At 46.2% G+C, this 121,896-nt stretch overlaps 2 protein-coding genes across 2 annotated transcripts; one reads left to right on the forward strand and one right to left on the reverse strand.

Moving 5' to 3' along the window:
• Positions 1-16,058: 16,058 nt before the first annotated feature.
• On the reverse strand, positions 16,059-17,176 carry LOC148218286 (olfactory receptor 14I1-like). Its single transcript, XM_088157866.1, has 2 exons — positions 16,762-17,176; positions 16,059-16,078 (listed from the first exon to the last, which is right to left on the reverse strand). Exons 1-2 carry the CDS (start codon positions 17,174-17,176, stop codon positions 16,059-16,061), a joined length of 435 nt encoding a protein of 144 aa, XP_088013992.1.
• Positions 17,177-50,735: 33,559 nt separating this feature from the next.
• Positions 50,736-121,683, forward strand: LOC148218287 (uncharacterized). Its single transcript, XM_088157867.1, is given in 4 exon segments — positions 50,736-50,756; positions 114,136-114,446; positions 114,482-115,766; positions 121,651-121,683. Coding segments are annotated over 4 exon segments (1,650 nt in total).
• The last annotated feature ends 213 nt before the right edge of the window (positions 121,684-121,896 follow it).

The following is a 121,896-nucleotide window of genomic DNA, read 5'->3' on the forward strand; positions in this document are numbered from 1 at the left end:
TTCCAGGCATGGGACTCAAAGTCTTGCTATGGAAAACATCTGCTCAGTCACATAGTGGCCATGCGCTTCCCGCAGGTTACACAGCAGACACTGAGGAAGACGATGAGCCTTCATTGGAAATAAGACCCTCAAAAGGATGAGAGACCCCCTAACCCATTAGTAGAGCATGCGCCATACACACAGTGACATAGATTTTAGGAATAGAAACTAGGAGGAGTTTTCTAAAAACTTCTATAGCATACAGTATATAAGTGGGATTGTCAGCCTGGATGCTTTGGTACGTGAGGAAGGGCGAGCCCCTCCTCGTACCCCTGGTAGGGGGAGGGCCCCCTCCCCGGTCAGTTATGCTTATGCTTTATACAAACTTCAATTATACTAAATTGCTTACTCTCAAATTTTACTTTTCCTGAAATATATGTATTCAATATTCATTTTAATGCTTTGATTGTATTAATTTCTAATACTTTGATATTTTTTGTAGTCCTCTCTAATACTTTAATTGTTTCCATTTTTAATTGTTACTATTCAAAATTTGCTGCTACATTTAATCTCGTTGCTTGATAAATTGGAAAAATAGAATATCATTCACAACAGAACTTTTATTTCCTTCAGGCTTGCAACTTGTCCCCTGTGCTCGCATGCCCCGGGCCCTATCCCGCCCGCTCGCCCCGCGCTGCAGTCTGTTCCTCACAAGCAAGCAAAGCGCTGTCCGCACTTTCCTCTGGAGCAGAGCAAAGTGCCGAAGGAGGAGCCTGCCAGGGCCAGGCAGAGCCAGCCCCGTGGGAGGGCAGAGCAGCACATGAGGAGTGAGAAATGCAGCCCCTGCAGGGCAGCGCTGCTCTCCGGCCGCTCCGGGTGGGCAGCGGCCGCAGAGGGGCCACGCCCGGCGCGGTGCCCTCATCCCCAGGGCTGTTCCTATTTTCTTGTTCAGTTCCGGGTGAAAGTCGCAGACTGCCGACAGGAGAATTAAAATAAAAGAATGAAACTGCTATTTTTGCTCAGTTTGGATGCCAGTCCAATACAGCAGCTCAGCTGCCTGCCTCCTCCCTGCCAATCCAGCCCTTTCAGCCTGGAGCAAAGGCCCTCTCTGCAAAGAAACTGCTGGCTGCTTTATTTGTCCTGCTGTTCATCGACACAGCTAGAAAAGCAAACTCGTTTGGATCCTCAGTCTGTCAAAACATGTGAACTTTGCCATGTTAAGCCAAGAAACGGAGTCTTGACCCCTGCACGATGTCCTAGGAATCACCTTTGTTGCTGCTGTGTATTGTCACTGCTGAGGGTGAAATACTGTGAGAGCACGTGCCCTGTCTCTAGAACCCATAGCCAACCTAAGTGCTGTGCTTTAAAATCTTGCATTTGCAGGTTTCTGATGTCTCCAGCATTGCTTTCAAAGCAAAACAGGGAGAAGGCAAACTGTGTGTAGCTAATGATACTGCAGAGTGCATCAAACTTGCTAAGTCCTAGGTCTTCGAGGTAACATCAGTTGATGTAGAACCAGTGCAACACAGAAAAGGGGAGCGTATAAGGAAAGGAATTAATAGTATATGTGAACATCTTGGGTTGTTTCCTTCCATTGTCATTGCACTTCTGGAAAGCTGCTCCACTGTTCCAAGCATTTTCTCTACATTGGTGTTTGCTCTTTTCACAAACTTTTCCTGGAGGACGAGCTCCTGTCACAAGACGTGCCACCAACTGCAGAGTCTCTTAGCTTTCCACACTGTGCGTGCTGCACTGTCCTTCAGCAAAGCAGGACAAAGGTTTTGAGAACTTGAAAACTTGTCCTTTCTTTTGCTGGTGGGCTGGGGAGTTGTGCCGTGGGTAATGTTTTCACTGTTACTGTTCTGATCTAAGAAAACAGGAGGTGGTACCAGGACATGCTGGGGAATACAAGCCTGGCTGAATTCAGAGAAAGAATCTCCAGGGCCTGCAGGCAGAAGTGGAGAGTTGTGTGATAATCATTCCAACCTCTCAGTGGACGTCTTGAAAATTATCTGGAATGTGAAAATGGTCTGACAGAGGGAGTTTGTTTCTGAGTTCGGGGTAGACGATTCCACATCTGGTGCATTGGTGCATAAATCAAGAGTACAATCCGCTCATGATAAGCACCAGAAAAGCCTGGACCTCTCAAAGTAGCCAACTAAAAGAATCTGAACAGGGGAAATGTAGGGAATGACTTGGTTAACCTTGCCTATGTTATAGATAATAAAAAGATTTAGCTGAATTGAATATAATCAGAAATAAGTGATAATTTATTTCGTGGCCAGGATACAGTCCACGACAGCCAAAATCACAAAGAGCAACGCCGAGCCCGGGTAAACACACTGTGATCCAAACTCTACTGCTCCGGATTGCCCAATGTTCACAAAACCACTGTGGTCAGTCCAGTTTATATACAGTTTTTCATAGCCTGGAGCAGAGGTCTTTGTCTCCTTTCATTGCTTCGCATATTCATGTATTTTATTCATGTAGTTTCCTTTCTCTGCATGGGGCTGGACAAAACCATATTCTGGGAGACCATGAATTCTGATGAAGGCAGGCCTTGGTTTAGGGAAGCTGGAATTGAGATGTATTTTTCCCGATTAATCCTGGGTGCTTGGTGCTCAATGTCTGGGTGTTCTCTGGACTGTTTTTGAAGAGAGCCATCTCCTTGTGGCCACGTCCATTCATTTGTTAATTTGGGCTGTCCTGCTTTTGTTGGCTGTTACAATGTTGTGGTGAAGCAATCTGTGTTGGTTTTTTTTTTCCGTTTGTGGTTTTCTTTTTGGTTTCTGAGTTTATTTTATGCATACAAACACTGTTCATTAATTTACGACTTTACACGAATTACATCAGATATTACACCCGGAAGAAGGGTAATTTTTTTCTAATAATTTTCTAATAATTACTAATCCATTCCCTTGGCTTTTGGCTTTCTTAGCAAGGCCATTTCCATCCCAGATTCACCATGAAGTGAGAACCCTGAGCTTGTGGAACTGCCTGAGAGATGCCCTGTTCCTCTGCAGGGACACTCAGGCTGAAACAGGAGCCTGAGGCCTGTGTGGGGAAGCCTCCTCGGAGCTGGAATTTGTGCCGTGCTGGGAGAGGAGGAGCAGGGGGAGAAGGCTGGGCGCTGTGTGGCAGAGCAGGAGGTTTGGGCTCAGGACATTCCGCCTGCGCCGCTGCCCCGCAATGGGCGGCCGTGCCCGGGGCTCTGGGCCTGGCCCCGCGTGCGCTGAGCTCCCGACACTGCGGGAGCTGCCCGGGCTGGGCTCAGGATCCCGCTGGGGCTGGGCAGCAGGCTGGGCTCCCACTGGCATCAGCAGCAGCTGGAAATACCTCCGGGCATCTCCATTTTCTGCTGCTGCTCGGAAGGAACAACGAAGTGAGTCAAGAAGTTCTGTTTTCTCTTTGTCCTGGTGGATTTTTTCATTTTATTTGACACTCCAGAGGCAATTTGTGTGGTGGCCTCTGTCAGCTGATCCTATTTCAGCAGCACCAGCAACAGGGCTGTGTTTGAGTGCTGCAAATGTGGCCTGTGTGGCTTTAATTCTCCTTGACTTTGTGCTCAGGGACTTGTGAGATCTGCTGCTCATGATGCCTGCAATAAATAGCCTGAGTTCCCTGTCACAAAAGCACTCTGGGTAGCACTGATTGAAAAAGGCAATTGCAGTTTTACAGATGTTATGAATGATGTTCTATTTTTTCCAATTTATCAAGCAACAAGATTAAATTTAATAGTAAGTTTTTAATAGTAACAAAATGAATACAATCAAATTATTGGAAATGACAATTAAAGTATTGGAGATGAAACAATCAAAGTGCATATATTTAAGAATATACAAAATTTGGCAGTAAGTAATTTAGTATAATTGAGGTTCGTATAAAGCATAAACAAAACCGACCGGGGAGGGGCCCCCCTCCGACCGGGGATACGGGGAGTGGCTCCCATTCCTCACGTATCAAAGCATCCAGGCTAACAATCCCACTTATATACTGTAGGCTACAGAAGTTTCTAGAAAGCTCCTCCTAGTTTCTATTCCTAAAATCTACGTAACTATACTGCACGGCGCATGCTCTACTAATGGGTTAGGGGGTCTCTCATCCTTTTGAGGGTCTTATTTCCGGTGAAGGCTCATCATCTTCATCAGTGACCGAGGTGTGACCTGCAGGTAGCGCAGGCGCCCTGTGTGACTGAGCAGATGTTTTCCATAACATGACTCTAATTAAGTCCCATGCTTGGAATCATTCCATTTTTGCCCACTTCAAGGTTGAAGCTCTATTTCTAGATGCTGCTTATCAGACCTACGTCCTTCTACTATTCTTATCTGACTTTCTTCCAACCTTCTTCTTCGACTCCCAACATCTGGAAGATGTCCTTTGCCCTGTCTCACCCATCTCCCCCCTCACTCTGTAACAATTGTCTTCTATTGATCTAAATACAATTTTGTTAATATAGTTACAACTTAATAGCACGAATCACATTTATCACAACACATAAAATTCAAGTGGCAAACAGAAGAGGGGCAAGAGCAGCCATGATCTACAGTTCCCAAGGCAAAGGCAACAACAGCCTCCTGCTGTCAGCTCAGGGTGAGTAAAACAGGTCTGAAAGCAGCGCTGGAACCCGATCCTTTCTGTCTCTGCAGGCTGGGTCAGGGCAGCACAGGCAGGCCCTGAGGAATCAGGGCTGTGTGTGGGTGATTGTTGCTGTACTCCAGAATTGCCCTGGACAAAGGCCTTGGAAGCCGAGGCAGGAGCAGGTGGGAAGGGGCCGGCGCTGCTGCTGCTCCTGCCCGGGAGCCCCGGCTGGGCCGGGCCGGCGCCCACTGCGCTGCGGCTGCTGCTGCTGCCAGAGCCGGGCGGGACTCGGGGACAGGGAATGGACACGGGGGGACAGCAAAGGCCCTGGGGGCTGCAGGGATGTTGGTGCTGGGGCAGCGCCAGCACAGAGCTTCAGCCTGCAATGAACCCCGAGGGAAACGCTGGGGAAAGGCTCCATTTCAGCCTTTCTTTACCCATTGCTGTGAAGGGACCAAAATAAAAGGGGAACAAGCAGGGCCCGACCCCTTCTCCTTTGGGAGGGGCCCCATGCCTGGAGCTGTGAGGGCCCACAAGGGACCACGGGGAACTGTGAGGAGCAATGAGGGCCATAAGGGTCTGTGAGGGGCTGTGTGTTGCATTCCTCTGGGATTCTCCCCTTTGAGACAACATTACCAGCTTAAATAAATGATAGCATGGCTGTAAAATAATAAAGGGAGGGGTTCAGTGGTCTGCCAGGATATCCTTTAATCCATGTGGTCCATGAAGCAGTTTCCAAAAGTGATGTTATCTAAAGATAAGCAGGAACCAAAGACAAGGGTCAGGGGATCGGGTTCACAATACACAGGGAATACCTGAGGGCAGAGGTCCAATCCCGAAGAACTTGGCTTTTTATGGCAAAGGTCTCAGACCAACCGAGAATCAGGGCTACGAATTAAATTTACTTTGGAATGTGCAAATTAACATCTCACAGTGGCCGGTTTGCAAGGGTCTCAGGTTTATGTCTCCTATTTCAATTGATTCAATTATTACAGCTATGAGAGGCCAGGCACCTCATGGAACCAAGGAGCCATTGTGGCACAGCAAGGCCTTGTGGAACCAAAGAGACCATGGTGACACTATGGAACCTCATGGTACCACAGATCCATTGTTACACGGCAGCCACAGCAGGGTTGCAGAACCGAGGAGATCATTGTGATGCTACACAACCTCATGGAATCAAGGCATCCATGCTACGCTACTGAACCTCATGGAACCAAAAGTCCATTGTGACATTGTGGGACCTCATGGAACCATGGAGACCATTATGACACTTCAGGATCCACTGGAACCAAGGGGCCGTTGGGACAATGGAGGGCCTTGTATAACCGAGGGGTATAACCATTGTTGCACAGTAGGGCCTCATGGAATCAAGGGGATCATAGTGACACTGTGGGGCACCATAAGGGGCCGTGGGGCACCATAAGGGGACTGTGGGGCTCTGTAAGGGTCGGTCTGAAGTTCCCCTCGATTTTGCCTCCCGACCGTCGCAAGGAGACCTCGAGGACCCCCACCCAGGCTGACTCCGAACAATGGTTTCCTGGCCGGGCCAGGTGGATGCTCGTGACTGTGTGCTGGTGTATTGTGTTCACTGGACTGTGCTGTCATGGCACCAACCAGAGGTTGTGTTGTACCAACTGAGGACTGCTTGACCGTACCTGTCTCCTGCAGCACCACACAATGGTCCATAAATCTTCCCACCTCTTGGCCAGAGGCCACTCGCTTTGGAGAAGGACTATAAAGAGCGACCCTCTGGAAAAGACCCTTTGAGATCTCTCCACTGATGAAGACCCGTCTACCCCTTGGAGAAGACTCCTGAGATCTCCCCATGGACGAAGACTCGTCTATCGGATGACCCGTGAGGACGCCCGTCTCGTCTGTTGGTAGCTATTTTCCCATCCCTTTCTTTCCTTCCCCTCTCCCTATACTTTGTTTCCTATACCTCTCCCCTTTACCGTAATTGAGTTGTTGGCATTTGATGAAATGCATTGCTGTTGTTGAATAAACTGATTTTCTGCTGTTGAATAAACTGATTTTGTCCCCTGCACTTTGCCTGTTTGCACCTTTAAGATCAAAAGAACCATCACGACCCCCGCTCTGTATTCATAGTGGATCGTGACAGGCTCCATGAGACCACAGGACCATTCTGACTCTGTGGAACCAAGGATACCATTGTTACACTATGAGGCATCATGGAACAAAGGAGGCCATTGTGAACCAGCAGGGGAACCTGCTGACACTATTTTTATACTTCAAGGGCCATTGTGGAACTGCTGAGCCTCGTGCAACCAATGAAACCATTGTGACATCACAGAGCCTCATGGAATCATGGGGCTGTTGTGACACTGTGTGGCACCATGGAACCAAGGAGACCATTGTGAAACTACAGGGCTCCATAGAACTAAGAACTCATGTAACAGAGGGGCCCAATGGAATCAAGGGGCCATTCTGTACTTCTGGGCCTCTCCACCCTGTGGGGCATGCTCCTGCAAGCCCAGGAAAAGATACTCCACTCATTTTGTCAGATAATGAATGGCCCCAGAATGATCTTCTTTTCCTGTACCCTCATTGGTTTAAATTTGACTGTAGTGTTCCCGCCTTAGTTCTTCCCATTGATTGTCCTCCTCGACCCACCCCTTTGCAGTCCCCTGCTTTTCTCGTAATTGAACCTAAACTCCACCTGTACCCTGGCATATAAAACCCATGACTCTACCCTCATTCTTGTCTTGGTCCCTGGTTCAATAAAGATCCCAAGTTTTACTAAACCAAGACCCATCCTGTTTACGTCTTTTCCTGTTGGTCATTAATGGCTGCCTGAGGTCCAAGACTCCAGGGCCCAGGGAAGCTGTTGTGCCCCTCACTGCAGAGGAACACAACACCAAGGGGCAGTTGTGATGTCAGGGCCCCAAGGGTACAAGAACATGGAACAGGTCTGGTTGGCTGGGCCTCCTGAGGGCTGCCTGACTGGTCCAGCTGACTTGCCATGTTGGGGGCTATTTCTCATCAGCCCCTGAAACACTAGATTTCAGTGCTTTCCTTCCTATGGGAAAGAGCTGTCCTTCTCCTCCAGGGGTTCATGGCAAAAATTGGGATACCTCCTCCAAATTTGATTTTATCCAAGGATTATTCCCATATGAAACCTGCCAGGACAGACAGCTCTGGCTGGCCTTGGCCTCTTGGGGGCCTCCTCTTATCTGCCTTCAAAACACTGGGGACCTGTGCTTTTCTTCCCATGGGAAAAACACCTTTCAAGTCCAGGCATCCATGGCCAAAATTGGGAATCCACCTCCAAAATTCCAAGGATAGGTCCCAGACAAAAGCTGCCAGGACTGTCTAGGTTCCCTTGGCTTCCTGTGGGCCAGCTCTTGTCTGCCTTTGAAACACCAGGGCTCCCTACATTCCTTCCTAGGGAAAAGAATTGTCCTTCTCATCCAGATGTCCATAGACAAAAGTGGGATTTGGCCTCCCAAATTCTGTCTGTTCAAGGATTCCACCCTGACAAAAGGTCTGGCTGGCCTTGGCCTCCTTGAGGCTGCGTCTAATCAGCCTTTGAAACACTGGGACTCTACCCTTTCCTTCCTATGGAGAACTGTCTTTCTAGTCCAGGAACCCATGGCTGAAATGGAATTCCACCTCCAAAACTCCCCATATATCCAAAGGTTGTTTTCAGACAGAAGCTGTAAGGACAGACAGGTCTGGCTTGCCTTGTCCTCTGGTGAGTGCTTCTCATCTGCCTTCAAAACCCTGGGGTTCTGTGGTTTCCTTCCTATGGAAAAGAGCGATCCCTCTTGTCCAAGGGCTCTTGGGCTCAAACACTTGACCACTATCTAGGGACAAAGAAGCTCTGTGCTCAGTGGAGTGGAAACTGAGGACAGCAGAAGAGTGCCCTGGGAGGGATTGAACAGTGGTTTCAGAGATGGTGGATCCTTTTGACATAGTGGAAAACAGCCTGAGAAAGAAAGAATTAATGCCAAGGGCAGCTGGGGAGGCCCAGACTGGACACCAGGAGAAATTTCCTTCCTATGAAAGGGCTGTGGTGCAACACATACCCCAGAAGGAGTCTGGAGGAGCCCAAGGCTTTGTGTGTGCAGGCAGAGGCAGGCAGGAGGCAGAGCTGTCAGCAAAGGAAGGGGCCAGCGAGGTGGGGCAGCCGGGGGATGACGACAGCCTGCAGGGACAGAGGCGCAGGGCATGGACACCGTAGGACAGCCTGGGCTGCAGAGGCCACAGGGATGGGCAGCAGCTGAAAGGCCCTGACAGAGCCAACTCCTGCAGCACTTGGGCCATGCAGGCTGGCCCTGGGCCTGAGGCCAGCAGGGGACAAGTGAGCCTTGCTGTGCTGGGGCCTCATTGCCTCCTTGTCCCTGCTCAGCAGCCTGGCAGGGGCCGCCCCATGGTGCTGCCCTTGGCATTGCACATGGCCAGAGCCCAGTGGCCCGGGAAGAGCCCTGAGCAATGAGGGAGGGACAGGATCTGCCTTGCCAGGGGCTGGGGCTCAGCCCTTGGCCCTTTGCATTCCTCAAACACATCCAGGTGTGCTCAGCATCACAGACACCTTTCCCTTGTTTTCCCCACCTGTCATCACTGCCACCAGTGTTCTCCTCTAACTGGAACCTGGGTGTTGAAATTCAAAATGTAAGGAATTCTCAGAACCTTGGGCCTGTAAGCCAAAGCTTACAATTATACACAGGTAAGTAGAGATAATTTTCATTTTAGTATTTAAAATATAGAAAGAATAAAGGTAGTTACAAACGTAACAAGAGTGTTTAGAGTGCAGCAATGAAATTTGTGTGTTTTGATATAATTGGCTGAGAAAGTTCACACTGTAGTATGAGTCAGTAAGACAAAAATTACTTAGTATTGAATTTGAAATGCAAGTATCTCTCTTGACAGTGTTTTATTGGTTAATAAATCCTTTACAGATCTTCCAAATAAATCTTTTGACTTCTAAGTCATGCTGTGAAGATCCGGTCAACAAAGTTATTCTTTCTGCCTGGATAGGAAATAAAAAAAAAATAAACCACACTTTCTAAAGCAACTCAGAAGTCCCATCTCTCTGCTTCATTCAGAAAAAGAAAAAATCCCCACAAAAAAGTAACATAAAAGCAATAAACCCACACTTTTAAAATATAATGTAAAAACAATAAAGCTGGGGATCAATTCACCTGGAGACACTTTCTCAGGCATGTCCTTCAGTGGGACCCATTAGAACATCAGGTAACTTTGGACTTCGAATCTGACTTTGAATTCTTCAGAGGTTTCTTTTCCTCCTTTACCCTATTTTTGCCTACATGACAACATTGTCATCAATTTTCCACTCTAATTCAACCCTTGGGAAACATTCTCCTTCATGTTTATCAGTGGGACTCAGTAAAAGTGGCAGAAACATTGGACTTTGCATCTGACTTTGAATTCTTGAGTGGTTTTGTCAACTCCCTCTCAGGGACTGATGTTCAGGGACTCAGCCCCAACCCCCAGAGGGTCATTAAAGTCCTTGTGCTGTGTCTGTGCTGCTGAGCTGGGCTGGGCTCCTGGCAAAGGCAGCGCTGCAGAGAGAGAGCCAATATTTCCAAAATATTATTTGGAGCTGCTTGGCAGCACCAAATGCACCACGGGGCTCATTGGGATCAAGAAATTCCTGACAAACCATGGCTCTGCCTTGATTTCCATCTGGTCTGGGGCAGTTCATCAGGAAGGTTTTCAACTCCAGATATGGAGAAATATTTCAAGGAGCTTCTTAGAAATATCCCTTCCTATTTTCAAGGGTGTGTTTAATTACTGCTCTCTTTATAGCAGAGGTGATTGCAGCATTCTGTGATTGATATTGATCCAGGGTCTCTCCTCAGGAGGTCTGGCAAAGAGGAGTTTTCTATTTTTATTTTTTTTAAGCAATCTAAAACTCCTAATGTTCCCCACTGCAAACAGACACACTCCTCAGGTGTGTGCCAGCCCAAGGTAACACCAAAACCACTGCAGAGCTGCCCTGGGCCAGCTGTGAGGGTGGATCATCATCCCAACCTGCCCTGGGCCACTGCCAGGGGCTGTGGCCATGGACACTGCACTGACCCCACTGCTGGGTTTGGGTGCCACGGGAACCGGGAGAAGTTCAAGTTTCCTTGGAAACACTGGGGAGCACTGGGACATACTGGAGAACACTGGGAATGCTGTGGGAGACAATGGGACACACTCAGAGTGATACTGGGGAGGACTGGGACATACTGGGGAACACTGGGAATGCTGAGAGGGAATCTGGGTGGGCTGGGATGGAATGTGGGGATACACAGAGACACACTGGGATATACTGGGGAACACTGGGACAAGCTGGGAAGATGGGAAGTGAAGAGGGGGAATCTGGATGGACTGGGATGGACTGTGGGCTGCACTTAAAAATACAGGGATATCCTGGTATTGACAGAGCTTAATTGGAGCTGGGACTACAATGCCTCTCATGCCCCACGCCCCACAGAAGCCCGGTATCCATCCCCCACATGTCCCTTAAGTGTCCCCCACACCCTTCAGGATTCTGAAGTGCTACCTCAGCACCCATTCGGGACCACCTAAAAGTGTCCCCAGTTCCCCTGAATGCTCCCAATCCCACAGATTCCCGTTACAGTCACTTCTGGAATTCATCTCCTGTAATCCCCCATGGCCTCAGAGTCCCTCATAACACAGTTCCGTACCTAAAAGTCCTGCCGTGCCCTGAGCCCTAAAGAGCCCGGTTAGAGTTCCCCAAGCTCCCCCCAAGTGCTCGCGATCCATTCACGTTCCCTCCTGAGGATCTCAAGTCACTGCTCGGACGCAAAAGTGTCCCCCAGGAGCCCTCCCGGACCCCCAAACACCTCAGCTGAGCCACTTCCGGGACTACAGCTCCCATCATGCTCCGTGGTTCCCATAGAGTGATATTGCAGCCATGACTTCACCTCCCATCATGCACCGCGCACAACAGAGAGACATTGTAGCTGCACCTACAACTCCCATGATGCTCTGCGGCCCCATTGAACCACATTATACCTGTGCCTACAACTCCCATCACCCCCCGCACCCTGGAGAGCCCCGTTAGAGCCCCCCAACTGCCCGCCCGGACCCCAAATGGCCCCAGATTCTCCTCCTTGACCCTCAAGTGCCCCCCTGGACCCCCAAGAGCTCCCCCGGACTCTGAAGTTTCTCTCAGAATCCTTAAGTGACCACTCGGCTCCCTGAAGTGTCCTCCAGACCCTCAGGTTCTCTCTAAATTCCCTCCCCAGACCCAAAACTTCCTGAAATGTACCCCAGAAATGTCTTCATGGATCCCAAAGAGGCCCCGTTATATCCTGTCTGTGAAAATTATTAAAAAGATGAGAAAGAGATTAAAATAGGAGTAATTATCATAAACAGGGAGAAATCAATGGCCGATAGTGGTCAATTAATTCATGAAGGGAATCGTGTTACTTAGAACCAATGAACATTCTTTTTTCTGGTTGCTAAAGTTGTATCGATTTTTTCATATAAATATAAAAATCAGGTATAAAAAAGAATAATAGCATTATAAAAATAAAACATCATTATATTTTTACTATTTAATTAAATCACAATATTAATAATAAATTTATAGGGGGGTTTTATGATTTAGGATGTCAATCCCAGATAGGCAATGTCAGACATGGTGAGGCTGGGGGTGAGGAGCAGGTTGTCCAAATAGCATTGGCCAGCAAGGGGCTCATTCTTCTGAATGCCCAGACTTCCTAAGGAGACATTGAGCATCAAGATCACTTAAGGAATGCTCCAGTCGACACATCTCTCAACTGAAAAATAAAAATAATATGCCCTTGATTAAAACCTAAATTCCTTCTCTTCCCACTCACAAGGAAAGCTCTGTCTCCTGCTGTTCACAAACAGAGAAGGGCTGGTGGGAGATGTGGTGCTCAGAGGCTGTTTGGGGTACAGTGACCATGAAATAATGAAGTTTTCTAATATTCTGTGAAAGAAGGTGGAGAATCAACAAAACTTCTACACTGGACCTACAGAGAGCAGACTTTGGCCTATTCAGAATGCAGATTTGGGGATAAATGAACTGATTTTTTTACAGGAAACATCTCTTAAAGGATTCCAGGAAGAATGGAGGCACTTCAAGAAAAGAATCTTGAAGGAGCAGAGGCAGTCTGTCTCTTACTTTACTCACAGAGGAAAGTGAGCTAGTGAGGAAAATAACTGGCCTGGCTAGGCAAGGAGCTTTTACCAGGAACTCAGGGAGAAAATAAGGTGCATTACCTTTGGACAGAGGGGCAGGCAACTCAGGAAACGTTTAAAGAAGTTGATAGGTCATGCAGAAAGAAAATCAGACATGAAAGCTGAAATTAGGAGTTAACTTGGCTGCTTCTGTGAAGGATAACAAAAATGATTTTATAAAGGCATTAATGGCAAAAGGAGGGACAAGGAAAATCTTCATTCCTTATTGGGGGGGGTCGGATATGGTTACCAAAGATGAGGAATAGGCTGAAGTATTCAACACCATCTTTCCCTCAGTTTTCAAAAATAAGACAGGATGTCCTCAGGACAAGTGTTCTCCTGAGCTGGGAGATGGGGACAGGGAGCAGAACAGACCCCTGTAATCCAGGAGGAAGCAGCTGGGGACCTGCTGAGCCACTCAGATGCTCACTGGTGTCTCTGGGAACAGATGGGATCCATCCTAGGGGGATGAGGGAGCAGCTGGATGAGCTCTCCAAGCTGCTCTCCATCATTTCTCATCAGTGCTGGCTCAGCAGGGAGGTGCCAGAGGACTGGAGGTGCCAATGTGAGCCCATCCCCAAGAAGGGCTGGAAGGAGGATGTGGGGAACTGCAGGCCTGTCAGCCTGACCTGGGTGCCTGGTGAGGTGATGGAACAGATCACCTTGAGTGCCATCACAGGGCACCTACAGGATGGCTGAGGGATCAGAGCCAGCCAGCGTGGATTTCAATATGTGCATTGATGATCTGGATGAGGGCATTGAGTGCAGCATCAGCAAATGTGCAGATGGCACCAAGCTGGGTGTGAGTGTGGATGTGCTGGAGGGTAGGAGGGCTCTGCAGAGGGACTCAGACACCAATGTGACACTGACACTGCAGGGTGTCATGGCACCAAGAATCCATTGTGACACTGCAGGGTCTTGTGTCACCAGGGGTCCATTGTGACACTGTGCAAACATGGAGTCCATTGTGTCACTGTGGAGCCTTATGGAATTCGTGGGCCCCTGTGACTCCATGGGGCCTCATGAAATCAAGACAGTTGTGACACTTTTTGTCCTTGTGGAAACAAGGAGACCACTGTGACACTGCTGGACCTCGTATAACCAAGAGGCCATTGTGACACTGCAGGGCCTTGGGGTGACCAAGGTGCCATTGTGACACTTTGGGGTACCAGGATCTAAGAGACTTTGTGACACCCAGGGGTTCCATGGAACCAAAGGGAGATTGTGACACTGGGAGCCCTCATGAAATTGTGACACCCTAGGGCCATATGGAACCGTGCTGACATTAAGCTGGGTGTGAGTGTGGATCTTCTGGAAGGTAGGAGGGCTCTGTACACAGGCCTGGACAGGCTGGACCCAGGGCCCAAATCCAACAAGGTGAGGTTTAACAAGACCAAGTGCCAGATCCTGCACTTTGGCCACAACAACCCCTGCAGTGCTCCAGGCTGGGGACAGAGTGACTGGACAGCAGCCAGGCAGAAAGGGACCTGGGGACACTGATGGACAGCAGGCTGGACATGAGCCAGCAATGTGCCCAGGTGGCCAAGAAGGACAATGGCACCTGGCCTGGATCAGGAATGGTGTGGCCAGCAGGAGCAGGGCAGTGATTCTTCCCCTGTGCTCAGCACTGGTTGGGCAGCACCTCGAGTGCTGTGTCCAGTTCTGGGTCCCTCAATATAGGAAGGACATGGAGGGTCTGGAGCGTGTCCAGAGAAGGGCAACAAGGCTGGTGAGGGGTCTGGATCACAAGTTTTGTGAGGAGTGGCTGAGGGAGCTGAGGTTGTTGATCATGGAGTAGAGGAGGCTCAGGGAGTCATGGTAGTGTCAGGGCACAGGTTGGACTTGATGATGTCCAAGGACTTTTCCAGCCCAGGTGATTCTGTGATTCTCTGAAACCACCCCTGGAGCCTTTGCAGGATGAGCCCTGGGCCTCCTCTTCACAAGGTCCAGCAGCCCAGGTCCCTCAGCTTCTCCACACAGGCCCCAAAGCCCATCCTGTCAGTCCTGCAGAGCCTCTCCAGCCCCTCCTCATTGCCCACAACAGGGAGCCCCACATCCAGACACAGCAGCCCAGATGTGCCCCCCTGGCCTGTGGTGCCTCTGGCAAGGGAGCAGGACGAGGCACTGCAGGACCCTGCAGATAATTCCTGAAGCACTTGGAGGATGATCCTGCTCCCCAAGGGATGTTCCCATGGTTGCAATTTGGGAACAGAAATGGGGAGTGAGGCCAGAGAGGAAAGGGCAAACAGGGATGGGCTGTTTGCAGAAGAGAGGAGAGAGATGGGCAAGAGGAAGTAATCTGGATCAGGAAAGAGTAAAGAAAGCAAAGGTGAAGCAAAGCAAATGCTCAGGGCAGTTTGGGGGTGGCTGCCATTGAGCCCTGGCTCTGAGCAACATTTGTAGTGGGAGAGGAAACTCACAGCTCATGGGAACAAACTTTCTGGCTGACTTCAGAGGCCACGACAAAGCTGAGTGGTTTCCCTGCCATCCCCCAGCCCTTGCTGGCCCCAGGGGCTGATGGCATTTGTGCTCACTCAGCTCCATGTCCCCACAGCAGCACCATGGGGGTGCTGAGCCTGCTGTGTGCAATGCAAACAGGGGCTCCTGAGCCAGTGCTGCCGTGTGTGTGCCTGCAAGGATGCGGCTCCTGTGTGAGCTGGGGGAGAGGCCAGGGCTGCAGAGGGGGGATGTTGTTGGCAGGTGCATGAGGACACTCTGGGACGCTGCCCTGGGGTGTCCAGCGCAGTGGGGATGGATCAGCCCCTGCTCTGCTCCTCCTTGCCAGGGTGTCCCCCTTGCAGGGACCTTGCAGAGCACCAGCCATGCTGTTTGCCCCCAGCCTGCCCACGGCCAGCCTGGGGCTGCTCCCGGGGCTTTTCTGTGCTCAGCATTGGGCTGGCCAAGTGTTGTGGAGAGAGCCTGGCCAAGGTGCCTGGAGCCCCCAGGCCCTGCCCTGAGGCATCAGCGCTGCCCCAGCAGTGCCCATGGCCTGTCCCTGCTGCAGCCCCGGCACTGCCACCCCCAGGGCTGTGCCCGGCCCCCAGAGCGCTCAGGCCCTGCAGCAACACGAGGGCCAGGAGGGCAGTGGGGCAGTGGCACGGGAGCAGCACTGGCAACACCAAGTGCTGCTGCTGCTGCTGGGCACAGCTGCTGTGCCAGCACTGATCTGCCCCAGCTCTGAACACAGACATTGCTGCTGCAGCTCTAGAGAAAGGAACAGAAGGGGCATCTCTGGAGAAAACTCTGCTAGGAGAGAGATCATTTAGGTTGTTTAAAACCACAAAGAGCATAGCACCTTATTTGCAGTCTGTGGCCACTGGGAAGGTGGAGAGAAAGAAAATGAGAAATGGCATGAACAATGCAATTTCATTAAGGATTATAGTAAAAAAGTAAAACAAAGACAGTAATCTCCAAAATGAAACCAACGAGAATTACCAAAGTGGCTTTTATTACAAATGATTTGCAGAAATTGACCAGCAGTTTACAGTTTCTTAAATCCTCCAGTCATCAGTGTCCACACTGCAGCCTTGAGCTCCTGGTTCCTCAGGCTGTAGATGAGGGGATTCAGGGTTGGAGGCACCACTGAATACAGAACTGACAATGCCAGATCCAGGGTTGAGGAGGAGATGGAGGGGGGCTTCAGGTAGGCAAATAGGCCAGTGGTAACAAACAGAGAGACCACGGCCAGGTGAGGGAGGCAGGTGGAAAAGGCTTTGTGCCGTCCCTGCTCAGAGGGGATCCTCAGCACAGCCCTGAAGATCTGCACGTAGGAGAAAACAATGAACACGAAACAACCAAATAACAAACAGGCACCAACAGCAATGATCCCAAGTTCCCTGAGATAGGAGTGTGAGCAGGAGAGTTTGAGGATCTGTGGGATTTCACAGAAGAATTGGCCCAGGGCATTGCCATGGCACAGGGGCAGGGAAAATGTATTGGCTGTGTGCAGCAGAGCATTGAGAAAGGCAGTGGCCCAGGCAGCTGCTGCCATGTGGGCACAAGCTCTGCTGCCCAGGAGGGTCCCGTAGTGCAGGGGTTTGCAGATGGACACGTAGCGGTCGTAGCACATGATGGTCAGGAGGGCAAGCTCTGATCCAAGGAAGAACACAAAGAAAAAGAGCTGAGCAGCACATCCTGAGTAGGAGATGTTCCTGGTGTTCCAGAGGGAATTGTGCATGGCTTTGGGGACAGTGGTGCAGATGGAGCCCATGTCAGTGAGGGCCAGGTTGAGCAGGAAGAAGAACATGGGGGTGTGCAGGTGGTGGCCGCAGGCTACGGCGCTGCTGATGAGGCCGTTGGCCAGGAGGGCAGCCAGGGAGATGGCCAGGAAGAGGCAGAAGTGCAGGAGCTGCAGCTGCCGCATGTCTGCCAATGGCAGCAGGAGGAAGTGACTGATGGAGCTGCTGTTGGACATTTGGTGTCTCTTGACATGGGGACCTGTTCATGGAGAAAATGTTATTGAGGAGTTAGAGGAGATGGCTGCACCAAAATCAAAGCCATATCCCATACACCCTCCCCTGGAACACACACAGATACACTTTGGTGTTTCAGAGTTCTGAGGTTTTGTATTTTAAGCTCCCCCCACGTCTCTCCTGGTATTCTTCTATATCAGAAACCCTCAGAATTTTTGCTGCCCTCTGGTAGAACAGAATGAATTCCCTGAGGCAAGATGATCAGTGGAGACTGAGGGAAAATAATCTGTCGCTTCATTCTGTTCAGAGTTTCTTCGGGCTTTCATATTTCTCAAATGAAGGATGTTCACACTGCCCTGTTTTCCTTAAAGATCAACAGATATTGCTGATAGCAATGTATCCACCACAGTCCAGCACCTTTTTTGTATCCAAGGACTCACATTGCTCATTTCACCACCCTAACAGAATTTTCACTGTCAGAACACTTCTGCCTTTCCCCGTGGGTTTTCAGATAACACAAAGATGCTCTATGACAGCTTTGCATCCTGGATTGAAGCTCCCAGATTGGGCTGAAATCTCAGAGACACTTCCAAGTGTCCCAGTGATGGCATTGGAGTAAGGCAGATCCAGCTCCTTCCCTGGCTGCACTGACAGCATTGCCCACAGCCGGACACTGGGGACAGCATCACCCTGAGCCAGCTGTGCCCCCTCCCAGAGCCCCCAGTGCCGGGCAGCTGCTCCCAGCCCTGTGCTCTGCAAAGGGAACTGGGGCCGGGGCTGCACAGCTGCCCCACGGCTCTGCTGCAGCTCTGCCTGCACAGGAGGGGCTCCACACCTTGGACCCCCGGCCCTGAGGTCAGAGGCTTGGCTGGGGGACAGGAGGGAGGGGGCTTGTTCAGAGGGAGGGGCTGCACTGCAGGGGATCCTATGGAGATCTCTGAACTCTCCCTGCCACAACATTTCTGGGTTTGTTTTCTCTCATTGCCTGATACACTTTCTGTGTCCTGGGGATTTTCCTCCTGCAGGTGTTTCCCTGTGCCTAATCTCTCCCTTCCAGCATGTGAGGTTTAGGAAAACCTCCGGGTGCCTCTTGTGAACCCACACTGTCAGGCTTATTCTCCTTTTGTGTAAAAAGCAAGGCAGCTAATAGTTTCTGTAAAGTTATTTATTGTAGAAGCACGTTAGTCTCAAAAGCAAAAACAAAGTAAAGCAAAGCAATGGCATAAAGCAATGGCAAAACTGCAGTGGCAAAATGCAATGGCAAAATGCACATGGCATAAAGCCATGGAAAAGAGCACCAGCTCTCCCTGATGCATTTTCTTTTATAGAAACTTTCCAAGTAGTTAAGACATAAACTAGGACTACTACTTTTTAGCTTATTAGAATTCTAGTTTCTTAGCACACCAGACTAGGTATAGACTACGTTCATGGCCTATCTTGTTCTAACTAAAAAATGTAAGCAATATTCTTAACTCTAACTCTGTTATGTCTAAAGCTCGGTTCTTGGAGCCTCGAAGGAAACACTAGTATGTTTTTCAACCTTCACTAGAACATGTACTACTTCTCAGGCATCTAAGACCTTTTACTCACTAAAAGCACTTAAAACTTATTCCATTTACTTACTTACTTACTTATTCACTCCAACTATTCACTTACTCATTCCATTCAAAGACTTTAATTCAATCCCTGAACTCTGATTTCTCTCTGAAGAAATCAGAGAGACTCCTGACTTATTGACTCCAACATCAGCACTCACAGACCCCAGATCTGTGCACTCTCCTTGGCCCTACAGAACCCTGCCTGTTTGCAGGGCACTGGCTGGGGGCAGGTTCTGTTTGCAGCTTAGAGAAAGGACAGGTCAGACTGAGCCTGATAGGTCCAGCAAAGGGGATGCTGGTGCTGTGCATGAGCAGAGAGGCTGGGAGCACATCATGAATCTCCTGTGAACCTATTGATCATTAAATGTAACAATGTTTGAGGCATTTGTCAAAATTTAGAATACCTTTAATACTTATACCCCCTATCCCTGACATTCTCCAATAGTAGGAAACTGAATACAGAGTCTTAGGAAATTTCCTCATTTTTATCAAAATACTTGTTTTGGAAATATTCCATGATTTATCAGAAGCACTCAACATGTCAGAACTTCATGAGAATTTCACCTCCCCTACACCAGAAATACTCAGAGAATTGTACTCACAGAGTCTTCAGGCATTGGGATGTTCCAGCTTTAGGAGATGGCTCCAGGAGCTGCAGCTGCATTGTCCTGCAGCCAGAGGCTTCCTGTGCCAAGGGCTGGGAGTGATTCTGCCCCAGTCACTTCTGAGCATCTTCCCAGCCCTGACTGATTGAAGCTCTCTGTGCCTCTGTGCTGTGCCCGGGGTGGCTGCAGGCAGTGCCCCAGCCTTGCGGGGCTGGGAGAAGAGCTGCTCCTCAGCAGAAATGTCTTTTTGAAGTTCTTCTTGGTTGCCAGGAGCTGCCTCTGTGCCAGGAACCCAGTCCAGCTCATCAGCACAGAGACAGCACAAAGACTTTAATGACCCTCTCAGGGCTTTGTGCTTGTTTGCATCAGACTCAGTCCCTGAGAGAGTGTTCAAAAAACTTCTGAAGAACTCCAAGTTAGATTCAAACTCCAAAGTTTCTTAATGTTTTAATGGGTTCCACTGAGGGATATGACTCAGAAAATGTCCCCAGGTTCCAGTTAGAGCAGAACACTGGAGGCACTGATAACAGGTGAGGACAAGCAAGGGAAAGGTGTCCCTGATGCTGAGCATACCTGGATGTGTTTCAAGAATGCCAAGGGCCAAGGGCTGAGCCCCAGCCCCTGGCAAGGCAGATCCTGTCCCTCCCTCATTGCTCAGGGCTCTTCCCGGGCCACTGGGCTCTGGCCATGTGCAAAGCCAAGGGCAGCACCATGGGGCGGCCCCTGCCAGGCTGCTGAGCAGGGACAAGGAGGCAATGAGGCCCCAGCACAGCAAGGCTCACTTGTCCCCTGCTGGCCTCAGGCCCAGGGCCAGCCTGCATGGCCCAAGTGCTGCAGGAGTTGGCTCTGTCAGGGCCTTTCAGCTGCTGCCCATCCCTGTGGCCTCTGCAGCCCAGGCTGTCCTACGGTGTCCATGCCCTGCGCCTCTGTCCCTGCAGGCTGTCGTCATCCCCCGGCTGCCCCACCTCGCTGGCCCCTTCCTTTGCTGACAGCTCTGCCTCCTGCCTGCCTCTGCTGCCCACACAAAGCCTTGGGCTTGACACCAAAATATTTAATTCATATTTTACTGTGCCTATGTTCCTGTGAACTTCATGTGCCTATGAACTTTCAGCAGAAAAACAAGGCATTGTGGGGCTGCTTTCCCAGATTGGACAGTTGGAAGAAATGAAGAAGACATCTGGCTCAAGGCTGCAGTGATAGAAAAATCACGGACTATAACTGGGAAATAGGCATGACTTCTATGGAAATGGGTAAATTGTAATGCACATGTAGTGACTGAAGATAAGCCACACGCTTTTAGAATCACATGTCCGCATAAGGTTAGGTGTTATCCTTTGCTGGGCCTCAGGCCTGAATAAATGATACCCTTTTTAACACCAGATTAGTTTCAAAGAGTATTATTCTTATATGTTGGAGATTTGATAACACCGTGGCCTCAGGGACCCAAGGATTCAACTGTGACACTGTGGAACCTCATGGCACATGGGCTCCATTGTGACACAGCAGGATCCCATGGAACCAAGGGGCCATTTTACCCCGTGGGGCTGCATGAAACCAAAATCCATTTGGACACAGCAGGCCGGATGGCACTGATGGTCCATTGTGATAGTGCAGATCCATGGAGACCATTGTGACACTACAGAAACACCTGGAACCAAAAGGTCATTGTGACAGAAAAAGGTCTCATGGAACCAAGGGGCCATTGTGAGACAGCAGGGCCTGACAGAACCAAGGAGTCCATTGTGACACTGTGGAGCCTCATGGAACAAAGGGTCCGTTGTTACACTGGGGGCCCTGTGGGAGCATGGGGACCATTCTGATACTGTGGTGCTCCATGAAACAAAGGGGCCATTGTGACAGTGCCACCCCTACGGAACCAAGGGCCCAATTGTGTCACAGTGGGGCTTTATGGAACCAAAGGTCCATTATGACACTGCGGGGCCTTGCTTAACCAAGGGGCCATTTTAGCACAGCAGGGCCTCATGGAATCAAGGGGACCACAGTGTCAGTGTGGTGCTCCATGGGATGAAGGGTCCATTCTGACACCATGGAACCAAGGAGATCGTTATTTACACTACTGGGCATCATAGAACCAAGGAGGCCATCTTGAAGCAGTGAGGCCTCATGGAACTATGGAAACCATGATGACACTTTGAGGCCTCATCTAACCTAAAGACCATTGTGACACAGCAGGACCTCATGAAAGCATGGAGGCTATTTTAAAAGTTTGAGGCATTTTTAAACTAAAGGGCCATTGTGACACTTCAGAGCCCTGTGAAACCAAGGGGACTCTAGTGACACTGTGGGGGCTCAATGGGACCAAGCGGCCACTGTGACACTGTGGTGTCTCATGGAACCAATGGTCTGTTGAGACATTGCAGAGCCTTATGGAATCATGGACACTACTGTGACACAACAGATCTCATTGAACAAAGGGGCCACTGTGACACTTTGCAGTCCCAAGGAACCGAGGAGTCCATTCTGACACTACAGTGGCTTGCCAGGTGTCTTGGTTTGAAAGACAGGTATGGTCTAAGGAAAGGCAAGAGCCCCTTTTCTGCGATGCAGAGTGCAACCCCCTCCCTTTTAATTATTTTAGGTCCAATTCAGACACCTTCAGGCAGGAGATATGGGGATAAGAATAACAGTTCTTTACTGGTATCTAACAAAGCAGAAAAACAACAACAGCTATAAAAATTGACAACAGAAACAGTCTAGCTCCGCTCCAGTCCCTTCTGGCCGCAGGCCATCTCCCTGTGCTGTTACCGGTGCTGTGGGGGCAGGGCAGGTCCCGCGCAGTTGAAGAGGGCTGGGTGATGGCGGCCGCGGCCCAGGGGTGAGCGGGGATGGGGAAAGTGACTCCCCCCTCACGGTGTCGGTCGTGGTGCTCAGCAGAGTGTCCGGAGATAGTAGGGTGAGCTGGGAGAGCAGCAGAGCGATGTCCAAAGGCAGGGAGCGTGGATCTCAGTGCTGGGATGGCAGGGGAGATGCCAGATCGGAGCCCAGGTTGTCTTCCCACTCCACGAGCCAGCTCCAGACCCGCCCCGTCCCACCTTTCCTTTTCCGGTTCCCCCCCCCTCCCCCTCCAGCCACCCCCCTACGAGAGAACATTATCTGTCGTTTTAAGGTGTAGCCACAATTACTTAGCATAAGAATGGGAGAAAATTCCACTGAAAGAAAAGGGCTTAATTCAACCTCCAACATTATCCACCCCTGAATTTCTCCCATACTAATATGCTATATCAAATTAAACTGTTACATTATATATACATAAATGCAGTTAGAGACATAGGCACAGTACTATAGGTATTTCACCCTAAAACAAGGTCTCCTTGGGGTATGCATCTGGTCTCTCCATTCTTTTGCATCACCCACCAGGTGCAACCTGGTCCTTGAGCGAATACAACTCCATGGATGGGATTGTCTTTGCTGGAGGCAGGATTCACCCAAACAGTTTTTCCTAGCATACCTCTCATGTGTACCACTGGAACCTTATCTCCATTTGATATTCCCAAGGGCTCAGATTGGGCAGGGCCTGCTCAGTTAGTGGAACCTCGGGTGTTCACTAACCAGGTGGCCTTTGGCAGATTAATCTCCCAGTTCTTGAAAGTTCCCCCACCCAGTGACTACAAGGTGGTTTTAAGCAGGCCATTGCACCGTTCAACTTTCCCTGCAGCTGGTGCGTGGTAGGGGATATGGTACACCCACTCAATGCCGTGTTCTCTAGCCCAGGTGTTTATAAGGCTGTTCTTGAAATGAGTCCCATTGTCTGACTCAATTCTCTCAGGGGTACCATGCCTCCAAAGAACTTGTTTTTCCAGGCCCAGGATGGTGTTCCGAGCAGTGGCATGAGGCACAGGATAGGTCTCCAACCATCCAGTGGTGGCTTCCACCATGGTCAGTACATAGCGCTTGCCCTGGCGGGTTTGAGGCAGTGTGATGTAATCAATCTGCCAGGCCTCTCCATACTTATATTTGGACCATCGCCCCCCATACCAGAGGGGCTTCACCTGCTTGGCTTGCTTGATGGCAGCGCATGTCTCACAGTCATGGATAACTTGAGAAATACTGTCCATGGTTAGATCCACCCCTCGGTCTCGTGCCCACTTATATGTGGCATCTCTGCCCTGATGACCTGAGGCATCATGGGCCCATCGAGCCAGGAACAACTCTCCCTTGTGCTGCCAGTCTAAATCTATCTTCGACACCTCTATCTGTGCAGCCTGCTCTACCTGCTCATTGTGTCGGTGTTCCTCATTAGCCTGACTCTTGGGGACATGGGCATCTACGTGACGGACTTTCACAGGCAGCTTCTCTACCCGGGTGGCAATGTCTTTCCATTCATTGGCAGCCCAGATTGGTTTTCCCCTACGTTGCCAGTTAGCCTTTTTCCACCTTTCCAGCCATCCCCACAGAGCATTGGCTACCATCCATGAATCAGTGTAAAGGTAGAGTTTTGGCCACTTCTCTCTTTCAGCAATGTCCAGGGCCAGCTGAACAGCTTTGAGTTCAGCAAGTTGACTCGATCCACCTTCTCCTTCGGTAGCTTGTGCAACCTGTCGTGTGGGGCTCCATACGGCTGCTTTCCACTTCCGGTTCATCCCCATGATGCGGCAGGAACCATCAGTGAAAAGAGCATAGCATGTTTCATCTGCTGGCAGTTGGTTATACGGTGGGGCTTCTTCGGCCCAGGTCACCTGTTCCTGTTCCTCTTCGTCAGCAAGGCCAAAGTCTTCCCCTTCCGGCCAGTTGGTAATTATCTCCAAAATCCCAGGGCGATTCGGGTTTCCAATACGGGCACGTTGTGTGATGAGGGCAATCCATTTACTCCATGTGGCGTCAGTGGCATGGTGGGTTGAGGGAACCTTTCCTTTAAACATCCAGCCCAGCACTGGCAGTCGGGGTGCCAGGAGGAGTTGTGTTTCTGTGCCAACCACCTCTGAGGCTGCTTGGACCCCTTCATAGGCGGCCAAGATCTCCCTCTCTGTCGGAGTGTAGTTGGCCTCGGACCCTCTGTAGCTTCGACTCCAGAACCCCAGTGGTCGGCCTCGCGTCTCACCAGGCACCTTCTGCCAAAGGCTCCAGGACAGACCATGGTTCCCGGCTGCAGAGTAGAGCACGTTCTTCACATCTGGTCCCGTCCTGACTGGGCCAAGGGCTACTGCATGAGCAATCTCCTGCTTGATCTGGGCAAAGGCTTGCTGCTGCTCAGGGCCCCAGTGGAAATCGTTCTTCTTGCGGGTGACCAGGTAAAGAGGGCTCACAATCTGGCTGTACTCAGGAATGTGCATTCTCCAAAAGCCTATGGCACCTAGGAAGGCTTGTGTTTCCTTCTTGCTGGTTGGTGGAGACATTGCAGTGATCTTATTGATGACCTCACTGGGGATCTGGCGCCGTCCATCTTGCCACTTTACTCCCAGGAACTGGATCTCTTGGGCAGGCCCTTTGACTTTGCTCTTTTTAATGGCGAAGCCGGCTCCCAGCAGAATCTCAATGATCTTTTCTCCTTTCTGAAATACTTCCATTGCCGTATCCCCCCACACAATGATATCATCAATGTACTGCAGATGTTCTGGAGCTCCACCCTTCTCCAGTGTAGCCTGGATCAGCCCATGACAGATGGTGGGGCTGTGTTTCCACCCCTGGGGCAGTCGGTTCCACATGTATTGCACACCCCTCCAGGTGAAAGCGAACTGAGGCCTGCACTCTGCTGCCAGAGGAATGGAGAAGAATGCATTGGCGATGTCAATGGTGGCGTACCACTTTGCTGCCTTGGACTCCAGCTCGTACTGCAGTTCCAGCATGTCCGGCACGGCAGCGCTCAGCGGTGGAGTCACCTCATTCAGTGCACGATAGTCCACTGTCAATCTCCATTCTCCTTCCGATTTACGCACAGGCCAGATGGGGCTGTTGAAGGGTGAGTGGGTTTTGCTGACCACCCCTTGGCTCTCCAGCTCACGGATCATCTTGTGGATGGGGATCATGGCATCTCGATTCGTCCGGTACTGCCAGCGGTGCACTGTTGAGGTAGCAATTGGCACCTGTTGCTCTTTCACCCTGAGGAGTCCCACTGCAAATGGGTTTTCTGATAGCCCAGGCAGGGTGTTCAACTGCTTAATGCCCTCTGCTGCCACAGCAGCTATTCCAAAAGCCCACCTGAGTCCCTTTGGGTCTTTGTAATAGCCATTCCTGAGGAAGTCTATGCCTAGGATACATGGTGCCTCTGGGCCACTCACAATTGGATGTTTCTGCCACTCTTTCCCAGTCAGGCTCACCTCAGCCTCCAGCAGAGTCAATTCCTGAGATCCCCCTGTAACCCCAGCAATTGAAACAGGTTCCTTCCCGACATGTCCTGATGGTATTAATGTACATTGTGAACCAGTGTCAACCAATGCTCTGTGTTCCTGTGGCTCTGATGTGCCAGGCCATCGGATCCACACCGTCCAAAAGATCCGGTTTTCCCGTGCCTCTCCCTGGCTAGAGGCAGGGCCCCTCTAGCCCTGGTTATTATTTCTCTCCTGGGCATACATACTGGAGGTTCCTTCAAGGGGATCTGACAGATCATCCTCCCTTCTGGAATACCCTGCACCTCCATGGGAGGCTGAGGCTACCCTCACTTTAGTGGAGTTCCCTCTGTTGGTGTTCCCCTCCCTGATTTGGCGCACCCGTGCTGCCAGGACAGAAGTGGGTTTCCCATCCCACCTTCTCATGTCTTCCCCGTGGTCACGTAGAAAAAAACACAGGTCAGCACGTGGGGTGTACCCTCTCTCCCTAGCTGGGGGGCGTTGGGCTCTACTTTTGGGGTCCATGACTCTCACTGGTGCTGCACTGATCTTCCTCACCTCTTCCCTTATCTCCTTCATCTCCTCCTTAAACTCCTCTCTGAGGTCCTTAGCCACAGCAGAGACATGAGCCTGCGCTGGGCCAGCCATCATACTCTGATAATTCCTGAGCCTGTTGGCAACAGAACCCACTGTCACTTGGTTGGTATCAGCATCAATCATTGCAATAAAGGGGGTATATTGAGATGGGCCCAGGTTTGCCAGATTCCACATCTGCCCTGTGCACCTGACCTTGTCAGGGTCATTGTCATGCTGTCCATCCCTCCCAAAGAGCACCTCCAGTACTGCCACTTCTCTCAGCTTTTGGATCCCTTCCTCAAGGGTATTCCAACGTGTTCTCTGGTGGTACTCCTGCATTCTTTCCCTGTGGACAAATCTCTCTCTCACACTCATTAAAAGTCGCTCCCAGAGGGAAAGGAGACCTGTCTCCCTTACAAATACCTGGTCCACACCTGAGTCCTGGGTCAAGGCTCCCAAATTCCTTGCCTCAGTACCATCCAGTTGCACACCTGTACCCATAAGGTCCCAGACCCGCAGTAACCAGGTTGTAAAAGCCTCACGGCCCCGTCGTACAATGTCTTTTCGCAGGTTACGGAGACTCTCGTTTGACAGGGACTCGGTGATGATCTCAACTTCTGGCTCCCCTGCTGGTTGTGAGGGGCCCCCTTCCTGACCCTTATTATCTAGGTGCCTTGTTTTCATCTTAGACTTCCTAGTTTCCACAGGGGCAACTGCTGCTGGCTGTGAGTGCCCTTGCAGTTCAGCTGGAACCTGGACAGATGTAACATCTGTGGGTCCCACTGCTGCACCACCAGAGTCTCCCTCTTTAAGGCAGGGGGAGGGTTTCTCACCAGCTGGGGAGAGGTACTCCTTCAGCATCTGGCCCATCTCACGTATCTCCTTTGCTAGCACCCCCACCCATTCTGGGTGGTTCCTTTCCGAGGTGGGCTGTGGAGCAGGGTCAAACTCTGGGGTAATATCCCTAGTCTCTGGGATAGGATCAGGCTCTGGGGTAACCTCCCTAGTCTCTGGGACAAGATCAGGCTCTGGGGTAACCTCCCTAGTCTCTGGGACAGGATCAGGCTCTGGGGTAACATCACTAATCCCTGGGGTAGGTATCAGGGTTGTTATCCAAGTCAATCTCCCCTTATCTCTGAATGTTAGATAGAACAGGTTTAACAGGGATATAAGCAACACTAGCCACAATATAATGTCATTAGCATTTAAAGTGGATTGGAACCCCTTGAAGACTGGTGGGGTGAACTTCAAAAACCCTGTGATGGGTTGAGAAAAAATTTCACCTGCTGCCACTTCCTCACAGTAAGTACCATTATTGAAGTAGCCCCAGAAACACACACTTAGAGTGTGATAGCTCTGAATCCATGTGGCCATCTTCCAGAGAAAATTAAAAATCCATGAATTCCTCAACTGATCAACCCACATAATAAACTGGATAATAGCCACAGTAACCTTGGTTATGAAACTCATGTTTAAAAAAGGGCTTGCAAATGGGAGAGATATAGCAGTGACCACATGGAGGCCAATCCAGGGTAAGCTGGACAGCATGGTGTCACCTACCACAAGCTTGGGTAATTTAAGAACTGTTATCCCCTTTTCTACCCCTCTCTCAATGCCCTCAGGTAATGCCCCACGTTGGGCGCCAAAATCTGTCTTGGTTTGAAAGACAGGTATGGTCTAAGGAAAGGCAGGAGCCCCTTTTTCTGCGATGCAGAGTGCAACCCCCCTCCCTTTTAATTATTTTAGGTCCAATTCAGACACCTTCAGGCAGGAGATATGGGGATGAGAATAACAGTTCTTTACTGGTATTTAACAAAGCAGAAAAAACAACAACAGCTATAAAAATTGGCAACAGAAACAGTCTAGCTCCACTCCAGTCCCTTCTGGCCGCAGGCCGTCTCCCTGTGCTGTTACCGGTGCTGTGGGGGCAGGGCAGGTCCCGCGCAGTTGAAGAGGGCTGGGTGATGGCGGCCGCGGCCCAGGGGAGAGAGAGGATGGGGAAAGTGACTCCCCCCTCACGGTGTCGGTCGTGGTGCTCAGCAGAGTGTCCGGAGATAGTAGGGTGAGCTGGGAGAGCAGCAGAGCGATGTCCAAAGGCAGGGAGCGTGGATCTCAGCGCTGGGATGGCAGGGGAAGATGCCAGAGCAGAGCCCAGGTTGTCTTTCCCACTCCAGGAGCCAAGCGAGAGAGAGCCCCGCTCCAGACCCCCCTATCCCACCTTTCCTTTTCCGGTTCCCCCCCCCTCCCCCTCCAGCCACCCCCCTACGAGAGAACATTATCTGTCGTTTTAAGGTGTAGCCACAATTACTTAGCATAACAATGGGAGAAATTCCACAGAAAGAAAAGCGAAGCATTCAACCCCCAACAATAACATAAATTATATACTTACAGTTGTAAATTACATTTTCTCTATTTGTATTATTCTATGGAATATGTAGTTCTTCCATATCTCTGACTTTGTTAACAAGAAGAGAAAGTTTCTGAATTCCTTGTTAATCCTGCTTTGAACTACATCATCTTCACGGACCATTATATTTATATAAAAGTTGACTCTGGTTTTCTTTACTTCTTCTGTCTCCTTTTTATATCACTGGGACTGCTGCAAATCCTGTATTGTAGATAAAGGCCTGGACTTTTTTCAGCATGGAGTAACACTTGATAATGGGTATATTTAACTTCAAAGGAGATTTCAAAATGCATGTTCTTATTCCTCTTGGCCATTTGTTTTAAATTAGGTTAAAGAATGAACAACTAACAGTGTGTCTCAATAAGCTTTCACTAGAGAAAGAACAAATAGCACAGGAGAGAAATGATGTGGCTGCAGAACTCAAGAAACTGCAAGAAAAACAAGAGGCAAGTTGTAAAATTCCAGATTTTTTTAAAGGACAGTGCTCAGTTTTACAAATCAGATGATAAACTGCAACATGACATGGTTCTGTAGAGTACCTAAACTGTTTTTTGTGCTTGAATTGGGAAAGAAGTGTATTTACACTTGTGAATAAGGCAGGTCAGTGTGCTTTGGATGTCTTTGAATTTTTTAAGAAGTCGCTTTGAATTTTATTTCTTTGCTGACATTGGTCTTTATTTAGGATAGTGAGAAAAAGGAAGAAAATACAAAGCAGTTAGTTATAAACCTAGAAGAGGCAAATGGCCAGCTAAGGCAAGTAAAAACAAATATTAATATCTGATATTGTTAAAGGAAGTAGATTCAGATAGATAGTTGTGTTCCTATGTTGCTTTCTGGGATTTTTTTGATTAATATTTTTCTAGATAATACAGCTAAACAGAAACTATTCAGTTCTGCTGTTGGCAAGTACAAATTCTATCAGATTAGAAATACCTGTTGCTACAGGAACAATGTCTGCCATCATTTTGTTTTACATAGAAAGAGCTGTCCTGTTGTGCATTAGACATGTTAGGTGTGAAGGAAATGAAAATGGAAGTTCAAGGTTATGGATGAAATGTGACAAGGCAAAACTGGCTGAGTGTTACTCTGCAGAAATCTCTGTACCATCAGTTCAATAGACAGGCAGCCTCCCATGTTTCAGAGCTGCATTACAATAGTCCAGGTTAGGATGTCTTTTCCTTAGGTTAGCTGGAACATCTTCTCCTACTTAAAATAAAAAGTATGGACAGTTCACATCTTGACTTACTAGGCATGTTGCTTCATTTTAAGAACATTTTCATTGAGCAGCTTATGAAATTCCCATCAACATCAGCAGCTCTTTGTAGAAAATAAAACAGGAGTTTATTAGTACTGAAAGGAAGTTGAAGGTAAGAAGTAAATATTTACTAATGCTTGTTAATTTGGCCCTTAGAAATGAATTGGAGTCTCTGAAGGAGAAAATGGCAAAGACGGGTGAAGAGATTCAAAGTAAACTGGATGAAAAGGAAGAAAACGTACGTATGGAAATATGTTACATAACCTGCAGGACAGAATTGAAATGTAAAACGTTTGTTGGGATTTTTTGTGCAAAGCTCTGCCTGGGGGATGTGGTCTCTGCCAGGGGCTTTCTCCTGTCACAGCTGCTGCCAGCTGTGACATTGTGTGTCCACATGCTGAGCCCTGGTATTTTGAAAGACAAGCACAGTCACAGGGATGTTTATTCCTTGCTGGGAAATTGAATATTAAAGACTTGTTTGATATCAGGCAAACAGGGAACCTGTTTTTCTTTTTTCTTTTTCATATATCCACTGGGTGATGGATGGGCTCTAGATTAGTTTTTATATGTAATGTGAGTTCTAGCTTAAATAGATTCAAAAATTTTTACTTTCTGTAGTTTCAAAGCAACCTGGGGTTTTTAGCATTAAAACAGATTTCACAATTTCATTGTAAAAGTCAAAGATTTACAATTCTAATTTCAGATTAAGAGTATTGAAAATGAAATTTCAAGAAAGGAAAAGCAGTTGAAGAGTCTAGAAAATAATTGGGAAAATTAATTTTTTCATAGATTGTAGGGAACTTCATACAAATGTATTTTTGAAATTGTGAAGATACTGCAGGATTTTCTCTTCTTTCTTTCTTGACTCTATAACTGCTAAGGAACTGGTTCACTGCTATTAATTAAATTAATTAACATCTTGTAATACTTTATGGCTCAAACTCCAGTCATTCTAAGACATCAGCTTGTGTTTCAGTCCCATCAGAATAAACCAGACTGGTGCAAGTGCATGTTTGGGAATGTTGACAGAAATTGCTAACACAGGGCGTAATGTTTAGGACTTAACTAATTAATGTTTGAAATATCTCTTTCAGGTTAATAATTTAAAGAAACAGATGGAAAATAAAGCCAAATGCTTTGAAGAGTTGCAGCAGGAGGTGTGTAGAGATTTTGAGAGTCACAAATACATCAACACATGGTATTTTGGGGTGACTTTTCAGCAATTTTCATCTGCTGTGATATCTTTAGATACACCTATGTAATTTAAAAATGTTCCTTTCTTATCCTAACTGATCAAATTAAGGAGTCGTCTTTGGAATCACTTGATCTGTTAAATTAGCCTTAATTTGAAAAAAGCAATTACAAAAATAATATCTTTAACAAACTTATACTTTTTTCATTTACTATATAGTATTATTTATGTACTTGTAATAAGGACCCATCACAGTTACCACTTGTAGAAAAGAATTCTGCACTAGCACAAATTGTAGAAACTTCACTGTAAAATATATATAACTTGTATTTCTGGTCATGACGTCTTCACACCTTCTGTCAGCAGCATCTTAGTTTTAATTCCCATTCTGCCCCTCATTTGTTATTCCCTGTTGTTGCTCAGGGGGAGCCTTTCTTAAGGTCATGAAGAAACAGGATTTTCACAGTAGTTATCTGAGCATTCTTTTGTTTGGAGAATTGTTCTGGAACCTGAACTACACAAGAGAGAGTTATGGAATGAACTCCATTCAATAACAGGAACTTGATGAAAGCTGGAATTTTGAAGATTCTGACATTCTCGACACAGTTAAACCATTACATAATTCTGTTAACTTATTAAAGTGCAGTGCTTGTTTTGTTTTATTTCAACAGAATCAGGTGCTGAAAAAGAAAATCACTGCAGAAAGCAAGAAAACCAGTATTCATGAAGGGAAGGTAGGTTTAAATAACATCACACAGAAGATGAAGTGAGTGTTTTTAAGTCCAAGTGTAACTAATGACAGTACTTGTTCAATACATTGTGAGCTGGTTTATGGATTTAGGATACAGATTGTGCAGGAATGAGCTCATAGTTTTTAGAAGATGCTTCCATTTTTAATCATTGGGCACTGACTATTGGACATTTAAAATTGATGGACTTCACATCACAATTAATTATGTTTCCAATCAGTCCCTTTCTTTTTTTTCCTTTTATTGGTAGTGGACTGAACAGTAACCCCATTGTGACAGAAAAGCATTTAAAAGACTTACATACATTACTCACTTCAGGCTGTTCTTTAAATGTGTTCTGCACTGTAAATCCCTCTGATGGGAACATTGTGTCCAGCTTTGGGTACTGCACTTAGAGAAAGAAGTGGACTTTTGGGAGGATATTCATATGAGAAACTTAAAAGGAAAAACTGTAATCAAAATGCACAGCTGGGAGGAAAATGTCCCATAAAACCTGCGAAAATCTTACCTAGATTTACAAGAGAGAGAATAAAATCTCCATCTGTATTTGTTTTTTTCCAAGGAATTCACAGCATTTAGGGCAGTCTTTCCCATTGTGCTGTTGCCATTGTTTTTTTGAGTATTTTCTAACTCACTTCAGGACAAAGTTCAGTTCTTCATAAAAAAAAGCTCAACTTTTAAATAGGAAACACTTTAATCATATACCTGATAAGTAACAGTGTGCTTCTGCTCAAAAATAAAAGGAAAAAAAAATTAACATATTAATTCCTAAACAAATAACAGCAGCAATTCTGCATTCCCAAAAGGTGAATAAATTGCAGTTAGAGATGGAAAATATGAACAAGCAACATAAGGAAGCAGTTGACATCTATCAAAAAGAGATAGAAACAAGAAAAGTGAATGAAAAGAAACTTAATGAACAGGTGAGAGGTGTTAATTTTTACTGCAATTAATTTTTTTTTATTTAAAAGGTTTTTATGAAGCTTTATTGGCCAGAGCCCTTGCTCTTACATTTCAGTCTTATCAACAGAAATGGAACTTCTTGTGTATGCCTGTGAGCAAAGCTTTAGTACATCAGGTGCTTAAGTTGAAATATTTGAATATGTCTTTGAAAATAAGAACCCAGTTAAAAATTCTTTCTTTCTAGATATAGTTCAAAGAAATTCTACCCTTGGTGTAAAGTCAGCATAGCTAAATGAGATTATAACTTCTCCCATATTAGTATTTTTTTGCCCACACATTTTTTGATGGTAATGCTGAGAAATGTTAGGGCAGAGTGCTTGAAATGGCCTTTGGGTTCAAAGTGAACTTGTACCTTTAATCTTGCCCATTTTAACAATCTGCATAAAAGATGTCAGATTTGAAAAGGATTTCAGAAGCAAATGAAGTCCAAGACTACATTGCACCCACAGGGGGAAGAAGAAATTAAAGTAATATTTTAAAAAGATATATTGTTATGTTTATGAATGAAATGCAATTTACTGCTCCCAGGTAGAAAAGCTGAGGTTGCTTTATGAGGAAGCAGCAGTGATACAGAGAGAAACTGATATCCACTGTCAGCACAAGATAACTGAAATGGTGGCACTTATGGAAAAGCACAAGGTAAGAGATTTTACTGATTGCTGGCATTTGTAATGTGTTAATAACCCTTCAAACCCACTAAGAGGCCTGAGTCTGGGAAAAGGAAGCTGAACACATGCTTGACTTTTCATCACCTAAAATCAAATTTATTTGAAGGTTTTGGAAACATGGCTATGGGCAGATAAATTTCATTTCTCTAAACTTCTAGGATTTAATTTTTAGTTTTAAAGTTAGGCTTCCTTTAATACCCTCTGAATGCAGTATTTTTCAGTATCAGTTTGGCCTCCTTCTCTGGGGAAATTACTTAGTGCCTGTCAGCAGTTTATCTTGATACATTTTAGTTTACCTTTCTATTACTCTCTTTTGCAGTATCTTTAGCAGATCCCATTAATAAAAATAGCATGGCTGGCTCTTAGGTGCTGAACACATATTGCATAGAAATAAAGCACTCTCTGCCAGTCCACAAAATAATACTGCATTGAGCATTTGATTTCTGCAGTTTCTGCAGAAGCATCAGTGTTTGTTCATGGTGCTTTCTGAATCTTCTGAGGAGCCTGGTTTGAAAAAATGATGTTTTAAGACTGGATAGATCTATAATTGTAACATTTCCATGTTACAAATCACATGTTTTGAGTTTGTTTTTGGTTTGGTTTTTTTAACACAGAACGAATATGATAAAATGGTTGAAGAAAAAGATGCAGAATTAAGAGTATATAAAATTAATCAGCAAAAGCAGTTATCATCAGCAAGAGCACTGGTAAGGAGTAATTTCCAATGTTAAATAATTCAGTGGAGGGGCTGATGTTCTTGTGTAGTGGTTTGATACTGGCTAAGCTTCAGGCATGCACAAAAAAACCATTCACTCATTTTCCTCCTCTGTAGTTGAGTAGAGGAGGGGAAAGAAAAATTGAAGGGTTCATGAATTGAGGTAAGGATTAGGAGAAAAACACTTTAGGGGTAAAACAAGTTCGAACTTAAACAATATGAAGAAAATGTATTATAAATAGATTTGAAAGCGGGTAATGAGAATTAAAATAAACCTTTAGAACACCTTTTATCCCAGTCCCTCCCTCTTGTCCACCAACAGCACAGGGAGTCAAAACGTGATCTCTAGTCAGTTTGTCACTTGTAAAAATATTTTTTCAGTTTGCTTAGGGAGTTTCTTGCTGTGCTGTGGGGTCTTTCCCAATGGAGACAGTTCTCTGAACTTTTCCAGTGTGGTTTTATTTTTTAGCAGTAGCAGTCCTGCCCGACCTATTGCAACATGAGTCCCTCCCACAGGCAAACAGAATTCCCACAACTGTTGTGCATGGGCCATTAGTTCATGGGGTGAAGTCTTTTGAGGATGAGCTGTTCTAGTTTGGAAACAAGGGGCCTCTTTATCTTCTCTCTTTGTTTGAATTTCCCACTAGATGACAGCTTTTTAACATCCACTCACTCCAGCATGGGCACCTTTTCTCATGGGCTGTGAGTGGATCTGTGCATTCCCCCATGTGCTTTGTGAATTCCAGGGACACAGTTTGTGTGTTACAGTCCTCACTATGGCTTGCAGAAGAATCTCAGCTCTGATGTTTGGAGCACTTCTTTTCCTTCCCCTCACTGACTTTAGTGTCACCACGTTCTTTTCACGTGTCTTCACTTTTTCCCCTTCTCTGATTCAGGAGAAAATTGTTGTCTGCAGGTTCATTTTTACTCAAGTTTTATCAATTGTAAAGTTCTTACAGTGTTTTGCAGCTCTGAAAGGTTGATCTCAGTTTTCCAGGGATGACAGACCAAGAAACTGGGTGTGCAGGGACATTTATAGAGGGGAGGTTCTAGGGGAGGGCACAAATTCTTTACCAATAGGGGAAGGCTGGGGAAGAGCACAAGGTGAGGTTTACAATACATAACCCAAGGAAACACAGGGGGAGGGAACAATTGAAACAGATCAATGGGGCTTCAAAGAACAGGGAATTGACAGGGAAGTTTCCAAACTAAAGGGTAGGTAAAAAGTGGGATTGACAACTTAATGGTGGGAGGAACAGGGAATATTCTGGATCAAGGGGCAGGTTTAGGGCAAGGTGGACAACTAGGTGGGAAGGTACAGCTTAACAATGCAGGGGGGAATGGAACAAATTATTGAGAAGAGAACACACCACAACATCTCCCTGAAACCATAGGGGATGAGAACACGCTGCAACATCTCCCTCAAACCATGAGGGATGAGAACACACTGCAACATCTCCCTCAAACCATGAGGGATGAGAACACACTGCAACATCTCCCTCAAACCATGAGGGATGAGAACACTGCAACGCCGTTACTGCCGCACATTTCCACCCCTCAGAAGAAGAAGAAGAAGTGCACACAGTTTTTTTCTTCCTTAAATCTGTCATCACAGAAGCATTACCAACTTTTAAAATCAGACCAGCAATGTGTCCATCATCACCACCTTCAGAAATTGGCTCTGCTGGACTCAGAAGAAGCTTTCTCTCTCCGAAGCCACTTCTGTGGCTTCCTTCTGTGAAAAACGAGATTCCCTTTCCTGGTAAAATTTAAAAGGTTGAATAAAAAAAAATGAGACAAAAAATAAAGCAAAAGGTTATAAAGGCTTGGTGCTTGACATTCAGCCAAGACCACCCACTAACTCAGAAAACACTTCTTTAAATGCATCAACATGTTGTATATTCATAGATCTTCAAGCATTATTCAAAATCATCCCCCCCCCCAACCTGTAAATCATTTTTTTTTTCTTCCCTGGGGTTCTGGTGTCCAATAATCCAAGAATGTGAACAATTTCCTGATTATCTTTTTTTTACCATTCTCTCATTTTTATCGTTCTCATACATGAACAAAACCTTTTTACATCATCATTTTATACTCCAAGAAAAATATATGTATTTATCACACTACTATTTCTAAGTTTTGTTAATAGCAGAACTAAAAGAAACTATATTCATACAGCAGAGTTTTCCAACATTATACATACAGCATTCATTTTAATATTTGTGAAAAGCCAATAATAGAATATGTTCTTATAACACTCCACCCCCACTGAGAGCCAAGCTGTGTTAAACCCACACACCTTGAGTGTAATAGAATTATAAATGTCATGTTTTACTTCTTCCTATTGAATATTTGGGGAGGGGTTAACTATCTGCTTTAGTGGGACTGAACAGTAAAAATCAGACCACTCATTTATTTCCTTTTATTGTCTTACAGATCTTATTCTGGGCACTAAAAACTCCAAATGCTTCTAAAACTAAATGGGAGTAGCAGTGTGTTTGTGTCTACTCTTCCAGCCAGTGTGTCATGTTCTGACTTCACAGTTTGAAAAGGAAATTTTTGTTTTAAATAGTTCGATTCTGCCCTCTCACCCCATTCTCCCAAGTGTTTTAAGGTCTTACCTTGAACACTTATGATCAACCACCTGTTTCCTATAGTACTTCAGTCTTTAATTTTAAACAAGGTAAAGCAAAGCTTCATGTATAGGGTTGAAAAACAAATAGAATTATCTTTTGTATCTAATGAATATCCCTATTAAGTATTTTGGACTGTTTTCTTTTTTCTGGATTGGGCATAGTTAACCCTAGCCTTTATTTAATTGTTTTTAGGAAAATGAGCTGTCATGTTTGAAACGTGAACTGTCATCCCTTAAGGAACAGCTGAAAGCAGAAATTGAAGAAAAGGTGGAGTTTTTCACTAACTGAGCAGTGTGGGTGAGGTGTGGCCTGGGCTTGTGCTCTAGAAGTTGTGTAAGGAATGAAATTGAATAGAAAAACCGTGTCTGGTCATATATTTGTGTGAAGTTTGTAACAGTCTGTGATTATAAACTGTGTTCTGTAATTACACCAAGAAGATTCTTAACAACTGAATTCAAATAAATATTTCCTTCCTATCACATAACTCTGTTTTAGGAGAATCTTGTAAAAGAGCACTCTCAAAATATGATTCCTGAAAGTGAAAAGAAACACAAGGTAACTTTAACTTTTTAATTGGTTTTAGAGTTTGGAAGTATTTATATGTGTAGAATCAATTGAAGTGCCATGATAAATTATTTGTGTTCAGCAAAACACATTTTCTGTTCTTACTTCTCTGTATTTCTTACTTCTCTGTATTTCTTACTTCTCTGTAGATGCTTAATTTTTTTTTCCTGAGATAAGCAGGGATTTTAAAGGGTGATACTATTCCATGGAGATATTAGACAGCAGTTTATGGAAGGGCTCCCAGTGTGTCATTTTTCTTTCTCAGTTGTTGTTTTATATCTCTAGAATTGTTTTACTTAGTCTTCAAAAGTGTCCATTTATAAAAGCACTTTTTTCTCTATGGAAGGGAAAAAAGTTTATATAGCTGTAAAAATTACTGAAGTATCAAAGTATTCCTGAATACTGAATACTGAATACTGCAGAACTTGCCCTTCTTCCCTGTCAGGAATTTGCTTGTGGTTTTCATCTTGGAACAACAGAATCCACCATCGTTTTGGTGTTACCTTTCTAAAAAAGGACTGCACTGGACTATTGCAATGTTTCTCACTTTAACTTCTAGTGAAGGGGCTGTTTCAAGTAACACCAATCTTGATATTGCTGTCAATCTTTCTCTGAAAGCCTCTTCCTGCAGTTTTGTTAGTTTCCATTTTCTGAGATGTTTGATACAGTCCACGTGTAGTGGCTGCAATTGAGAATAACCAGAATTTCTGCAGATAAACATCAAGAACAATGTGCCATGAAACTCAACTCTTCCACAGCTTCCTGTTCATTCTCCTAGTCTGGTAACCAAAAAAAGGGTATTTCTACCCCACCCCACTTTGTTTGGGTCTTTGCTTCGTGTTTGGATGGAAAGAAAATAATTCCACTACATCTCTCAGGTGTCTTCTTGGACACTCAGACTGTAAAGTGGGTCATGAGATTGGGTTTAGACTCTATATTTACCCCATAAAATAGAATTTAAAACTACAAACATTTTCCTTCCCAGACATATATTATAAAGACTCCTCCAACAGATAAACTGCAAAGTGGAAGAAGCACAAACCTGTCCTCGGAGCAGAGCACAAGGAAAAAGCAAAAAGTGCTTGTCCAGCTGGATTGTCAGTCAGACAGCTCTGAGCACACTGACCTCCTGGTAAGAGCCAGAGAACAAATCCTGTGCTGAACAGTTCTTTGTGCTCACTGCTGTGTCTAAGAGTGAAGATAAAGGGTTTGGGCTTCTACATTCAAGCCAGTATTTATGTGTATATTTTTACTTGATTGGCTCTTTCTGGAATTGTGGTTATATGTATATAATTTGCTTTCTTTTTATTCAACTGTTATGCCTCATAAAAACATCTTAACTTTTTTTTTTTTAATAGTTTAATATCCTGAGGGGGAAAGAAAAAGTATTTTTTAATATAGCGTGACTAAACAACTTTTTAATTTATTAGAGCATAGTCTCAGAAGAGGAAATGTTTAAAAAATTGTACAAAGATTATCCACAAGCTTCACAATTACATTCCACAGCACCAAAAAAGGTATGTTATCCTTTCATAAGATTAAACCAAACAGTTAATGAGATTGTTTACAGAAACTGATGGGTGGCTTTATTTCCCTTCCTAGACACCAGCTCCATGCCATGGGAAATCTCCAGGCTCTGCACTGAAACTCCAAACCATGAGGAGAATGCGCCAGGCGGGGTGGGCGGCGGTTTCCAAAATGGACAGGAAAAGAAAAATTCAAGAAGCTGTAAAGCTCTTTGCTTAAAATGCAGAAATGCCCAGTGCCCTGGAATTGCTTCCTGGTGCCTCCACAGCGTTGTTATTCTCTGAGTTAGCACTTTGTTGCATTTTTCTGTCATGCTCAGTGTGTTTAATATTATTTTCATTTCCTTTACACATAAAAACTTCATAGATCTATAACTGCATCCCCCTGCAGAGCATTTTCCACCTTTCCTCCCTTGTGCTTCAAAATGTTGGGACACAAATTAGCCAATTTAAAATTTTGAAAAAAATATAACTACATAGAAAGTTGTTTCAAAGCTGCTTCTGTCATTAGAAATTCTGGTTTTAAAGAACTTCTGTTCTTTTAAATTTACTGTTTCTCTGAATAGATAGCACAGTGAAAGAAATGTAGGTGTTAAATGTATGCACTTTTGCCTGAAGTCTTCTGTTTTTTTCCATTTCACTGTCTGTTAGACCTGTCTTTTTAGACTGTTTTGTTTTCACTATGTTAAAACAGTTTTAGAATTTCTACAATGGAAGTTTCAATAGAGTTACTTGCATTAAAAGATATTTCATCTTCATAAAGAGTAAAATATGCATGTTATAAGATATGAAAGCAATGTTAAGATGCCATCAAATTGTTTTTCTGAAAGATAAAGTGTGGGACTAAATGTTGTTGCTTTAAATATTTGAACACAGACAGAAATCACCAGCTAGCCTTCCTAGGGACCAGCAGCTTCTGCCACAGAAGTGTAAGGATAGATTAGAACATCTATTTCTGTATTAATCCTGATTAATCTTGGTTTCACAACAATGACAACTCCCAGTTCAGAGCCTAGAGATAATAAAAAACCTACAAGTTTCTTCAAACTTCAAATAGAATGAAAAATCTTCAAATAGAATGAAAAATCAAAAATCCGAGATTTGTCTGAAGTGGAAAGCAAAACATATTTATTGCTTTCTTTTTGTGTAGTCTTATGGATAGGTCAGTGGTTTGAGTTCCTTATGTTGAGTAGGGATGTTGTCCTGGTTTAGGGCAAATTTGGGGGAAAACCTCCAGAAGGAGCCTCCAGACAGCAAAGCCCACAACTCCTCCCCCCTCCCCCCCACCGGGTTCGAGAAGAATTTCCTCAGAGACGAGTGAGAAAAAAAAATCTGTTTATTTAACAAGAAAAACACTCCCCAGCACAGGAAAAAAACAACACCAGCTGACAAAATAACTCACCGTTCTGAAGGGATGACAAACTCAGTCTCTTCGGCCAGTGGTCGCCCAGTTCTCAGTCTCTGGCCCTGGGGAATGGCTGCTGCAGGTGACAGAATGCAGACTCCCGGTGTTTTTTGGTGTTTCCCAGGTCCCCGTCCAGAACAGGTTCAGATGGTATCCAGGAGAGGGAGGGGACGGGGTGGAAAAGAAAACAGTCCAGGGAAAAAGTTGGACTGCCTAGCTGAACTAACTAATAAGCAAAAAGCAAGGGCAAAGCGAAGGAAAGAAAAAGAGGCAGAAGTGAGCAAGCAGGCAAGCAAGCAAACAGAGCTAAAACCTCTCCTAAACATAGACCATGGGGGAGGTGAGCCGGCTGATAACAAGACAAAACAAAGCTTCACTTTCAGAGACAGTCCTGAAAGCTCAGGACATAATACCAAACATAATCAGGACACACAATTGGAGATACAAACACCATAACATCACCCTAGGACAGCAATCCACTCCTGATATTCTTGTACCTTCTGTCTTCCTGCCATTCTATTCACATCCCACTTTGAATCCTGGGGGGGAAAGAATTCCTTTACATCCTCTCCCATGTCTTACAGTGCTCTTGGGCCAAATCCCAGGATACCTTTGGGATCAGCTGTTTCTCTGGTTCTGTCATTGCATGGAACAGTAACTGTATAGCATTCCAATCCGGGTTATGTGATTTCACTATTAACCAAGAGTGTTCAGCTATACTTAGAGGGTCCTTTCTGTAATCCTTTACATTCCTTTTCCAAATTTCCAAATCATTGGTATTGAAGGGAACCTTTAGTAGCATCATTGTTCCATCTGGTCCCACTTCTTCTCTAAGAGGTGCCTGCAAAGGTGCTGGTTGTTCCCTAGCTTTGCCTTTGTATGGGAGGATGCTGGACTTCCCAGGGGTGTTGGAGTTTGATCTGGTGCCCTTCCTGGGCTCCCACCCAACTCTAGTGATGGAGGAGGGGAGATCATCCCGATCAGAGTCTTCTTCCTTATATACCTTGTCATTTTTAGTGCACTTCTGACCAAGACTACAGGCTGAGCAACATCATTTTAATATATGTGAGACCCTTCTGTTTTCTCTTTCCATCGCTAGGATCAGTGGGTCTTGTGGAGGGTTAATACCACAATCCCTTTGCCATTCTGGGTGGTTCTGTGAGATGAAAAACATCTGCATATGATGCCTCATCCCATTTTCCTTCCCACCTTAAAAACAACATTCACTTCAACATGGTGTTACAGTCCCATGTTCCATTTAATGGCCACATTGCCCCATCTTCTGATTTCTAGAGAAGCCACCATTGATTCGAGTATTTGATGAAAACCCTTTTGCTCTCCGTTTCTCCTGTCCCCACAACTTCCTTCCAGTGGGTTAGTATACATCCTAAAGGGCTCCTCCTGGGCACCTCTTTATTTTGCTGGGTCCCCATGATTTCTCTCCTTATTTCTCTTATCTCCTCTCCCAAACCTCTGCTGGCAATATTCTTTCACTTCCTCCCAGTGGTCATCGAAAACGTGCCAATCCTTGGGAACTGAAAAACTCTTTGCACAGTTCAAATTCACAATCTCACACTCAACCTGTATTAATTCCTGAATATGATGCCATGGGTCCGGGGTACACCTGGGGCATGTAGGCGTCCACCTCCTAGATCTGCAGCGCCACTTCCTTTTGCACCAATGACACTGTAGGAGGTCCCAGGCTGGATGCCACCTTGGTGTCCAAATTGCTGGTCCACACGCAAAGCAAGGAATTGGTCTAACCCTTCTAGGTTCCCTTTTGATTAGAGGTTGCTCCCAATCAAAACCCAGATAACTATCTATGGAATCTGAGAATATTCCTCCCAAGTGTACCTGCTCTACTCCCCCGTCCTCCCGTACCAACCGTACAAGTTTCCCTTGATCCCTCAAGAAATCCGGGGGCTCAATCTGGAGCCACCTAGAAAGGGCTTCCTCCTTGCTTGGTCGAGCCCTCCGCACTCACTCCCAGCTTCCACCACCTTTTTAACTCTGACAGTTTCCAAAAAAAATCACTGACCTGTCATTGACAGTTACAGACACAAGAGGGGAGCATTACATCAGAAACAATAGAATCTCACGCCTCAGAAAAGAACAGAAATCTTCACTTGTTGCAATGACAGTTAATAACACAAGAGGGCAGTGTTACACCAGATATTGCACAGGTCCACTACAGAAAACAGAGACGACATTCCCCAAAATCCAAACTCTCCACCACCAAAATGAGAGTGATGCAAACACAAACCACCAACCACCATATAAAATACTTCCTTCCACCACCCTACAACAAAAAACAAGCACAATTTATGGCAGTTAGGGTTACAGCAGTGACTTATGCTGTTAATAATATTGATAACACTGTAGTTCCTGCTCAAGTTACCCCCAAACTTGCTAGTGGCCACCCTAAGTGGTCAACAGAAACGCCTTTGCCAGCTTCCAAATACCTTCCCCAAACCTGTCAGCTCTGTGTGTCGGATGTCTCTGACACACTGTTAGCCATGTGCAGGCATCCCTAGTGTCTTACAGGCTCACCCTACCTTGGGCCTCCCCCAAAACATTTTGGTCAAACGTTCCTCTAGGCCATATAGGAGGCTGGTTGCTCGTTCCCACAGAGAGTGACCGGGGAGCAGAGGTCAGCTCCAGAAAAAGTCCGGGATGCACTGGGATGTTGACGTCCCCTGTGCTCCAGCAGACAGACGAAGACCTTCTGGCTGGCTCAACAACTGATTTCGAGAATCAGCACTTGACACTGCAATTGTAGAGAGTGTTTCATTGGCAGCACACGGGGGACACATGGGGGGATATTTCCTCCAAACCACGTGTACCTGGTCAAGACAGGTTCCAGGTATAAATACACATTGATCCCACAAGCCCACACCTCCCTGTCCACCCATCTCCACCTTCTCTCCCTTTGTATTATAATTAGATGCCACCCCTCCTGGTGGTTGTGTTTGGTGGTTTTTGGGATGAAGGCTGTGTGTCTTCCTCAGTAATCACTGTTTGACCTCTGCTTCTGGGCAGGTGCAGTGGAGGTTTGGCTCTCCCTCAGGTCAGCTTGTCCCACTCAAAACCACCTGGCTGGTCCTGGCTGGTTTCTGGAGCCACAGGTTTCTGTTTTGTTGGGTTTGTACAATAGCCAGGTCTTGCTTTGCTGAGTTTTTGCAATATATGTTACCTTAAAGTTTTTTCCTAGCAAATAAGTTTCTATATGGTTTGTTACATACTGTTTCTGCTATGTGATCTATTTCCCTTCTACCTGCTTAAGCATATCATAGACTTCTAAAAGTCTGAATTTTCAAAACCATTTATGTTCCTCATCTCACTAGATCACATTGGGAGCCTCTAGACCACACTGGGAGCAGGTTTGGGTGCATCAACCCTTACTGGTTTGTAGCCATGGAATGGGGTTTTAACCCTTTAAATGCAGCGGAAATAAGATACACAGCTACATGGTCATCTTTCATGACAGGAAGAAAGAGACAAGTTTATTCAGAAACACACTTGGTTTTATAGCATGACTCGCAATTCCAAGAGTAGAGAAAAGGTGATTGGTTCAGAGAGAAGACACCCCATTCCCAAGGCCTAGTCACACACCACAACAGGTGTTCTATCTTTGTTATTAATTTCCTTTTATTTTGACCAAATTATCACCCTGGGACAAATTCTCCCTAGCCTTGAGCTGGAATAGCTTATCACCTGGGAACAGAGCTGAAAAGCTGCAGCCTGGAATATTTTTCAGGCTGTAGTTTTCTTACTTTCTCAATATTTGTCCCACACTGGTTTATAGTGGGAACTGCTGCCACAGGCCTCAGGGGCTAAGGGATGGCTCCCAGTGCTTACTGGTTTATACTGGTGCCCTCTCAGTCTATGCCTAGGAACACCAGTGGGTGCTGGCGGGCAGGCAGGACCCTGAGGCCAAGCTATCCTTTGTTGGGGCACTGCTGAGCTGCGACTTCTCCAACTTCTCAGCCTGGCACCACTGCCTGCAGCTGCCAGGGACTCCAGAAAGGGCGAGGCTGGGGCACTGCCCCATGAAAGGCTGAAGAAATGGGAGCAATTCCCCAGTAAAATTCCCACAATTTCACAGGATCCCCAAAATTTTCCAGCCCCTCCCTCACCTAAAGTGGGAGGTGATGTGTCCTGTTGGGTTGAATGAGTAGAACTGGTGTCTCTAAATCCCCTTTGACTTTAATGGGTACACCTGAACTCTGGTACACTTGAGTATTCAAACATTGGGGTGTCCCCCACTGCTCCCTCTGAGATTTTGGGGTGCCCCCTTTGCCCCCCCAGAGCTAGACCATGTGCAGAACACTGTCTTCAGCAACCCCACGGACCAAAGCACCTGGGTGTACCTGCACTGCATCCTCTCCTGAGGTAACTCAGGGCTCTCTCCCACCCTTGAGGTGCTCACCTGGATTTTTGGGGTACCCCCAGAATGTTGAGGTGCCCCCCAACAGCCCCTCGGCTGCCAAGGGTCATCTGTGTCCACGTCGACTGGGAGGACAGTGGCCATCATCTTCTCCTGGCCTGTTAGGGTGAGTCAGGGTACTTGGGTGCCCCAAAAATAACCTGGAGATCCCCCAAAAGTATCTGGGTTCACCTGTGTACTCCCCTAAATCACCTGGATCTCCCCAAAAATCACCTGGGTACACCTGGGTATCCCCAAAAATCACCTCAGTGTGCTTCAGTACCCCTGAAAATCACCTGGGTTACCCTAATATTCACCTGGGTACACCTACATCAACCAAATCCCCTGAGGGTCCCCAAAACTGGTGTCCCAAAAATCTTCATTGCTTTGACTGTGTGGACCTGGTGTCCCTGAATCCCCATCGACTTTAAAGGGTACATATTGAGTCCTGTTTATCTCCATTTATCTCTATAAATCCCTCCCAGTGGTCCCACTTATGCCCCAGTGCTCCCAGTAACCCCAGTGTCCCCCCTTAGCCCTTCCCAGTGCTCCCAGTTGAACCACTAACCCTTCCCAATCAAGCCCTATTAATGGGTAGTCCTGGTATCCCTCAATCCCCTTGGACTTCAATGGATGGATCCAATGTCTGAAAATTTTTGGTGCCAAAAATCCCAACTTTGGGCTCGGAATTCCCAGATTTGGGGCTGAAAACAAAGATTTTGGGCTTAAGTGGAGACACAGCTCCAGCACAGGCTGAAGGTGTGGGATCAAGAATTTGAGATTAGCTCCCAGGAATTATGCCAGGACTTCCAGAGTGTCAGCACCCTGATCCTGAAATGGAAATCCCGGAATTCAGCCCAATATTTTCCCCAGATTTCCCCAAATTTCCCCATTTTAGCACCAAATTTCTGCAAAATCCCCATTGACTTTAATGGGCAGACCTGGTTTCCCTAAATCCCTATTGATTTCAAAAGGTAGACCTGATGTTCCTAAATCCCCTTTGATTTTTTAAAATAGGTAGACTTGCTATTCCTACGTTGCCATTGATTTCAAAGGGTAGACCTGATGTCCATAAGATCTCTATTGGGAGATTAATATTACAAGAGATGGAACAACTGAGACACATTGTCAAAGATGGTTTATTGCTTTATTTCATCAGTCTCATAGAAGGGTGAGACATTAAAGGTGTTACATCCAGTGCCATAATATCAGAAGCTTCCTCATTGTTAGTTACCAATGCCTTACGTTAGTTTCTTAGCCAATCAAAAACTTCTATGAATTTTGCTGGTGTCTTTTTACACCAATCATTAATTGCTTTGCTTCCCATGGCTTTGGTGCAATGCATCATTTTTCAGTATATCATATAACACTGCACAAACCTACATTGATACATCTTAACATCTAATTAACTTTATAACAAGTTATTTTTGCTAAACTTTAAAATCTTTCACTATCTTACTTAACATACTGCTTTGCTTACATAATCCAAATTTCTGTTTTCTTGAAACATATTTTTACTTAAACTACAAACTTATATTCTTGTTTTATGTCTGTTTCACTTTAATGCTCTAATTCTCTAAGCCTTCTCCAAGGTCTTAGATCAAACCCTGTATTCATCTCTATCTCTGAGCCTGTATGCCCAAGGCCCTGAGAGCTCTCCGTGCCTGCATTTCCCACACTGCAGTATCCCAATGGACCCTTGGTTCCATGGGGACTCACAGTGGCAGAAGGGTCTCCTTGGTTCCACAAGGTCCTGCAGAGCCCCTTGATTCAACGAGGGCTCAATGTGTCATCATGGCCTCCAGGATTCCATGAGGCCCCACAGTGTCACAATGGACCTTTGTTTCCATGGGGTCCAGCACTGTTCCATGAATCCTCAGTTCCATGGGGCCCTGTAGTGTCACAATGGACTCCTTGGTTCAATGGTGCCACACATTGTGACAATTGTCCCTTGGCCTGCCAGGACTCCATAGTGTCACAACGATTCCTTGCTTCCATGAGGTCTTGTAGTGTCACAATGGACTCCATGATTCCATGAGGCCCCACAGTGTCAAAATGGCCCCTTGCTTCCATGGAGCCCCACAATGTCACAATGGCCCCTTGATTTCATAAGGCCCTGAAATGCCACAATGGCCCTTTTGTTTCACAAAACCTCAAATTGTAAAAATGGCCTCCATGGTTTCATGAGGCCCTGCTGTGTCACAAAGGACTCTCGGCTCCATGATGCCCCATAGTGTCACAATGGTCTCCTTGGTTCTGCAGTGTCAGAATGCCCCCTCGGTCCCTTGGAGCTCACAGGGTCACTCTTGTGCCCTTGTTTCCATGAGGCCCTGCAGTGCCACAATGGTCCTTTGGTTCCTCAAAGTGGCCTCAAAGTGTCCTCATGGCCTCCTTGGTTCCATGAGGCCCTGTAGTGTAACAATGATCTCCTTGGTTCCACAGTGTCAGAATGGCTCCTTCATCTCATGGAGCCCCGCGCTGTCACTGTGGTCCCCTTGATTCCATGAGACCCTGCCATGCTACAATGGCCCCAATGGCTCCAATGGTCTCCAGTGAGACTCTCTACAACCACCTGAACAGAGGCTGTAGTCAGGTGGGGGTCAGTCTCTTCTCCCAGGCAACCACTGACAGAATGAGAGGACACAGTCTGCAGATGAGCCAGGGGTAGTATAGGTTTGACATCAGGAAAAAATTCTTCACTGAGAGAGTGATTGGGCACTGGAATCTTCTGCCCAGGGAGGTGGTGGAGTCACCACCCCTGGTGGCATTTAGAAAAAGACTGGACGTGGCATTCAGAGTCATGGTTTAGTTGATGAGCTGAAGTTAAATGATAGGTTGGACTTCATGATGTTTTCCAAACTCATTACCTCTGTGATTCTGTTTCATAATAGTCTCCATTGTTCCATGAGGACCTGCAATGTCACCATGGACCTTTGGTTCAATGAGGTCCCACAGTGTAAAAATGGACCCTTGGTTCCATGAGATTTCTCAGTGTCACAATGGTCTCCTTGGATCTGCTGTGTCCCAATGGCCCCTTGGTCACAATAGACTTCAGGTTCCATGAGCTTTCATACTCTCAGCAGCAGTTCTGCAGTGTCACCATGGACCCTTTGTTCCACGAGGTTCTGTGCTATAACATGGTCACCTTGGTTCTGTGAGGCCCTGCAGTGTCACAATGCACCCATGGTTGCAGGAGGTTCCACAGTGCACCTTCAGGTTCCACAGTGTCACAGCTGACTCCTTGGTTCTGTGAGGACCCTCTGTCACCAAATCTCCAAAATATCAGAATAAGACTCCTTAACACTGATTTCATGTTCAAGAGGACATCCTTTATTTCAGGCTTCAGGTCCAATGTGGGATAACTCCTAAACTTCTGTGGACATGTGATTCTACAAGTGTGTTGCTTATATTTAGTCACTACATGCGTATTCCAATTTACCATTACTATAAAACCCACCACAAGTTACCAGGTTGTGTCCTTGTTTTTCTGTCACTGCACCCTTGAGCCAGATGTGTTTCTCTTCTCTTCTGACAGTGTCTGCTGGGAAAGCAGCTCCATGTTTCTCTGCTGAAAGTTCACAGGCACAGTAAAAATTAAATGAACTCTTTTGGTGTCAAGGCCAAGGCTTTATGTGTCCAGGCAGAGGCAGGCAGGAGGCAGAGCTGTCAGCAAAGGAAGGGGCCAGCGAGGTGGGGCAGCCGGGGGATGACGACAGCCTGCAGGGACAGAGGCGCAGGGCATGGACACCGTAGGACAGCCTGGGCTGCAGAGGCCACAGGGATGGGCAGCAGCTGAAAGGCCCTGACAGAGCCAACTCCTGCAGCACTTGGGCCATGCAGGCTGGCCCTGGGCCTGAGGCCAGCAGGGGACAAGTGAGCCTTGCTGTGCTGGGGCCTCATTGCCTCCTTGTCCCTGCTCAGCAGCCTGGCAGGGGCCGCCCCATGGTGCTGCCCTTGGCATTGCACATGGCCAGAGCCCAGTGGCCCGGGAAGAGCCCTGAGCAATGAGGGAGGGACAGGATCTGCCTTGCCAGGGGCTGGGGCTCAGCCCTTGGCCCTTTGCATTCCTGAAACACATCCAGGTGTGCTCAGCATCAGAGACAACTTTCCCTTGTTTGTCTCCACCTGTCATCACTGCCTCCAGTGTTCTGCTCTAACTGGAGCCTGGGGACATTTTCTGAGTCATATCCATCAGTGGGACCCATTACAACTTCTATAAACTTCGGAGTTTCAATTTAACTTTGAGTTCTTGAGAAGTTTTCCTTCAGCTCCCTCTCAGGGACTGATGTCCAGGGACTCAGCACTGTTGGAAAATCCCAGCTTTACAGAAATGGGGCAACAGAGAGGCGCATTTTTTAAAAGATTTTATTCCATTATTAGTCTCATTGAATGGTGAAAAATAAGAGATGCAAAACTCAATGTCATTCCATCAGAAGCCAAGTTATTTCCTGCTTACAATATTTTATAAATGTTTTTCAGCCTATTAGCTTTTGCCACACAATGGTGCTTATACTTCTAACACCAATCACCTTGTATTTTACTCCACATGGTCTTGCCACAATGGATTTTTCACAGTTCTAATTCTCCAAAATACTTGGTATTTTTGCAAGTCCATTTTTTGAAACTTCGTTCTAGTTCAATCTCTCTCTCAGCAATGTCTTCTCTATTCCAGGGCCTTTCTAAGTCAGCACACCTTATCTCAGAGTTTGCATGCAGATGTACAAGAGTGTGTGAGCTTTCAGTCAGGCTTTGAGAATCCTTTACAAATCCATTTCTCACAAATATCAGTCACAGAATGCTGCAATGACCTCTACTCTAAAGAGAACAGTAGTAAAATACACCCTTGAAAATTGGAATGGATATTTCTTAGAAGGTCTTTGTCATATTTCTCCATAACTGGAGTTGAAAAACTTCTGAATTAACTGGACTAGACCAGAGGGAAATCAAGGCAGGACCATTGTTTGCTAAGAAACATCACAAAAATTCACTTATAATTAAAATCCAAAGTTTCTGATGCCGTTCATGTGTCTCACTGAGGGACACGACTGAGAAAGTGTCCCCAGGTTCCAGTGTGAGCAGGAAATTGGAGGCAGAGATGACAGGTGGTGTGGGAAATGCAGGCACAGAGAGCTCTCAGGGCCTTGTGCATACAGACTCAGAGATTGAGATGGATCCGAGGTTTGACCTAAGACCTTGGAGAAATCTTGGACAATCAGAGCATTAACAGTAAAATAGATATAAAACAAGAATATAAGGTTTTAGTATAACTAGAACTATGTTTTAAGCAAATAGAAATATGCATTATGTAAGCAAAGCAGTATGTTAAGTAAGATAGCAAAAGATTTTGAAGCTTAGCAATACAACCTGTTATAAAGTTAATTAGAAGTTTAAGGTTCATCAGTATAGGTTTGTGAAGTGTTATAGGATTGGTTTAAAAATGATGCATTGTGGCAAAGCCATGAGAAGGAAAGCAATTAATGATTGGTGTAAAAGAATGCTAGCAAACTTCACAGAAGTATTTGATTGGCTAAAAAACGAACATAAAGCATTGTAACTAAGAATGAGGCAGCTTCTGATATTATGGCATTGGATGTAACACCTTTAATGTCTCACCCTTCTATGAGACCAACACCATGAGGCCATAAACCATCTTTTACAACGTCTCTCAGTTGCCCCATCTCTTGTAATATCAATCTCCCAATACACATTTTTTTGGCATCAGACATGACTAATGAAATCAATAGGAACTTATGGATACCAGGTCTATCCCATTAAAGTCAATAGGGATTTAGGGACACCTGGTCTATCCATTAAAATCAATGGGATTTTGAGGAAATTTGGCCCTAAAATAGGGAAATGTGAGAAAATTTGGAGGAAATCTTGGGCTGAATTCTGGGAATTTCCACTCCAGGATTGCAGTGCCGATGCTCTGGATGTCCTGGATGAATTCCTGGAGGCCAGTCCCGAATCCCTGATGCTTCACCTGCTGTCCATGCTGGAGCTGTGTCTCCAGGTAAGCTAAAAACTTTCCATTTTCAGCTGAAATCTGGGAATTTTGAGCCCAAAATTGGTGTTTTTAGCACCAAAAATATTGGGACATCAGTTCTGGCCAGTGAAGTCAAAGGGGATTGAAGGACACCAGGTCTACCCCAGTGAAGTCACTAGGGGTTTTAGGGACACCAGGTCCATCCATTGATAGGGCTTGATTGGGAAGAGTTACTGTTTAAACTGGGAGCACTGGGAAGGGCTAAAGGGGGACGATGGGGTGACTGGGAGCACTGAAGCAAAAGTGGGACCACTGGGAGGGATTTGTAGAGATAAATGGAGATAAACAGGACTCCAGAGCTAACCCATTGAAATTAATAAGAATTTAGGGACAGCGGGTCTACCCTATCAAAGCAATGAGGATGTTTGAGACACTCGTTTTGAGGGTCCCAAGGAGTTTTTGGTGATACATGAGTCCAGGGGGTACCCAGGTATATCCAGGTGATTTCTGGGGGTACCCAGGTGATTGTTGGGCATATCCAGGTGTACCAAGGTGATTGTTGAGGGGGATCCAGATGATTTTGGGCAGTATCTAGATGTACCCAGATAATTTTTGGGGATATCAGGGCTATTTTTGAGTCACCTAAGTGCCCTGACTCACCCTGACAGGCCAGGAGAAGATGATGGCCAGTGTCCTCTCAGTCGACGTGGACACAGATGACCCTTGGCAGCTGTGGGGCTGTAGGGGGGCACCCCAACATTCAGGGGGCACCCCAAAACTCCAGGTGAGGACATCAGGGATAGGAGGGAGCCCTGAGTTACCTCAGGAGAGGATGCAGGGCAGGTACAGCCAGGTGCTTTGTTGCATGGGGTTGGTGAAGATGGTATTCTGCAGCAGCCCCAGCTCTGGAGTGGGCACAGGAGGCACCCCAAAATCTCAGGGGCACACCGGGGGAAATCCCAATATCTCAATGCGGGCACCCAGGTATCCAGGAGTTCGGGTCTACCCATTAAAGTAATTGGGGATTTAGGGAAACCAGATCTACTCATTGAAGTCAATAGGGATTTAGGAACACCAGGTCTGCCCATTCAACAAAACAGAACACACCAGCTCCCACTTTAGGCGAGGGACGGGCTGGAAAATTTTGGGGATCTCGCAAAATTGTGGGAGTTTTTTAGGGAATCCCTCACCTTCCTTCAGTCTGCCAGGGGACAGTGCCCTTGCCGTAGTTCCTGGTGGGCATCAGCAGCCACAGACAGTGTTGCCAGGCCAAGAAGTTGGAGAAGCTGAGGATCAGCAGGGCCCTGGTGAAGGCCAGATTGGCCTTGAGGTCCTGCCTGGCCACAAGTGCCTACCAGTGTTCCCAGGTGTGGACTGGGAAGGCAGCAGTATAAACCAGTAAGCACTTGGAGCCACTCCCGAGCTCCTGAGGCTCATGGCAGCAGCTCCCAGTATAAACCAGTAAGGCCTCATGCACCCAAACCCATTCCCAGTGTGGTTCTGGGGCTCCCAGGTTTATACTGGGAGCGCACCAGTATAAACCAGTAAGCACTGGGAGCCACCCCTGAGCCCCTGAGCCCATAGCGGCACCTCCCAGTATAAACCAGTAAGGCCAGCACAATCTGAAGTCACTCCCAGTAGGTCCCAAGTTCCATTCCAGTATAAATCAGTAAGGCCAGCACCCCCAGAAGCTGACCCCAGTGGAGTGCCAAGCATCCCTAAGCCCCCTCCCAGTATAACCCAGTAAACCCCAGTTTAACCCAGGAAAATCCAGAGTATCCCCATATAACCCAATATAAACCACTACAATCCAGTCACTGCCAGGACCACATCCCAGTATAACCCAGTGACCCCCAGCACCCCATCCCAATATAAACCATTTTAACTCGCAGTCATCCACCAGGTCCTTAAGACAGCAGGGGGCACTCACACACCCCTGTTCCCTTTCCCAGTAGAACCCAGTACAAATCACTAACACCCCAGCACCCCATCCCAGTGCAAACCAGTATAACCAAGTAACCCCCAGCACCCCATCCCAGCATAACCCAGTATAAACCAGTCACTCCCAGTACCACATCCCAGTATAACCCAGTACAGACCAGTAACCCCCCAGCACCCCATCCCAGTACAAACCAGTATAACCCACTCACAGTTCAGGGGTCAGCCACCAGGAGGTGCTCGCACAGTGCCTGGCCCTCCCGGCCAGCAGGGGGCGCTGCAGCGCGGCCCAGCACCCAGCCCTGGTGGTGCCACACCCCCTAGGATTTGGGGTTCACCCCCAGGTACTGCCCAATGAAGGACAGCTCAGGTGGCACCTGAAACCTGCATAAAGCAGTCCAGACCAGTATGGACCACTATGGACCAGTATAAGTGGTAAAAAGCAGTAAAAAGCAGTAAACAACAGTGTAATGCAAGCCAATAGTAACCAGTACAAACCAGTATAGACAAGAAAAAAACAGTACAGACCTCTACAAACAAGGAAAATAGGTAAAAACCAGTACAAACCAGTGAAAACCCTTGTCTGTTTCAGAAGCCAAGCTGGCTGGGCCCACTAACAAACCTGCTGCCCAAAGTCAGTAGAAATGTTACAACCCATTTCAAACACCTTAACACCCATCCCTTCACCCACCAAATGATTTGTAAAGACATGAGCACATATCTTTTCTCTCACATTGATGTTTCCTGTGCTGGTGACAGTCTGTTAAACCCAGCCTTCAGCCTGAGCTCTCTGCTGTTGCAGTTCCATGCACAGAGGTTGTTGTCTCTCAGCCCTTCCATGGGCAGGCCGGTGTTCAGCCATCTCCAGGACAGCAGGGCCCCAGCCCATGTCACTGTGCCCTGGGAAGACAAAAACCATCACTCCAAATGTCCCCTTCTCCTTCTTCCCAGGCATTTGGTGTGGCAGTGGAGCTTGCTGGAAAAAGGAGACCCCTGTGACACTGTGGGGCACATGGAAACAAACATCCATTGTGACACTACAGAACCTCACAGAACCAAGGAAACCCCTGTGACACTGCGGGGCCCCATGGAACCAAGAGTCCATTGTGACACTTTGGAACTACAGAGACCATTGTTGAGAGTATGGAACCTCGAGGAGCCAAAAGTCCATTGCGACAGATCAAGGCCCATGGAACCCAAAAGAGCATTGTGACACTGTGGGGCCCCATGGACCCAAATCTCCACTGTGACAGTGCAGAAACTCATGGAACCAAGAGTGCATGGTGACCAAGCGAGGCCTTGTGGAACCAAAGAGTCCAAAGGTCTCAAACATTCCTTGCAGGCTTCTGACCTGGGGAAGGGGAAGATGCTTGGTTGTCCCTTGCACTAGCACACACTAAGAGATAGTGTCTGTTTTCAATGAGGAAATTCAGGAGTTTTCAATTGCTTCAAAATAAAAAAAAAAGGGGGAAAAATCTCCTTTTGGCCTGAGTGGAGCCAGCTCTACAAGCAAAGCAGGTCCCAGGTGAGTGAGGACAGACAGGATGGGGTTGGGGAATGTGGAGCACAGTTGTCCACACTAGGTCAGATCTCAAGGCACAGCTTCTCTGAGCAGGTCAGACCTTCTGAGGAGAGAACCTGGATCAATATCAATCAGGGAATGCTGTAATCACTTCTGCTCTAAAGAGAACATTAATAAAAAACACACTTCAAAATAATAATAAATATCTCTAAGAAGCCGTTTGAATTATTTCTCCATAAGTGTAGTAGGAAAACTTCCTAAAGAATTGCCCCAGGCCAGAGGGAAATCAAGGCAGAGCCATGGTTTGTCAGGACGAGCTTGATCCCAATGAGCCCCGTGGTGCATTTGGTGCTGAGCCCAAGGTGCTTGAACCTCAGGGCCTGAGAGGAAGTTGCAGAAACCTTTCCAGGAGTCCAAGTCAGAAGAAAAACCCAAAGTGTCTCAAAGCATTAATGGGTCTCACTGAAGTCCATCCCCAACACAGGCTCCTCAAGGACTCCTTGGAGGAGAGAATGGGAGGCCAGAATTGCCCAAAAAACTGTCAGAGAGTCAGAGAGGAAAGAAAACCCCAAAGTACATTTAAAACCTTGAGTATCTCAAAGTATTAATGAGCCCCACTGAGTGTCAATACAAAGCTCTCAAGGGACTCATTAAAGTAGACAATTGGGGCCATGATTGCATAAACTACTAAAAGAGTTGCTGTCAAAAGGGAACCTCCAAGTACTTTAAAAAAACTGAGTACCTTGAAGCAGTAATGAGCCCCACTGAGTGTTGTTACTGACAAAGGCCCTCAAGGGACTAATTAAAGCAGATAATTGGAGGCCATGATTGCACAAAGCTCTCAGAGACTCCAAGGCAAAAGCAAAACCCAAAGTCCTCTGAAAAACCTGCAGTCCCTGGGAGCATGAAGGAGCCCCCCAGGGCCATTCCTGACCAAGGCTCCCCAGGGATTCGTCCCAGCAGATCCCTGAGGCCACTGGGATGTGGGGGGATGCTGAGGGCAGCACAAGGGGTGACAGTGGCCAGCCTTGCTGGGGCTGTGCCAGGAGGCTCAGGACAAGGTGTCTCCTCACTACCTTTGGTGGCACAGACCCTGCTGTGCCCCAGGCCACCAAGACTTGGCTTCTCTTTGTCCCCACCTGTCATCGCTGCCTCCAATTTCCTGCTCACACTGGAACCTGGGGACACTTTCTCAGTTGTGTCCCTCAGAGGGACCCATTAAAACTTCAGGAAACTTTGGAGTTTGATTCAGACTTGGAGTTCTTGAGAGGTTTCTTCAGCTCCCTCTCGGGGACTGATGTTAAGGGACTCAGCCCCAACCCCAAGAGGGTCATTAAAGTCCTTGTGCTGTGTCTGTGCTGATGAGCTGGGCAGAGCTCCTGGCAAATAGACAACTCCTGGCAACCAAGAAGAGGTTCGAAAACACATTTCTCTTGATGAGCAGCTCTTCTCCCAGCCCAGCAGGGCTGGGGCACTGCCTGCAGCCACCCCGGACACAGAGGCAGAGAGAGCTTCAATCAGTCAGGGCTGGGAAGATGCTCAGAAGTGACTGGGGCAGAATCACTCCCAGCCCTTGACACAGGAAGCCTCTGGCTGCAGGACAATGCAGCTGCAGCTCCTGCAGTGATCTCCTAAAGCTGGAACACCCCAATGCCTGCAGACTGTGTGAGTACATTCTCTGATGATCTCTTGTGTAGAGCAGCCAGGGGTGCCCAGGGCTGTGGTGCAGAGCAGGGTCCTGCAGCCCAGGGCGCTGTGCTGGGGCAGGGACTCTGCTGCCTGCCAGGGACAGCTCTCAGCCAGCCCTGGGAGGTGCTCCCAGCACTGGGGGACAAGGTCTGGGTGGAAGGAGACAGCTGGTGAGGCTTGGAAGTGTTCTCCTTGTGTGGTGAGGATGCTGCATAGTTCAGATCTGCTGCTCCCAGCATAAGATTTAACTCCAGAATGTTTCTAGGTAGATTACACAGGGAGCACAGTGAGGCAGGGCCTGCATAAAAAGGAAAATCCTGATTTTATAATCTACTGCTCTTCGTTGTGTAGAAGGGAAATTGCATATAGATATTAATTTCTAAGTTCAGTTTGGAAAAAATGAAATATTTTTTTCTTGGATTTTAATAAAGCAGTCACTGACAGAAATTAGCCCAGGGTCCCTCACAGGCAGCATCAGTGTCACTTTTCCAGCATCCTCAGGATAGCTATGACATTGCCATCAGAGCCTGCAGAAGCAGAGCTGGTCCTGGCAGTGCCCTGTGCTGGGAGGGGTCTGCAGGGCAGAGCTGAGCCCCCAGGGCTGGACTGGGCTCTGGCAGCACTGGCAGGGCCCAGCCCTGGGCACAGGGAAGCAGCTGCTGGCAGGGACAGCTCCAGGCAGCAGAGCCCTGGGCGCACAGTGGGGGGAAAGTGCCACCAAGCTGGGCTGGCATATTTAAAATCCTCTCCAAACTGAACTATTCCATGATTACTTTTCTTACAGATCCCCATGCCAAGACACAGCAAATATCCAACAGCAGCTCCATCAGCCACTTCCTCCTGCTGCCATTGGCAGACACGCGGCAGCTGCAGCTCCTGCACTTCTGCCTCTTCCTGGCCATCTCCCTGGCTGCCCTCCTGGCCAACGGCCTCATCATCAGCGCCGTAGCCTGCGGCCACCACCTGCACACCCCCATGTTCTTCTTCCTGCTCAACCTGGCCCTCACTGACCTGGGCTCCATCTGCACCACTGTCCCCAAAGCCATGCACAATTCCCTCTGGAACACCACAACCATCTCCTACTCAGGATGTGCTGCTCAGCTCTTTTTCTTTGTGTTCTTCATCACAGCTGAATATTCCCTCCTGACCATCATGTGCTATGACCGCTACGTGTCCATCTGCAAACCCCTGCATTACGGGACCCTCCTGGGCAGCAGAGCTTGTGCCCACATGGCAGCAGCTGCCTGGGCCAGTGCCTTTCTCTATTCACTGCTGCACACGGCCAATACATTTTCCCTGCCCCTGTGCAAGGGCAATGCCCTGGGCCAGTTCTTCTGTGAAATCCCCCAGATCCTCAAACTTTCCTGCTCCAAATCCTACCTCAGGGAACTTGGGATCATTGCTATTAGTGTCTGTTTAGGTTTTGGCTGTTTTGTGTTCATGGTTTTCTCCTATGTGCAGATCTTCAGGGCTGTGCTGGGGATCCCCTCTGAGCAGGGACGGCACAAAGCCTTTTCCACCTGCCTCCCTCACCTGGCCGTGGTCTCCCTGTTTATCAGCTCTGGAACATTTGCCTACATGAAGCCACCCTCCATCTCCTCCCCATCCCTGGATCTGGCATTTTCAGTTCTGTACTCAGTGATGCCTCCAGCTCTGAACCCTGTCATCTATAGCCTGAGGAACCAGGAGCTCAAGGCTGCAGTGTGGACACTGATCTCTGGATGGTTTAAGAAACATTAAACCTGTTGCCAATTTCTGCAAGTCACTTGTAATATGGGTCGTTTTTGATAGTTCTTAATTTTTGATTGTGGGGAGTTTTTACCTCTCTTTTAGTCTAACAATCTTGTCCACAAAATAAGCGCATTATTTATGACATTTCTCATTTTTTTGCCTTTCCACCATGTCTGTGGCCCCAGACTCTGTCAATAGGGGTTGTGTTCTCTGTGGTTTTAAACGAACTAAAGGATATCCCAAGAAAGTTTGCACTGGAGATTCCCCTTCTCTGGAGCTTCCTTCTGCTTCCTTCTCTGGAGCTGCAGCAGCAATGTCTGTGTGCAGAGTTGGGGGCAGGTCAGGGGTTGTACAGCAGCTCTGCTCCTGCTGGCCACACCATTCCTGATCCAGGCCAGCTGCCATTGGCCTTCTTGGCCACCTGGCCACACGGCTGGCTCATGTCCAGCCTGTTTTCCATCAGTGCCCCCAGGTCCGTTTCTGCATGGCTGCTGTCCAGCCACTCTGTCCCAAGCCTGCAGCACTGCAGGGGTTGTTGTGGCCAAAATGCAGGACCTGGCACTCGGATTTGTTAAACCTCACCTTGTTGGATTTGGGCCCTGGATCCAGCCTGTCCAGGTCCCTGTGCAGAGCCCTCCTACCCTCCAGCACATCCACACTCACACCCAGCTTGGTGCCATCTGCACATTTGCTGATGGTGCACTCAATGCCCTCATCCAGATCACCAATCAAGATGTTAAACAGGACTGGGCCCACACTGATCCCTATGGGACACCACTGCACACACGCTGGATGTGGCACCATTCCCCACCACTCTCTGGGCCTGAACATCCAGCCAGTTCTTAGCCCACAGAAGGGTGAACTGGTCCAAGCCACAGGCTTCAGCTTTTCCAGTAAATGCTCTGGGACATGGTATCAAAGGCTGAAATTCTGGTAGACAACATCCACAGCCCTCCCCGCATCCAGCAGCCCTGGCAGAAAACTCTTGGTGGGCAGGAGCTGGGCAGGGGGCAACCAAGTGCCCTGGCAGCAAGGCAGGGCAGGAGCACCCGGGGCTGTGTGACCAGGACATCAAGGACATGGATCATCCAGGTCACTGGGGCCTGGTTTGGTTTGCCCAGGGCAGGAAAGATGTCTGGCAGCTGGAGCAGGGTGAGGGAAGGGCCTCCAAGGTGGGGCTGGAGCTCTTTGGCTGTGAGGAGAGGCTGAGGGAGCTGGGCTTGTCCAGCCTGGAGAAGGGAAGGCTGAGGGGCTCCTCATGCCAGCCTGGCAGTGCCAGCCAGGAGCTGATGGAGAGCACAGAGCCAGGCTCTGCACTGGAGGCGGGGCCTGGGGGAAGACAAAACACAATGGCTGGAAGGCTGGAAGGGATCTCAGCAAGTCTGCAGCCCAACCAGTCAGAAACTGGGCCAGTCCAAGTTGTTCAAGGCTTGATTTGGTCTGAATGTGAAAATCCCGAAGGACAGGGATGGGGCAGCATCTCAGAACCTGTCTGAGCCTGTGAGAACAAAGTTTTTCCACATGTCCTGTCTGATCTCCCCTCATTCCCCTTCCACCCTCAGCTCCCTGATGATCCCAGGACGATGCTGCTCCCGATTTTGGAATGGGCTGGAGCAGATGTTTATGGGACAGGAGCCCTCTGGGGCTGTAGGGGACCTGCAGCTTGCAAGGTGCACGAGCACATCTCATTAGCTGGGGCATTTGAGTACTTTAAGAAATGTAAAATTTTTCCAGCCAGGAGGGAGCAGGAATTTCCTGGAATTGTACAATGGCCAGAGAAGAAATATTGATCTTTCCCTCTATTTGTGTCACCAATATTCTGTCTATTATTCATGGCCTTCGTCATTCATGAGTTCCCACCTCTTCTGTTTAAATGGCCATGTCTAAGGACATCTCTTAACTAGAGCAGCTGGATCTATGTCCTCCCCATTGCTCCAGATTTCATCCTCTAGCTGTGCTCTGGGCCTCTCAATTGAGTGTCTTCACACTTTGAGCTTCAGGGAATTGCCCAGTCTTTCATAACTTTAAATAACTCAATAGTCAATATCTTGTGTTTATGTCTTTTACAATTACCTTTGTCTTTACCCAAAAAGGTTGATGTATGGATATCCCTTGTGGATTATAGGTATGTCAGATGCTGCTGAGTCATCTCACATTGCTGAGGGAGAACTCTTGATGTTTTTAAAATTTTATGGTGTTTACAATTCTTTATGTTGGCCATGAAGAGAAACTTTTCTGTGCCTCTGAGTCTCACAAGTTCCTGATCCCCAAAGAACACAAACTGCAGAATTTCTAAAGTCCCTTCCAACCTCAGCTCCTGGATGATCTTGGGACGATGCAGCTCCCCATTTTGGAATGGGCTGGAGCAGATGTTTATGGGACAGGAGCCCTCTGGGGCTGTAGGGGACCTGCAGCTTGTGAGGTGCACGAGCACATCTCATTAGCTGGGGCATTTGAGTACTTTAAGAAATGTCAAAGCTTTCCCACCAGGACAGAACAGAAACTTACTGGATGTGTACTGATGGCAGGACAAGAAATACTGATCTTCCCCTGTACCTGTGTTACCACTACACTCTCTATTATTTCATGTCACTCTTCATTTGGGTGTTTCCACCTCTCCTGTTTAAATGGCCATGTCTAAGGACATTTCTTCACTAGACCAGCTCCTATGGCCTTGCCATTGCTCCCAGATTTCCTCCTCCTGTTGTTCTCTGGACATTCCACATTAGTCAACATCTTAATTGTGTCTACATCTATCACTGAATCACCCTCTCTAATTTCTGTGTCTAAAGCTGTTCCTGTATGGAAATACCTTGTTCATGGTGGATATATCAGATACTGCTTTGACATTGCACAGAGCTGAGGAAAGAATTTACAAGTTTATTGACTTTTATCATGGGTACTTTGTTTTTTGTTGGCCAAGAAGAGAAACCTTGTGTGCCTCTGAGTCTCACCAGTTGCTGACCCCCAAAGGACACAAACCTGATGAGTTGTGGTTCCCACTGCAGTGCTGGCACTTGCACCTCCCTCCATCCCCACAGCAGAGCTCCCTTGTCACACAAAGTCCCTGGCAATGCAGGGATGAAGGAAACAGGACAGGCTGTGGGGATCAGGGGCAGGGCACAGGCAGGGATTTGGGGTGGTTGTGAGCCCAGGGCAGGAGCCAGCCCTTGGCCTTGGTGAACCTCATCCAATTGTCCTGGGCCCATGGCTCCAGCCTGTCCAGATCCCTCTGCAGAGCTTCCTGCCCTGCAGCACAGCCACACTCCCACCCAGCTTGGCCTCACCTGGACACTGACTCAGGGTGCCCTCCATGGCCTCGTCCACATCAGCAAGAAAGAGATTGAACTGCCCTGGCCCCAATCCTGAGCCCTGGGGACACCCCTGGATGTGGCTCCATTGCCCAGCACTCCTTGGGCTGGAATTCTGTTTTTTATGGAGCTGTGCCTGCCTTTGGTTTTGTTTGCTGACAAGAAATGAACATCCCTCTGTGTCTCAGGCAGCTCCTTCTCCAAGGAAAGCAGGTGGGAGTTGGTGCCAAGGAGCTGAAAGCTGCAGGCACAGTCTGGAGGGGAGGGAGATCAGATTTGCACAAGGCTGCTCTGAGTGCCAGAGGTTGGATGGGGCAAATGGTGGGGTGGGGGTAGGGACAGAGTGTGATTGATTGTCAGCCATAAAGGGTCTTGATTTTCATATATATTCAGACTGCATTAGGAGGTTCTCAGGATCAATATCAACTGGAGATTACTGATATTAATCTATAAAAAGGAAAACAGAACTAAATAGGACAAAAAATAGTCCCTGTATTAAAAAAACATGGTATATTCTCTTTGAATACATTTCTGAAACCTGTATTATTAACCACAGAAGAATTAAAGACTTAAAATGAAATTATTCCCAGGGGCTTGCTTTGTTAGGGTGTTTTGAAATATTAAGGAGACTTTGTCACTGAATTCCTGAACTGAAGAGCAGAAAAAGTCTCTGGAGAACTAAAAGTCATTAGAGAACCTCCAAGTTGCTGAGGATCCATCCTCAGCAGAGCAGGAATGAACAGATTCCAGGGGTTTCCAGGCTGCTGAAGAGCTGTGAGCTCACGTGCAGGCACAGGGGCTCCACGGAGACATCTGAGGGGTCTCTGGGCTCCTGAAGATCTGTTTGGTCACACTCAGTCACAGGGGATCCATGGGGACATCCCAGGGCTCCTTAATCTTCCTAAGGCTCATGAGGTGACAGTCACAGGGCTCCACAGTGACAACAGAGGTGTCTCTGCCCTGCCAAGGAGCCAATTTGTCACAGGCAGTGGCAGGAGTGCAGTGGGGAAATCCCTGTGCTCCTAAAGAACAGTGAGGGCACAGACACTCACAGGGGTTCCAGGGTGACACCCCAGGAGTGCCCAGGCTGCCAAAGAGCCGGGATGTCACAGACACTCGCAGGGGCTCCTGTCATGGGCACAGTGGGAGCTTCACACAAAGTTCATTAGAGAAGCTCCTGTTGGGTGCAGAAAGGACCCCCAACACCCCAATTACACCCCCAACCTCCCCCAAACCAGGACCCCCAGGCTTTCTAAACTCCTTCTGTGAGAGGAGCCTGGGAGTGCCTGGATCCAATCCCAGACCCAGACTTTGTCAAGGATTTATGTGTAAAGGATTATACAAGTGGAATCGAACCTTTGTACAAATTTGTCCCTCAACATTAAGAATGGCAAACCAGAAGTATTTATATACATAGAAATATGAGTGATTATGATCATGATTAGACATAAAGATCTTAATCAGAATTATTTACTCCACAGTACAGGAGCTGTAACATCTATTTTAATGTAGTGCTCTAGGAATTGTAGCACTTGTAGCAATTGTATCAAAGCAGAACTAAGTAGAGATGGGTGTCACTGCCCCAGACCAACGACTCTGGGCTCAGGGTCCTTTAGCTCAGCCTCAAGCAGTGACCCTGAGGGGTGTCTCCACTGCAGGGAGGAATCTCCGCACCCACCCAAGAAGGGGAATGTCAGGAGATGCTGCCACTAAAATTTGGGATGGGGCTTTTCCAGTCTGAAGTGCTGCCCTGTCAGTCAGATGTGCCGAGGCTGTGCCAGCTCAGCAGGTCTGCACAAGTTCTCAGTGGTGTCACTTCGTTGTTCCTTTCTCTGGGGATTTTACCAGCTCTTCCACAGCTCCAGCTCCTTCTCAGGATGTTGAACTTTGGGATGGAGGAGTCAGGCTGGTTTCAGCATTATTCACCCCAAAAGCAGCGTGACTCTCCCTCTTCATTTCCCTCTGGAGCTTTGCAAACAGGGCCTTGCTGGAGTTGTTTGAGCCCATTCCAGGCAGAGCCACCTGCTCCAGCAGGAATTGCCTTTCCTGTGCCATGGCCAGCCCAGGTCCCACTGCAGGAAAAGCCCCAAGCCAGCCCCAGCACAGGGAAGGGCTCAGGCACAAGAGCAGAGAGCCATGGTGGGACCTGTGCCAGGCAGAGCCTGAGGCACCAAAGGCACCTTGGCAGCAGCAGCTCCCTGCAGGCCATGGCCAGAAGCCTCCTGGGCAAGCCAGCCTGGTGGCCACCACTGCAGAGCTGCTGGCTCAGGGGGTATATCTGGCTGGGCTCTGTCCCAGCCCACAGAGTGTGACCTCAGCCCTGCCTCTGGCACAGCCCTTGTGCCTGGGCCTTTCAAAGCCCAAAGGTCACCTGTGCCACCCTGTGCCCATCCCTGCCTCTGGCACTGTCAGTTCTGTACTTGGTGCTGCCTCCAGCCCTGCACCCCTCATCTACAGCCTGAGGGACCAGGAGCTTGAGGATGCCCTGAGGAATATGACCACTCTGTGCTTTTCAGAAACAATAAAGTGCCTGTTTGTTCTGCATAGCATTCAGAATGGAACTCATTACAGACTGCCCAGACTGCTTTGGGCCATGTGTCTTTTTTGTTATTCTATTTGGTGTATTCTATTTTTCCACTTGTTTTTATTTTTTTTAACTTCTGATTATATTTTCCAGCAAGGGATGTCATTAGTCACAGTATTGCTCCATCAGTATCTGCGGTGCTTGTGTTCAGCAGAGACAGTGAGGAGCCTGGAGACGAGGGGCAGTGTGCAGGGGGCACACAGCAATGTCCTGGCACAACCAGAGCTGCTGGGATGGACCTGAGGAGCAGCAGGGCAGGGCCTGGGCTGTGTCTTTGTTCTGGGAACAGCCTGGGTAGGTGCCCCAGGGCAATTGTCCCACACCAGCCCCTGCAAACACCACACCAACACTGGCCTCTCCCCCAGCTGCAGGAGGTTGTTTGACCCTGCATGGAGGGACATCAAGTGACCAGGCTAGAAGGCCATGTTTAGTGTGTACTGAGAAGATTTCAGCAGTGCATCATGTGTGTGTGGGGAGATGAACCCGAGTGAGCACAAATACCATCACCAGCACATGGTGGGGGGGGCACAGTTCTGGTGGCACAAACAGTGCCTTGAGGCCACTACACTCTCGGAAACACCTGAATTCATTACTGGGCTGTGGTTAGGATTGCATAGAGAGAAACATTCTGGCAGGGAGGTCCCAGGAAAAAATGCTCAGGACAGCCATGGACTGCACAGAGAGACCATTGGAGTTCCTTGGTCTGTGGGGAGAAATCAGAGCTGTCTCCCTTCTGAACCATCCCAAGGACCTGGACAGGGCTGTGATATGTTCTGGGCACTGACCTGGAACTGAGGGATGTGGAAAAGGCCTTTGGAGTCAGGGATGTTGACAAGGCTGAGCAGTGTCACTGCGAGACCTCTCTCAAACCCCTTGGAAAGGGCAGTGCCATCCCAGAGAGTCCTGGGCACTTGGGAAGGGCAGACATGGAACCAGTCTGCAAACAGGGCAGGGAGGGGCACTGGGACAGTCACAGACTGGTCAGGCTCAACAGGGAAGGGCAGGTGGCAAATCCTCCTGCAGCCATTGCAGGCACTGGCAGCACAAGGCAGGGATTGCAGAACCCCCGTGGGAGGGAAAAGAAGGGGATGTTGTGTGCCCAGACTTTAGCCAGGCCTGGGACATGGTCTGCTGTGCTCTCCTCAGAGCCAGATTGGAGAGAGCTGGGCTGCAGGAGAGGAACACGGGGTGGGTGGGAATTTGGCTGAACAATGAGGGTCAAATATCATCCATGGCACAGAGTCCTCTGGGCAGCCACTCCCTGGTGACCTCCCTGAGTGACCAGCCCTTGACCACCAGTGTGGAACATTTCTATTATCTCTACAATGGCATGAAATGCACTTTCAATTCCTTTGTAGATGCTGCCAAATTGCAGGGAGTCTGTGACCAAACTCATCTAGTTAATGGTGACTGCAAAATGTAATTGGGCAAAATGACTGAGTTGGGTAAATTTCTCTTGCCATCAGGGGCCAATCAAGCAACAAGAAATGGTAGAACTTTTGTATCAATTAAAAGGCAGTTCAATAGGGAAAAATCAAACCCAACCAAAAAATAAAAACAAAGCAAGACCCAGCCACAACAGCAAAAAACCCCATGAACCAAGCAAGCACAAAAAACCAAAGGCCATACACAGAAGCAAAATAAATCCACCGGAAATCTCCTAGCAGCAAAAAATATTTAACCATGCTGTGGCAGGAGTGGATTCTGTATGTGTAGGTGCTGTTTTGAATAAAAATGTCTTAAAAAATGCATCAATTCCCTATGCCCCTTGCCCCCCACTACTCTCAGTTTATTGCTGATCGTGGTATAACATGGAATGGAACATCCCTTGGGTCAGTCCAGCCCAGCTGTCCCATCCCTGCTCCCTAAGGAACACTTGCCCTCCCCAAGCCCATGGGTTGGAGGGGGTTGCAGACTCGCCTCATGTGGGGCGAGCACTGTGACAAGGACAGGAGAACAGAACAACATTTACTCTTGTCAAGGACAGTACAACAGAACAGAACAGCCTTGGAGAAACGGATAAAGGATGTAGCTGAGGCAAACAGAAGTCACACAAAATGCAAGGAGGATGCCAGCTCAGCTCTGCAAGGCTGACAAAACAGAAGTTCTACAAAACATCAATATTGCCCTTACTCAAAAGCGGGGATAGAGGAACAGCCACCTAAAAAGGACACTGAAGGATATTGAAGACAGACCCCGAAGAACCATATAAAGACTTTCAATAAGGGGTGCAACTATGTCAAATAAAGTCGAAGGAAGTGGGAAAGCTAATAAATCACATAATCAATGTGTCTGATAAAAACTCTGTTCATTCAATGTTCATTCGATGCTCTGTGCACTAAGATGGAGCAAGGATTGCCCAAGTGACCACCATGCTGTAATAAAGAATACCTGTTTTCAAATACTCAGAATTGTGTTCAAAAGTTTCTATCCTGTGGATTTCAACATCAGTGCTGTCCTTGACTCCATTATGGCTCTTGCACAGTTTCACAATTGCCCCTTGGTTCCATGAGGCCCTGCTATATAACAGTGGACCCTTGGTTCCATTTGGGTCTGTGCTGTCAAAATGGCCTCCTTGGTTCTGCACTGCCACAATGCTCTCCGTGGTTCCACGAGGCCTTGGTGTGTCACAAAAGCCCCTTGGTTCCATGAACTGCCATAGTGTCACCACGGTCCCTTGGATCTGCAGTATCACAATGGACAATTGTTTACAAGCAGCCCTGCAGTGTCACAATGAATATTTGGTTCCATGGGTCCCCACAGTGTCACCATGGCCCCTTGGTTCCACGAGGCCTCGCTGTAAAACAATGGCCCCTCAGTTCCATGAGGTTTTGTACTGTCACAATGGCCTCCTTGGTTCCACCATGTGAAAATGGCTGCTTGGTTCCATGAGGTTCCTCAGTGTCACAGTGGTCTCCTTGGTTCCATGAGGCTCTGCTGTGTCACAATGTCCCATAGTTTCTATGAGCTTCTGTCCTATCAACCATGTCCTTTGTTCCAGTGAGGCCCCACAGTGTCACACTGGTCCCTTGGTTCCATGAGGTTCTGTGGTACCACCATGGTCTCCCTGGATTTCCAGTATCACTGTGGACCATTGGTTCCATGTGGCCCTGCTGAGTCACAATGGACAACTGGTTCCATGAAGCCCCACTGTATAACAATGGAATCTTGGTCCCATGAGATTCTGTACTGTCACAATGGTCTCTTTGTTTCTGGACTGTAACAATGGACCCTTGGTTCCATGAGGTTCCATGATGTCACAATGCTTTCCTTGGTTCCACAAGGCCTTGCTGTCTCACAATGGACCCACGTTCCATGAGCTTCCATAGTGTAACCATGGTCTCCTGGGAACCAAATTGTCACAATGGACAATTGATTCAATGGGACTCTGCTGTGTCACAATAAACCCTCAGTGCCACGAGGTTCTGGAGTGTCACAATGGTCTCCCTGGCTCAAGGAGGCTTTGGAGTGTCACAACGGCTGCTTGGTTCCATGAGCTTCCATAGTGTCACAATGGTCTCCTTGTTTCTGCAGTGCCATGGTGGACCCTCGGTTCCATTTAGGTTCCTAAATGTCACTGGTATCCTTCGTTCCCTGTAGCCCTGCTGTGTCATCACAGCCCCTTGGTTCCATGAGTTCCTGTGCTGTCAACAATGGTTCCTTTGTTCCAATGAGGGGCTGCAATGTCACACTGGACCATGGGTTCCATGAAGTTCTTCAGTGTTACAGTGGCCCCTTGGATCCATGAGGTCCCACAGTGTCACCATGGTCTCCTTGGATCTGCATTGTCACAATGGACCATTGGTTCCATGTGATATTGAAGTGTCACCATGGTCTGCTGGGTTCCATGATTCCCCACATTTTAATCAGTCCCTGGCCTCAGTGGGGCCAGTGATGCTCCAAGGAACTTGTAGTTTTGTTTCTGACTCCTTGAGCAGCTTCTTCAACCTTCTCTCAGTGCCTGGGGCTCCTGGACTCAGCCCCAAATCCACCATGGGGATCACTAAAATACAGAAAGTCCTCAGGAGCTCTTTGTCTTCCTTTCACTGTGTTCAAGTCTCCAGGGCAGCTCATTGGAGTCAGTTTGCAGTTCTTTTACGGAGGAAGATTTCAAAGTGCATCTGATGATTTTCATTTTCTTTACTCAAGTGAGCATTGTTTTAATTTTCAGTTCATTGCAGAGGCGATAGAAGCATTCTCCAGGTGATCTTGATGCTGAATGTCTCCTTAGGAAGTCTGGGCAAGCAGAAGAATGAGCCCCTTGCAGGATGACCCTGTTTGGACAACCTGCTCCTCATTCCCCGCCTCACCATGTCAGACATTGCCCACCTGGGACTGACATCCTAAAACATAAAAAACCCCTATAAATTTATTATTTTAATTGCAATTTAAGTAAATAATAAAAATATAATTATGCTTTTCTTTTTATAATAGTATTGTGATAAATGTGATTCGTGCTAATTAAATTGTAACTATATTAGCAAAATTGTATTTAGATCAATAGAAGACAATTGTTACAGAGTGAGGGGGGAGATGGGTGAGACAGGGCAAAGGACATCTTCCAGATGTTGGGAGTCGAAGTAGGAGATTGGAAGAAAGTCAAACAAGAATAGTAGAAGGACGAGCAGAAAATAGAAATAGAAAGTTTTGACCTTGAAATGGGCCAAAATGGGATGATTCCAAGCATGGGACTCAGTTAGAGTCATGTTATGGAAAACATCTGCTCAGTCACACAGTGCACCTGCGCTACCTGCAGGTCACACCTCGGTCACTGAGGAAGATGATGAGCCTTCATCTCAAAAGGATGAGAGACCCCCTAACCCATTAGTAGAGCATGCACCATACACACAGTGACGTAGATTTTAGGAATAGAAACTGGGAGGTGTTTTCTAGAAACCTCTGTAGCCTACAGTATAGAAGTGGGATTGTTAGCCTGGATGCTTTGGTACGAGAGGAATGGCGAGCCCTCCCCAGTCAGTTTTGTTTATGCTTTATATGAACCTCAATTATACTAAATTACTTACTGCCAAATTTTGTATATTCTTAAATATATGCACTTTGATTGTTTCATCTCCAATACTTTGTCATCTCCAATACTTTGATTGTATTCATTTTGTTACTATTAAAAATTTACTGTTAAATTTAATCTTGTTGCTTGATAAATTGAGAAAAATAGAACATCATTCATAAGAACTTGGTGCTGAAACCCGGGAACTCCAGTCCAAGTGAAGAGTGGCTGGTTTTGGGAATGAGCTCCCCACCAGTTGTTAAGGTGGTCCCAGGGCTAGACCAGGCTCTCTTGGAGAAGGAGTTCCAAATTAAAATAAATCATAAGCAAAAGAAGCTCGCTACAAAGAGGCGCGCCAGAAGAAGAAGGCTCCCGTGAGAACGCCGGCAGAAAGGGAAAGGTGCCCGTAAAACGTCTTGTGCACAAGAACCCTGTGTGAAAACGGGGCTGTGTGAGCACCATGGGGTTGGGTAAAGGGGGCGGCTGTGTGCTTGTGTGTAAGTGAGGAATGTCTGAAAGGGGAGAGCGAGTGAATACCCCGGGAGGGACTGGGAGGGAAAGTCCCAGCCCGAGAACTCACGAGAAAAGTCTTTGAGAAGGGAGCTGATGCTCGGAAGAAGTGATTTAAGAAGGGAGTAAATGAACCAGGTTCAACTATCTGTTGGGAGGATAATAGATGGAAGTTTCAGTATGTGATTAAGAAAGGATTGTGGAGAATGGCCAGAAAGAGAGGTTGGGGAGAGAATAAAAGGAAAAGAAGGAATTAGGTAGGAAACAAGTGTTTGGCAAAAGAAGTGAGATTGGTATATTAAGCGAAGGAGTTAAACTGCAGAACGAATGAGAGAGAGCAAGGGAAATGTTGCCGCCAGAGATGGGTCAGAGGAAAAGTAAAATCTCTGACCCAGGGGTTGTGAAGTGTGAGAAAAATTCACAAGAACCCAGTGTGCCTGGGAACCAAGAGGGGGTTCCCAGAAGGGGAGCGAGATTCCTCAGGACAGCCCCCTGAGGATAGTGTTACAATACTAAAGTATAAGGGAATCCCAAAGAGAAAAAGTAAGCAGAAAATTATACAGTACTGTATGTTTGAGTGGAGAAAAGAAAAGATTTGTGCAAATAATTTGTACTGGCCAGAGTTTAAATCATTTGAAGATTAGATTTGTCAGGTTTTAAATCTATATATGAGTTCAAAACAACGTTTTAATTAGGAAAAAAAGTGAATATGCTGCTTTGTGGCTTCCAAAAAGTGTGTGGGGGGGTAAATTTATAGTTCAAAGGCAAGAAAAAGAAGGTTATTCGTTATACCCTTTGCAAACTAAAGGACGGCCAGCAAGAAGGGACTGGCTAAAGCCATGGGACTCGTTAAATCACCTCCCACCCCCATACAGACAGCCTGTCCAGCCTGTCCAGCCCCTGGTCCCTGATGCACCCCCTATTCAAGACGAGCCAGTAGCACACAGAACTAGAGGCAGAAGGGAACAAGAGGAAGAAAGTGACAAAGAGGACGAGGAAGCAGGAAGGGAAGATAAATTATACCCTCTTAGAGAGGTTCCAGTGGCAAATCTGGCCCCAGGACAGGGACCTATTGGTTACATGAGTGTTCCCCTGAATACTAGGAACTTTAAGAAATTTAAGAAAGAGATGGGCAGGATGCCAGAAGATCATATTAAGGTAGCAAAGAAACTAGATCAGTTATTAGGACTGAATATTTACACCTGAGTGGAATTGCAGTCTATTTTAGAAATCTTGTTTATAGTGGAAGAGAGAAATGATTAGATAGTCAGGAATACAGGCTTAGAATAGAGATCATTAGAAGCCAAACCAAAGAGATCAGAAATGGCCTATGGCAGATCCAAATTGTAATAATCAGGAGGTAGAACATAAGCAAAATATGAGAGATTTCAGGTAAATGATTATCCAAGGTATTCAGGAAGCAATGCCCAGAGGACAAAATATAGGGAAATCTCTGAGTGAGCACCAAGGGAAAGATAAATGCCTGGCAGAATGGTTAAAGAGACTAAAAAAAAGGATTTGCAGTTATACTCAAGACCCCGATACACCAGCAGGGCAGGTCCTTTTGAAAACACAATTTGTAGCTAAGTCTTAGGGGGGGACATCAGGAAAAAAATTAGAAAAATTGGAAGATTAGCAGGATAGGAGCTTCAGGAGTTGTTAAAGGAAGCACAAGAAGTGTATGTTCGGAGAGATGAGGAAAAGAAAATTAAAGCCAGGATTCTAATAACAGCAATCCAAGAAATACAAACAGCCACAAACACAAAGAATTTATCAGGAAAAAAATATTAATTCAAGAAAACTAAGGGGGGGTCAGGAGCTCATTTATTTAATATTAACCAAAATACCAGAAGACCCCTTGATAAAGCTGAAAGTAGATTCTCAAAATGAAGAAATCATATTTTTAGTAGACACAAGGACTTTGTTTTAGTTTAAGGTAAATTTAGAAAGAAACTTTTGAATAGAATTTTTCTGAGAAACAAATTTAAGCAATCTTTTTTTAATTAGTTAAAGAAAAAAAATATTTCCTCAGAGAGAAGTGGAAAAAATAACTATTTATTTAACAGGCAAAACACTTTTCAGTATAAAAATGAACAATATTAAACAACAAAACTTCTTATTGTTTCAAAAAGATGACAGATTCAAAAGAAGGGTTTTTTTGTAAGTTGCAGCTTAACTTACTTAGTCTGGTATCAGTTCCTTCAGTGCTGGGAAATGCCTTGGCCCAGGCCAGGCTAGGTGAGCTACAGTGTGAGCTTCCAGTGCTTTCTTGGGTTTTCAGTCCAGAGCAAAATTAAATAATTCAAGAAAAAAAAAGAAGAAAAACACACTCCAGGGAATTTTTTACTTTAATTGGTTAAGGAAAACAAAACAAAACAAAACAAAAAAAAACAAAACAAAAAAAAAAACCTAACCAAAAAGCAAAAGAGAGTTCTCTCCCGCTGTCCACTGCAGACAACTAGGTCTGTGAGCAGGAATGCGGGGGAGTCATTGTAGTTTCTGATAACTAATTCTGCACTTTTTCTCTCCTCTTTCACTCCTGGAATCAGTCTTAAAGCTGCAGAATTCAATATTCAACACCAACTGAACAGACTATTTAAAGATACAAGCATCATAAAATAAAAAGAAACAATTTGGCTGATAATAAAGCAGGGGGGAGCCCTAGGAAAAAACGGCAGTGTGAGTGTGGCTTTTCGGGAAGCAAAAGCACAGGGTGGGGCAACATGCTTTTCCTTGGCAGAAGTGGAGGCTGTGAGTGGAGGCTGTGAAAAAGCTGGGGGTAACCCTGAAACAAAGATGAATTTTTCTGCCCAATAGTAAAAGAGCGGTGCCAGGACTTTTGGCCCAACAGATCCCAGACAGCTCACATGGGGGGATTCACTGGGGCACGAGAGCACTTTGTGACCATTTTTGTAAAATTTTATTAAAAAAAAAAAACAACAACAAATTACTCAAAAAAAATTGTAATAAATCAAATGAAACTAAGGAGAGTACTGGGTGCCAAAAGCTACAGTCCATATAGAGTTAGCATAGAACCACTGTATTTTGGGACCAAGGGAGAATGTGATTTTTGTATGTGCAGTGAAAAAAAATATTATTTTACTGCTGTTTGAAATACCAGTTTAAAGTTGTTTTAAAAGGTGCATTATCAAAGTCTGGACATCCTGAATTAACTGCCTGCTGCAACCTCATTGAACCTGAAGGCAGAACAGCACTGATGGGAAAGAATCAGACACCTAGTTGATCAATGAAAACAGCCCAGGAGGATTGAAAAATTTCTCCAAAAGCCTCCAACAGTCAACATTAACTGATTTATTTGAAGAACTACCACTCAAGAGAAAGAGACTGGTAACACCTATTATTGAGGAGGCCCAAAAACAATTAGAACATTGGCAATGTCGTACTCATGGCTTAGAATGCTGCCCATGGATTCGTATTCTTTGCACTTGCTGTTTTAATTCATGGTGGAGAGTAACTAGGGCAAAAGAAAAAGAGAGACAATTGCTTTGTTTCAGTTGTTCAGGGCGTATGCATGATCAGCTAACAACAGAAAGATTTTTTAGTGACTTCTATGGGAAACCATTAAGACATGAAAACGGGACCTTTTATGCCGCAATTCAACTAATAGAGAATCAGGACCAACTACTCCTTGCCATATTAACTTTTGTGCAGGCTAAAGAACAAGCAATCCAAAATATTATAAATCAGAGTATCATAACTGGCAATTGCTGTGGAGAAGAAGTCTATGTGCCACGTAGTAAATACGTCTCACCAGCAAATTGGCATCGCGAGTATATCTATTGGTGGAAAAGAAGGTTTAGAAAACCAAAAAGAAGAATTATTTAATTGAAATAGTGTAATTTTGTTGTGGTTGGCATATCTCCGGAGCTTTACTAAACTGGGAAAAAAAAAATAGCTAATCAATCTAGGGAAAGAGATAAGGCAGTGCTGCAGAACTATAAATATTTTGTGCCATCTTTGGAACAGAAAAAGTTAAAATAGATCGTGCGAACCTTATGAGGCCAAGGGTACCAAAGAGAAACAAATCCCAGGATAAAAACTTTGCTACCGGGAAGATGGACATCTCGGCCCTTGGCTGCAACCCAAGGGGCCTTGAGACAGGTAGAAAGTTAAAATTCCTGAGGATTCTTTTCATGGTGCTTACAATAATACCCCTGGCAACTGGTTTAATCCATAAGACAGCATGGAGCAGAAGAGAACAAGCCATGCAGGAACAAATTCCCAGACAACAAGCAGCACAAGAGCCAGCAGTAAAGAAACGAACCCTTCCTGATCCCTGTGACAAATGCAATCATTCCATGTAGGTCAAGGATAAGATGGAATCAGTTTTTGTGGCACACCCACATATTAGTGCAGCTTGTTATGATCGTAGCAGCTTCTTAGAAATTTGTGTGAAAAGTTCAAAATTGTATTGGGTAAGAAAGAATTTGGGATTCAGGGGGCGAGCTCCTTACCCTAATGATAATCAACTCTGTCCTAGATATGAACATTTTTTTGTGTTTTGAAAAGGATGAAAAAGGAAAAGGGCCAAAGAAAAAACTAATTGGAAAACAAAAAGAAACAATGAAGGATAGGGAAATAATCAGAAGGAAAGAATTAGAGGAACTGGATGAGCTGTATAAACAATTAAAACAGCACTATAGCAACTGGGATTTGCCAACTTCAAACAAAAATTTGTTTGTAGATCTAATGCGAGAAATTGCCACAGAATTGGGATTATCTAAATGTTTTCTTTGTGGAGGACTTAGAATGGCTGAAAGATGGCCATGGAGAGGTGAGGGTTTAGCTCCAGAACAATTTTTAAAATGGAATCATACTCAAATTTCTAAGACCCTAAAACGGCCTGAAGGCTGGGTCCTGAGTCATCAAATCATTGGAACAGTTTGTATAACTCGGGAAGGGAGAAAATACACTGAAGTGGTGGGATATACTCCTTGCCTATCTACTTTAGTAGTAAATTCAGACAATAACACAAAGACCTGGCGACCCAAGAGTCCAACTGGATATTGGGGAATAGCAAAAGAAATGGATTGTGAGTGGAATAACCAAACTGATTTGTGCTGCCATAACAGTCCTGGAGCTAATCCCTCCCAATCTATAAAAGACTTAAAATCTTATTGGGAACAACCAGAAAACACAGAAAACAGATGGAAAGCCCCTGATGGAATATATTGGATTTGTGGGCAACGAGCATACAGTGAACTATCCCAAAAGTGGGAAGGAACTTGTACCTTAGGAGTTCTACGACCCTCCTTCTTTGTCAGACCAAGGTCTAAGGGCAATATACTAGGAACACCACTTTATGAAACCTTAGAAAGAAAGAAAAGAGAACCAAACCTCGACTTTCCAATGGCAGCAGGAAACCAAAAATGGAAAGATGAAGAATGGCCTGCAGAAAGAATTATAGCACATTATGAACCTGCTGCTTGGGCTCAGGATGGGTCTTGGGGATATAGAACTCCAATTTACCTATTAAATTGGTTGATAAGGCTCCAGGCAGGGGTGGAAGTCATCTCAAACCATAGGGCAGATTATTTAAAGTTGTTGGCCAAACAGCATTCACAAATGTGAGCATTTGTACATCAAAACAGAATTGCCCTAGATTATCTGCTGGCAGAAGAAGGAGGAGTTTGTGGGAGGTTTAATGAATCTGAGTGCTGTGTGGAAATAGATGATCACGGGGAAGCCATCACAAAACTTGCTGATGAAATGAAAAGAGTGGCACATGTACCAGTTCAAAAACTGAATTCTATCCTGAAAGCTGATTGGTGGGATAAACTCTTTGGGGGTGTGTGGTGGAAAAAATTGGGATCCATGCTATTATGTTCTGGTTTAGGACTATTGTTTCTGCCTTGCATGATACCCTGTCTAATTAGACTAATCCACTCAGTAATTCAAGGAATGCAACTTAGAGCCATGCCCATGGATCCAGAATCAACAGCAAGAAGAAAACTGAATTTTTTGATGGTACTGAAAACACAATCCACTTGCACTCGAGGGAGAGAGATCGAGAAAATGGTGATTAATGCAAAGACAATACACTGGTACGAGAAATGTTAATAAAATTTGAGGAGGAGTGTGAAAAGCTGAATACAGCATGAGAAATATGAGAAAAATTGGAGGCTAGTAAGAAGGAACATAGAGAATACCAAGCAACAACTTTTTAGAGCACGAATCAATATGATCAAAAAGAGAAATGGGGGAATTGTGATAAATGTGATTTGTGCTAATTAAATTCTAAGTATAATATCAAAATTGTATTTAGATCAATAGAAGACAATTGTTACAGAGTGAGGGGGGAGATGGGTGAGACAGGGCAAAGGACATCTTCCAGATGTTGGGAGTCAAAGAAGGATGTTGGAAGGGAATAGTAGAAGGACGTAGGTCTGATAGGCAGCAACTAGAAATAAAGGTATCAACCTTGAAATGGGTCAAATTGGGATGATTCCATGCATGGAACTTAATTTTATTTTTGGAACTTATGCTTAGTTATATAACCCAAGCTTAGGACGCTTGTGCTACCTGCGAGGTTACACAGCAGACACTGATGAAGATGATGAGCCTTCATCAGAAATAAAACCCTCAAAAGGAAGAAAGACCCCTAAGCATTAGTAGAGCATGCACCAAACAACACAGTAACGTAGATTTTTAGGAATACAAACTAGGAGGAGTTTTCTAGAAACTTCTGTATTTTACAGTATATAAGTGGGATTGTCAGCCTTGATGCTTTGGTACGAGAGGAAGGGGGAGCCCCTCCCTGTACCCCTGGTCGGTTTTGCTTATGCTTTATATGAACCTCAATTATACTAAATTACTTACTCTTAAATTTTACATATCCTGAAATACATGTATTCTATACTTTGATTGCATTAATCTCATATACTTTGATTGTATAAATTTATAAAAATTACTATCAAAAATTTGCTGCTAAATTTAATCTTGTTGTTTGATAAATTGGATAAATAGAACAACATTCATAACCCTTCCTTCCTTCCTTCCTTCCTTCCTTCCTTCCTTCCTTCCTTCCTTCCTTCCTTCCTTCCTTCCTTCCTTCCTTCCTTCCTTCCTTCCTTCCTTCCTTCCTTCCTTCCTTCCTTCCTTCCTTCCTTCCTTCCTTCCTTCCTTCCTTCCTTCCTTCCTTCCTTCCTTCCTTCCTTCCTTCCTTCTGTGATAAATGTGATTCGTGCTAATTAAGTTGTAACTATATTAACAAAATTGTATTTAGATCAATAGAAGACAATTGTTACAGAGTGAGAAGGGGGAGATGGGTGAGACAGGATAAAAGACATCTCCCAGATGTTGGGAGTCGAAGAAGGAGGTTGGAAGAAAGTCAGATAAGAATAGTCGAAGGACGAAGGTCTGATAAGCGGCATCTAGAAATACAGCTTCAACCTTGAAGCTGTCAAAAATGGAATGATCACAAGCATGGGACTTAATTAAAGTCATGTTATGGAAAACATCTGCTCAGTCACACAGGGCGCCTGCGCTACCTGCAGGTCACACCTCGGTCACTGATGATGATGATGGACCTTCACCGGAAATAAGACCCTTAAAAGGATAAGAGACCCCCAACCCATTAGTAGAGCATGCGCTGTGCAGTATAGTTACGTAGATCTTAGGAATAGAAACTAGGAGGAGCTTTCTAGAAACTTCTGTAGCCTACAGTATATAAGTGGGATTGTTAGCCTGGATGCTTTGATACGTGAGGAATGGGAGCCACTCCCCGTATCCCCAATCGGAGGGGGGGCCCCTCGCCGGTCGGTTTTGCTTATGCTTTATACGAACCTCAATTATACTAAATTACTTACTGCCAAATTTTGTATATTCTTAAATATATGCACTTTGATTGTTTCATCTCCAATACTTTAATTGTCATCTCCAATACTTTGATTGTATTCATTTTGTTACTATTAAAAACTTACTATTAAATTTAATCTTGTTGCTTGATAAATTGGGAAAAATAGAACATCATTCATAACAATTTGGTGCCGAAACCCGGGAACTCCAGTCCAAGTGAAGAATGGGTAGTTTTGGGAAGGAGCTCCCCACCAATTGTTAAGGTGGTCCCAAGGCTAGACCAGGCTCTCTTGGAAAAGGAGTTCCAAATTAAAATAAAGCATAAGCAAAAGAAGCTCGCTACAAGGAGCTGTGCCAGAAGAAGGCTCCCGTGAGAACGCCGGCAGAAAGGGAAAGGTGCCCGTAAAACGTCTTGTGCACAAGAACCCTGTGCGAAAATGGGCTGTGTGAGCACCACGGGGTTGGGTAAAGGGGGCGGCTGTGTGCTTGTGTGTGAGTGAGGAATGTCTGAAAGGGGAGAGCGAGTGAATACCCCGGGAGGGACTGGGAGGGAAAGTCCCAGCCCGAGAACTCACGAGAAAAGTCTTTGAGAAGGGAGCTGATGCTCGGAAGAAGTGATTTAAGAAGGGAGTGAATGAGTCAGGTTCAACTATCTGTTGGGAGGATAATAGATGGAAGTTTCAGTACGTGATTAAGAAAGGATTGTGGAAAATAGTCAGAAAGAGAGGTTGGAGAGAGAATAAAAGGAAAAGAAGGAATTAGGTAGGAAACAAGTGTTTGGCAAAAGAAGTGAGATTGGTATATTAAGCGAAGGAGTTGAACCGCAGAACGAATGAGAGAGAGCAAGGGAAATGTTGCCGCCAGAGATGGGTCAGAGGAAAAGTAAAATCTCTGACCCAGGGGTTGTGAATTATGAGAATAGTTCACGAGAACCCGGTGTGCCTGGGAACCGAGAGGGGGTTCCCAGAAGGGGAGCGAGATTCCTCAGGACAGCCCCCTGGGGATAGTGTTACAATACTAAAGTATAAGGGAATCCCAAAGAGAAAAAGTAAGCAGAAAATTATACAGTACTGTATGTTTGAGTGGAGAAAAGAAAAGATTTGTGCAAATAATTTGTACTGGCCAGAGTTTAAATCATTTGAAGATTAGATTTGTCAGGTTTTAAATCCATATATGAGTTCAAAACAACGTTTTAATTAGGAAAAAAAAAGTGAATATGCTGCTTTGTGGCTTCCAAAAAGTGTGTGGGGGGTAAATTTATAGTTCAAAGGCAAGAAAAAGAAGGTTATTCGTTATACCCTTTGCAAACTAAAGGACGGGCCGCAAGAAGGGACTGGCTAAAGCCATGGGACTCGTTAAATCACCTCCCACCCCCATACAGACAGCCTGTCCAGTCTGTTCAGCCCCTGGTCCCCGATGCACCCCTTATTCAAGTCGAGCCAGTAGCACACAGAACTAGAGGCAGAAGGGAACAAGAGGAAGAAAGTGACAAAGAGGGCGAGGAAGCAGGAAGGGAAGATAGATTATACCCTCTTAGAGAGGTTCCAATGGCAAATCTGGCCCCAGGACAGGGACCTATTGGTTACGTGAGTGTTCCCCTGAATACTAGGAACTTTAGGAAATTTAAGAAAGAAATGGACAGGATGCCAGAAGATCATATTAAGGTAGCAAAGAAACTAGATCAGTTATTAGGACTGAATATTTACACCTGAGTGGAATTGCAGTCTATTTTAGAAATCTTGTTTACAGTGGAAAAAAGAAATGATTAGATAGTCAGGAATACAGGCTTAGAATAGAGATCATTAGAAGCCAAACCAAAGAGATCAGAAATGGCCTATGGCAGATCCAAATTGTAATAATCAGGAGGTAGAACATAAGCAAAATATGAGAGATTTCAGGTAAATGATTATCCAAGGTATTCAGGAAGCAATGCCCAGAGGACAAAATATAGGGAAATCTCTGAGTGAGCACCAAGGGAAAGATAAATGCCTGGCAGAATGGTTAAAGAGACTAAAAAAAAGGATTTGCAGTTATACTCAAGACCCCGATACACCAGCAGGGCAGGTCCTTTTGAAAACACAATTTGTAGCTAAGTCTTAGGGGGGGACATCAGGAAAAAATTAGAAAAATTGGAAGATTAGCAGGATAGGAGCTTCAGGAGTTGTTAAAGGAAGCACAAGAAGTGTATGTTCAGAGAGATGAGGAAAAGAAAATTAAAGCCAGGATTCTAATGACAGCAATCCAAGAAATACAAGCAGCCACAAACACAAAGAATTTATCAGAAAAGAATAAAAAGAAGAAAGAAAAATCAGGTCCTGCTTCTGAGGACACAAGACCTATGTGCTTTTCTTGTCACAAAAAAGAACATTTACAAAATTTTTTTTTCCTGTTTCTAGGGGTACAGGACACATTTGTTTCTATTGTCATTAAAAAAAAAAAAATATTAATTCAAGAAAACTAAGGAGGGGTCAGGGGCTCATTTATTTAATATGAACCAAAATACCAGAAGACCCCTTGATAAAACTGAAAGTAGATTCTCAAAATGAAGAAATCATATTTTTAGTAGACACAAGGACTTTGTTTTAGTTTAAGGTAAATTTAGAAAGAAACTTTTCTATAGAATTTTTCTGGGAAACAAATTTAAGCAATCTTTTTTTAATTAGTTAGAGAAAAAAAATATTTCCTCAGAGAGAAGTGGAAAAAATAACTATTTATTTAACAGGCAAAACACTTTCCAGTATAAAAATGAACAATATTAAACAACAAAACTTCTTATTGTTTCAAAAAGATGACAGATTCAAAAGAAGGTTTTTTTGTAAGTTGCAGCTTAACTTACTTAGTCTGGTATCAGTTCCTTCAGTGCTGGGAAATGCCTTGGCCCAGGCCAGGCTAGGTGGGCTATGGTGTGAGCTTCCAGTGCTTTCTTGGGTTTTCAGTCCAGAGCAAGATTGAATAATTCAAGGAAAAAAAAAAAAAAAAGAAAAAGAAAAACACACTCCAGGGAATTTTTTTACTTTAATTGGTTAAGAAAAAAAAAAAAAAATTAACCAAAAAGCAAAAGAGAGTTCTCTCCCTCTGTCCACTGCAGACAACTAGGTCTGTGAGCAGGAATGTGGGGGAGTCATTGTAGTTTCTGATAACTAATTCTGCACTTTTTCTCCCCTCTTTCACTCCTGGAATCAGTCTTAAAGCTGCAGAATTCAATATTCAACACCAACAGAACAGACTATTTGGGGATACAAGCATCATAGAATAAAAGGAAACAATTTGGCTGATGATGAAGCAGGAGGGGAGCCCTGGGAGAAAGCAGCAGTGTGAGTGTGGCTTTTGGGGAAGCAGAAGCACAGGGTGGGGCACCATGCTTTTCCTTGGCAGAAGTGAAGGCTGTGAAGAAGCTGGGGGTAACCCTGGAAGAAGGATGGATTCTTCTGCCCAATGTTAAAAGAGCGGTGCCAGGACTTTTGGCCCAGCAGATCCCAGGCAGCTCGCATGGGGGGATTCACTGGGGCATGAGAGCACTTTGTGACCATTTTTTTAAAGCAATTTTATGGGTGTATAAGAATATTTGAAATTAAGAAACAAATTACTCAAGAAAATTGTAATAAATCCATGGTGAAGCTAAGGAGGGTGCTGGGTGCCAAAAGGCTACAGTCTATATAAAGTTAGCATAGAACCTCTGTACTTTGGGACCAAGGGGGGATGTGGTTTTTGTATGTATGATTAAAAAATGTTATTTTATGGCAATGCTGTTTAAAATACCAGTTTGAAGTTGTTTTGAGAGGTGCATTATCAAAGTCTGGACGTCCTGAATTGGCTGCCAACTGCAACCTCGTTGAGCTCGAAGGCAGAACAGCTCTGATAGGAAAGAATCAGACACCTCGTTGACCAATGGGAACAGCCCAGCAGGATTGAAAATTTTCTCAGGAGCCTCCAACAGTCAACATTAAATAATTTATTTGAGAAGAACTACAACTCCAGAAAAAGAGACTGGTAACACCTGTTATTAAGAGGGCCCAAAAACAATTAGCACACTGGGAATGTACTAACCATGGCTTAAAGTGTTGTCCACAAATTTGTGTTATTTGTATCTGTTGTTTTCATTTGTGGTGAAGAGTAACTAGAGTGAAAGAAAAAGAGAGACAATTGGTTTGTTTAAGTTGTGCATGTAAACAGTTAACTTTGAAAGGATTTTTTAGTGATTTTTTGGAACACCATCGAGACAAGTTGTGTAAAAACAAATCTTGTAGTTGGCATATCTCCGGAGCTTTAGTGGATTAAGAAAAATAGCTGATCAATCTAGGGAGAGAGATAAGGCAGTGCTGCAGAACTACAAATACTTTGTGCCATCTTTGGAACAGAAAAAGTTAAAATGGCTCATACGAACTTTATGAGGCCAAGGGTACCAAAGAGAAAAAAATTCCAGGATAAAAACTTTGCTACCGAGAAGATTGACATCTCGGCCCTTGGCTGCAACCCAAGGGGCCTTGAGACAGGTAGAAAGTTAAAATTCCTGAGAATTATTTTCATTGTGCTTACTATAATACCCCTGGCAACTGGCTAAAACTGTAAGACAGCATGGAGCAAAGAAGAACAGACCATACAGGAACAAATTACAAGAAGACAAGCAATGCAAGAGCCAGCAGTAAAGAAACAAACTATTCCTGATCCCTGTGGTCAAGGATAAGATGGAATCAGTTTTTGTGGCACAGCCACATGTTAGTGCTGCCTGTTACGATTGTACCAGCTTTTTAGAAAATTGTGTGAAAAGTCAAAAATTCTATTAAGTAAGAAGAAATTTAGGATTCAATGGGTGAACTCTTTATCCCAACAATGATCAGCTTTGTCCTAGATATAAAATTTTCTTTTGTTTTGAAAAATATGATAATGGAAGTTGAAAAACAAAAAGAAACAAAAAAAGGATAGGAAAAGATCAGAGGGAAAGAGTTAAGGGAACTGAATGAGGTTTATAAACAATTAAAACAGCACTATGGCGACTGGGATTTGCCAACTTCAAATAAAAACCTTTTTGCAAATTAGATGCAAGAAATTGCCCTAGACTATCCATGGGCAGAAGAAGGAAGAGTTTGTGGGAGGTTTAATGAATCTGAGTGCTGTGTGGAAATAGATGATCATGGGGAGGCCATCACAAAGCTTGCTGATAAAATTAAAAGAGTGGCACATGTACCACTTCAAAAATGGAATTCTGAAAGCTGATTGGTGGGATAAACTTTCTGGAGGCGTGTAATGAAAAAAAAAAAAATTGGGATTCATGCTATTATGTTCTGTTTTAGAGCTATTGTTTCTACCTTGCATGATATCCTGTCTAATCAAACTAATCCACTCAGTAATTCAAGAATGCAACTTACAGCCATGCCCATGGATATAGAATCAACAGCAAAAGGGAAATTAAATTCCTTGATGGTACTGAAAGCACAATCCACTTGCACTCGAGGGAGAAAGATCAAGAAAATAGTGACTGGCATGAGAAATGTTAACCAAATTTGAGAAGGAGTGTGAAAAGCTGGATGCCACATGAGAAATGTTAGAAAAATTGGAGGCTAGTATGAAGAAATATAGACAATACCAAGTAGAAACTTTTTAGAGCACGAATCAATATGATCAAAAAGAGAAATGGGGGAATTGTGATAAATGTGATTCGTGCTAATTAAGTTGTAACTATATTAACAAAATTGTATTTAGATCAATAGAAGACAGTTGTTACAGAGTGAGGAGGGAGATGGGGGAGACAGGGCAAAGGACATCTTCCAGATGTTGGGAGTCGAAGAAGGAGGTTGGAAGAAAGTCAAACAAGAATAGTAGAAGGACGTAGGTCTGACAAGCAGCATCTAGAAATAGAAAGTTTTGACCTTGAAATGGGCCAAAATGGGACGATTCCAGGCATGGGACTCAATTAAAGTCTTGTTATGGAAAACATCTGCTCAGTCACACAGGGCGCCTGCGCTACCTGCAGGTCACACCTCAGTCGCTGATGAAGACGATGAGCCTTCATCGGAAATAAGACCCTCAAAAGGATGAGAGACCCCCTAACCCATCAGTAGAGCATGCGCTGTACACATAGTGATGTAGATTTTAGGAATAGAAACTAGGAGGAGTTTTCTAGAAACTTCTGTAGCCTACAGTATATAAGTGGGTTTGTTAGCCTGGATACTTTGATACGTGAGGAATGGCAAGCCACTCCCCGTATCCCCGGTCGGAGGGGGGCCCCTCCCCGGTCGGTTTTGCTTATGCTTTATACGAACCTCAATTATACTAAATTACTTACTGCCAAATTTTGTATATTCTTAAATATATGCACTGTGATTGTTTCATCTCCAATACTTTAATTGTCATCTCCAATACTTTGATTGTATTCATTTTGTTACTATTAAAAACTTACTATTAAATTTAATCTTGTTGCTTGATAAATTGGAAAAAATAGAACATCATTCATAACAAGTACAAACCAGGAAAATAGGTAAAAACCAGTACAAACCAGTGAAAACCCTTGTCTGTGTCAGGAGCCAAGCTGGCTGGGCCCGGTAACAAACCTGCTGCCCAAAGTCAGTAGAAATGTTACGACCCATTTCAAACACCTTAACACCCATCCCTTCACCCACCAAATGATTTGTAAAGACATGAGCACACATCTTTCCTCTCACATTGATGGTTCCTGTGCTGGTGACACTCTGTTAAACCCAGCCTTCGGCCTGAGCTCTCTGCTGTTGCAGTTCCATGCACAGAGGTTGTTGTCTCTCAGCCCTTCCATGGGCAGGCCGGTGTTCAGCCATCTCCAGGACAGCAGGGCCCCAGCCCACGTCACTGTGCCCTGGGAAGACAAAAACCATCACTCCAAATGTCCCCTTCTCCTTCTTCCCAGGCATTTGGCCCTGCCAGTGGGGTTTGCTGCTGAGTGCCACAGGAAAAAGGAGACCCCTTTGACACTGTGGGGCACATGGAACCAAACATCCATTGTGACACCACAGAACCTCACAGAACCAAAGAAACCCCTGTGACACTGTGGGGCCCCATGGAACCAAGAGTCCATTGTGACACACGGGGCCAGGTGAAGCCAAGGAACCATTGGGACACTGGGGAAACTCATGGAACCAAGTCCATGGAACTCATGGACTGTGACATTGTGGCACCCCATGGAACCTGTGAGCCATTGTGACACTGCCTGACCTTGTGGAACCAAGCAGACCATGGTGACACTGTGGGGCCCCGTGGAACCAAGAATTCCATTTTGACACTGAAGAACCTCATGGAACCAAGGGTCCATCGTGATACTCTGGAACTACAGAGCCCATTGTTGAGAATATGGAAACCCAAGGAAACAGAAGTCCATGTGACAGAGCAAGATCTCATGGAACCCAAAAGAGCATTGTGACACTGTGGGGTCCCATGGACCCAAATCTCCACTGCCACAGCACAGAGCCTCATGGAACCAAGAGTGCATGGTGACCCAGCGAGCCCTTGTAGAACCAAGGAGTCCACAAGTGTTTACACAAAATAAAGAACTCTGTATTGCTGTGTCCCCCTGACATTTTTCCTTACATAGCTCTGCCTTGGAGAAGGGAAAGCTCCGTGGTGGGACCTTGGGCTGGCACACACTAATGGAAGGTGTCTGTTTGCAATGAGGAAATCTGGGAGTTTTAGATTGCTCAAAAAAAAAAAAGAAAAAAAAAAGCCAAGAAAAACAAAAAAGGGAAAAAACTCATTTTTGCTTGAGTGCAGCCAGTTCTCCAAATTGGGACAAAGCAGGTCCCAGGTGAGTGAGGACAGACAGGATGGGGTTGGGGAATGTGGAGCAAGGTTGTCCACACTGGGTCAGACCTCAAGGCACAGCTTCTGTGAGCAGGCCAGACCTCCTGAGGAGAGACCCTGCATCAATATCAACCACAGAATGCTGCAATCACCTCTGCTCTAAAGAGAACTGAAATAAAATGCATCCACTGAACAAGGAACGGATATTTCTAAGAAGCTCTTTGACATAATTCTCCAGGATTGGAGTTGAAAACCTTCTCCTGAGCTGCACCAGATCAGAAGGAAATCAAGGCAGAGCCATGGTTTGTCAGGACTTGCTTGATCCCAATCAGCCCTGTGGTGCATTTGAGGCTGAGCCTTCAAACCTCACGGCCTGAGGGGAGATTGCACAAACTCTTCCAAGAATCAAAGTCAAAAGAGAAGCCCAAAGTGTCTTGAGGTGTTAATGGGTCCATCCCCAACACAGGCTCCTCATGGACTCCTTGGAGGAGAGAATGGGAGGCCAGGATTGCCCAAAAACCTTTCAGGGAGTCAGAGAAGAAAGGAAAAAGGAAAGTACCTTGAAAAAACTGAAGTACCTTGAAACATTAATGAGCCTTACTGAGTGTTGTTACTGACAAAGGTTCTCAAGGGACTAATTAAAGCAGATAATTGGAGGCCATGATTGTACAAAGCTCTCACAAACTCCAAGGCAAAAGCAAAATCCAAAGTCCTCTGAAAAACCTGCAGTCCCTGGGAGCATGAAGGAGCCCCCAGGGCCATTCCTGACCAAGGCTCCCCAGGGACTCGTCCCAGCATATCCCTGAGGCCACTGGGACGTGGGGGGATGCTGAGGGCAGGACAAGGGGTGAGAGTGGCCAGCCTTGCTGGGGCTGTGCCAGGAGGCCCCAGTGGCTCAGGACAAGGTGTCTCCTCCCAGCCCTTGGTGGCACAGACCCTGCTGTACCCCAGGGCACCAAGACTTGGCTTCTTTTTGTCCCCACCTGTCATCTCTGCCTCCAATTTCCTGCTCTGACTGGAACCTGGGGACAATTTCTCAGTTGTGTCCCTCAGAGGGACCCATTAAAACTTTAGGAAACTTTGGAGTTTGATTGTGACTTGGAGTTCTTGAGAGGTTTCTTCAGCTCCCACTCAGGGACTGATGCTCAGGGCCTCAGCACAAACCCCAAGAGGGTCATTAAAGTCCTTCTGCTGTGTCTGTGCTGATGAGCTGGGCTTGGCTCCTGGCTCAGAAAGCGATCCTGGCAAGCAAGAAGAGCTTCAAAAGCTCTTTCTCTTGATGAGCAGCTCTTCTCCCAGCCCAGCAGGGCTGGGGCACTGCCTGCAGCCACCCTGGGCACAGCACAGAGGCACAGAGAGCTTCAATCAGTCAGGGCTGGGAAGATGCTCAGAAGTGACTGGGGCAGAATCACTCCCAGCCCTTGACACAGGAAGCCTCTGGCTGCAGGACAATGCAGCTGCAGCTCCTGCAGTGATCTCCTAAAGCTGCAACATCCCAATGCCTGCAGACTGTGTGAGTACATTCTCTGATGATCTCTTGTGTAGAGCAGCCAGGGGTGCCCAGGGCTGTGGTGCAGAGCAGGGTCCTGCAGCCCAGGGCGCTGTGCTGGGGCAGGGACTCTGCTGCCTGCCAGGGACAGCTCTCAGCCAGCCCTGGGAGCTGCTCCCAGCACTGGGGGACAAGGTCTGGGTGGAAGGAGACAGCTGGTGAGGCTTGGAAGGGTTGTCCTTGTGTGGTGAGGATGCTGCATAGTTCAGAACTGTTCCCAGCATAACATTTAACTCCAGAATGTTTCTAGGTAGATTACACGGGGAGCACAGTGAGGCAGGGCCTGCACAAAAAGGAAAATCCTGATTTTATAATCTACTGCTCTGTGTTGCGTAGATGGGAAATTGCATATAGATATTAATCTCTAAGTTCAGTTTGGAAAAAATATAATATTTTTTCTTGGATTTTAATAAAGCAGGCACTGACAGAAATTAGTACACGGTCCCTCACAGGCAGCATCAGTGTCACTTTTCCAGCCTCCTCAGGATAGCTATGACATTGCCATCAGAGCCTGCAGAGGCAGAGCTGGCCCTGGGCAGTGCCCTGTGCTGCGAGGGGTGTGCAGGGCAGAGCTGAGCCCCCCGGGCTGGGCTGGACTCCGGCAGCACTGGCAGGGCCCAGCCCTGGGCACAGGGAAGCAGCTGCTGGCAGGGACAGCTCCAGGCAGCAGAGCCCTGGGCACGCAGTGGGGGGAAAGTGCCACCAAGCTGGGCTGGCATAATTTAAATCCTCTCCAAACTGAACTATTCCATGATTACTTTTCTTACAGATCCCCATGCCAAGACACAGCAAATGTCCAACAGCAGCTCCATCAGCCACTTCCTCCTGCTGCCATTGGCAGACACGCGGCAGCTGCAGCTCCTGCACTTCTGCCTCTTCCTGGCCATCTCCCTGGCTGCCCTCCTGGCCAACGGCCTCATCATCAGCGCCGTAGCCTGCGGCCACCACCTGCACACCCCCATGTTCTTCTTCCTGCTCAACCTGGCCCTCACTGACCTGGGCTGCATCTGCTCCACTGTCCCCAAAGCCATGCACAATTCCCTCTGGGACACCAGACACATCTCCTATGCAGGATGTGCTGCTCAGCTCTTTATGCTTGTCTTCTTCCTTGGATCTGAGCTTGCCCTCCTGACCATCATGTGCTACGACCGCTACGTGTCCATCTGCAAACCCCTGCACTACGGGACCTTCCTGGGCAGCAGAGCTTGTGCCCACATGGCAGCAGCTGCCTGGGCCAGTGCCTTTCTAAATGCTCTGCTGCACACGGCCAATACATTTTCCCTGCCCCTGTGCCATGGCAATGCCCTAAGCCAGTTCTTTTGTGAAATCCCACCCATCCTCAAGCTCTCCTGCTCCAAATCTTATCTCAGGGAAATTGGGCTCATTGCTGTTAGTGTCTGTTTGGTATTTGGCTGTTTTGTGTTCATTGTTTTCTCCTATGTGCAGATCTTCAGGGCTGTGCTGAGGATCCCCTCTGAGCAGGGACGGCATAAAGCCTTTTCCACCTGCCTCCCTCACCTGGCTGTGGTCTCCCTGTTCCTAAGCACTGCAGTGTTTGCCTACCTGAAGCCCCCCTCCATCTCATCCCCATCTCTCGATCTGGCCCTGTCTGTTCTGTACTCAGTAGTGCCTCCAACCCTGAACCCTCTCATTTACAGCCTGAGGAATCAGGAGCTCAAGGCTGCAGTGTGGAGACTGAACACTAGATGGTTTCAGAAACAGTAAAGTGCTGGCCAATTTCTGAAAATCACTTGTAATAAAAGTCTCCTTTGATTCTTCTTGTTGCTTTGCTTGTTGGTTTGTTCTTTACTTTCCTTTGTTTTAGCTTTTCGATATTGTCTACAAAGAAATGTCATTATTTGTGCTGTATTTCCTTTTGATTTTCTGCATCTTTTCTCTGACCCAGAGACTGTGTCAATGAGGGGCTGCGCTCTTGGTAACTTTAAATAAAATAAAATAAAGATTCTCCCAGCAAAGATTTCTCCAGAGATGCCCCTTTTCTTCCCTTCTCTGGAGCTGCAGCAGCAATGTCTGTGTGCAGAGCTGGGGCAGATCAGTGCTGGCACAGCAGCTGTGCCCAGCAGCAGCACTTGGTGTTGCCAGTGCTGCTCCCGTGCCACTGCCCCGCTGCCCTCCTGGCCCTCGTGTTGCTGCAGGGCCTGAGTGCTCTCGGGGCCAGGCACAGCCCTGGGGGTGGCAGTGCCGGGGCTGCAGCAGGGACAGGCCATGGGCACTGCTGGGGCAGCGCTGACGCCTCAGGCCAGGGCCTGGGGGCTCCAGGCTCCTTGGCCAGGCTCTCTCCACAACACTTGGCCAGACCAATGCTGAGCACAGAAAAGCCCCGAGAGCAGCCTCAGGCTGGCCGTGGGCAGGCTGGGGGCAAACAGCATGGCTGGTGCTCTGCAAGCTCCCTGCAAGGGGGACACCCTGGCAAGGAGCAGCAGAGCAGGGGCTGATCCATCCCCACTGCGCTGGACACCCCAGGGCAGCGTCCCAGAGCGTCCTCATGCACCTGCCAACAACATCCCCCCTCTGCAGCCCTGGCCTCTCCCCCAGCTCACACAGGAGCCGCATCCTTGCAGGCACACACACGGCAGCACTGGCTCAGGAGCCCCTGTTTGCATTGCACACAGCAGGGTCAGCACCCCCATGGTCCTGCTGTGGGGACATGGAGCTGAGGGAGCACAAATGCCATCAGCCCCTGGGGCCAGCAAGGGCTGGGGAACGGCAGGGAAACCACTCAGCTTTGTTGTGGCCTCTGAAATCAGCCAGAAAGTTTGTTCCCATGAGCTGTGAGTTTCCTGTCCCACTACAGATGTTGTTGCTCAGAGCCAGGGGTGCATGGCAGCCACCCCCAAACTGCCCTGAGCATTTGCTTTTCTTCATCTTTGCTTTCTTTACTCTTTCCTGATCCAAAATTCTTCCTATTGCCCAGCCCCGTCCCCTCCCTTGCAAACAGCCCATCCCTGTTTACCCTTTCCTCTCTGGCCTCACTCCCCATTTCTGTTCCCAAATTGCTACCATGGGAACATCCCTTGGGGAGCAGGATCATCCTCCAAGTGCTTCAGGAATTGTCTGCAGGGTCCTGCAGTGCCTCGTGCTGCTCCCTTGCCAGAGGCACCACAGGCCAGGGGGGCACATCTGGGCTGCTGTGTCTGGGTGTGGGGCTCCCTGTTGTGGGCAATGAGGAGGGGCTGGAGAGGCTCTGCAGGACTGACAGGATGGGCTTTGGGGCTGTATGGAGAAGCTGAGGGACCTGGGCTGCTGGGCTTATCCTGCAACTGCTCCCAGGGGTGTTTCAGAGAATCACAGAATCAGCCAGGCTTGTATATTCACCCAGAAGTAACTATGGAAATTATGGTAAAATATTGTTATTTTGTGTGGCCAGAGTATAAGCTGGCAAGGGGACTTATATGGCCACCTTATGGAACAGATAAAATTCATTTGTGTCGAATTTTGTGGAGGTATTTAGAGAAATTTATATGTTAAGAAAAAAAAAGAGAAGAGGACAGTGGTGAAGATTGGGATGTTTTTCAGCACTTTCCCCCATCTTGTCCTCCAGTCTTTCCAGCTGACCCAGGGCCAGCTGCAGGTCGTCTGTATCCTCAACTTTCAGAGCAAGGGGATCAGGGAAATGTTATTCCTACAGCCTCACCTGAGAAGGATGATGGTGTAGGGGGAGGGGAGCAGCATGTTGTATCACCCCCCAGAACTAGAAGAGGAACTCAGTTTAGGGCATCAGAAGCCCCCCAAGAGACAGGGGTACACCAGATGCCACTCTGTCAAGTTCCTTTGGGGGGGTCAAGGGGGAGGATTTGGGTTTGTAATTGTACCACTCACTACCCAGGATATAAGAGGGTTGAAAAAAAAAAAAAAGATTTGGATGATCCCATAGGGGTGGGGGGAAAAAATAGAGAAATATTTGGGAAAGGTGGATTATACGTGAAAGGATTGGGATTTTCTTTTGGGAATTTTGTTCATCAGAGAAACGAATGATTTTGCAGAAAGCTCGGCAGCTGTGGGAGGATGAACACCCACAAGCAGCAGGGGGGGCTGGACCCAATGCACCTACGGTGGATGATGCCATCCCCCAGGCAGACCCCCAGTGGGACCCAAATAACCAGGCCAGTCTGGCTCACCGTGATTACCGTGCTTATTTGACCAGGGCAATCAAGTCAGCGGCTCCCAGAATGAACAACAGAGCTAAGGCTCTGTCGTTGGAACAGGAGAAACAGGAAAGCCCCTCTCATTGGTTGGAGAGGATTAGGGATGCCTTGAGGAAGCACGGGGGGATGGATCCTGAAGGGCCAGCCTTCAACACATTGCTTAAAGTACAATTTGTTACTAAAGCCTGGCCTGATATAAGGAAAGGAGTCCAGAAAGATGAAGAGTGGCAAAATAAGCCTCTAGAGGAATTGGTTAGAAAAACACAGCAGATATATGTAAGAAGGGATGAGGAAAAGGCAAAAGCTAAAGCAAAGATGATGGCAGAGTTTGTGCAGCCCCGGAGGAATAAACCGCAGGGTCCAAGGGGTCCCCAGGGACAGAGGGGACGGGGTCGGCCACAAGGAAGGGGCAGAGGGATTCCCTCCTCGGCAGGGGACAGCCGACCCAAACAGCGGCTGGGGAAGAACCAGTGTGCTGTTTGCAGGGCAGAAGGGCATTGGAAAAACGAGTGTCCGCAGAAACAACTGGACCCTCAGGAGGAGGAAGTCCAGAGGATAATGGAAATGGATTGTTAGGGGTGTCAGGGGCTCCTATTATACCAAGGACCCACCACTCAGGAGCCCTTGATAACTTTTAACGTGGGTCCGGATGGAGAGGAGGTGTGTTTTCTGGTAGACACGGGGGGCCTCTCGGTCCACCTTAAATTTTGTACCTAAAGGGGGAAAATTGTCAAAAGATCCTTGGTTATTCAAGGAGTAAGCAGGAAGGATGAGCGAGTGCATTTTATTCAACCGCTGCTAATAGATGTGGGGGACAGATTTGAACTGCATGAATTCTTGTTTGTTCCTAATTGTGATTGTAATTCACTGTGAAGAGATTTGATAGCTAGAATGGGAATGCAAATTAGCATTGTAAAAAGTGACACAGGGTCTGAAACTGTGATATCTTTGTGTAAAATGTCTGAGAAGGCTTATGCTGAAATAAATCAGGAAGTATGGGCAGCCCCAGGGACAAATTGGTTAATGCCCCAGTCTTAGCTCTTCCAGATTTAAAAAAATTAAAAAAAAAATAAAAAAAAATTCAACTATACGTGGATGTCAAACAGGGTCATGCTAAAGGAATTTTGGTGCAAGAGCATGGGGGAACACGGAGGCCTGTTGCCTGTTTTTCTAAGTTGTTAGACCCGGTGGCCAGAGGCGGCCCCATTGTCTGCAGAACTGTGCAGCCACAGCTCTGATGGTGGCTGAGGCCCGAAAGCTGACAAGGGGAGGGGATCTCATTGTTAAAGTCCCACATCAGATTAAAGCTTTGTTAACTGAGAGAGCCTCTAAGTGGATGATGAGTGCTCGATTATTACAGTATGAATCTTGTTTAATGGAACAGGAGGATTTAGAATTTAAAAGTGGAGAAAATTTTAATCCAGCCTCTTATTTAAATGGCCCTGGAGAAAAGGGGGCCAGGAAGAAATCCATGATGGTATCCAGGTTATAGACCTCCAGACACGGGCTAGGGAAGATTTACAGGATATTCCCTGGCCTGAGGGAGAGAATGTGTTTATTGATGGATCCTCAAAGGTGGTAGAAGGGAAATGATTTACAGGATAGTCTATCGTGAATGGGAAGCAATTAAAGGAAGGGGGGAGGTTATCACACACCTGGTCAGCTCAGAGAGCAGAGCTGTACGCGCTTGTGAGAGCCTGTGAATTATACCAGGACAAGACAGTAAAAATCTTTACTGATTCTAAATATGCATATGGGGTAATACATGCATTTGGAAAACTATGGGGAAAAAAAAGAGGTTTATTAAGCTGCAGAGGAAAGAAGAAAATAATTGGTTTACAAGGGATGGTAAGCAGTGGATACCAAAAGCTCTAGCCTTACAATTGTTAAAACAACTTCATGAAGGGAGTCATTGGGGCTCCCGAGGACTGGCAGAAGCCTTCCTCAAAATGAACACTGCTCTTGGTCTCTTTAACCTGGCAAAGAGAGCTATTGAAGATTGTTTGACTTGTGCTAAAACCAACAACAAAGTTACAAAGAAACTGGCCAGGGGAGGGAGGCGTTGGGCAGTACGTCCCTTCCAGAGATGCCAGGTGGATTTTACTGAAAAGCCTCGAGTGGCAAGATTTAATTATCTTCTGGTAATAGTATGTCAATTAACAAGGTGGCCAGAATCATTTCCAACTGTTTCAGCAACTACAGGATCAGTTGTTAAAGTACTTTTGAAACAAGTAATTCCAAGATATAGGATGGTGGAAGCAATTTATTCAAATAAGGAAACTCATTTTACAGGAAAAATTCTTCAAGGAGTTATGACTGCTTTAGGGATACAGTGGAACCTCCATACCCCCTGGCACCCACAGAGTTTGGGTCAGGTAGAGAGGATGAATGGAGAAATAAAGAAACACCTCCTGAAGCTGGTGATAGAAACTTAGATGCCGTGGGTACGGCTCCTGCCCCTGGCTTTAGCAAGAATAAGACCCAGACCCAGGGGAGATATTCAATTATCTCCCTTTGAATTGATGTTTGGAATTCCTTACCCTTGTAATTCTCAGCCGAGTGCGGGGATAGAGATAAGTGATGTGTATTTGAAACAATATGTGGCTCGGATACTGTCTCTTGTGAAATCTCTTCGACAGGAAGCTCAGCTGGCACAGACCCTGCCTTTGGACTTTGCTGTTCACAACATCCAACCGGGACACTGGGTCCTGGTTAAGGAGTGGGAAGAAGCACCACTGGTGGCCAAGTGGCGTGGACCTTTCCAGGTGTTGCTGAGCACAGACACAGCCGTGAAGACAGCTGAACACGGCTGGACCCATCACACTCGGGCCAAGGTCTCTGCAGCCCCAGAGATTTGGACATCTCAGCTGGAGGAGAAGGACGGGAAGCCGCGACTGACACTCGGCAGGAGGGGACTGGAGCAGCAGCCAGGGCGTCGACATCGGGGGAAGCCTCGTGTGCCCACCCACAGAGTGCCTGCTGAAATAGTCTGTGTGGGCATCCCTCCTCTCAGATCTCCAGGCACTGGGGGCCAGCCCTTGCTGTCATTGTTTTCTTTATGTTAAGCTGTTTCTGTGTCTTCACTCGCCACAGGTGGTGTGGAAGACAACGTGAAAGTAAAAATTAAATTAGGAGATTAGATTACACAATCAGAATGTTTCTCTTAATAATGTTACCTTTATATCATCAGTTAGGTTGGGGCCAAGAATGGGAAAATAATTTTTTGATCTTAGGAGAAGTAGCAAAAACCTTTAACCTTAGCAATTGTTGGGTCTGTGGAGGGCCAGGAGAATCTGAAAAGTATCCATGGGTGGCCAGCCCAGTAGAACCTAAATGGTGGATTAGCACCCTGAGTGAGGTCCATAATGGAACAGGATTTTGGGATGAAGAAGGAAGTCCATGGAGGCTTCATTCTTCTGAAAAAGGCACTTATTGTCTAAATAGGCAAATAGATGACAACGGAAAAGTGGTGAAACAAATACCAAAGTGAATAAAATATTAGCTCATGTGCCAGTCCAAACATGAAAAGGATGGGAATGGGACATGTTTTCTTGGCTACCTGGTGAACTATAGGTTAAACAACTGCTTTTTTCCTCTTATGTGCTGCAGCAACTCTAATCTTTTTACCATGCATGATCCCTTGCTTAGTACAACTTATTCAACATGTGATCAAAGGGATGCAAATAATAGCCACGCCTACTGATCCAGAGATAGTTACAAAAATACAGAAATTAATGTCACTCCAAATAATAACAAAACAAAACAAAAGACTCAGGAACAAGAAATTAAGTCAATGATAGCTAAAATTTGTAAAGACAATTATCAAAAAAATAAAAGAGGAGGGATTGAGAGGAATGTTGATTTTGTCTTTACAAATGAGCTGTGAATCTGCTTGTAGATAAGGCTAGCACTGAGAGATAAAAGAAACAATGGGATGGATTCCACTGATTGATGAATGGAAAAAGATATTTGCCTTTACAAACAAACTGTAGGGCTGCTGATAAATGAAATTGGATATCGAAAGATGAAAGAAGCAATGGGGGGAAAACTATGAATTCTATAAGAATTAAAAATTAAAAGGGAGGGTTATACATTAGAGGGGAATTTCAGGTATCAGGCGTTCCGGGAAGTCTGTGCCTCTCAAGTACCTCAGCCAATGGGGAAAGAGAGAGGGAAATGCGGCCGGGAAAATAAGATAAAAAGGAGGCTGCATGCTCCAAAAATGTGAGAGATCCCAGGGGAATGTCCCATGGCCTCTCCCTTTATTCGAATAAAGCAAAAGGGACTCCTCTGTCTCCTTTTTGGACATAAACCTCTGGTGTTTGTGGATTAATTTTCCTGACATGTAAAATAGAAGCCTATCTGAGTCCCTCAGAGAGAGAGAAGAATGCAGGGTTTGAATTAAAGTCTTTAGAGAAATTAAAATATATTAAGCCACACAGACATGAAGTAGAAGTTTTAGTTTTAAGTAAGAATATGTTGTACGTGCCTTAAGAGAGTTAAAAGCCCTACAATCTAGTTAAAAGTTCAGAAACTTAGCCCCAGGCTGTCCTACGTTACAATGTAAAGATAAGCCCAAAAGTATGTGTTCTATCACCATCTTCATGAACTGCAAAAACCAAGTGGGCCAGTGATCCTTATCTCCATGGGAGATGCCGTCTGCTAATGGGCCATCTGTTAAAAATCGGGTGGGGCAGTGTTCTTTATCTTTTCCACAACCCATCCTTCCTCCAGGAGATATCTCCTGTTAATGGGCCATTGAGTCCCACTGCATGACTGATAAAGTTACATCATCCCACTGGGGAATGCTCCAGCCAGGGGGAGGAGCCAAGCCTTTCCTACCTGGATAAAAACTAAGATTTGGGACACCAAGACAGTTCTTACCCACTGGTTTCCAGAGGACAAGAGCTACCAGACCTTTCTACAGGATCACCACTGCAGCAAGACCACTTCATCCTGACTGCTACCACCACCCTACCTAGCGGAGTGTCAGGTAGTGTTCTGACTCTGTCAGAGGTTTGCTTTTGTACTATTGCACGTATGTTATATTTTTCTTTTTTTCCTTTTAAATTGTATTTCTTACTTGGAGTCTCTCACTGGTTCTGCTTTCAAACCAGTACAATTTTGGAGGGGGTTTTGGCTGAATCTTGATGTTTGGGGAGCTTTTTATCCATGTCTTGATGTTTGGAGGATTTTGGGTCTGAATCTTGGTGTTTGGGAGGTTCTTACAGACACAAGATGCTCAATGACATCCAGAGATGAACTTTGGCAAGGAGGAACTCCCAGTTTATGGAGCTCTCTTCTTGTTTTTTCCACAAACTAGGATTTTTCATTCCCGAGGTGTGGGCAGATGGGAAAAGTGGAAAAGCCCTGGAGATCCCGCAGGAGGAGGGGCTGCAAATCGAGCTCAGAGAGCTGCGAGGAGGAAAGACCCTCCCTGACCCGGGAAGGCGGCCGGAGATCCAGGTAGAGCTCAGAGCTGGTGGAGAAGCCTCCTGGAGGGGAGAAGCCCCACAGGTGCTTGGAATGTGGGAAGGGTTTCAGCTACAGCTCCAGCCTGATCCGGCACCAGAGGATCCACACTGGGGAGAAGCCCTACGAGTGTGGGGAATGTGGGAAGGGCTTCAGTGACAGCTCCAACCTGAGAAGACACCAGCGCATCCACACCAGGGAGAGACCCTACGAGTGCCCCAAGTGTGGGAAGAGGTTTCAAACCAGCTCCGATTGCCTCAAACATGAGCGGATTCACACAGAGGAGAGGCCCTTCCGCTGCCCCGACTGTGGGAAGGGTTTCAGGTACAACTCCCATCTCATCAGGCACCAGCACATCCACACCAGGGAGAGGCCCTATGAGTGTCCTGAGTGTAGGAAGAGCTTCTCCAGGAGGTCTCACTTGACCCAACACCAACGGAGTCACCACTAAGGGAAGTCCTCCGACTGGCTGGAGTGCGGGAAGAGCTTCGTGCTCTGCTCCAGCTCCATCTCCCATGGGAGGATCAGCTTTCGATGATCCTCAGTGACCCCCGTTAGGCAGAGCCCTGGTGATCCGTGGTCCTGGTGATCCCTGTTGGGTGGGGGGAAAGGTATGCAAAGATTTCTCTCCCTTCTCCTTGTGCTGCTGTGATGTGGTTGGTACTAAATTCCCTCGCTGTGCCCAGGCTGGCTCTGTTGTTCCCGTGCAGGTGCTCGGGGCGGGATCTCTCCTGTTCCTTCTCTCAACTCCCGGGCCTGTCCTCGGCCAATCAGAGAATGCGATGGAGAAGATTCAGCCAATCAGCGAGAGCAGCTGTGATGACTCACCGGTTGCCGGGCAGACCCGCAGCACCCAGTGTTCCCCACCTGGGCCCCACCCTCCCCGCCCAGTCACGATCCCCCCGCGGGGTCCCCCCAAGTCCCTCCCCCCAATAAACGGGTCCGGGGTGAATTGGGAAGTTTTCTTTGGATCCCTGGGAGAAGCTGGACGTGGGCAGAGTGAAAGCAGGGCTGGGGGGGACGCACCACCCCCCTCCTAAATCAGCGTGGGGACGGAGCGGGGGTCCCGGCCGGGCCCGAGGTAGCGGGGAGGGGCTGCAGCCACTGCTGGCTCAGGAGCTCTGAGGGCAGGGAAAAGGGGGTGACTCCGGGCTGGGGGGAACATACACGCTCCGGGGAAGGGGGCACACGACCCCCTGGGACCCCCCCTCACCTTCTTGCACAGGTAGAAGCCGAGCCCCAGCACCAGGAAGACGAAGCCCAACACAGAACCCCCAATCCCCGCAGTAAGGTACTGACGGCAGCGGCTGGCGGCATCTTTGGGGGTCCCGCAGGGGTCAGGATCCCCTAAAACCTCTCACAGACACCCCAAGCCCCCTCCAAGCACCCTCCCAATCACTTCTAGCTCGCTCAGGACCCCCTGAGAGCTCCTCCCAGTCTCTTCCTAGCCTCCCCAGGACCCACCAAAGCCCCTTCTGTCCCTCTCAGGATCCCACAACCCCCTCCCATTTGCCCTCCACCACCCCAGGACCCCCAAACCCTCTCCCAGTCCCACCAGGACTCACCAAGACCCTCCCAGTCTCTTACCAGCACAACCAACCTCATTCCAACTCCTGCTTTACAATCCCTGATCGTTTTCCGTCCCCTCCAGGCTCACTCAAATCCCTCCCAGTTACACCCAACACCCCCAGACTCCCTCCCAGTGCCCACTAGGACCCCCAGAACCCCATCCCACCCTCCCCAGCATCCTTCAAACTCCTTCTAAACCCTTCCAGATCCCGGAGCCCTACTCCTAGTTTAAACCAGGCTATCTCAAACTCCCTTCCATTTATTCCCAGCACACCCCAATCCCCCTCCTAGCCCTCCCAGTGCCTCCCCACACTCCCCCACTGTGCGGTCCGGGATGTGCCCCAGTGTCGGCTCAGGGGGTGCTCCAGGCTGACATGCTCCCCCTGGCAGCTGGAGGTGACCCCGTGCCGGGGTGAAGTTCCAGCAGGAACAGAAGCTCGTGGGTCCAGTCCCCTTTAGGGACCAGGTCGATGGCCACCACATGCCCTGAGAGCTCCTGCTGGCCCTGGAACCAGCTCAGCTGGATCTGAGCAGGGTAGAAATCCATCCCAGAGCAGAGCAGGCAGCCAGGGACGGGCTGGGAGCTCGAGGACCAGTGAGATGGACACACTGGGGGGCACTGGGAGAGAGTGGGACACACTGGGATCAGCTGGGGGGAACTGGGAGAGATGGGAGAGGGCTGGTGTGGCATAGAGACAAACTGGAAATGAACTGGGAGGCACTAGGGGTGCACTGGGAAAGAGGGTGGAGGTCTGGGAGTGGACTGTGAAGACTTGGAGTGGACTGAGAGTAGATTGGAAATTGACTGAGAAAGAGGGGCAGGGTCTGGGAGGGACTATGGGGACAAGGGATGAACTGAGTTGGCACTGGGAGGGGGACTGGGATGGACTGGGAGAGCCACAGGACTGACTGAGAGGAACAGGAAGCCCCGGGGATGGGCACAGGGAGGGCTGGGTGCTCTGGGGGGATTCCCAGGGAGTTTTTGAGAGGCTCCAGGGTCATTCCCGGGCCAGGGCCCAAGGGGACACGCTCTGTCCCACGCTCACCTCTGCTCTCCACGCTGAACGGGGCAATGATCTTGGAGTTGTGTGGGCAAACTGTGCCCACCTGAGCCCCATAATGCTCCAGTGTTTCTGGTTTGCTGTTCAAGTGCTGGGCCTTTATCTCCCCATAGGGGGTGAATGCCATGAACAGCCCCACGTTGCTGTCGAAACACAGGAACTCCTCTCGGTTGTAGTGAATCACGTTTAAAAAAGTTAAGATTTTTGCTAAGGGTAGAAGTAGTTTCCATGACCAAGATGTAAGTTAGGTAGGTAAATGGTAGGTTAATAATTACTAGAAGCTTAGGCTAGAACTAATTGGTATAATTATCTGCTATTATGAATTTACGTACAGAAGAACGTAAAATAAGTAAACCGTTAACCATGAAGCACGGGGCCTTGGATCGTGCCAGAGGGTCACTGAGACCTGATGAAGACTCTCCTGACTTCATCCTTCCAGACCACTGACCTATTTCGAGACCACCGACCCAATTCAAGGGAAGAACTGCACACGTGTGAAGGACTAATGGGCTCATTTTAATATGGGGTGGGGATGGGAGGTGCTGGGGTTATGCAGGTGTATTGTATGTAAGATCTTGGGCAATAAATAGATGGCAAAGAACCCTGTTCGGGGCGGTCAGGCCTTTCAGAGGTGACTCCTATGCTGCCCAGTCGTGAATAGACACACCACTTTGTAACTTCAATTAGTTAGAGGGTCTTTGTCCATGATTATACCGTTTTTTTAACGATTCACTGCTCTAACTGGAACCTGGGGACACTTTATCAGTTGTGTCTTTCAGTGGGACCCATGAATGGTATCAGAAACTTTGGAGTTTGATTCTGTCTGAATTCTTGAGAAATTTCCTCAGAAACCACGGCTGTGCCTTGATTTCCCTCTGGTCTGGTGCACTTCATTAGGAAGCTTTCCTATTACAGTTATGGAGAAATAATCCCAAGAGCTTCTTGGAGATATTTATTATTATTTCAAAGTGTGTTTTTTATTACTGTTCTCTTTAGAGCACAGTTAACTGCAGCATTCTGTGATTGATATTGATCCAGGGTCTCTCCTCAGGAGGTCTGGCCTGCTCACAGAAGCTGTGCCTTGAGGTCTGATCCAGTGTGGACAACCTTGCTCCACATTCCCCAACCCCATCCTGTCTGTCCTCACCTGGGACCTGCTTTGCTTGGACAACTGGCTGCACTCAGGCAAATAGGATTTTTTCCCTTTTTTTACTTTTGAAGCAATCTAAAACTCCCATTTTTTCCCATTGAATACAGACACACTCCTCAGGTGTGTGCGAGTCCAAAGCCCCACCAAGATGTTTTCAGCTCCGGGGATCGGTGCTTCGGGGGCGGTGCCTGCAGTCGGCGCCATTTTCCTTTCTGCCTCTAACTCCCGTCATGCCCTGCGGCCCCATAGAGCCCCATTGGAACCAGGACTACAACGCCCATCATGCCCCGCGCTCCACAGAACTCCGGTACCCATCCCCCAGCTGTCCCATACGTGTCCCCAGACCCTGGAGGATCCGTAATTGCCCCCTCAGCGCCCATTCCAGACACCTCCAAAACGTCCCCAGATCCCCTGAATGCTCCCAACCCCATAGATGCCCCTTACAGCTATTTCTGGGAATTCATCTCCTGCCATCTCCCACGAGCTCACAGCACCTCATAACCCAGTCCCGCGCCAAAAACTCCTGCCATGGCCCGCGCCCTAAAGAGCCCGGTTAGAGCTCCCCAGGCTCCCTCCCAAGTTCTCCCGACCCGTATATGTTCCCTCCTGAGAACCTAAAGCCGCCACTCAGAATCAAATGTGTTCCCCAAGTGCCTTCCCACACCCCCAAACTCCCGGTAAGAACCACTTCCGGGACTACAGCTCCCACGATGCTCCGCTGTCCCGGTAAGGCGCCATTCTAACCATGACTTCAACTCCCATCGTGCCCTGCGCCCCACTGAGAGGCACTGGAGTTGTGCCTACAACTCCCGTGATGCTCCACGGCTCCATTAAACCTTATTATACCCGCGCCTACAACTCCCATCACCCCCCGCAGCCCGGAGAGCCCCGTTAGAGCCCCCGAGTGCCCGTCCAGACCCCGAATGGCCCCAGATTCCCCTCCCTGACCGCCAAGGGCCTCCCTGAAACAGCCAGGTAACATCCGAAGCCCAGACTTTCCCTCAGCATCTCTAAGTTCTCTGTTAGTGCCCACTCGACGCTCCCAAGTGTCCTCCCGTCCTCAACTTCCTTCTAAATTCTTTCCCCAGACCCAAAATTGCCGCGAATGTGCCCCAGAAATGTCTCCCTGGACTTGAAGTGCCCCCATGGACCCTGTCGGAGAAAAAGATGATAATAAAGGTGACCAAATGACTGCAAATATTACAAATTATCAAATATTACAAATTATCAAATATTTCAAATTATCATAAAGAGGGAGAAATAAATAACCAGGAGAGTTTATTTAATTAATGAAGGGAATTGTGTTACTTAGAACCATTGGCCAGTAATTTTTTTGGTTACTAATAATGTATAGAGTTTTATTATAAATATAAAAATGTGTTTATAAAAATATAGAATAGTACTACTATAAATAAGAAAAATATAATTATATTTTAATATTTAAGAATATTTTTAATTTAAAGAGAAATTTAATTTTATTTTCTAATTTGGTTTGTCAGTCAAAGGTGGGCGATAGCATGACACAGTTATGATGGGGGTGAGGAGCAGGTTGTCCAAACAGGGCCAGCCAGCAAGGGGCTCATTCTTCTCTGTGCCCAGAGCTCCTGAGAAGACATTCAGCACCAAGATCACTCTGGAAATGCTTCTCTCTGTCATGAATGTCGTTCTATTTGTACAATTTATCAGTCAACAAAATAAATTTTTGCAACAATTTTTTTAATAGCAACAATTGTATATAAATGAATACAATAAAAATATATTGGATGCGTATATATGAATATATACAAAATTTGGCAGTTAGTAATTTAGTATAATTGAGGCTCCTATAAAGCATAAGCAAAACCAGCCGGGGGTACGGGGAGGGGCTCGCCCTTCCTCACGTACTGAACAATCAAGCCAAAATTCCCACTTATATACTATATGCTAATACATATTAATACAGAATTTTCTGGAAAACTCCTACTAGTTTCTATTCCTAAAATCTACGTCACTGTGTGTATGGGACATGCTCTACTAATGGGTTAGGGGGTCTCTCATCCTTTTGAGGGTCTATTCCCGATGAAGGCTCATCGTCTTCATCAATGACCGAGGTGTGACCTGCAGGTAGCACAGGTGCCCTGTGTGACTGAGCAGATGTTTTCCATAATAAGGCTCTGATTAAATCCCATGCCTGGAATCATCCCATTTTGGTCCATTCCAAGGTCGAGTCGTTCTATTTCTAGATGCTGCTTATCAGACCTACGTCCTTCTCCTACTCCCTTCCAACATCTGGAGGATTCCGTCTGCTTTCTCTCACTCATTTCCTTTTTTTGGCTTGTAACAATTGTTTTCTATTGATATGAGTACAATTTTGCTAATATAGTTACAATTTAGTTAGCACGAATCACATTTATCACATACATACATATCTGTGAGACTTTCCTGTCAAATCATTATCCATCCCAACCCTGACACATCCCAAGTCTGGCAATTTGCATGCACAGAAAGCCAAAACTCGGCAATTCCCTGGTTCCAGCACCAGCACTGCTCAGATCTGGTGATTTGTGGGTGCCAGCACTGCAGATCCAGCAGATTGTTGACGCTGGCAGTGCCCAGGTCTGGCGTTTGCCAGCATCGGTGCCGCCCAGAGCCGTCAGTTTCCTGCTGCTGGGGCACTCGGGGGTTGTGGCTGAGCAGGAAAGGTGAGCCTGTGCCGGGAGCTTTTCTTGGCTGGAGCAAAGGCTGGGCACGCAGAGACCTTCCTGGCACTGTGCCCTGGGCCAGCAGGGATTGTGCTGCTGGAGCCCACCCTAAATTTCTTCTCTCAGGCAGCTTTAGGACATGGAGGAGCCAGAGCAGACCCTCAGCTTTCTGGATTCATCCAGAAGAATCCTGTGTGTGAAGCAGCCTGGGAACAGGGTTTCCATGCCAGGGTGGGCAATTCAGAGCCCTTTTCTCCCCCATGGGCTGAGGGTGTGGCACTTGCCATTGGCAAGGGCCCTGCAGGTGCCAAAGGGGCCGTTTTCAATCTGCTGAGAACAGTCGGAACTGAGAGCCTGTCCTAAACCTGCTTTTCCTGCAAATGTACTCAAGGAATATTCTTTTTTTGCAGTCTCAGCCCCTGTGTGCGTGCAGGTGTACCAAGTGAAGGATGGAATGGGTCTGTGGGGTGGGGATGTTTTCCTTCTCTAGTGGTTTTGGGTTTTGTTTTTGTTGTTCTTGTTGGATTTGTTTGGTTTTTTGGATGGGTTTGATTATTGTGGTTTATAATTTTAAATTTTATTTTTTAATCATCTCCTCCTGGCAGCTGTGGGCAGAGCTCTGTAGCTGTGTGTGACACTTGTGTGTGGCACAGTGAAGGTGTCCAGGGGGGCCTTGCCCGAGCTGTGTGCAGAGGAATCCCCATCAGGCCAGGCTGGGGGTGCTCCGTGGCCGGTGCCTTGCGTTGACTGGAAGCTGCCATGGAGCGTCTCCAGGGATGGAAGGTTGGGGCTGCCAGGGCTGTGGTGTCACAGACAGGGGAACGCTGGGGCTGCCACAGCTGCCGTGTCCCAGAGAGGGGAATGTTGGGGTGCCCTGCTCCTGGCCCGGCCCCAACAGCTCTGCCAGCTCCTCTCAAGGACACAAAGGCTGAGCCAAAGGGTGAGAATTGCGGGAGGGGCTGAGCTGGGAGGGACCCGGTGGGATCATGGAGTCCAGGGCCCTGCCCTGCACAGACAGCCCAACAAGGGGAGGCTGTGCATCCCTGGGAGAGGTGTCCAAAGGCTCCTGGAGCTGTGCCAGCCTTGCAGCTGGGAGCATTTTTTGGGGATCCTGGTCCGTGATGGAGGATCATTCGGTAGGGGGATGGAAGGAAGGGAGGAAGGGAGGAAAGGAGGAAGGGAGGAAGGGAGGGAGGAAGGGAGGAAGGGAGGAAGGGAGGAAGGGAGGGAGGAAGGGAGGAAGGGAGGAAGGGAGGAAGGGAGGAAGGGAGGAAGGAAGGAAGGAAGGAAGGAAGGAAGGAAGGAAGGAAGGAAGGAAGGAAGGAAGGAAGGAAGGAAGGAAGGAAGGAAGGAAGGAAGGAAGGAAGGAAGGAAGGAAGGAAGGAAGGAAGGAAGGAAGGAAGGAAGGAAGGAAGGAAGGAAGGAAGGAAGGAAGGAAGGAAGGAAGGAAGGAAGGAAGGAAGGTTGGTTTATGAATGTTATTCTATTTATCCAATTTATCAAACAACAAGATTAAATTTAGCAGCAAATTTTTGAGAGTCATTTTTATAAATTTATACAATCAAAGTATTTGATCTGAATATAATCAAAGTATAGAATACATATATTTCAGGATATGTAAAATTTAAGAGTAAGTAATTTAGTATAATTGAGGTTCATATAAAGCATAAGCAAAACCGACCAGGGGTACAGGGAGGGGCTCCCCCTTCCTCTAGTACCAAAGCATCAAGGCTAACAATCCCACTTATATACTGTAAGATACAGAAGTTTCTAGAAAACTCCTCCTAGTTTCTATTCCTAAAAATCTCCGTCACTGTTGTTTGGTGCATGCTCTACTAATGCTTAGGGGTCTTTCTTCCTTTTGAGGGTCTTATTTCTGATGAAGGCTCATCATCTTCATCAGTGTCTGCTGTGTAACCTTGCAGGTAGCACAAGCGCCCTAAGCTTGGGTTATATAACTAAGCCTAAGTTCCAACAATAAAATTAAGTCCCATGCCTGGAATCATCCCAATTTGACCCATTTCAAGGTCGAAACTTTTATTTCTAGTTGCTGCTTATCAGACCTACGTCCTTCTACTATTCCCTTTCAACCTCCTTCTTCAACTCCCAACATCTGGAAGATGTCCTTTGCTCTGTCTCACCCATCTCCCCCCTCACTCTGTAACAATTGTCTTCTATTGATGTAAACACAATTTTGATGATATAGTTACAATTTAATTAGGACAAATCACATTTATCACAATTCCCCCATTTCTCTTTTTGATCATATTGATTCGTGCTCTAAAAAGTTGTTGCTTGGTATTCTCTAGGTTCCTTCATACTAGCCTCCAATTTTTCTAACATTTCTCATGCTGCATTCAGCTTTTCACACTCCTTCTCAAATTTTATTAACATTTCTCGTGCCAGGGTATTCTCTTTGCATTCAGTCACCATTTTCTCAATCTCTCTCCCTCGAGTGTGAGTGAATTGTGCTTTTAGTACCATCAGGAAATTCAGTTTCCTTTTTGCTGTTGATTCTGGATCCATGGGCATAGCTGTAAGTTGCATTCCTGGAATTGCTGAGTGGATTACTCTAATTAGACAGGGTATCATGCAAGGCAGAAACAACAGTCCTAAACCAGAACATAATAGCATGATTTTTTTCCACCACACACCCCCAAAGAGTTTATCCCACCAATCAGCTTTCAGGATAGAATTCAGTTTTTGAACTGGTACATGTGCCACTCTTTTCATTTCATCAGCAATTTTTGTGATGGCTTCCCCGTGATCATCTATTTCCACACAGCACTCAGATTCATTAAACCTCCCACAAACTCCTCCTTCTTCTGCCAGCAGATAATCTAGGGCAATTCTCTTTTGATGTACAAATGCTCTCATTTGTGAATGCTGTTTGGCCAACAACTTCAAAGCATCTGCCCTATGGTTTGAGATGACTTCCACTTCTGCCTGGAGCCTTATCAACCAATTTAATAGGTAAATTGGAGTTCTATATCCGCAAGGCCCATCCTGAGCCCAAGCAGCAGGTTCATAATGTGCTGTAATTCTTTCTGCAGGCCATTCTTCATCTTTCTATTTTTGGTTTCCTCCTGCCATTGGAAAGTCGAAATTTAGTTCTCTTTTCTTTCTTTCTAAGGTTTCATAAAGTGGTGTTCCTAGTATATTGCCCTTAGACCTTGGTCTGACAAAGAAGGAGGGTTGTAGAACTCCTAAGGTACAAGTTCCTTCCCACTTTTGGGATAGTTCACTGTATGCTCATTGCCCTCAAATCAAATATCTTCCATCAGGGGCTTTCCATCTGTTTTCTGTGTTTTCTGGTTGTTCCCAATAGGATTTTAAGTCTTTTATGGATTGGTAGGGGTTATCTCCAGAACTGTTATGCCAGCACAAATCAGTTTTGTTATTCCACTCACAATCAATTTCTTTCGCTATTCCCCAATATCCAGTAGGACTCTTGGGTTGCCAGGTCTTTGTGTTATTGTCTGAATTTACTACTAAAGTAGATAGGCAAGGAGTATATCCCACCACTTCAGTGTATTTTCTCCCTTCCCGAGTTACACAAACTGTTCCAATGACTTGATGACTCAGAACCCAACCCTCAGGCTGTTTTAATGTCTTAGAAATTTGAGTATGATTCCATTTTAAAAATTGTTCTGGAGCTAAACCCTCGCCTCTCCATGGCCAGCTTTCAGCCCTTCTAAGTCCTCCACAAAGAAAACATTTAGATAATCCCAATTCTGTGGCAATTTCTTTCATCAGATCTACAAATAGATTTTTATTTGAAGTTGGCAAATCCCAGTCACTATAGTGCTGTTTTAATTTTTTATACAGCTCATCCAGCTCCTTTAAGTCTTTCCCTCTGATCTTTTTCTTATCCTTCATTGTTTCTTTTTGTTTTCCCATTAATTTTCCTCTTTGGCGCTCTTCCTTTTTCATCCTTTTCAAAACACAAGAAATTTTCATATCTAGGACAAAGTTGATCATTGTTAGGATAAGGAGCTCGCCCACTGAATCCCAAATAGTTTCTTACGCAATACAATTTTGGACTTTTCACACAAATTTCTAAGAAACTGCTACGATCGTAACAGGCAGCACTAACATGTGGCTGTGCCACAAAAACTGATTCCATCTTATCCTTGACCCACATGGAATGATTGCATTTGTCACAGGGATCAGGAATGGTTCATTTCTTTACTGCTGGCTTTTGTGCTGCTTGTTGTCTTGGAATTTGTTCCTGCATGGCTTGTTCTCTTCTGCTCCATGCAGTCTTATGGCTTTGGCCAGTTGCCAGGTGTATTATTGTAAGCACAATGAAAAGAGTCCTCAGGAATTTTAACTTTCTACCTGTCTCAAGGCCCCTTGGGTTGCAGCCAAGGGCCGAGATGTCAATCTTCTTGGTAGCAAAGCTTTTATCCTGGGATTTGTCTCTTTTTGGCATCCTTGGCCTCATAAAGCTCGTATAAGCCATTTTAGCTTTTTCTCTTCCAAAGATGGCATCCATTATTTGTAGTTCTGCAGCACTGCCCTGTCTCTTTCCCTAGATTGATCAGCTATTTTTCCTAATCCACTAAAGCCCCAGAGATATGCCAACTACAACAAAATTTGTTTTCACACTTCTTCAGTTAAACAGCTCGTTTTACTGGTCTTTTTCTGCTATGAAATTGGGGTTGGTAGTTAAATATTTGTCACCACCAAAAGATACACTCAGCTGCTGAAACAAATCTATGACATGGCACATAGATTTCTTCTCCACAACAATTGTCAATTATTATACAGTGGTCTATAATATTATGAATTGTTTGTTCTTTAGCCTGTACAAAAGCTAATATGGTGAGGAGTAGTTGGTCTTGGTTCTCTATTAGTTGAATTACTGCAAAAAAAGTCCCACTTTCTTGTCTCAATGGTTTTCCATAAAAGTCACTAAAAAATCTTTCTATTGTTAGCTGTCCACGTACACAATCTAAACAACTTAAACAAATCCATTGTCTCTCTTTTTCTTTTGCCCTATTTACCCTCCAGCACGAATTAAAACAACAGGTACAAACAATACAAACCCAAGGGCGGCATTCTAAGCCATGATTATTACATTCCCAATGTGTTAATTGTTGTTGGGCCTCCTCAATAATAGGTGTTACCAGTCTCTTTTTCTTGAGTTACAGCTCCTCAAATAAATCAGTTAATGCTGGCAGTCAGAAGCTCCTGAGAAGCTTTTCAATCCACCTGGGCTTTTCCCACTGATCAAGGAGGCGTCTGATTCTTTCCCATGAGCGCTGTTCAGCCTCCAAACTCAATGAGGTTGCAGTTGGCAGCCAATGCAGGATGTCTAAATGACAACCATGTACTTCTCAAAACAACTTTAATTGGTATTTCAAGCAGTAACACCATACAATAATATCTTTCCCATTATATATGATATCTCCCCCTTTTGTCCCAAGATACAATGATTTTATGTCAATTTCTTATAGACTGTAGCTTTTTGGCACCAAGTACTCCTTTCTACCTAATCATGAATTTATTTCAATTTCTCTATGTTTTTGAATCTGGATGGAAATTTAATCAACTTTTAAATTCCCATTTTTATTTTGATTTTTAGATCTCCTAGTGCTGAAATAATTTTCCAATCTTTATTTTGTATCTGATTTTTAACTCGTGAAGCATGAGTCCAGCCTTTTTCTGCTGTTCGGACTGCTGCTTCTGTGGTTAAAAGAACCAAAAAGGGTCCCTCCCATCGAGGTTCTAAACTTCCTCCTCTCCAGCATTTTATCAACACATACTGTCCTGGTCACATAGAATACTGGAAAATCGAGAGGAGTTGTTTGTGCTAAAATGCCTTTGTCTCTTAATTCCCTCAAATTGTTTGTGATGGTTGTAAGATACCCCTGAATGGTTTTGCCCCCGACTAGTTAGGGATCCATTGTCATGCCTTGGGGGTAAGGCAATCCATATAACATCTCATATGGTGAGATCCCAGTTTCAGAGTGGGACTTGGTTCTTATATTTAACAGGGCTAAGGAAAGGCATCTAGTCCATGGTAATTTAGTTTCTATCATTAATTTAGTTAGTTGTTGTTTAAGAGTTTGGTTCATCCTTTCAACTCATCCCAAGCTTTTGGGATGCCATGGGGTATGATATTCCCAGGTAATTCCTAGTGCTTGGCTTAAATTATTAATTATTCTCGAGGTAAAATGAGTGCCCGGATCTGAATCAATATCTTGCACAAATCCAATCTCCAATAAAATTTTACCTACTGTTTGAGCTGTGGCTCAAACGGCAAGAAATGCTTCTACCCACTGAGTCAACTGATCTACTATAACCAGCAGATATTTCCACCTGCCTATTTTAGGTAATTCAGTGAAATCAACTTGGATCTTTTTGAATGGCTGATAGGCTGTCCGAGGGTCTCCAGAGGGAGGACTCCTCAACATCTTTTTGTTCATCTTCTGACATGTGACATATCCTTGAGTAATTTGTTTCCCAATTTCAAATATTCTTATACACCCATAAAATTTTAAAAAGTAGTGACAAAGTGCCCTTGTGCCCCAGTGAGTTCTTCAATGTAAATTGTCCAGGGTCTGTCGGGCTATAGGTTTTGGGACTACTTTTCTACCATCAGGTAGAATCCATTCTCCTTCCTTCAGGGTTGGCCCTAGTTTCTTTATAGCTTCTATCTCTGTTAAAGAAAAGTATGGTGTATCAGTTTGTGTTTCTGTCTCCTTAAAAGTCATAATTACACTGTTGTTTTCCCTTAGGGCAGCCCTTTTTGCTTCATCATCAGCCAAATTGATTCCTCTTGTTTTAATATCTCTCCCCTCTGGTGCCCTTTTACATGTATGATTGCTATCTTTTTCAGTCCTTTTAAAGCCTCAAGTATTTCACTTACTAATCCTTAGTGTATTAATACTTTTCCTTGGGTGTTTCTTTCCAGATCTTTCTAAAGGTATGCACAATCCCAAAAGCATACTTGGAGTCCGTGTATATGGTTCCCTCTTGTTCATATAATAATATGTGTTGGTTTGAAAGTAAAACCAGTGCGAGACTCCAAGTTAGTAATACAATTTAATAGGAGAACAGAGAAAAAATAAAATACATGCAATAATATAAAAGAAACAACCACCAACACAGTCAGAAATACAACCTGACACCCTGTCAGTCAGGGTGTTGGTAGCAGTCCGTATAAATGGTGGCTGCAGTCCTCCTGGATGACAGATGTGGTTCAGTTGAAGCAGTGCTCCTGTAGAAGGTGCAGTTTTCCTCCTAAGATCCAGCGATGATGTGGAAATGGTCCGACTTTCCTCTGGGACCCAGTAGAAAGGTCTGTCTTCGCGTCCCAAACCCCAGTTTTTTATCTAGGTAGGAAAGGCTTGGCTCCTGCCCCTGGCTGGGGCATCTCCCAATGGGGTGATGTAATCTTATCAGTCACACAATAGGACTTAATGGCCCATTAATGGAATATATCTTCTGGAGGAAGGATGAGTTGTGAATAGATAACGATGATCATCCCCCGATCTTATCAGATGGCACATCAGCAGAGGATATCTCCCACAGAGATAAGGATCACCACCCCTCCCACATTTTAACAGATGGTGATAGAATACACATTTTTGCATTGTACCCCAGGACATAATCCACCCCTTATTCTATTACCATCTACATCACACCCAAACCAATACCCTCTTACAGATATATAATACAAAATGAAACCTTACATACAGTTCTCACTAAAAATTAGGTCTCCTTGCGGTACACAACGGGTTTCCCCATCTTTCTGCATTACCCACCAAGTGCAACCAGGTCCTTGAGCAAAAACAATCCCACAGATTGGTTTGCCTTTGCCTTGTCTCCATCCACTGTATGCAGGGGTTCAGAGTGGGCAGGACCGGCTTGATTGATGGACCCTCGGGTGTTAACCATCCAGGTGGCTTTGGCCAAGTTCATTTCCCAATTTCTGAAGGTTCCACCACCAAGTGCTTTCAAAGTAGTCTTAAGGAGTCCATTACACCGTTCAACTTTCCCGGCAGCTGGCACGTGGTAAGGGATATGATATATCCATTCAATGCCATGTTCTTTGGCCCAGGTGTTGATAAGGCCGTTCTTGAAATGGGTTCCGTTGTTTGATTCAATTCTCTCAGGGGTACCATGCCTCCAAAGGACTTGTTTTTCTAGGCCCAACATGGTGTTCCGGGCAGTGGCATGAGGCACAGGGTAGGTCTCCAACCATCCTGTGGTTGCTTCCACCATGGTCAGTACGTAGCGTTTGCCCTGGCGGGTTTGGGGAAGGGTGATGTAGTCAATTTGCCAGGCTTCCCCATACCTGTACTTTGACCATTGTCCACCATACCACAGAGGCTTTACCCGCTTGGCCTGTTTGATTGCAGCACAGGTCTCGCAGTTGTGGATGACTTGTGAGATGCTGTCCATGGTAAGGTCCACCCCTTGGTCACGGGCCCATCGGTACATTGCATCTCTCCCCTGATGACCAGAGGCATCATGGGCCCAACGAGCTAGGAATGATTCTCCCTTGTGCTGCCAGTCTAGATCCACCTGTGATACTTTCACTTTGGCAGCTCGGTCCACCTGCTCGTTGTTGTGATGTTCTTCATTAGCCCAGCTTTTGGGTACATGTGCATCCACGTGTCGAACCTTTATGGTCAATTTCTCTACTCGGGCAGCAATGTTCTGCCAAATCTCAGCTGCCCATATGGGTTTCCCTCTGCGTTGCCAGTTGGGCTTTTTCCAGCGATCCAGCCATCCCCACAGAGCATTAGCTACCATCCATGAGTCAGTGTAGAGCTAGAGCCTTGGCCACTTCTCTCGTTCAGCAATATCCAAAGCCAACTGGACGGCTTTTAGCTCTGCGACCTGACTCGATCCACCTTGTCCCTAGGTAGCTTGTGCAACTTGTCGTGTGGGGCTCCATACTGCAGCTTTCCATTTCCGGTTAGTGCCTACAATTCGGCAGGAACCATCAGTGAAGAGGGCATATCGTCTTTCAGTCTCTGGTAGCTCATTATATGGTGGGGCTTCCTCAGCACGTGCCACTTGCTCCTCTTCTTCTTCAGAAGACAATCCAAAAGTCTCACCTTCAGGCCAGTTTGTAATTATTTCCAGAATCCCAGGGCGATTTGGATTCCCAATACGGGCGCGCTGAGTGATGAGGGCAATCCACTTGCTCCATGTGGTGTCAGTGTGGAAGGCACCTTTCCCTTGAACATCCAGCCCAGCACTGGTAGTCGGGGTACTGCTGTGGAATGTGTCTCGAGCTGCTTTACTATTATTTTTTCCTCCCAAGCATCAGTCTCATTACAAGGTGGGGACAGTGGGAAGATGGCAGCAGCTCACATCCTCAGCAACAGCCAGAGAACGTGATGTTACAACGCAGTTTGAAAGGTTTTTGACCAATCACAAAAGCAGAAACATATTGACAGTAGTTCTATCCAACCACTATAAGTACACATATACCTTTGGTTAAAACAATGCTTGCTTATTTCAAATACAATACCTATTTGTAAACTTAGACCTTCCTAATATCTTGCTAGATATACTTTTCTGCAGCTTAGGGAGTCATTCTCGCCACGTGTGTAAGGGTCCATCCGAAGTTCCCCGCGATTTTGCCTCCCGACCATTGCAAGGAGACCTCGAGGACCCCCACCCAGGCTGACTCTGAACAATGGTTTCCTGGCCAGGCCAAGGTGGATGCTCGTGACTGTGTGCTGGTGTATTGTGTTCACTGGACTGTGCTGTCATGGCAGCAACCAGAGGTTGTGTTGTACCAACTGAGGACTGCTTGACTGTACCTGTCTCCTGCAGCACCACACAATGGTCCATAAATCTTCCCACCTCTTGGCCAGAGGCCACTCGCTTTGGAGAAGGACTATAAAAGAGCGACCGTCTGGGAAAGACCCTTTGAGATCTCTCCACTGATGAAGACCCGTCTACCCCCTGGAGAAGACCCCTGAGATCTCCCCACGGACGGAGACTCTTCTATTTGATGACCCGTGAGGACGCCCGTCTCGTCTGTTGGTAGCTATTTTCCCATCCCTTTCTTTCCTTCCCCTCTCCCTATACTTTGTTTCCTACACCTCTCCCCTTTTCTGTAACTGAGTTGTTGGCATTTGATGAAATGCATTGCTGTTGTTGAATAAACTGATTTTCTGCTGTTGAATAAACTCATTTTGTCCCCTGCACTTTGCCTGTTTGCACCTTTAAGATCAAAAGAACCATCAGGACCCCCGCTCTGTATAAACAGCGGATCGTGACATTAAATTGGTGTCACGGACAGGATTTTCTGGCAGACAGAAGGGATGCAAGGTTGTGTGTAGTCTGTAGCAGGGGAAGGAAGTCTTACTACATATCAAGAAAGGAATGAGAAACATTTGATGCGAGATGAAAATAATTTGTTAAAAGCTGCCTTAAGCGAAGAACGGGACAAAAATTCAAAGCATGCTGATTCACCAAAAGAAACACAGGGGAAGGAGGCTGTTCACATTAATCCAATGTACTCTCAAAAAGACCTAACTTTGATGAAAAATTATGGGGAACTTTGCTGCCCCAACTTGAAATCCGTGATTAAAATAGGATATGATTATATCAGTGATGCACCCCCCAAGCAACCTTCTCCACAGGGTCTGGGCAGTGTACCAGAGCAAACTTCTCCACAAGTTCTGAACAATGAACCAAATCAATCTCCTCCACAGGCTCTGGGAGTTGAGCCAAAGCAGTACACCTGCACTGGGCTTTCCCAAGGGTATGAACATTCCCCCACTTTGTCTCACCACGCTTTAGCCCAGGAATTAGAAAAGATACCCAAACCTGACAATGTAGCTGTCTATCAATACATTGATTATATTCTGGTGGGAGGGGATGAAATAGAAGTAGTGGGGGATACCCAGCAAAAAATAATATCTCATCTGGAAAGCCTTGACTTACAAATTCCCCCAGAAAAAATTCAAAAACCTTCTCAGGAGGTGAAGTTTTTGGGAATTTGGTGGAAAGGAGGTATGACATGTATTCTACCTGATACTCTAACCTCCCTGGATCAAATTAAAATGCCTGAATCCAGGAAAGAGCTCCATAAGGCTCTAGAATTACTAGTGTTCTGGAGAAAACACATCACAGTCACTATTGAGACCCCTCCCCCTGACGGGGTAGCCCAAAGATCCTCAGTCAGAAAGTGGTATGCTCAGATAAAACATTACTGTAACATCTTCTCAGTGATAGAAAGAGCTGTAAAAAATCTGGCAATACAAGAAACGGAGAGCTTGGCTAATAGCCATGACAAACCTGCCTTGGTAAGTAAAGTAGCCACTCCTTTCTCCCCTGAACAATCAGTAAATTCTTGGTTCACTGATGCTTCTGCCAAACGAGAGGGAAAGGTGGGGAAATACAGGGCAGTGGCCCTCCCCACTTCTGCTGGTGAACAAATTATTACTGAAGGAGAAGGCAGCTCTCAGACCGGTGAGCTGACAGTTGTTTGGAGTGTTTTCCGACTTGAGGTACAGAATATCTCTCTTGTTTACATCTACACTGACTCCTATGCTGTGTTTAAAGGAGGTACAGAGTGGCTTCCTTTTCGGCAGCAGAATGATTGGCAAGTTAACAGAATTCCAGTCCATGCTACACACTGGATAGTTCCATCATTTTAATCTCCTGCCTCCTGGAGGCAGACTCTGTTTGTGTTTACTTTTCACAGAAGAACACTGAGGGACATGAAGAAGCACCCCCTTAGTGTTGGTTGACAAAAACAATGTTTTTCCTCCCTTTATAGTAACACAAGGTAATGATGTCACTATAACATATGAATTAATTGCTGAATCTCTCATTGAACCTGCATACAGTTATGGCACAGGACTTTATGGCCATGTTTTATATTGTGAAATTCAAAATTAGAATTGTTGGCTAAATTTAACTGCTGTAAAATTTTCCTATAAAATCGTGTTTGGTAAAAACAATGCAAAATACTGGGGGGAACTTGATGTTAATGTTGTAACACCTACCTCCCAACCACCAGTTGTGTTAAGTCCTACGATTTTTCAAATTGGACCTTATGTAATTAGAAAAACTGGCCAACAACAAATATTGTTTAATTTGGCATGGTCTCTTAAAGAGATCAAGTTGTTGATGCAATGTAATATCTCAGAAGTTCAGCCAGCTTGTTCACCCTTTTTGCAGACTTCTTTTGAGGGGTGGACAACCTGGTTGTAAAAACAGAATTCTTCTAAAAATGAATGGCAAGAGACATAACTGGTGTTGTGGAAACAAGATTGGGAATTTTGAATAGCATCGATTCAGAAGTACTCATGAATAAATTGGCTGCCACAGTTGGAGATGTAACCAAATTACAATAGCCCCTGCAAACAGCCTTAACAGCTTTGGGAACCCAACAGTGGTTGTTATCAAACATATTACCAAGTTGGGAAAAGGTAAATGTAAATGACCACAAATTGATAATCGATGCACTTGCTGCTACACAAAATAACATCTCTTTGGCTCTCAGCTGTATCCAGGCCCAGTTGTGGATGCAGTCAGTTGCTGCTTTAATTATAAGAGAAGGTGAGGAAGGCACTTTTCCCACTGAAATTCGAAAAATAGTCTGGGACAGTGCCACTGATTTTGAAAAAGAATTCCAGTCCTGGTGGAACTTAGTAAATTTTACCTATGATCCCAGCACAAACACTGCCACAGCCTTTGTACTGACGATTCGTAATGCTTCAGTGCATTCAATATTCCCCATCATTGCATTGGGGTTGAATCATGACGGAGCTATTCTCCATCCTTTTGAGCATAGGGAATGGGCCCATCAAATTGGTGGGAGGTGGCAAACTGTCAATTTGGAAACTTGCATTGTCCGGGAACAACAAGGGTTTATCTGTGAAAGTAATGCAATCAGAGCTCAAGATATCTGCTTGGACACAGAACAGAATGTTTGTAACTTTGAAATCCATCCAAATGAGATTCCTGAAACTGTATTAGTATATATAGGCAATGGATGTGCATGCTTTAGAACTGCTTGTGATAGTGTTTTTATAGAAAATTTGGTACTGAATACTAAAAATCATTCAAACTTTTGTGTCTGCAACTTTACTAGGATTTCAGGATGCGATTTTTCCTATGTAGCCCCAGTTACTTCTCACAATCTTTTGCAGTCAAATTACACACCGATCCACCATCTATTGCCCACTCCAATTGGAATGAACCTCTCTCTGGTGAAGCAATTGTTGCTCCACCAAGATCTGATCGAAATTTTGGAGAAGATCAAGAAAAACGGACAGAAAACTCTAATAGCTGTTCATCACAATGTGGAAAAAATACATCATGTTTTAGAAAGAGTAAAGACAGATGCTGAACACAGGTGGTGGGATACTCTATTTGGGTGGTCACCTACTGCTACAGGTGTCCTGAACAAATTGTGTCATCCCACCATTGTTCTTTTGATTTTAGTTTTAATTGGTTTTGTTTTGTCAGCAATTCTATACATCATGACTTGGAGAATAATGAAACGATTAACACAATTGGCATCTGTAACAGATATACCCAGATCGGCTACTGTTGACATCCCCAGGGTTATTGACACAAGGTTTCAAATAAAATAAAAAATGAATATTTTCTTTTTTTTTATCTTCTAATTTCAATTAGAATTGTTTAATCAAAAACTTGCTTTAAAAATTGATTTATTTCTAATCAAAATTAAAAAATTTAAATCGTTTGAAGTTGTTAGCAATCAACAAAATTGAACATAATTAATCTGTTTTGTTTTCCCTTTTCTCCTTTTCCTTATCCTGTCCCTTATCTTTTTCCTACTTTCCTGTCTCTGTTTTCCGGGATATGCTACCAACTCGGACGAGTCCTGAAGACACCACAACTGAAGACTTCACTACAACTCTACAAAAGGGCGCTCTTGACGACGATCGTGAGTCACGGGGTGGTGTAAGGGTCGGTCCGAAGTTCCCCTCGATTTTTGCCTCCCGACCGTCGCAAGGAGACCTCGAGGACCCCCACCCAGGCTGATTCTGAACAATGGTTTACTGGCCGGGCCAAGGTGGATGCTCATGACTGTGTGCTGGTGTGTTGTGTTCACTGGACCGTGCTGTTGTGGCACCAACCAGAGACTGTGTTGCATCAACTGAGGACTGATTGACCGTACCTGTCTCCTGCAGCACCACACAATGGTCCATAAATCTTCCCACCTCTTGGTCAGAGGCCACTCACTTTGGAGAAGGACTATAAAAGAGCGACCCTCTGGGAAAGACCCTTTGAGATCTCTCCACTGATGAAGACCCCTGAGATCTCCCCACGGATGAGGACTCGTCTATCGGATGACCCGTGAGGACGCCCGTCTCGTCTGTTGGTAGCTATTTTCCCATCCCTTTCTTTCCTTCCCCTCTCCCTATACTTTGTTTCCTATACCTCTCCCCTTTACCGTAACTGAATTGTTGGCATTTGATGAAATGCATTGCTGTTGTTGACTAAACTGATTTTCTGTTGTTGAATAAACTGATTTTGTCCCCTGCATTTTGCCTGTTTGCACCTTTGAGATCAAAAGAACCATCATGACCCCCGCTCTGCATTAACAGTGGATCGTGACAGGGGTGTGTGGTGGAAAAAATTGGGATTCATGCTATTATGTTCTGGTTTAGGACTATTGTTTCTGCCTTGCATGATACCCTATCTAATTAGAGTAATCCACTCAATAATTCCAGGAATGCAACTTACAGCCATGCCCATGGATCCAGAATCAACAGCAAAAAAGAAACTGAATTTCTTGATGGTACTAAAAGCATGATTCTATCACACTGGAGGGAGAGATATCGAGAAAATGGTGACTGAATGCAAAGAGAATACCCTGGCACGAGAAATGTTAATAAAATTTGAGGAGGAGTGTGAAAAGCTGAATGCAGCATGAGAAATGTTAGAAAAATTGGAGGCTAGTATGAAGGAATATAGAGAATACCAAGCAACAACTTTTTAGAGCACGAATCAATATGATCAAAAAGAGAAATGGGGGAATTGTGATAAATGTGATTTGTGCTAATTAAATTGTAGCTATATTAACAAAATTGTATTTAGATCAATAGAAGACAATTGTTACAGAGTGCGGGGGGAGATGGGTGAGACAGGGCAAAGGACATCTTCCAGATGTTGGGAGTCGAACAAGGATGTTGGAAGGGAATAGTAGAAGGACGTAGGTCTGATAAGCAGCATCTAGAAATAAAAGTTTCAACCTTGAAATGGGTCAAATTGGGATGATTCCAGGCATGGAACTTAATTTTATTGTGGGAACTTAAGATTAGTTATATAACCCAAGCTTAGTGTGCTTGTGCTACCTGCAAGATTACACAGCAGACACTGATGAAGATGATGAGCCTTCACCAGAAATACGACCCTCAAAAGGATGAGAGACCCCTAACCATTAGTAGAGGAGGCACCAAACTACATAGTGACATAGATTTTTAGGAATAGAAACTAGGAAGTGTTTTCTAGAAACTTCTGTAGCCTACAGTATATAAGTGGGATTGTTAGCCTGGATGCTTTGGTACGAGAGGAAGGGGGAGCCCCTCCCTGTACCCCTGGTCAGTTTTGCTTATGCTTTATAGGATCCTCAATTATACTAAATTACTTACTCTTAAATTTTACATATCCTGAAATATATGTATTCTATACTTTGATTGTATTCATCTCAAATACTTTGATTATATAAATTTGTAAAAGTTCCGATCCAAACTTTGCTGCTAAATTAAATCTTGTTGTTTGATAAATTGGATAAATAGAATTACATTCATAACCCTTCCTTCCTTCCTTCCTTCCTTCCTTCCTTCCTTCCTTCCTTCCTTCCTTCCTTCCTTCCTTCCTTCCAAACTTCCAAACTTCCAAACTTCCAAACTTCCAAACTTCCAAACTTCCAAACTTCCAAACTTCCAAACTTCCAAACTTCCAAACTTCCAAACTTCCAAACTTCCAAACTTCCTTCCAAACTTCCTTCCAAACTTCCTTCCTTCCAAACTTCCTTCCAAACTTCCAAACTTCCTTCCAAACTTCCAAACTTCCAAACTTCCAAACTTCCAAACTTCCAAATTTCCAAACTTCCAAACTTCCAAACTTCCTTCCAAACTTCCTTCCAAACTTCCTTCCAAACTTCCTTCCTTCCAAACTTCCTTCCTTCCAAACTTCCTTCCAAACTTCCAAACTTCCTTTCAAACTTCCTTCCTTCCTTCCCCCTACGTAATGATTTTCCATCACTGACCAGGATCCTCAAAATATGTTCCCAGCTGCAAGGCTGGCACAGCTCCAGGAGCCTTTGGACACCTCTCCCAGGGATGCACAGCCTCCCCTTGTTGGGCTGTCTGTGCAGGGCCGGGCCCTGGACTCCATGATCCCACCGGGTCCCTCCCAGCTCAGCCCCTCCCGCAATTCTCACCCTTTGCCTCAGCCTTTGTGTCCTTGGGAGGAGCTGGCAGAGCTGTTGGGGCCGGGCCAGGAGCAGGGCACCCCAACATTCCCCTCTCTGGGACACGGCAGCTGTGGCAGCCCCAGCGTTCCCCTGTCTGTGACACCACAGCCCTGGCAGCCCCAACCTTCCATCCCTGGAGACGCTCCATGGCAGCTTCCAGTCAACGCAAGGCACCGGCCACGGAGCACCCCCAGCCTGGCCTGATGGGGATTCCTCTGCACACAGCTCGGGCAAGGCCCCCCTGGACACCTTCCCTGTGCCACACACGAGTGTCACACACAGCTACAGAGCTCTGCCCACAGCTGCCAGGAGGAGATGATTAAAAAATTAAAACAAAATTTAAAATTATAAACCACAATAATCAAACCCATCCAAGAAAACAAACAAATCCAACAAGAACAACAAAAACAAAACCAAAAACCACTAGAGAAGGAGAACATCTCCCCCAAATAGACCCGTTCCATCCTTCACTCAGTACACCTGCACACACACAGGGGCTGAGACTGCAAAAAAAGAGAATTCCTTGAGTACATTTGCAGGAAAAGCAGGTTTAGGACAGGCTCTCAGTTCCGACTGTTCTCAGCAGATTGAAAACGGCCCCTTTGCCACCTGCAGGGCCCTTGCCAATGGCAAGTGCCACACCCTCAGCCCATGGGGGAGAAAAGGGCTCTGAATTGCCCACCCTGGCATGGAAACCCTGTTCCCAGGCTGCTTCACACACAGGATTCTTCTGGATGAATCCAGAAAGCTGAGGGTCTGCTCTGGCTCCTCCATGTCCTAAAGCTGCCTGACAGAAGAAATTGAGGGTGGGCTCCAGCAGCACAATCCCTGCTGGCCCAGGGCACAGTGCCAGGAAGGTCTCTGCGTGCCCAGCCTTTGCTCCAGCCAAGAAAAGCTCCCGGCACAGGCTCACCTTTCCTGCTCAGCCACAACCCCCGAGTGCCCCAGCAGCAGGAAACTGACGGCTCTGGGCGGCACCGATGCTGGCAAACGCCAGACCTGGGCACTGCCAGCGTCAACAATCTGCTGGATCTGCAGTGCTGGCACCCACAAATCACCAGATCTGAGCAGGGCTGGTGCTGGAAACGGGGAATTGCTGAGTTTTGGCTTTCTGTGCATGCAATTTGCTGGACTTGGGATGTGCCAGGGTTGGGATGGATAATGATTGGACAGGAAAGTCTCACAGATATGTATGTATGTGATAAATGAGATTCGTGCTAACGAAATTGTAACTATATTAGCAAAATTGTACTCACATCAATAGAAAATAATCGTTACAAAGCCAAAAAAAAGGAAACGAGTGAGGCAAAGCAGATGGAATCCTCCAGATGTTGGAAGGGAGTAGTAGAAGGACGTAGGTATGATAAGCAGCATCTAGAAATAGAAGACTCTACCTTGGAATGGGCCAAAATGGGATGATTCCAGGGATGGGATTTAATTAGAGTCCTATTATGGAAAACATCTGCTCAGTCACACAGGGCACCTGTGCTACCTGCAGGTCACACCTCGGTCATTGATGAAGACGATGAGCCTTCATCGGGAATAGACCCTCAAAAGGATGAGAGACCCCCTAACCCATTAGTAGAGCATGTGCCATACAACATAGTGATGTAGACTTTAGGAATGGAAACTAGGAGGAGTTTTTTAGAAACTTCTGTATGAATATGTATTAGCATATAGTATATAGGTGGGAATTTTGGCTCCATTGTTCAGTACGTGAGGAAGGGCGAGCCCCTCCCCGTACCCCCGGTTGGTTTTGCTTATGCTTTATAGGAGCCTCAATTATACTAAATTACTAACTGCCAAATTTTGTATATATTCAGATATATGTATCCAATATATTTTGATTGTATTCATTTATATACAATTGTTGCAATTTTAAAAATTGCCTCAAAATTTAACCTTGTTGTCTGATAAATTGTATAAATAGAACGACATTCATGACAGAGAGAAGCATTTCCAGAGTGATCTTGGTGCTGAATGTCTCCTTAGGAGCTCTGGGCACAGAGAAGAATGAGCCCCTTGCTGGCTGGCCCTGTTTGGACAACCTGCTCCTCACCCCCATCATAACTGTGTCATGATATCACCCACCTTTGACTGACAACCCAAATTAGAAAAAAAACCTCATAAATTTCTTTTTCAATTTAAAATGTTCTTAAATATTAAAATATATTTTTCTTATTTATAATATTACTATTCTCTATTTTTATAACCACATTTTTATATTTATAATAAAACTCTATTCATTATGAGCAACCAAAGAAAATATTGGCCAATGATTCTAAGTAACACAATTCATTCATTAAATAAACTCTATCGGTTATTTATTTCTCCTTCTTTATGATAATTTGTAGTATTTGACAATTTGTAATATTTGCAGTCATTTGGTCACCTTTATTATCATCTTTTTCTCCGACAGGCTCCAGCGGGGCACTTCGGGTCCAGGGAGACATTTCTGGGGCACATTCGCGGCAATTTTGGGTCTGGGGAAAGAATTTAGAAGGAAGTTGAGGACGGGAGGACACTTGGGAGCGTCGAGTGGGCACTAACAGAGAACTTAGAGATGCTGAGGGAAAGTCTGGGCTTCGGATGTTACCTGGCTGTTTCAGGGAGGCCCTTGGCGGTCAGGGAGGGGAATCTGGGGCCATTCGGGGTCCGGACGGGCACTCGGGGGCTCTAACGGGGCTCTGCGGGGCGCGGGGGGTGATGGGAGTTGTAGGCGCGGGTATAATGAGGTTTAATGGAGCCGTGAAGCATCACGGTAGTTGTAGGCGCAGCTTCAGTGTCTCTCAGTGGAGTGCAAGGCATTATGGGAGATGAATTCATGGTTAGAATGGCGTTTTACCGGAACAGCGGAGCATGATGGGAGCTGTAGTCCCGGAAGTGGTTCTTACAGCGAGTTTGGGAGTCTAGGAAGGCACTTAAGGGACAGTTTTCCCTCTGAGTGGCGGCTTCAGGTCCTCAGCAGGGAACATATACGCGTCGGGTGAACGTTGGGGGAGCCTGGGTACCTCTAACTGAGCTCTTTAGGGAGTGGGGCAGGGCAGGAGTTTCCGCGTGGGACTGGGTTATGAGGTGCTGCGAGCTCGCGGGGGATGCCAGGAGATGAATTCCCAGAAATACCTGTAAGGGGAGCATTCAGGGGATCTGGGGACGTTTTGGGGGGGTCTCGAATGAGCCCTGAGCACGTATGGGGCAGATAG

This window comes from Sturnus vulgaris, unplaced genomic scaffold, assembly GCF_052056855.1.
Source record: "Sturnus vulgaris isolate bStuVul1 unplaced genomic scaffold, bStuVul1.hap1 Scaffold_192, whole genome shotgun sequence".
NCBI classification, from domain to species: domain Eukaryota; kingdom Metazoa; phylum Chordata; class Aves; order Passeriformes; family Sturnidae; genus Sturnus; species Sturnus vulgaris.

Bases quoted from the DNA above. Each gene is read 5' to 3' on its own strand.
- LOC148218286 (XM_088157866.1), bottom strand. From the start codon at position 17,176: ATGTCCAACAGCAGCTCCATCAGTCACTTCCTCCTGCTGCCATTGGCA. The intron at 16,079-16,761 runs GTGCCCACATGG...CCACCTTCCCAG, and splicing joins CCTCCTGGGCAGCAGAGCTT to TGGCCACAGACTGCAAATAA.